Below are 124,652 nucleotides of genomic sequence, written 5' to 3' on the forward strand. Positions count from 1 at the left end.
GTGCAATTTATATAAATGCAGGTTTAGCACAAAACTGTCTGTGACGCCCATTTTAAAAGCAGAACCACACGAGGTCAGGTTTTTAGAACATTCAACAGTTGCGTAGCGTGATGTAGCTTTCCTAAGCGGCGCAGATGTTCTGGTTGTAATACAAAGAGCAGGGCACCGTGAATAAATAAATTATGCCAAATTAATTAATTGTAAGTATACCCCTCCTCCTTCTCCTCTTCTTCGTGTTCTTCTTCATCATTTCTTCCCGTATTCCTCTAATCGCCGAACATTATGACACTGTTCTGTGATATTCACGTGGTGGGGAATTGGTCATGCACAAGGGAAAGTGCCTTTAAGAGTTTATTTTTAAAATAGGTCGTCTGTAATTTTCTTTTTGTGGAATAAATTTATGTTCAGATGGCCATCTTCGTAGATTACACGCGGCCTGATTCAATATCGCTCATGTCATTACACAAAGAAAAATTAGACGATCACATTTAAAGACACATCAATACCCATTAAAGTATATTATTAGGTTACTGTTTAAGAGATGTAGCCTAAACAAAGCATTGCACCCCCGGAGGTCACTTTTATTGCCTAATAGCCTGGAAAAGGTTGTAATAGACACCTCTTGGCTAATATTGTCATTAACCGTGGCAAATTATTCAGGTTGTGGCAAATATTCACCAACATTAGGAGCTGAAAAACGTCTCGACGTTGATAATCTACCTAATTCGATGCGTTCGCAGCAGTGTCCTTCCATTCATAATTAGTCTTCTTTAGGGGTACTCGAACTGCGTGCTTCTGTGCTTTAATTGCGCCCCTGTGACTGCGACTCGTGCCTTGCAGTTATTTGCAGTTAATTGTCCGGCACGAAAACAAATCAACTGCATCTTGTCTATGTCGTTACAGTCCACGCGTTGTGTTTGCTTGCCACACCAAATACACATGTGCAGGACAGAGAGGTGTTCAGCCCAGTGAGTTAACATTGTGGAAAACGTGCGCGCACCTCTTCGGTGAGCCCCGTTTTAACTATTTCTGCTCTTCACAAGTGCAATAGAATGAAGTGTCTTAAGTGTGTGTGTGTGTGTGTGTGTGTGTGTGTGTGGGCGCGTTGGGGGGATGGGGTAAAGGATTTAATCTCTGATCATCCGTCTGCTGGGGGGTGGGGGTGGGGGGGGGGGGTGCACAGGAAACGTTCAGTTAAATTATCCATAATAAGCATCTATCGACACTCGACACCACCTTTCTAAAAATACCATCAGTGCTAGGAATTAGGCCCAGGAAACGGCGAGGAAAAGAACAGAAGGAAACGGCAGCTGCTGAATTCGCCTCCAGTCCGCAATTTTGCGAACGGCTTCTTGCGGGTGAGACACGCAGCCGCTACGTTGTCGGCGCGTTACGTCCGCGCATCCTTTCCTTTGAGTCTGCTTTGAGAGGGATGGACAAATAACGGGAAAAAACTGTCAATGCTGGAAAACAGACACTGGAAACCACACCGCTTCTCCCAGTGCTCTTTACCCGAGTGATAAATTCAGCGGGGAATCCTCAACGATGTGCTGGTCAAAGCTTTGATTTATGGGGCCTCCGAGCACAAGGCTGAACTAATATATTAGTGCGACAGGCAATGGGTTGTCAGTTGTGGTCCAGCAAGAGGAGGCACTTGTCAATGGAAAGGAGGAGAGGGAACAGGACACCCATCTACCATTCATTTATTTATTCCTTCATTATTCAGTCAATTTCTATCTTTAATTTCCTATTTAATGTCTAAGTTTTCTCAAATAATCACATCAAACACCCATGTTTTTCATTAGACTGCCTGACCATAGCTAACTTTGCATGGTTAGGGAAACCACCAACAAATGATTCTGGAGGATGAACAGCATGCAAAATGAACACATCAATGGCCTTGGTCAGTGTTCAAATGTGTTCTGTCTTTCATCACAGTAGACAACATCGGAATAGGCCAATCCAAGCGAGTTACAACAAGCTGGTTGAGTTTGACCAAGCTGTCTGTGCAGAGAGGGGAAAATGTAGACATTTTCCATTTTAATCCCAGGTACACAAGTCAGGCGGTTGCTAAGAGATCATGGCTAAGATTTCCTTTGCAGTTGTGCTCAATTGCATTGCATTGCAACAGCTGATTGATAAACATTTACCATGGCCAAACAAGCACTTTTCCTTGGGATAATTTTGGCGCGAGACCATGTTAAACATGCCTCATGTGCTTTCAGAGATGCATGCGCCGGTGGCGTTGTGTCCTGTTCCAGGGCTTTGAGCCTTTAATGATTCTTCTGGCAGGGAACAGAAGCCAAAACACTCCCAGTGTCCATTTGGAGGTCGGGGATAATCAATTTCTCCTCTTTGGGGTTACAGAAGGAGACCGAATGCTGGTATTATGGCCCCAGCTGAAGGTCGGGCAGCTCTCGGCTGTGCTGGTGTATGATTAGGTTCTGTCCCGCGTTTGACCCTGGACAAAACAATGCAGGAAAAGAACTGTGTGGCACGTTCATCTGTGCTGAACACTGTTTGTGTTCAACGTCACACTAGACGGCACATTCATATAGTCACACACATACACACATGCACGCACATACATTACGCACACATACACACACGCACATTCATACACACACACACAGACATATATATACACAAACATACACACACACATACACAAAAGAATGCATATATATGTACACACACACGTGCATGCACATGCACGCACACACACACACAAAAGCATGCATATGTATGTACATACAGACACGCGTGCACACGCACACACACACACAAACACAAGCTTGCATATAAATGTACGCACACTTACACACATATACAGATACACGCACACACACAGCGTCCAGAAATGTGCGCACATTTAGGAATCTCCACTCATCCCAGGAGAAGCTTTAGATAAACTCCTTTTGACTGCCAGGGTATTTTCATGCAAGTGTTGTAGCTCAGCGTCATTTCCTTAATCACCCAAAAGCTTTGTTTGCAGGAGGGACCGATGGATCGATGCGGAAACATCTGAAATTCTCTCGGCAGGAAGGTCCAAACTGCTCTCCGACTCTGCCGTGAAGCGCAGTTTCTCAGGCCGATAAGGCCCTTGTTGATGTGCAAGCGCAATCAGTCGCCGTGGTGAAATTGGGAATTAAATTACACTATTTCACTGAGCCTGTTTATCTGAATGGAAAAATCCACCAGCGATACCAGCTGGCCTTGCTCAGATAAGAAAATGTTGTTTTACAGATGCAGAAGGCGCCTGTGGCCTTTTTTATACAGTGACAGTCGGGGGAGGCAGAACACTGGGTTTTAAAGAGGGTTTTTAATTAAGCTCAAAGGAGAGAAATTGTGCAGGGAAAATCAAAGCCACCTAATTAAATCACAAACTCTTCCCGCGATCTCCACCTTCTCAGCCAAAGACGCGAGAGCTGCAAAATCAATTGGTCGCAAGTGTGTTGAAAGAGACACAGGGAAACACCACCCTCCACCCCCCTCAGCTGAAGGCATTGCACGCTCTCCAAGGTTTCAACAAAAAAGCGCCGTTATGTAAAGCTACAAGTCACAACAAATTTTGTTATCGTGGAGTCAACAGCAATTCATGTCATTCGACACACACTCCTACATAAATGTCCCCCACACGCGTCAATGCGTTACACTGGCACACAGTCTTTAACATGGCCTCTCTGTCTGAACACAATGCTACAGCTCCTAATAAAAAGCACTTACCATTCTTCTCAGAGAGAATCAAAGCTAGCGAATATGTTTGGGTGGAATAATGATGAATAATGCGGTTTCCACATGTACGTGGGATCTGTACTCAGTTTAAAAAGCAAACAATCAGACGAGTAAAAAAAGTTGCATTAGGAATGGGTGAATGGTGTCTGCCAGATCGCCTGTGGGGGTCACTACACAACCTCCTCCCTCCTCCCTGGTTACCCAGCTTGCTTTAATTCCTGTCTTTATATTCTACCCAGGAACGAATCCATTCAGTCCTCCTCAACTCACAGAGAGAGAGAGACCTGTTCTCAACTGTCACTCCAGCTCTGTGATTCTGACATAGACATGAAGTACGACCATCAGGACCATCACAGGTGTATTGTTAGGGGTTTACTCTGGCTTCGGTGGTGCACAGGTTAGAGGACTTCTCACCTGAAGGTTACAAGCTGGAAAACCCTGGTAGACACTGCACCCTAAGCTATGCTTGGTTTAACCAGAACCAATCCAGTGAGTACTCAGCTGTCATGTGAAAAAATGAATCCGATACAGCTCAGCCTGCACAAGAGGATGTGCAAAGCAGATAAACGCAAAGAAAAAATGTGCATGGTGTTCTCTAGCGTATGGCAATCACGTTTATCTGATCCCTCAGAAAATACCTGCATTGCATTTAAGGGAGCAGATAGCTGAAGTTTGATTCAGATATTGTTCAATGTGTATGCGTGTGTGTGTGTGTGTGTGTGTGTGTCTGTGTGCGCATGTGTGTGTGCGTGTGTCTGTGTCTGTGTGTGTGTGTCGCGAAACACATTTATATTCCTGGCATTAGTAAGGCATGTCTGACAGGCAGTTGGCTTCAGCTGTGAGCTCGGTAAGGTGTGAGCAACCTCTCCATGGTGGAGAGACTGTGAGCTCTAAACCCGCCAAGCTCACAGACACGATAACGGGAAGACGATCTGATCAAAGCCCCCCCTGCCCACCCCTGTCTCCACCACCATCTGAAAATAAAGGCATTCGGTAATTATACCAGTTGTGAGCAGGTTGTTCACATAAACAGCACTGAGAAAGAAAATCTCTGATGCGCAATCAAAGGCCCGTCTAATGGGACCACATGCCTGCACACAGCTTTTGCACCACGTGACTCTGAGTGTGGGTACTGAGGAACGCCGTGGCACTGAAGCTTGTAGTAAATTAATAATTCATCACTTTAAGTGCAGTAATAGTCCATCTTATGCCAAAGGCCTGACTGTGTAATGGTACAGTTACACCTACAGGACTAATGAAGCTAGCATTAAAGAAACTGTTTTCAGACAAATCCTTGTGTTAAACGTAATTTCTGATAGTATATTCGATGGTAGAAAGATGTGATAGTGTTCAGCAGTTACATGACCTTTGACCTTCATGGCTGGCCCTGTCCGCTATGACTACAACCAAACAGCACTGGCCACTGAGAGGGCAAGGCTACACCCCTCACCAAAGGAGGCCTGAATTTTTCTCTCCACTCAGTAAGGATTTGTCATTATTAGAAGTAGTAGTAGTGGTTGTAGTAGTAGTACTTGTAGTAGTAGTATTACTTCTGTTGTGGTTCTTGTTATTGTTCTTCTCATTTCGCAGATACCTTTATCCACAACAGGGAAGGAAATCACCAGCACAAAATCAAAACCATAATAATCACATTCATTTGAGTACATCAGAAACCTAGCATGTCTGCTACAATGCTTGAGAGCTGAACAGACCCTTTTCCCCATCTGCTTCTGACCCAAATCATTGATTTGCTGAGCACAGACAAACCCCTATTAATAATACAGAGGCTTTGAACCAAGGAACTCCTCACTGTTAGGAGAAGTTATGTCCTCTAATCCTCAGATTATTTGCCTCTGTTAGAGCCATTCACAGGCTGGTCAGACTTACACACTCAGCTAAAATCCAGACACAGTTTAGACACGAGCTCATTGCTTACAGTTCCTTTGCTTTTTCCCTAACAAATGACTGAAGACATTGAAGAACTTTAAGGGCTTGTTTACCAAGCTAAAGAACATGTATTTATGTATCTCAGTCAATATGTGTGAACATGGTTATATTTAAACTTTTGACAGATTATGCTATTATCTAGCGTGGCTAACAGAGTGAGATTCAATAGTGCATGCGCTGATCTGTGCGTATGCTTAAAACAGTGCTTTCAATAGCCATGGTGCAGCTGTATGCTGGAGAGTCACCAAAACTTCAAAACACCATCGATAACTGCTGAGGAGGAGTTTCATGATCAATGGTGATTTCTGCTCATCAGAATGCAGCACGGTGGCCACCCTGCCCTCACCTGTGTTCAGGTGAAGTGTGTTTTCATGCCACCCCAACCCCCCCCCCCCCAGCTCCTCAGTGATGTCACACGGTGTGGCCATGCGGGGCCACTGGACAGATGGCCGTCCCCCTTCAGGAGCTCAGGGCCGCTGCTTTAAGACGGGGAGTTAATTGATCCCTGGGGAGAAGCCAGTCATACCCCGCTCAGAAGCAAGGTATTCAATGGAACACAGCACTCCGTGTAACGCAGTCCAAAACACAGATCTCTGTGTAACGCACTCCGAAGCACAGCTCTCTGTGTAACACACTCCAAAGCACAGTTCTCTGTGGAATTCACTCTAAAGCACAGCTCTCTGTGTAACGCACTCCAAAGCACAGCTCTCTGTGTAACGCACTCCAAAGCACAGCTCTCTGTGTAACGCACTGTACATTGTACTAAAAGCATAAATTAACCATTCTCTGAGCAGAGGGGCCCTGTAGCTTTTACCCCACCTGCTGTTCATGATAAGGAAATGAGAGTTTTATCCTTACAGAGCACAAGCCCTAATAACCTCTCCTGGGTTTCAGTCCCAGAAACAGACGCTCATCTTTAACCTGGCACAAAGAAGGTACTTTCAGTATGGATCAGTCTCATCATAGCCTTTTGGATAGAAATTACATGGGGTCAAAGGTCAAACATCAATAAATTCTGTCGTGTCTTTTTTCCTGCAGGATCAGGAGCTGCACTGTCCACAGCACCCCTGCATTCATAGTGACTCCGTGTGAAAATAGATCCTTCCCTTACACTAACACATTGCTGTGTGTCCCTTGGCCAGTGGACGCCGTAATACTTCCACAGCCACAGTATAAATATTTGAGCACTTACTATAAGCCAGCAGTCAAAATATTAAATTAGAGTCATACATTTTAAAGAAATGATAGTTATGTTTACTTTCATACGGTGAGCCATAGCACTAAATACAGTAAAAACACCCTCTGCCTAGCAACGAAATTATGGCCCTAAATGTTTCGTCTTTGGATGTTTTAATCTCTTGGCTCACTGCAGTGTTTTTCAACAGATGACTTTATGGTCCCAGAGATGATTGTTGGCTTGGAACTATAACTAATGAAAAATGATGTCATAATTTTTATGGGGTAGAAGTATAAAAATTATCCAGTCAAGTGATACCCTTGGATATTGGATGTATAGCCAGAGGATTTTTAATTACAATATATGGAGTCTGTTTCTACAAAACAGCAAATATCCAAAAACACATTGATAAAAAAAAAGCAGCATTGTTATCATCATTGCATTATTTAGGGTATTGGAATTGTAATGATAGCTATAGCTTTAATTAAAATGTTGACATTCATAGGAACAATTCTTAATAACAATCATTATTATCATTGTATCCACATCTAAGGATACTTACAACATGGGAAATTATATATGTTAGTCTTGTGGTACACGTCCCACACAGTTACACAGCAATGCCACCACTAAATGAGACTGACTGTAATATTTTACAGATAGATGCGGCTCCGTTTCGTTCCCAGACACCGATCCAAACAAGCCTATGTACAGATTGGTAAGATGATTCACTCCTGCGACGTATGAGTCATTATTCCCTCAGCCACCACCAGGGGGAGCAAAGGTTATATGTCTCCCCTGTATGTTTGCCAGTTACTTGTTGGTTGCCAGTTCGTGTGCTTGTTTGTTTGAATGAAAAAAGTATCATTTTAGAAGTTACCAAAGGAATGCAGTGAAACATGGTGAAATGATGGCCTACAGGATAAGAAAGACATTATTAATGATTAAACAATGATAATATATAACAACTATTTCAGACAACACTATGACAACTGTTAAAGTACGGCATGGGGTAGCAAGTGCAATAGCATCTACATTTTGAGTCTCTGCAGCATTTCATTTCATAATGTGCTTTATATTTATGGGCTCAACATTGCATGGCTGGAGAGATTATTATGTCACAGTAGACAAAGTTCTGGATACACCGGCATGGTGTGACGGAGAGAGCAATGCTGGCATATAATTGGTCGACTTCCACGGAATACTGTTGAACTTGAACGACCTCGGCCACCAACATTTAAAAAAAGACAGACTCAAAAGCAAAGAAACATTGGGGTTATTCATGGTACATTTAGCTGAATTGTTGAATCGATTCTGTTCAGCAGGCTGGTGTCACAGGGGAAACTCAAAGCACACTAATATGCAGTTTAAAAAAAAACTCAATAGCATCAGTAATCTGCTTGCATTATTTCCAGCTTTGTGAAATGTTCATTTTAAGAAATCGCTCCGATAGGACAGCTTCTTCGCTGTTGACATCAATATTTTTCTAATGGCATATTTGTCTAAATCCCCACCCAATATCACTGCACCCTCAACCCCAATCTGCTCACTTCACAGGCACAACTTCAGAAGAAAACACACAGAAAGATGAGATTAACTGGAAGCACACGAGGCTCTCCACAGTGTTACACGAACCTAAAGACATGGTGTATGGAATGGAGAATTTCTGAATGTGACACAGCTGTCATACTGGTACGGACAGTACACCATGTTGAAGGAAGTTTTTTCAAGCTTAAATGTCTGTTTGGATAATGGAAGTTTTAAAATATGAAAGTATAAAATGTAAAAGTGTAACATGTACCAGTATAAGGCATACTGGTAGGCTCACAGTGAAGCTGCTTCAGCACATAGCAACACCAGTTTCCTTCCTCAGGTGGATGGTAATTATAACATATTGTCATTAATAAATAATAAATGGGCCGTCCTCCCTTATAGCCATAATGTTCTGTTCTCTGAGGATCAGACTATTCTTAGAGCGTTTGGTGTGTGCATCTCATTGGCAGAGCTATGGTTACTGCCCTCTTCTCAGCTTCATCTTTTTGAGAAAAAAAAAACGTTCTCCGCTAAATACATTTCTGTGTCAGAACAGCATATACATGTCAAGTACAGGCTTCTTAGTGGGAAAAAAAAGCTTTTTAAAAGTAGCAAGACCCACATTCAGTGAAATCTGTGTGCATTGCTATTATTATTACCAATATCTCGCATTGTAATGTTTTGCCCATGGTCAAGAAATCTCGAAATTGATTATAATAGAAGTACACCATGATACGCCAGGAAACATACCATAAGCATAATGTATATGAATAAATACTTTAACCACTTCAGCAAGCCTGGCTGGATGAAACGAATTCTTTAAAAGCTTGCTCGGACATGTCACCATTGACCTTGATGCTGGCACGCAGGTTTATTATACATGGTTGAAAGGTTGTAGCTAACATATTACCCACTTTTTTAAAAAAATGTGCTGTGGTCAATGCTCCAGTATACAGATATAATGAAATATACAATATACAGATTAATGAAACATAATTTTCTCTCTGTCTCTCTAAATCTCTCTCTCTCTTTATTTCTCTTTCACACTCTCTCCTCTGAGATCAGACTGAGAGGCAGATGGAAAAAAAAATCCTCTCATGGTTTGGCAAGTTCATAATGTAAATTTGAAAGCATATTTATTTAGGAAAAAATCAATTGTAAGAGACCCCATGCTGTCAGTACAAATATCCATTTACCAAAATAAATATTGACATAAAAAAACAATAACCAGGGAATACAACAGCAAGGCATTTTAATGTACAGTCAAAGGGACAATATCCATAGTCCCACAAAAAAACATTCTTTTTCAGATTACTTTTCTGTCCCATTATTCACTTCCATTTTACACTCCTTGAACACACTGTGTTTGGCTGTGGAAATGTTTCCACACTGTAGCCCAAGCTGTATTTGGTATCATAGCTTCCAACTAAAATCAGTTTCATGGTTTAATTTCACATGTGACAATCAAGACATTTTTACATTATTGCTTTATGGATGGCATCAAGTATTAAAGAATAAAAATATAATAATTTGGTACCAAAAAAAGAAACACCGCTGGGTTTCATTGGCGATGGCACCGTTGTGTTTTTTTTGACACAGTGCTGGTAACCAACTTCGACCCCACAGAGACCATACAGTTGTCCCTCCATACAGATTTCATGAGAATAACTTTGTAATATTCATCAAACAATTGAATATGACCGTTATATGTATTTATGGTTTTTCAGATGAATATGAATCATATGAATTTGATTGTTCATATGAAATTAAATTAAACAGTTTTATCAGTTTGAAGTTTGAAGCCATTACACTGCCTTCATTACTCATGGTATGACAATAATCTTTTTTTTTTTTTCTTTTTCAAAAGTTGTTCACCGGACAATTTACTGATGAATCACCTTGTGAACATTTAATCTAATGCTCTGTGAGAGAAAAGATAATCTGATTAGCATGCTGTATTCAAACCCATGAAAGCACTCCACAGCATACCAAACACACAGTATTCCTGTGTTCAGACCCAGTTAAATGTGTGTTTTCCACCAGCTCTGTATGAGGTGCACCACTGAAAGCACAAGCATTGTGAGGCTGATGTAACACTGTGCTTCCAGAGACAGATGTGTGCTCTGAAGTTATAAACAGCCGGTGAAAGAGCAGATAAGCCTAAAAACAGCGGAAGGTAGAAAATAAAAAATTAAATGCGCCGATGTTTAATTATCCAAAGATCAATAACCTCGAGAGGTTTGCACACCGTAGAGGAAAATCTCTAACCAGGTTAACCCATTAGAGCCTGGCAGCAGATGAAGTCACCAGTGGTACAGCAAGATCTTGGCAAGTTGCCCTTACAAAAATATGCACTTTTCAGCAGTAAGGGCTTTTGGCAGTTAAATGAAAATATGTACGTTTTACCTGTTTAAAGTATGAACTGCAAACAGCATCAGCTGGCTTGCAAAAACTTTCATAAATCCTATTGGAACCTGATTCTGCAAGATCCATAAATGGCACAAACCACTAACAAAAATTCTGAAATTCTGATAAAACCTTTAAATTAAGTTTGTTATAAATATCTTGTTACAGTTTGGAATACCATTACATTGGATAATGTTCTGATAAGAATTAGGATCACACATAACAAGCTTATCACTGTCAATCTAATGAGGCACGTGAAATGGATAGCATGTCTTACAGCCATTAACAATCACACGATTACACAGATTTAATGACTACAGTTTGGGACTAAGAGAGAGTAAGGTGTCCTGCATTGATTTTGACTCGACTTGCATATGGGCAAAGATGCTCTAACTGAAACATTTCATTCAGTTGTTCAGCTCATGTGCTTAACTAGGGGAAATCACAAGGTTTGCTTTTTTTAACATTTGGCTTTATATTTTGCAGAAGCGGTTTAGGCTAAGCACCTTACTCAAAGTTCCAATGGCAGTGCCCCCTCAAGGAACTAAACATATAACCACCTGGTTGCAAGCACACTGCACCGTGATAAATGACTCTCAGTTGCATTGCTGAGAGATGCTGAAGGAGGCGTCAGGGGAAGAACAGGTAAAGGGACATATCGGAGGTTTAGCTTTAAAATCCACCTCTAGTCATGGTGCATCATCATTGTCATCACCATTTCACAGTGCACTGATATTATAATGACACACACATACACGCTCATTCACTCTCTCATAAATCACAAGATGAGACAGCTGAAGATCTGTAGAGAGCTGCATAGAATCTTCAGACCACAAATGTGATTAATGTATTTTAAATAAATAACTAAATAGATGAGGTCACACTAATGAAAGACCTCAGCCATACTTGGAAATCCCTTGTAATGCACAGTAATCCTTGGTTAATGATATATCTCATCTGATAATCCTACTTGATAAACAGTATATCTACTTTTAATATGAGTCTTCTGCCCTGCTGGGATACTCTGTAATCCCCAAGCCTGAACCGCAAGTATGGGCGCACATCTTAAAGGGATCTTGTGGGTACGCATTTCTTAAGAGACAGGACGAAACAGAAACACTTCAGCAGAGCGGGAAATGGATTGCAATCTGTGGCATATCAAATTTCTCTCTGCTATGAGTGGTAAATTAATACTACAGTCAACCAATTTATTGGGTTAGATCTCATGCAATTTTCAGGTCTGCAGTGCTTACATTTAAAATCTCCTGTTAGGCTACAGCTGTGCTACTATCCCTTAAAGCTGAAGAGGTACGGTCAGGAAAACATGCTGCTTAGCTTCAGCTTTGCTTTTTATTTGTGCAAAATTTACAATAAACCAGAGGAGCTTTGAGAAACTGTCACCATGAGCGTATTTTGCTTATGCCTTTCTTGATATGTTGTTCCCATATAGTGTATTTTCCATTGTCGTATCATCTGTTAGTGAAGTGTGTGAGACCAGAGTTTATGGGGGAAAATGTGTTCTTCATTTTTCTTCTTGTCCTGGATGCTGTCATTGTGGATGTTGTCCGTGTTCTTTTATGAGGGCTTTCTCATCTTGAAAGCTCAAAGGCAATCAAAGTTAGCCCAGAGATAGAAGCTAACACAAAAGCTTAGCATAATGAGGAGGGTAGCATAAATATATCATACAAGGGTGACTCATCAAACACTATCACACGTGGCTGCCTCAACAGAATCTAATTAGATTTTTAGACAGTCAGGTGACCTTAGTAAATTACAGTAACACTGCTGGGTGCCCACAGACACTTGGGAGATCAGGCGCCCTGGACTTGATAACGATACTAGCACAGAGATACAGCACTGACAGGGGCTAACAGCACAGAGATTCAGCACTGACAGGGGCTAACAGCACAGAGATACAGCACTGACAGGGGCTAACAGCACAGAGATTCAGCACTGACAGGGGCTAACAGCACAGAGATTCAGCACTGACAGGGGCTAACAGCACAGAGATTCAGCACTGACTGGGGGCTAACAGCACAGAGATTCAGCACTGACAGGGGCTAACAGCACAGAGATTCAGCACTGACTGGGGGCTAACAGCACAGAGATTCAGCACTGACTGGGGGCTAACAGCACAGAGATTCAGCACTGACAGGGGCTAACAGCACAGAGATACAGCACTGACAGGGGCTAACAGCACAGAGATACAGCACTGACAGGGGCTAACAGCACAGAGATTCAGCACTGACTGGGGGCTAACAGCACAGAGATTCAGCACTGACAGGGGCTAACAGCACAGAGATACAGCACTGACTGGGGGCTAACAGCACAGAGATTCAGCACTGACAGGGGCTAACAGCACAGAGATACAGCACTGACAGGGGCTAACAGCACAGAGATTCAGCACTGACTGGGGGCTAACAGCATAGAGATTCAGCACTGACAGGGGGCTAACAGCACAGAGATACAGCACTGACTGGGGGCTAACAGCACAGAGATTCAGCACTGACAGGGGCTAACAGCACAGAGATTCAGCACTGACAGGGGCTAACAGCACAGAGATACAGCACTGACAGGGGCTAACAGCACAGAGATTCAGCACTGACAGGGGCTAACAGCACAGAGATTCAGCACTGACTGGGGGCTAACAGCACAGAGATTCAGCACTGACAGGGGCTAACAGCACAGAGATACAGCACTGACAGGGGCTAACAGCACAGAGATTCAGCACTGACAGGGGCTAACAGCACAGAGATTCAGCACTGACTGGGGGCTAACAGCACAGAGATTCAGCACTGACTGGGGGCTAACAGCACAGAGATTCAGCACTGACAGGGGCTAACAGCACAGAGATTCAGCACCGATAAGCTCTTGAATGGCAGGGTTGTGTCACTGATTGGGGAGTGATTTTGCTGCCCTGGAGTTTGGTCTGCAACAGTAACATCTGATCCGCTGTGTATCTGTGTGATGTATCTGAGTTCTGGGTGGTTGGCTGAGTGGTCTTTGATATTTTTAATCTATGTTTCTAAATTACTTCACTGACTCTCCATAAGGCTGTTCCTGTTTTGAAATAGTAGATGTATTACATTTTTCTGTGACACCGGGTGGCTTTGTCAGGGACTAGGGGAACAGAACGTAAAGTTAAAATTTTTGAGAATACAGAACATTCACTAAATGATTCAATGATAGGGTCAGCAACATTTGGTCAATTATAGAGCGCTCATATTTCTGCATTGTTACATGCAATATTACATACGATGCGTAATGGCCAAAATCTAAGTTAAGCATTACATCTTGAAAGATGCAGCCTGTGTGATGATATCTCTTTTCTGTAAACAACACTAACACTCTGATTGCATTTGCTGAAAATGAGAATTATCCAAAGCAATGAAATATGCCCTGAAAACCCAATTACATGTCTGGAGCGTTGCATCATTCCATAGTTAAAGGCTCTCAAAGTGCCCATCAGATTGTCTTAGCAATCGTGCATTATCCCGATGACACGGCAGTTTTTGTGAGTGCCGTTTGAAAGGAAGGGCCTAATTAGCCAGAGTTTTTTGTGATGTGCAGACGGACGTACATTAGAGGAAGTCATTGTCCTTTACTCGTGACACCCCCCTCTCTGTGAGGTATCTGTAATTGGATACTTCAGAGCGCCTCGCTATATAAACTCTCTCATAATCCAGGAGAGCATGCCCACACCGATGTGACTGCCACTCAACCCTCACCAAGGTAAGACGTTTACTCGCATTTAACGTCTCTCTTTAATGTGTATGGATTTTTATTAAACATGCTGTAATGCAGTGTTTCACATGCTAATTTATTTTATTTTATTTTATTTTGCTCATACAGTACATGTGGAAAAAAGTATTTAGAAGTAAAAGGTTTTTGTTTTCCTGCTAGTGTTGATGAGAAAGAGGCATGTGGTTTTAGCTGTTATTTAAAATTAAAGAGCTCTTGCTAAAGCACAGATCAGCTGAAGCTGGACTCATAAACTCTACAGAAACATGCGAGATTTGAACTCTGCTGTGGTCATTGATGCTCCTGGTTCATTAATTTTCAAATAGATTCTCTGAGTGTTTTACAATGTGCATACTGTACCATTATTTCAAATAAGGTGAGAGAGAGTTCATGTGCTACGATTTTAGGTCATGAGATTATTGCACATATGTACATTGTAGTACAATATTATGTATACAACTTTTGATAACTCTGAACACTTCTGATTGTCCTTGTTGGGTGACTACATATATCCATAACACAAGATGCTTTTTTAAGTGTCATTTTACTTTTGCTGCTCAATAATCGATCATGTTTGACTGGCTGTTGCATTCCAGATGTGTCAGTCAGGTATGGGATACATGTGGAGTCAGATTACCTGCCTTCTCTAGGTACACTAGCTTTATGTTACCTGAGATTCCCTTCCTTCTCACTGTCCCAGCACAGAATCCCAATATCCATCACCATTAGACTCCCTCCAAAAGCATTCATTTTCTGTGGACCCAATCTGTTGGGAGAGGAAACGACTTTTCTTTTTTAAAAAGAAATGTCTTTTGAAGAGAAAACAGGAGAGAGCACTCTGTGACCTTACAGAACTCCGACAGATGAAAGATGAAAAAAGTAATAAAACGAGAAACACACATCCTCAGCGAACACGCCTACTCTACATCCTCTGCTGAACCTCTCATCGCTTACTTTTACGGTGTTTGTCTTAGCAGCTTAGCAACACAACCGGACAAACACAGCACGTGGGTGACTGATAAGGAGGCCTCTGACTCCTCTGGACTTGTGTCTCAGGTGTGAAAAAAAATTGTGAAATATTTTGAGAGGATTTTGATGCAGACCGCTTGCAAGCGGAGACCCTCATTCCTAGTTGTTATAGAAGGCTTCTTGTTTCTTGGTCTGTTTTTTTTTTGAACCGGATTAAATATTCATGGTGAAGGTCGATAGCTAATGCACCAGCGTGGACAGCGCAGGTGCTCTGATTTCCGACCGGAACCTCAGAAATGTTGAGGTGTGGAAGGCAGATGACAGGTAGAGACAGGTGTCCCCCGTTTAACAGCCTGGCCCTATTCGCCATCCCAGGCCGACCTCCCGCCATTCCAGTTAAGCGGAGAGAGGAACGCAGCGAATGAGTCGGTCTCATGCCATGGGTCTCTTTAGTGCCTTTTCTCAGCAGGGAGGTACTTAACCTTGGAAGCCTCATTTCACTGAAATGTTCCTGTGTAAGAGATCCATGATGTCATCAGTGCTCCTGGCAAATACCCTCTCTCCACTACAGAGCACACATACAAACATACACACACACACACACACACACACTCCTTTAGTCTTTTGGCAAGTTCACAGCTGGGGTGAGGAGCTATGCTCTCATGTGCACCAGGTACACAGTTTCTTCAGAGGCCATGGAGCTAAGGGTGCACATATGTGTGGTGTAGTGCACTTGTTTCAGTCTCTCTCTCTCTCTCTCTCTCTCTCTCTCGCGCGCGCTGTTCAGCAGATTTTGTATAACCATAGAATCCAAGTCCTCCATGAAGTGCCAGATGAACCAGCAGACAGGGGTCTATGAATGTGTGATCTCCGAAGATGAGTCAGCCCAAACCTCTCCAAACGTGTTTGAGGTAAAACCCAACCAGTCAGTTTCTGACCCCAAACTCAAACCTGCATGCGATGCCCTGAATGGGCACAGAGTACAGTTGTTAGTACAGTAGGAGGTTTCACTTCAGAAGTGAAGCAAACTCTTTGCATTGTTTAGGGAGAGTCCAAAGAGTGGACAAAAACAAGGACATTAGCACACATCTATTATGAGAGCCCTTTGCTGTAAATCCATATACACGCAAACAAACCACAGAGGAATGTGAGGGGATGCTGGATGTGTTTCCCTGGTGACGCGGTACCCTGACCTCGCTGTGTTCTTGACCTGCATCAGTGGGGTCTCCATGGTAATGTGGCTGGCCTGGAGAGCCTGGTGAGGACACACCCAGAGCACCTGGTCACCTGCGACCCCAGCGGCGCCACGCCGCTGCACTATGCCGCAGCCGGGGGGAGCCAGAGAGCCATCGGGGTCATCGCCAAGGCAATCGCCCCAGAGGGTAAGCGGCCTCACGCTCCGATGGTGTGGACACTCAGGTGGACATTCAATGCCAGAAGATTAGGAGGTGTAGCAATGCGAAACGTCAGAACATATTTTTCAAATTAACAAAATAATTTGAAGTTTCAGTAGTATTGTGATCTTGTTTTGAGAGCTCGCAGGCAACCACCAAAATAAAAGAAACACTTGAGCAAAAGTGATGACATTATTTATATATATATATATATATATATATATATATATATATATATATATATATATATAAAGAACTGAATGCAAGCTGTTGCACACAGGTGTGATTGCTGAGATAATTAACCAATTAGCATCCCATCATGCTTAGGGTCATGTATAAAAATGCTGGGCAGGCCCAGTTGCCCATTGTTTTGGCTGCAATGTCTAGAGGAAGAGATCTCAGTGACTTTGAGAGAGGGGTGATTGTTGGGGCACATCTGACAGTAGCTTCAGTGATGAAGACTGCTCAACGTGCTGATGTTTTATGAGGAACAGTAGCTAAGGTGCTGTTGGCGTGGAGGTCTGAGGGAAAGACATCATCAGCTAGGGGTAGCTGTGCTCGAAAGCACATACTCCTAGACTGTCATGTCCATGCATTGGTTAAAGATGCAAGGCAAAACAGACAAGTAGTTCTGAATTAGTTGACTTTAAATATCATTCTAAGGCGTGAGCAGGCAGTTTTCATCGATGACAGTTTGCCGAGAACTTCACAGAGAGGGATGCTGTTGGAAGGTTGTTGTGCATGAGCTCCACATTACACCTAAAAAACGCAAGGTTTGCAAATAAAGAGTTGCAAAGAACACAGGCAGTGGTCTACCGAGCAGTGGAAAAAGTCATATGGTGAGTCATCCTTCATCCTTCATTCCGTTGTCAGCAAGCGGACAAGTACATGTGTTGTGCTGTGTGAGTGTGGTTCTGGCATCTCATGTTGGCCCAGTGCCCTATTAGATATTCCTTCATTTTGGCAGCTGCCTGTATCTTTAAGCCAAGCATCTAGACTCATGTGCAACAGAACAAATTACCCTGGAGCTGAAATCCACTTTGAGAGACAAAACCACAAACATAAGGACCACTGCTTTGAAAACAGCACATTACTGGAATATTCCACGCACAGCATCTGCACCATGAGGTGGCTCGTACGTGACCAGGCAGTGCTGTGCTTCCTGTGATCCATAACTTTATGGTTATTTAATAATGAAAGATGAACTTTGTGTTTTATTTGTGCAGTAGAGTAATAGGAGAAGATGCATATTAATAACACAGCGCTATGGTGACTTATGGAAAATGGTACAGAAAGCAAGCTGTTGGTGTGGCTCATGCCCTGACTGATAAGAACAAGAGAATTTTTCTCTTTCAAACACTCCACAGGACTGTTCCAGAGAAATTCGAAAGTTACTCGAAGGCTCCTAGGGTACTATGTAGTTAGGGCTCTATGTAACACGTGTCAGCATTACGGAAGACAGTAAGTATAGTACAGTGAGTCATCCTGATAAGGGAGTCTCCGAAGCTAATATTTAGCAGCGAATTGATGGTGCCGAGGCTCGTTGTTCTTTGGCTTCCAGGGTGTGGCAGTGTAGCATAGAAGGTTGCCGGTTCAAATCCCAGCTGGGGGCACTGCTGCTGTACCCTTGGGTAAGGTAATTAATTCAGAATTGGACAAGGTGTATAAACAGGTAACATTTAAAAGTGTAACCTATGTGTGCAAGGTACTTAACCCACAGTTGCCCCAGGAAATATCCAGCTGTATAAATGGATAACCTATAACTGATGCAAGTCACTCTGGATAAGAGCGCCTGCTAAATGGCCGTAATGTAATGTAACAGTGTGACGTATCAGGGACTGTCCCTCTCCTCAGACCTGAACGCACGGGATGAGCAGGGTAACACCCCGCTGCACTGGGCGGTGGAGAAGAAGCAGGCGGAGAGCTGTTCGGCCCTGCTGGACCTGGGGGCCGACCCCAACGTCCTGAACCACGCCTGCATGGCCCCCCTCCACCTGGCCATCAGCCTGCAGCACAACGCCCTGGTGGAGGTGAGTCACCTGGCCTCACCTGTCCTCACCTGGGACCCGCCTGTGACTCACCTGCGTTCTGACGCTCCGCAGAGGCCAGGCCATGTCACACCTGTTCAGACAAGAGAAGCGTTTCATCTGTTTCATTTATGTGTAAAGGACAACGTACAATGAAAAATAACCAGCATGTGTCACCTTTTTGCTTTATACTCAATATTAGTTCGTTTTCTCAGATGGGCAGCTAAAACCATAACCCAAAATATCATAAAATATCATAAAAAAACAAAAACCAGTGGAATGTCATCAGCTGTGTTATACTGCAAAATTAAAAACCACAACAAACCAACTAGATATATCTTACATATTTGTCACATACTGTACATGGTGATATTTGAATCTTTAATATAATTGTAATGTAAAGGTTAAAAAAAAATCATTAAGCCAAAAACAGGGAATCAATGCCAAATGACTTTTGCCAAAAAAAAAGTGAAAATGTAAATGCTATTCAAAACACAGTGATGTAGAGTTTTTTTTTTTTCATCCACACTGATAGTTCAGCATTATTTCTTTTCTTTTTATTTTTGCACAGCTTTTGCTGGGTCACAGCAAAACGGACGCGAACCTGGAGGGCGACCTGGGAAACACACCCGTGATGCTGGCGTGCTCCATCGACAACCACGAGGCGCTTTGCATTCTGGTACACACAGTCCTCTGACAGTCACCAAAACACAGCCACCACAGAGCAGCACTGAAACCATTACCCTCTTGTGCCGTCTCATCTGACTGAAAGCAAACTATCTCTAGTGCTGGCCTGGGGCAGAGCACATGTAAACCAAATACTGTAAATGAACATACCCACCCGTTCACTGTTTTAAGCCTAAACACTGTTGGGTGGCTGGGGGGACAGCCTTCAGGGCTAAGACTACAAATAGGGAGGGCCCATTCAGTAAGAGGCAGGATATATAGGGGTCTTCCTATCCAATGGTGCTAGGTATTTCAGGAATGGAGGTTGAATTCTCTTCGCAAAATACCATCATGAAATATTTACAATAACAGTTGCAAAAATAATTGATTTCCTTTAAAATATGTGCAAGATATTTTGACATATTGAAATTCATGCTTCTTTCATCTTGGATCTCATGTTGGAAAGTATATCAGCTGAAGCTGCTTTTTCGCGAGGGCCGGACACTGTGATGTGCGTGATACGAATTGCTGTGGAAGACCGCAGTGTGACTTTCTCCCCAGCTGGACCACGGTGCCAAGATGTGTCACCAGAACCGGCTCGGCCACTTTGCAATCCACGCCGCCGCCTTCGCCGGCGCCAAAAAATCCATGGAGGTGATTCTCAAAAAAGGTGAGTCAGCCGTCTCGCCCGGCACCAGCACAGGAGAACGCCGAACAAGGACGCTTCACCCCTCCCCCCACCTCTCTGCCACGCTCCGTGTTCCCCTCCGACTACCTGACAAACCCACGCCCTCTTTGTCCTGAACACCTTCTGGTCTCCTTGTAAGCTGCCCGCACATGCTACACAACCTCTTACAAGCAGCCAGAATATTGAATAGATGCCTGGTACATAGAAGGAAAAAAATGTGTAGTGGTTCTGTTTGGGGAGAACCACCAGCATGGAAAAAAAAATCTGTTTCTGTTCCATACTTACAGGTAAAGTCCTTGATACCACTGGTGCTCCCATGAATTCTGTTCCAGAATCCTCAGGTTCTCAGCATTCTGAAAATCCCCTAATACTGTACTCCTCTTCCAGAGAAAGCAATCTTATAGTATATACAGGTAGACCGGGCTTAACTTCACACAATACTCCCACTTCATCATCTCATCTGTAGTGTAATCATGATAAGCTGTTGTGTACTTCTTGTTAAAGCTAGACTCAGTAGATCTTAATGATTGCTAACGAGTAGATCTGTTACGTTCCCTCTTTGAATTGCGTGAAGGTGAAGAGATTGGTCACCCCGTTGAGCAGCACATGAACTGTCTCGATAAGTCGTTCTGCAGTCCGCTTCACCTGGCCGTCCGAGGAGGGAATATAGAGGTGATTAGGCTTTGCATTGAGAACGGCGCAAAAATCGACCAACAGCAGGTAAATCAATCAATCGATTACTTAACGCATTTTGCATACTGTATTGATTTTGTCACACTCTTTTAATTAATTTACATTAATTGTAAAGACAAAAAAAAAGTTCAGGCAAACTTGGGACTCACAATGGGACAATGTCTTCCATTGTATCTCCTTTACAACGCCAGCATGTTAATGTCTACGTTGCTGGTGAGCACTACATACAGTAAATTCATGATCTTCTATTGAACAGTGCGACAAATCCACGGCTCTGCACTTCGCCTGCACGCAAGGCGCCACGGAGGCCATCAAGCTCATGCTGTCGTCTTACAGCCGCCCGGAGGACGTCATCAACATCACGGACGGTGCGCACCAAACCCCGCTGCACCGGTGAGTACGCGCGCGTTACCTGAACAACATAACCCAGATGAATGTAATTACTTATGGCTTGACACATAAGCCCAGTTAGTTCCTTCTATTATTCTACGTAAATATTGAAGCACAGATGGTAATACTGAATATGCATTTCCATAATAAATTGTTTTCAAAACCATCAGTGTATTGTTCCTTATCAGTCATTACTGTGTGCTGTAAAACGATAAGGTAATATTAATATTTTAATATAACGTTCAGATCTTTTTAATGCATTTATTTCAGATATAATTAAACATATGACAGGTGTGATTGCCACCGTTAAAAAAGATGGAACAAATATGAGCTAATAAAATATTATCAATGATTAATGACCTTCCATCTGCACACAAAAGACATCTTATCAAAACATACTGATGAATTTTCCATGTAATAAGAAAGACAGTGAGCATGCTTAGTAATTCCCATTTGACCTCTGTGATGACCTTTGCCCTCTTATACAAAATCCCCACCCTTGACCTTGGTCATGACAGTCAGTTCCCACTCAATATAATAGATGTTCAATTCACAGATAATCCTTATTTCTCTCTTGAAGCATTGGTCTACATCATTGATTTTAAATTGTTTTTGAGGCATGGTTCCTGTCATTTCTAGCAAATAATTGTATCTTATACCCAGATAGTATAGTTTCAACTCCCACAGTATGTTTTCCAGAGGAAATGGATAAATATTTATGAATGTGTATGTGGTGTGCATTATGTGGTGTGCATTATGCATTTTTCATGCATGGCAGTTATGTACAGAAGTAACATTAATTTTCATATCCTGATTCTGTGTATGTGAAATGTGTATATATATTGTCTACTCTGTGTATGTGAAATGTGTATATATATTGTCTACTTGCAGGGCAACAATATTTGATCATGTTGAGCTGGCAGAGTACCTCATTTTAAAGGTAGGCATTTACCATGTCGTACTGAAAGTTATGTCATCTATTAATAAATGAGGAATGTCATGTCTTTTGCTTGTTTGTATTACTAAAGAACTTAGTGCCTATAAATCTATGACCAGCACAGCCCATGTTGTAATGGCCTTGGAAATTACTTGATCAAACAGCTCAGAAAACTGGAGCAAATGGTAGCAGACAGCAGACAGCAGTGAATTCAACACTGTGCAAAGGATTATTAATTAATTTTGTCACATTATTTTATTATACAGACACAAGCGTAACAGTAAAAGGTTTGCTGGCAGCATGGTGTAGTGGTTAAGCAGAAGCATAAAGCTGCAGGTTTGAGTCCTGGGCTCGGCTCTGCTGTGCCCTAACAGCAAGGTGCCAAGCCTGAATTACTTCACTGTGTATGTAGCTGTAGCAGTTGACGATTTAAAAAATAATAATAAATTAATAAAAGAACAAAAGCAATACGAGTTGTCCTGTGCAGGTCTGACAATGTTAATGTAACATTGAACAATGTTACATTAACAATGTTGTATTACATTATAATAATACATAATACATAATAAAGTTTCACTGTTCCAATAGCGTGTGGCAGTGTAGCATAGAGGTAAGGAGCAAGACTTGTGGCTGAAAGGTTGCTGGTTCGATTCCCTGCTGGGGCACTGCTGCCCTACCATTGGGCAAGGTACTTAACCCACAACTACCACAGTAAATATCCAGCTGTATAAATGGATAACATGTAAAAACTGTAACCTATTTAAGTCGCTCTGCATAAGAGCGGCTGCTAAATAACAGTAATGTAATGCAATGTAATAATGTAGCCAGTGAGGAACAGAGGAGTCTAAGCGCAGCTGCTGCGGTCAGTCTTGGAGCCTGTGTGGCGAAGCTTTGCCTCGCAGTGACTCGGCAGTGACTCGGTGTTGGTCCGGCAGGGTGCGGATATTGACTGCGTGGACTGCAAAGGTCACTCCCCCCTCCTGCTGGCCACCAGCTGCGGAGCCTGGAAGACCGTGGAGATGCTGGTGTCACGCGGTGAGGGGCAGGGACGCCCGCTGAGTCCCCCAAAAAACCCCCGTTTCAAGGGGCGGCGCGGTCCGCGTTTCCGCCCAAAGCGTGCATGTGACGGATAGCGTGATTCTGAAAGGCAGACAGCTGGCAGCAAATGTCGGGGTGCTCATATCCACGGCTATCTGAAGCTGTAGTAACTGGGGTGCTCTCTCTAAGATGCGTATAAATGCACAATAAACGTGTCCAGCCGTCTCAGCTGAGCTGGTTATTCTTTCTAGATAGCTGGCAAGGTGAGCTAGCTCACTGCAAGATGCAAGATTTGCCAGTCCGGTTCTATAAATGTTTATATGGGTGTTCCTTTGTGTTTTACCAACAGTGATCAAATTCCAGTACAGGTAGAATGTAATGTGTATTTAACAGACAGCATGCTAGAATATCTTTACATATATAAAAATATGTCTAAAAATACATATTTAGCAGATCTGGTTTGTTTCCAGACAAAACATATATTGAATGGACAGCATGATATACAGTAGCACTTTAGCACCGCAGGCATTTGACAGATGGTAGTATATCTCTGTGAAATAAAACCCTTCAGACAATAGGGAAACACGCTGTCTTCTTGATTATGTTTGTTTGCCTGTTTGCTTGTTTCAGGAGCCAATCTGAAAATAAAAGACAAGTTTGGCTGCAACTTCCTGCATATTGCCGTTCTCCAACCGAAAGGGCTGAAAAATCTCCCGGAGGAAGTACTGCAGGTTAAGCACAGTAGCACTCCGCACTGCACTACAGCAGCATTTCTGACTGACCGACCCTGGAGTTAAATCTGTGATTACAGGACAAACGGAGCGAGAAGTCACACTGTTTGGACCCTCCACTTCTAAGAATCAATGCTCAAGACAGCACTAACTTTTCCATTTTATGTTGAGCCGGTGCAAGTCAAATCAGCCTTTTTAATTATACAGTGAAGTCTGTGTTGATAGGGACTATGGACAGGTGTGGCAAATAATCAGCAGGTTCCCATGCAGTAAACATTTTATTATTGTACAATGTATTTCGTGACAGTAAAGCGAATTTAATTTGAATTTAAGACACAGAGAGAGAAAGAATGTGGCAGAGAGGGGGAGAGGGACAGAGGTAGAAAGAGAGAGACAGATAGAGAGGTAGAATGACAGAATGAACAAGAGAGAGGGGTAGAAATAGTGATGAGAGGGTCAGTGAGGTAGAGATAGAATGACAGAGAGTGAGAGTGTGCCAGAGAGAGAGAGAGACAGGTTGAATGAGAGAGTGAGGGAAACTGAGGGAGAGAGACAGAGTGAGAATGTGAGAGAGACCTAGAGAGAGACAGTGTGAGAATGTGAGAGAGACCTAGAGAGAGACAGAGTGAGAATGTGAGGGGGAGACTGAGAGAGAGACAGAGTGAGAATGTGAGGGGGAGACTGAGAGAGAGACAGAGTGAGAATGTGAGGGGGAGACTGAGAGAGAGTGTGAGAGAGACAGAGATGGAATGAAAGAGTGAGACAGGGGTAGAATGAGCGTGTGAGAGAGGCAGAGACCGAACGAGGGCGCGAGAGGACGTGACGTGACTATGGCCCTGCCGTTTCAGAATGTGAAGGACCTGCTGAGCGATGAGGATGACGAGGGCTGCACCCCGCTTCACTACGCCTGCAAACTGGGGATCCCCGAATCGGTCAAGAACATTCTGGGCCTCCAGGTGTCTCTGGGACACAAGTCCAAACAGAAGAAGTCCGCTCTCCACTTCACAGCGGAGTGAGTGATACCCCCTAAAGGGTTCCTGTGTTCAGCTGGTCCAAAAACGCAAACTTTCCCTCGGTTTTATTTTCTAACAGACAATACTGCTGTCAGTCAGCAAACGTGTGACTCAAATGTTGACCCGCAGTGACATCATTGTGTTCTGTATGAATTTTGTAGATATGGGCGTATTAACACATGCCACAGGCTGCTGGAGACCATAACGGACGCCCGTCTCCTTAACGAGGGAGACGAGAGGGGCCTGACCCCCCTGCACCTGGCCTCCCGGGGCGGGCACACCAAGGTAGTACAACTGCTGCTCAGGAAGGGGGCGCTGTTTCACAGGTAAAGCTCTAATCAACACCTAACCTCTGCCACTGGCCAATCAGGAACCGGAAAGGTGTTACATCACCATTACAAACATAACATGTCACTTTTATTATTGTTTAATTGTTGTTCTTATTGTGTAACAGACAGCCTTGTCAAGAGCGATTTGCAAAGCTTGAATGTCATGTGTTGTTCATTTATACAGCTGGGTATTTCCTAAGGCAATTCAGGTGAAGCACCTTGCTTTAAAGTCAGCGTCTTATATGTATTTTTCTAGTAAAGTGTCTAGGTTCTACGTGGCTACACTGCCAGCTTTCTGTGCTTGTATGTGTGTGCACTGGTACTGCACATGACCCACACATGTAGCACAGCGGTAAGGAGCAGGGCTTGTAACCAAAAGGTTGCCGGCTCAATTGCCTGCCGGGGTGCTGCTGCTGTACCCTTGTGCAAGGTACTCAACCCAGAACTGCCTCAGTAAAACATCCAGCTGTATAAATGACTAACATAAAATTGTAACCCGTGTAAGTGGCTCTGGATAAGAGTGTCCGCTAAATGACGACAATGTAATGTGATGTAATGTAATGTAGTGTAATGTTTGCTCCTCTGTGTTTGTGGCGACGGCCATCAGTGACTATAAAGGCTGGACCTGTTTGCATCATGCGGCGTCGCAAGGGTTCACTCGCACCATGAGCATCCTCCTGAGCTCCAACATCAACCTGCTGGACAAAGCTGACGAGGACGGGGTACGAAGGAAGCTACGACACAGCTTCACTTTCAAACCATGGCATTTTCATGAAGTTGTTACGTGGCAAAATATATTTATTAAGTTAAAATGGACTTGCATACTGTGAAGCGTGGCCCGGGTATGTGAGGAACACCTGTGTTTCATATCCCAGACCCGGGTGGCGGTGATGGTCCAATAGGCAGTGCAGCTCTTAACTTCAGTTAACATCACATTAGTCCCAATGACATCACGTCAGTCACGATCACATCACATCAGCCGTGATGTCATCATTACAGTCATAATGAAATCCCACCACCCGTGATGACAATGGCAGTTCCAGTAAATCAGGCTGTTTATGGGTCTCTGAAAGGCATTGGAATTATCTCTCTGTCTGAACTGACATAAATCAGAAATACTGGGGATGGTTCTGTTCTCCTCAGGAACAAACTTTATGTGACTATTTGAATATAATATAATATAAAACGAATAATAACAAAATAAACTATTATTATTATAAAATACAAGTAATATAAATATAATGATGATAATAACATAAATCTAAATATGTTAATAATAAATCTAATAATAAGGCACTGCATTGAAACATCTTGTAATTAACAGGCTAGCTCAAGTATAGTTTATGCCTCACTGTTTTAACACTGATGCTGGGTGATTTGTTTTCTGTTTGCCATGTTAACCTTTCTTTTTTCCATTCCATCTCATACCGTATTCTTTCTAATTCTGTACCGGTACCACAATGAGCTGTGTGACAGCGGTAAAATCTGATTGGTCGGTTGATGAGACGCTCTGTTTTGATTGGTGAAGAACACAGCACTGCACCTGGCTGCCAAGGAGGGCCACACCTCAGCGGTGAGAATGCTGCTGGACAGGGGAGCGAAGATCACCCTCAACAAGAACGACGCCTCCTTCTTCCACGAAGCAGTGCATCATGGGAGAAAGGACACGGCCAACACCATCATCAAGAGTGAAAGGTTAGTTCAAGGAAGACAATAATAACGTGGACCATGCACTCTTCAGTTGCACAGAGGGGAAGGCGAGTTCCTTACCATAAAATGGGAATCAAAGACTTGGTTTTAGAAGCTATACACCTGCACCTTTATGTGTTCATGTAAGTAAATAAAACTCAGGGAAAGTGTCTGGTTGGACACACAGCCCTGAAAGGGCTCACTGACTAAGCATGAGTTTGCTTTTATCCAGCCAAGCACTTTTCCCCAGGGGTCATTCTCAAATAATGATGACCGTAAGGTAAATGACATTGCTACACAGCCCTCGGTGCCTTTTAACAGACGGGATTTGGCTGTAAGGAATTTCTGTCTCTGGCTTTCACTGCTGCTCTCTTTACTCCTCATAAGTGTGTGATGGCCGTCATTGCGATTAGATTTCAATGGCTGACAGGCTGACTTTGTACTTCAAACTTTCTGCTTTGAAAAAATTGAGATTAAGTTGTGTGTGCGTGTGTGTGTGTGTGTGTGTGTGTGTGTGTGTGTGTGTGTGTGTGTGTGTGTGTGTCTCTGTGTGTGTGTGTGTGTGTGTGTGTGTGTGTGTGTGTGCGTGCGTGTGCGCGTGTGTGTCTCTGTGTGCATGTGTGTGTTTCAGGTGCACAGAGGCATTTAAAGTGAGTTCAGCGAAACGTTGCATCGTTCGGGACCTTATAGAGTTTCTTCCGGAGTCGTGCAAGGTTTGTGTCCGCACACACGGACGATAAACACGGTAAGACTGCCACTTGCCTGTCACATTTTTAACAAATGCTCCTTTTTTTCCGCCAACAGTGTCTTTTGGACACCTGTGTGAAGGAATCGGACGATGACGTCAACAGCTATGACTACTGTGTGAGTGTGTTATGTTTTCAGGTTGTCTCTAAATGCGAAAACTTCAACCTTTCCTGACTTTAAAAAAATAAATACCAGCTCCGCTCCTTGGCTTATGAAAAAGTTTTCCTCACTCTATATCACAGGTTCACTACAATTTTCGCTGCCTGCAAGCTCCCATACAGGCGGGTGGTCACGATAAGCAAGACAAAGGACACCGGACGAAGCCCCTTGTGGCTCTCAATGTAAGCAAAAAAAGCAAAAATAAACCAGCCAACAGCTTTCTGACTGAATCACACTGCACGCTCTCATTAATGCAACCTCGACAATACAATATATAACCCCTTTCCCAAACACAAGCACACACACACTTTCAAAACATAACTTAAAAATATATTTTAGATATGATACATTTTATATGTGATGAGTGGCAGTGTGGTGTAGTGGTAATGACCTTTGCTCATAACCAAAAGGTTATTGGTTCGATTCCCTGCTGGGGCAGTGCAGTTGTACCCTTGGGCAAGGTACTCAACCCAAAACTGCCTCAGTAAATATCCTCCTGTATAAATGCATAACATTCAAAAATTCTAGCCCATGTAAGTTGCTCTGGATAAAAGTGTCTGCTAAATCACAGTAATGAAACGATATACAGTATGTATGTGTTATCCCAGTATTCACTCTCCGTTTTCCCAGGCCATGGTTCATTTCGACCGCATCGAGCTTCTGACCCACCCGTTGTGCAAGAAATACTTGCAGATGAAATGGTAGGTAACGGGTAAACAAATGACTGTTGCCAGAATCATTATTAGAATAATAATATCCATAATAGAAATAGTACCTACTAATTATTATGGGTTTTATTATTTGATGATGATGATGATGATAAAAGCCATAATAAGGCAGCATAATCATCTTGCTGTAATATGATCAACCAATATAATAATATATGAAACGTATATTACATATATGTATATATGACATCACATTATACATATATATATATATATATACACAGTATATATATATATATATATATATATATATATATATACAGTATATATATACATACACACACAGATAATTAAAAGTTTTGGAGCCTGTTGTAGACAGCAGGTTTGATTTGAACATTTTATCCTTAAATGTCCATAAATCATTACTTTTAATTTAACCAAGTGAACCAGCTGGAATGAGTCAGGAAGCGCCAGCCTCACAGAGGTGCCTAACGCATCTGTGAGGGAGATGGATGTGTGCATTTGGCAGCTGGAGCAGCTGGGCAGAACTGTGAGACAGTCTGTCTTCTGTCACAGAACTCCAGACAGCATTTCATCTGCAAATGAACCAGTGCAAAACGCACTGTGCTGTTAGTCATTGGAAATATAACTTACAGCACTTACAGTACACACAATACATTAAGCATAGATATTTAAGACATCATTTTAATAATTTAAAACAGTGGTGTTTTCTCGGTTAATTGACCCTCTGTTAATATAAGGATGAGGTTTAGCAATAAGTATTTACAAAATGCATTATATTGAACAACTTTAGGCAGTTTTTTTGTAATGTGTGACTGTAATTGCAATTATTTCATTTCTCCATGTCGTGGAATTCCAAATAGTACCACACTTTACTTGATACATTTGCTAACTGAAAAGGTTGTCTGTTTTTTTTCATATGAGTGTTGAAGGGTAGCGTTTTGTAGGGCTTGTGTAACAGTTATGGGTATTTTGTTTGAATGTATAGTCTAAATGTCTCAGCCTGAATAACATGGGAGAAGTGTGTATGGAATTTGCATGGATGTTTTAACATCTTTTAATCTTGAGGTTCTCCGAAATCTAAACTCTAACTGTTGTACATTGTTTGACTTTTATATAGTATCAAGTATAACTTTTACTACTAACAGTAATTTAATAGTCGCACTCATGCATGTAAACTTGCATAGATTACACCTTGTTGCTTGATACTTGTTATCAATTAGCAGTGTTGGATCTTTACTGAAGATTAGCTTCAGGCTAATCATTTTACACAGGACCCCAGTGCAATGGCAGTGACCCCTGCCAGGGAATCAAACCCACAACCTCCTGGTTTCAAATGCAGCTCCCTAACCACTGTGATTTGCTCTGTTCAGGAGTGCTTACGGTGTCAAAGCCCATGTGCTGAACCTGGCTGTCTACTCCCTGGGCCTGTTACCCCTGTCCTTCCTTATAGTGAAGATGAGGCCGACGATCAGCATGACCGGGAACGGAACATCCATCAACATGGTGTCTACCTCACTGGACCAGGTGGGGCGCCGTCCGCTTACCCGCTATTGGCTAATGAAGGAAAAGGAGGGGGTCTGGGTAACAAATGAAACACGCTGAGGAGTGTGTCCCTGCAGACAGGTTCTCAGTGGCTTTTTGGGCGAAGGATGTGAATTCCGCACAGCCTCTGTCTGTCCTCCCCAAACTTCTCTTGACGATGGTGAAACTTGTGTTCTTTGATAATTAGCTCGCACTTTCCTTAGCGGTCATTTCTTTTACTAGAAACCGGATACGGTTTTAACGATTAACGATTCTAGAATTCTGTGATTAATTTTGTCTCATAAAGTCACTTGCTGGCTGCATCCCTCAACTTACCAGAGGTTTCTGTCAGTTTAAAATAATAAAAAAAAATGTCTTCAGTAGCAAGCCACAAATTTGCCACGTGTTCCTTATCGTTAAACTCTGTTCTTCTCATAATTCTGTCTCCTTTTCCAGCAAAGCTACTTTCTCACCAGTTGTATGTTCCTGGTCGTCGCCATGAACCTGTACGCCATCGGTAAGGAGGTGGTGCAGATCATGCAGCAGGTAATGCTGATATCTCACCAGTAGGGGGTGGTGTTGAGCTATGGTGGAGGGAGAGGGCTTGTTGCCACAGCTGCCCTTGAACAAGGCACTTAACCAGAATTGCTTCAGTTAAACGTTCAGCTGCATAAACGCATTAAGAGCAATCTGCAATCAGCGTAAATTGTCCCTTAAAAGCGTCTGTTGATTGAATAATGAAACGGAACATTATTGCAGCCTATCATATAGTGATTTATGCCGGTTAGCACAGCGAGCTAAATTAGGCCCCAGGACCCAGCGTTCTCATCAACTGCTGTCCTTTGTGTGCGGGAAAAGGGTTCGAACTACTTCCGAGACGCCTCCAACGGGCTGGACTGGGTCACGGCTGTCATGTCCCTGCTGTTCGTGGTCCCTTTGCTGATGGACATCAGGAGCACGCTACACTGGCAGGCTGGAGCCTGGGCTATCCTGGCATCCTGGATGAACTTCCTCCTCTACCTCCAACGGCAGGTGTCCCCCCCCCCCCCCCCCCTCCAGAGAGACGGCCCCCGAGCCCCCAGGCACATGTCCGCTCCCTCACTAAAGCTCCCCCCTCTCTCTCCTCGTCCGCAGGTTCGAGCATTTCGGGATCTATGTGGTGATGGTGCGGGAGATCATGAGGACCCTGCTCAGCATCATTATCCTCTTCTTCTTCCTCATGCTGGCCTTCGCCCTGTCCTTCTACGCTCTGCTGATTGGCCAGGTGAATGACAGCGTAGATAAACATGTTACAGGATAAGAGTGACTGCTAAATCACAATAATGTAATGTAATGATGTGTTTTTATTTTTCCTTCTCCGTGTCTGTTTTTGACACTCGGAGCATTCTCTTAAAGGATATTGATAGTTTTCCACTTAAATTTCTCTTGTAAAATGAAAGAAAAGTTCATTGCTTATTTGGAAAATGACCCCCCCAGGGAGTGTGTTTAGCTGAATACGCTAAGGTCCACACCAGATTGATGGGACATGTTAACACCAAGCTGTAAACGTTTGTTTCTGGCCAATCAAACGCTCCCTCTTGGGCTCTGTTTCACGGCAACCCACCTAGCACAGATGCGTGTAAAGAGCCGAGGCTCCAGGTGTAGAGTGCTGTCTGTCTTGTTGCCTTACAGAGGCATTTCGGAGGACTGGATCTGTCGGTGATGCAGACCTTTGTCATGATGGTGGGCGAGATAAACTACCAGGAGAACTTCCTGACCCCCTATCTGAAAGGCACTCTCCCATTCCCCTTCGTCACCTACGTGGTCTTCATCTGGTTCGTCCTCCTCATTCCGATCCTCCTCATGAACCTGCTGGTAGGTTTCCCTCAGGGCGAGAGACCCCCTCCATCTCTCAACCAACAGGTTTCTCCTGACGTCCCTTTCATTGCAGTTATGCTACTGATGTGTTTTTTAGCCTCTTCTAACACTTAGAAGGTTGGGGTGCAGCGTGGTGTAGTAGTAAGGAGAAGGGCTCATAACCGTATGGTTGGAGGTTCAGTTCCCTGCTGGGCACTGTTGCTATACCCTATGGCAAAGTGTATAAGTGGGTAACAAAACATGTAAATTCCTCTAGATAAGAATGTCTGCTAAATGACAACACTGTGATGAAGAAATGAATGAAACTGTCACTGACTGTGGTATTTGCGACTCTCATTCAATTAGCTGAGCTCTTGGTCGTTGGACCTTCGTCAGAGCATCTCAGCTTATTAAATGAGGTTTGCGAAGACGACCGCGTGAGGATCTCTCCTTGATTTGTACTAGAATATTCCTGCCTGCTCCTGTGCAGAGTCTGGTGGTGTGTGTTTCAATGTGTTCCTGCTGTAATATACTGTGTGTTGTGCTTGCCACAGATCGGTTTAGCAGTCGGAGACATCGCAGAGGTACAGAGGAACGCAGCCCTGAAGAGAATCGCAATGCAAGTGAGTACGTCGGCATCGAACGAAAAACCGGTTCAGGTCCTCCGACCCCTGAGCATGGTTAGGGCCACAGCGCCTGTCCCGTCTGCGGGTTGGATCCGTGTGTCTGACTGCTGTGAGGTATCGGTAACCCAGTATCGGTAACGTTCAACAGATCGACCTCCACACAAATCTTGAGGAGCGTCTGCCCTACTGGATCATGAGACGGGTGGACCAGGACGAGATCACCGAATACCCCAACCGAGCCTGCAAAGCTAAGGTGAGCCGCTGACGCCCACACCTGGGCACAGGTGTCCCAGGTGTGAGCCTGGTGGGTGGAGACTCTGAAGATGGAAGCAGGGAGGAGAATAACAAAACTTTTTAACCTGCCAGCTGTGCTTTCCATCATGGTTTTGTGCAATTAGTAAATGTGCCATTTTAAATAAGTATCATTCCTATGCACCTGGTTATTTTTAATGCAATAGTGTCTGATGTAGCTGTTTTACTTTCCTGAGTGTTACAGTCAATTGTTAAACCTGAACTCTCCACCAAGGGACAGTGCCAATCCCTAATCGATCCCTAATCTCTTTCTTATAGTGCAAATGATTTAATGCAACCCAATCATGTCTGTTACACTTGTGACATGAGGTGCATTAAGGTCCTACGTAAGATTCCCTCATTAATCATGTAAAATCATCAGACAGAGGCCCAGGTGGATGAGAAGTCTAAAAACTTGTTTTAATTGTGCAAGTGTCTGGTGCTCTGGCAGTGAATGACTAGAGGGGACACAGACACCAGTCATGCTCTCAGGGAGCCCGTTGCATTCCATGACGTCGCACTAAGCAGACAGCCTGATTCCGGCTCATTGTGACATCATCACGTTTCAGTTGTGCAGCTTGGTATCAGCCGAAGCCGTTCAGTGTAATAATTGTCTGGCTATCGTCCAGCGCAGACTGAAGACCCACCTCTTCAGACTCCATCTCGCTTCCATCTCAATCCTTACCCCCCAACACCTGCTACCTCTAGTACTTGCTGTTTATTTTGTGTGTAGTATTATGATGTATTTTGGATTCTGTGTTCCAGTGACTGGCGTATGGTAGGGTACTTGGCTTTCCTACTTGCCTACTCAGATTGCACAGGTTAACTTGTGGTGCTTGAATAGTGTTATGCTCACACTCACTGGTCTGAAAGTGTTGTTAGCCTGGTCTGACACTGTTGCTCATTTAACTTGAATGGATACATATATGTTCCATTGTGCTAGAAGTCGCTCATGATAAGAGTGTCTGATAAATGATTGTAATGTAATATAATAATTTTGCTTGAGAGTCCAACAGCCATCTTTCATGCAGGACTCAAAGCTCTGACTTTATGATTCCAAATCTCTGCTCCAGACAAGTTGGATACCTCAGGACCTTATTAATTTTTGAATTGCATCTCTCTTTAATGCAGAATAGAAGCTTCTGGAACTCTGGGAAGAGGACAGCGGTGCACACTCGCCTAAACACCGCCACCCACCAGTCAACACCACTGGAACAGGAGATGAACAAGCAGAAGTACAGGTAACAGCCGGATGGGGGTGTAGCGTTCCACTGAACACAGTGAGATGCAGGTAACAGCCGGATGGGGGTGTAGCGTTCCACTGAACACAGTGAGATGCAGGTAACAGCCGGATGGGGGTGTAGCGTTCCACTGAACACAGTGAGATGCAGGTAACAGCCAGATGGTGTAGTTCTCAGCTGAACACAGTAATATACAGGTAGGGGGTCACATGGGGTTGAAACTCCTGGCATGAGGGTGTGGCCTCTTCCCTCAAATCATTAATCCATTCATTCATTCATTCATTCATTCATTCGTTCACTAATTTATTCATTCCCTTTCATCCCCTCAGCTGTTCATGACAGTGCAGCATAAATTAGAGATGAATATTAATTATACATTAATAATAGAAACATTAATAATTGAAACAACTTCTTTTGATGTCAGCACCCCCTCCTTCTGACCCGTTTGTTGGAGTTCCTCAGACAGAAAGAGCTTTTCCTTGTACTTCAGTGGTCCTCGTTAGTCCTCTGTCCGTCATTCAGATACCAACGCAGTATCACAAAAACTGGCATCTACACTGTTCACTTACGCAGTTGCTAGTTTTTGTATATAGTGGCGTTCTCGTTCTCCAGGTCAAAGATTCTCCACTGTAGTGCAAAAACGTGTGTTTTCAGATTAAAAAGTCATTGCTCTAGCGTAAAAACGTGTGTTTCCCAGGTTAAAGAGAATCTTTTGTAGTACACAGATGTGTGTGTGATGTCCAGGTGTACTGTACACACGTGTGTGTTTTCCAGGTTAAAGGAAATGTCCAGCATGTTGGAGAAGCAGCACCAGCTGCTGAAGCTGATCATTCAGAAGATGGAGATATACTCTGAAGCTGAGGACCCCGACGGCCCCCAGATTGCCCCGGGTCCCAAGGTCCTCTCCCAGAGGAGCAAGTGGATTCCCTTACTCAAAGCCGTGAGGACCATGAAGTGATCCCACACCCTGCTGGTGCTCAGAGGGGCAGCAATATGTTGATTCAGTCGTGACCTGAATGTGACATCACCTGACTCCAATCTGCTTTTGTGGAGAGAAACGCTTCTTTGGGGGTATGTTTTGTGCTAAAAGAAGGTGTTAGTAGCGTAGTTTAATTAACATCAGGCCATTAAACAAAGTCAGGGAATCTGCCTATTAAGACGAATCGATTTAATCCAACAGCGAATTAAACTGGGGCAAGTGTGTGACAGGAGTTACCTGGATCTTTGAAACATTCCAACACCACAACACAACCTTTCTCACAGAAGCCTTAAGAGCACCTACCTGTCAATCAATGTTAATCCTGAATCGTTATTCAATTAGAAGCTCAATCAAACCTGAGAACTCCCCTGGATGCATTGCCGCCCACAGCATGCACACAGGACTACAGCTGAAAAGCACCATTATACACAGAGCATGTCTTACAGACTGCAACTAGTATAGCACTGTTGTTATTTTTTATTTTTTAACATAAATCACACCGAGCCAAGATGACAGCTTGTTGTAAGATCATGATGTGCTCCGCTATAAGTGTGCCTGCAGTTTTCTTCTACATACTTGTGAGTAACCATTACAAGCCTGCAATAGGTGAGGTCATGCGCAAAGACTCAACTGTGCATGCCTGTCATTGATGTGCCGTTCCACGCACATCGAGTTTCCTGGCTCACCTCAGGGTAATTACAAACTGAATCTGTAAAACTGCATCTCAGTTTGATATGTTCTGTTGAGTTGCCTTATGTTAAAATGATGTTCGAAATGTCAAATGTTCATTTATATGCTTGGGGGTTTTATTTCTTATGATGTTTAGCCACACATAAATTGCATTTAGAAAATCCGGGAAGTTTACTTGTGTTTTAGATTTGTGTGTGATTCATGCGGCGCTTTGACTTCCTCGCAAGCCGTGATGTGATGTGAAAGGAGTTGAGAAACGTCAGAAGGGACGGAAGGCTCGTCAGTGTTTCAATTTTGTCCAGTAGATGGCAGTGTAGTTCTACTTTTTTAGTGAGATCGTTACTCCATCTGAAACTGTCCATGCTGTACTTTGTCATTTCTGGATTTTACATTAATTTTGAATGAAGTTTAATTCTATCCATATTACGAAATATAATTCTTTCATAAACTATTATCACACAATTTATGGTCTGACCACCAAAAGCAGAAGAGCCGCTTCAGTAATGTCGTGAGATGATTGACACCTTATATTCCAGTGCATAATAAACAGACAAAAATGAACTTTTTAAACACTAAAGTTTAAATGTGTTGAAAACAGTGACTGTAGACCAAGATGCCTTGTTGATGCACAGAAAGAAAGCACAAATGTCATTCTGCCCCGTCACTGTTTATACCCAGAGGCACCTCGTTGAAAAGGGCACACCTGCCATCCCCCCACACCTGTACAGCATTATCAGGTCGAGCTGCAGGGTTACCGCTGACAGCGGGGGAAATTGTGCTTGTGCTGGCCGAGGGAAACACTGTGAAAGATGGTATAACTTTAGGACAAAGCAAGCAAAAATCCTGTACGTCCTCCATGAGAAATTCTGTACCTAACAGACATTTGGCGTGTGTATTACTGACCTACAGATTTGTCATTTTTCTCTGTGTAACTTGAATCCAGATTTTATTTTGAATGTCATGCCTTTGTATTTGTCTGTTATAATATGTGTGCTTTTGCACGCACCCACAGATACGTCTTGATGGAAATTAATACAGTAGAAACTGATAATCCTATCCGTGGGAAGCCAGACTGCGTAATTTGTGTGCAGACCCACACGTTTTTCGTTTGCCCCTGGGGAACCCCCCCTCTCTCTCCGCTTGAGAGAAGCGCCAGGCACCTTCAGCAGCTATTTACTGCACCGGGGGGGACCGGCCGCAAAGAATACGTTTGTTCACAGAATAAAAGTCGTCGCGAGTCCTCCCCGGCGCGCCCGACTTCACAGAGTTTAACCCCACCGAAATATACTGCTTTATTTACCCTCCATCCGGAGCGCAGACGCCGTGATGAACGACGGCAGGGTGCTGGGGGACTCTCTCTTTAAGGGCCGGCCGGCGATTTATGGGCGCGCTCTCGCGGGCTGCGGATGATTAATACGGCCGGTCCGGCGCACATCCAGAGCCGCAGAAATGTTTGGATAAGCGCGCAACATCAAAGCCGCCCGCTGCTCGTGTTAAGATAATACAGGATTCTGGGTCAGCGCAGATGAATCCTCGAAGAACGACAAATACCTCTATTAATGACCGCCCGACCGTGCGCATTATCGCTTTCTGCATCGCGTCTGCAAGAAATGGCGCTTTCTGCCAAGATTGTGTGCTGTGAACTTTCAGGCCATGCGTTTTTGAGAGTGATACAAAAAAATGACCATTTGTCATGACAAAGATATATTGTCATGGTAAAAGAACATATTTGTCTTTCTCATTGTCTCATTGTTATTGATGTTTTTATTTTTAGCATTTGTTTGGTTCTACCAGTAGTCTTGTAATATCTTAAATCCGAACATTTGCACACCACAATATTTGAATCAATCGATTTTAATGTATTGGTTTTAATTTGATTCCCTTTAAATGCTGTTTTTATGCACTGAATAGCTTTTATTAGCTGTACTTTTGACTTATTAAGAATGATTTCCATTATTAAAAGTGCAATAGATCCACATTTTTGTTTTGCAAAATCACACACTGTATCTGGGGTGCCACATAAACACTAGGACGGTAAGGAGAGGGTGTGTGATTACTTGCAGTGGCATTTACGCAATGAAAAGCTCTGCGCTTTCACATATACAAGCACTCCCTGACAGACTCTCCCAACAGCCCGTACTCAAGCCCCTTAAACCCTCATTCCGGTATTCTACAGACAGCCAGACTTTTAACATGATTAACTGCTTACAAGACATTTTGACTGTGCCGCGTATGCATTCCAGCTCTGACGCCCTGCTTCTGTCTCGACAATCCTCTCTCTCATACACGCAGAGAGGAAACGCATTGCAGGAACTGCGTTATACACATTGAATGATGAACCACGCATTCCTTCATTCAACCACGTATAGTTACAAATATGCTTATTTGTTTGTACAAAATTGCAAATTACTTGTGTGAACTTGTCAAGGATTATTATTTTTTGGTTTTGTCTCATTTTTTAGTAGCAAAAATGCAACTGTAACAATGTATAGCAAAAAAAGCTGGCTGTAGATAATCCCAAAAGCTCATAAAATGTATCATAAAATGTGTCATAATGTGTCATAAAATGTAACAAAACACTCATAACTAATGTGCAAAAACAATCTTTTTTATTTCAACCCCTGGTAGTTAATTCCACCTTAAATACATCACATCAGTTTTGATTGGTTAAGGTGCCGTACCTGCCCCGCTCGCTGGGGTGTAACAGTTTCAGGGGCTTTGGGACCTCTCCCGCGGCTGCACTGCAGCCCTGCCTGGTCAGCAGACAGAGTGTACCTGTTTCTCAGGTCGGCCCCTGAAATTTCAGCAGGTCGGCCCCTGAAATGCCGGTAATGGCAGATGGCACGATAAGGCCGTCTCTGTGACGGGCAGCGGAAACTGGGTAATGACGGGAGATGGCGGGGAGGCGTTTGCCAAAAGCCGCCGGTTTCAGCGGGGGATTATCCCCTCGTACTACAGGAAAGCCTTTGTCTCAAAGGTCTCCCGCTTACCTTTGTGTTCTTTATCTCTAGCTGCAATATAATGGCTGCATTGTATGCATATGTGGTGGGGGAGATGGTGGCCTATAGGCAGGAAACAAAGACAACTTCTACCTTTATTTGAACAGAGAGATTTTTCTTTGAGGGTGCAGGGCAATTTGACTCATCATATATAGTTCACCTTACTGTAATTGACGTGAATCAGTTTGGTATCATCCAGTCTTTCGTTTTCTGCTCAGGGACTCCTGGATGTAAACCATTAAAGGTAAGAGTGAGTCAACATCCAGTCCCTATGCCATGTTAGGGAACACAAATGGAAGTGTGAGCCAGTACTTCTGTATGTTTTCGGTATGTTTCCGGAGGTTCTGGAGCAGACAGGTTTGAAGGTAGCGCAGGCATATATTTACACTTTTGTGAATTTAACGAGTGCTTTACCACTAGAGGGCAAAAAGCCAGCAAAGTAGCTATGGTCTTTGTGTGTGCACAGGTGGGTTGGTCCATTGGTGCCTATTGGATTTTCTCCCAAAAAGGCTGGAATTGTCAAAAGAAGGGAGGAAGTCCCATGATGGCTGGCGTGGAAGACATTGATTAGGAATGCGACTTAAACAGATGATTTTCCTGTTTTTGTGTGTGTGTGTGTGTGGAAGCTATGGTATATGGAGAACTCTCTGCCTTAATCTCTAACTCTCTCTCTTTCTCTCTCATAAAAAAAAAAAAATAATTATACACCTTGAAAGTAGATTGTTTTCAGTATGTGAAATCCCACATCTAACAAGGAACACTGTAATCTCGTCAGTTCCACCACATGAAGTGCAACAAAGTTTTACTACAGGGCTTGTGGGCTAATTTTATCTTCATTAAAGCACGGTGGGGAGTCTGTGTGGCTCCCTGCGCTGTGCATGGCGCATTTATAAAAAATATTACTGAGCAGCTGCTGGGAAACACCAGAACAAGGCAGCACCTGCTAAATATCAGCTGAAAAAACCCCTTTACCAGCAGAAAGGCATCTATATTGCTACAAGATGGCGTTTTGAAAGCGGCGGCCCTATTTGCCAGAGCTTCATTCCGTTTCCATTAATCAACAAAATAAAACATACTGGCCACAATGAGACGGAAGAGCAAAAACAGACGAAAATATACAAAACTAAAGCCAAGACATGAAAACATGGCAAAATGGATTACGCTCATGGCGGAGGGTAATGCATCTGGCAGGCAAACTGCTCTACAGAAGAAAAATTGTTACAGCGTTGCAGCAAACTGTGAGTTCTTCTCGTACAGTGCAAGATTAAAGAGAGCGTGCGCTGAAGATGAAGTACAGATATGGAATATTAAAAGATGATCTCATTGTGCTTTCATGTGTTCTATTATGTTTTTGCTCCTGCAGGAACCCTGTATTGGTGTTACCTTCTCATCAGTGATCAGATTAATTACCTTGTTAATGAACTTTTAGCATGTGCTGTCGGAGATGCCATCTCTCAGATGAGCCATTGAACTAATGCCCTTATGGTGCCTGATCATAAGATTAAATTTGCTCTAACGCACACACACCTGCTCCTTGTTGCTTGTGTCCAGGCTGCCCAGGGCATGTTGGGTATTGCTGATCATTTTCGACACTATGCAATGCAAGTGCTCCTTCACAATGCTTAACAAACTTGGGCTGTTTTTGTTCGGCTGAAGTTTGGGCTACATACACAAGGAGATGCTCCCAGATATTACAGCATTCTCCACTGCAATGCTGGGGTGAAGGAGAGGAGGCCTGGTGTCAGATACCTTAGAGTGGGTTCCATCCGAAATTTAAACTCTCAGAGCAGTAGCACCATGTTTTGGCAGTTGCTCTCATTCTTGACGGATGTTGCCTGTTTGGACCAATCACATCAGACATTGATGGTATTGTGACATCACGTCTGGAAGTGAGAACGCAGAGACAAACTCACATGCAGCAGAAAAGCATTTCTTTGTGGCTGAACCATGGAGAGACACGTCCTGCCTACATCCGGAGGTAATCCACCAACGCGCCCCCGTTTGGGTTCTCTAAAATGGAGTCGATGTGAAAAAGGACTTTTGGAGTTTTAGTGCAATAACATCCTTGGCCTCAGGGGTAGCCCCGCGGACTTCTCCTTTTATCCCGACCCAACCCGAAATCATATTTCATTCTTTTTATTTCCTTTTTTTGCAGTACGCCACACTTGACAGTGATGGATCGCTCGGTAAAATTAGCTGTTCCTTTTCGTAGGGCTTACTGTTTCCCTGGGCTGGAGGCCCAGCAGGCTGCCAGAACGGCGTATATCACAGAGATCAAAACCAAGGCGTCTCGGAGATATTGTCCCTCCCTCCGCTCTTCCTGGCAGATTAATAGGAGCTGCTCATAAAATTCTCACCCAAAGGCATCATCAGTTTGTTTATTTTCTTGTCAAAATAAGACAGGAGACATAAGACATGGGTATACAGTGTGTTCACGTTATCCATGGATATTAGTTTTTTGTCCAGTTAATAAGCATGATCCTCAGTGATCACAAGGTTAGCTGTCCAGAAACCCCAGCCTTTGAGCCTAATGATCTCATGAGATTTTTTGGGGGGTTGTTCCAATTTCAGTAGTCTGATATGACATGATGTTGCTCAAATGTCACCTCCTTTTGTGGTTTTGTCCTTTCAGGTGATCACAGATAAATTAATGTTTTACAGATCTGAATTGTTGATGGAGGGTTGTGTGTGTTATATTAAAAAAACAGCCACAACAGGCCTAGGTCATGATACCTGATTATGTGTGCAATCAACCATGCAGTCAAGACTGATGTTAGATATGACATCAGTTTAGCATTTTTATGTACTTCAAAAGGTTTTGCATGCTGTATTGGTGTAGCAAAGAGTCTGTGTGTGTGTGTGTGTGTGAGAGTGTGTGTTTGTGTGTGTGTGTGAGAGTGATAGAGAGAGAGAGAGAGATCCCTCTCTAGGTCCTTTCAAGAGGTTAAATTCATGAAGGACTATTGAGAGGGAAGAGGAAGTTGTTTCAGTTATTTATAGTTAATGATGATGCAGCTGAATGCACAGCCAATTTAAGATGTAAGAAAGTTATTGTAAGCAGAGACACCGGGTTATACAGACACACATTCAATCTGACCACTGTACTCTCTGTCCTTAAACTGAACAAATGAACCAAGTTTAAGCAAGAATTACTCTTTTGTAATAGACATATTTTCCATTAATTTAATTGATGGCTAAATTCAGTGCTGTGCAAGAAATGAAAGAAGTGATGCTTGCTTTAAGTCATAACTCAGCATTTAGGATAATATCTAGAATATAGTTTAGACTAAGGTATATTCAGTCATTTAGACTGAATATGCTTTGGATGGCTACGATGAGCTATGTTCTCACTGGCAGAATGTGAAATTATTGCTCAAGTGCTTGAATCTGCAGAGATTTGGTCTTCATGAGTTAACGCATAAGTGCGTTTCTGTTAAGCGTTTATGTGTTCTAGCTGACAGGCATCTGCTCAAAGCCCATGCAAAGTAGCACATGGGAATGAGGTTTAAACAATGGTCCACTGACAGGCAATAGCTTCATTCAGTGTTTGAAATGAAAATTTCTTTTGTTTAATTTAAACAAGGGAAATGCAGATTATGTTTATACATTTATTTTATTTATATCTTTATTTCAAAATCCTTTTTGCATAACTCCCGACAAAGCAGAAACGCTGCCTTAAATTTGTTACCCACAAACATCTTTGTGCTTTGATTGAAAAGCCCCCTTTTAAAATACGTCCTGCGTTCTTTCTGATGCATAACCCATGTGCCCAAGAGAATGTACACAACATTCATCACGTTGTGTTTTGGCTAAAATGAATGTGCTTTGGGGGTTGCACTTTCATCCGGTTAGTTTTGCCCATGCCGTCTCTGCCCACAGGTCAAAGGTCAGCTCTTGCTAAAGTTTTGGTTTATTTTCCTTCTGGCAGGCCCAGTTTCCCTGATGCCTGTATGCAAATATCTGATTGGTTGTTGTGCTGTTTAGCCATTGTTGTGGTATTGTACCAAATATTGTGGATAAGTGTAACAGTTGTATTGGCCTTTTTTTTTAGCTTCAACAAATGCACTGGTGTAGTCCCTAATGTATAAGGAATCTGTTTATGCATTCCTTCATTGGGAGTGGAAGAGAAACATAGATAAAGACAACCTATAACCTCAGCATAATTTCCAACAGGAATTACGATTACTTAAAGTTGATGGACCTCTGGTTACACTTCATACTGCGTGCTTTGAAAGGTAGAATGCTGTATATTTGCCGGTCAGACCACACCAATGCTGAAATTTCTGAATATACACAGGTAGCGCATATCTTTGTGGATTTATTACTAATCCCTTCTTCTATTTCTGCTTATGTTTTCCTGTTATCATTTCTGATTTTTAAATATTTAAATGTATTGTATGTAAACTCTTTAACTACCATATTTGAAAAGGACTTAAATATTGTTTAGTATTATTTTTTATATTTTGTTGTTATTGCTATTATTATTTAAAAGCATGGTTGTGCAGTTGCCATCTACCAAGCTGGAATTTTTCTAGAAAGACCTCTCTTACATCTGAACTTTACACTTAAGCTTTTCTGGGTTGTCTGTGAACTTAATTTGCTGTCAGACACGGAAAGGTTCTGCCAGAATAGTTGACTCCAGAAATTAAGTTATCCAAATAACCAAGCAACTAAGCCAGACCCCCACCCACCCCCCTCCAAAAAAACCCAACCCATGCAGGGACACTGACATGGCAGAGGTAGGCAGGCCTTTGAAGTCTGGAATGTTTTGACTGACTAAGAGCAGGCGGCAAAAATGAAAGGATCATATTCAGTGACCCATGGGATTTTTAAACGTTTTCATACATTAGGAAAAAAAAACATAGCTCTGTCTGATTCCTGTTGACTTTGAAATAAACCTAGAACTAACTTCTGAGGTATGACTCAAAAATTGACAAAGGAAATTTTTGTCAACTGTCAATGACAAATGTTCCATTTTCATTTAAATTTCAGTAATGCTGCTCCAATCATGATACAGTACAACAGCAGGCAATGTTTGTATTTCTCAGTTTTGCCAAATAACTGCTCAACAAAAAAAAAAAAAAAAAAAATCACGTTTTGTAGAATGAAATGAATATTCTATTGGGAAAAATGCATACAGTGAGGAATTGTTTTAATTTGGTGGGTTAACATTTCATTTGTAGGGAATCGTTCATTAATCTCATTTCCGAGTGCACATGCAAACACGTGCAGCATGGATCGGGGGGGGGGGGGGGGGGGGGGGCGTCTCCATCTCAGGGGTCCGGCTTTGCGTTTGTCACAGGTTGTCTGCTGGCTGTGACTTTTCTCGCCTGAGGAATCCCTCTCATAAAGCCAGCGTTGGCTGAGCCTCTCAGGGCAATAGCTCTAGCCCGGTCGCTACCCGGCGCTGGGTAGTAATTCAGAAAACGAGGCCAATTAGATCTGCAGGGTTATTTCCCGGTGCCACTGGCAGGTGGGGGTTTTGCAGGGATAATGCAGCACCGGTCAGAGGGGTCTCCTGTGAAATTTACTGCAAAGGAAACCCCTCAGTGCTACCGAGGGGCTTCACCCTGTGCCACATGTTGCCCTGGCAACTTCACATCATTGCAAAAAGAGTACAGTAATGCAAGGATGCAGGCATACATATTTGCTCATGTTTATTTGGCAAGAAAATTATTTTGTTTTATGATATTAACTAATGATATTATTATTATTATTAAAATAAATATGATATTATTTTGTTTTACGATATTAACTAATGTTTTTCTAAACTAAGCTTTTATAAGCTGTTCAGCTCTCACTGCCGATCGACCTTTGTACTTTGCACCTCAGTGCAGCCTATTAATTATGAAATGCTCCGGGTCTCAGCGGTGCTCAGTGTATGGTCTCTTCCTGTTGAACCCGAGAACGCGGCTGTATTTCACAGAAAGCAAAAATGGAAAGGGTGAAATTGTTTATTATTACTCCTTCTAAAATATTATTGCCATAAATTCCTGGGCTCAGAAAATCATTTCTGAGTTTTTGGCTAAATAATTCCCTCCCTCTCTACCTCAGCTGATGTGTGGGCAGTGTTCTGGTGCAAAATGGCTGACATCCATCACACAGGTGGGAGCTACACATTAGTGCTGGTTGAGCTGGGCCTCCCCTTCACTGTGAAGTGTGTTGAGAGCCTTGAAAGGCACTATATAAAATTAATCCATTATTACTATTATCACAAATTACAGCTAGAGCAAAGTGCACAAGCATAACTATATTGGTAAAGTACTTGTGAGTAAAAAGGAATATGCTGCTGACAATTGATTCTACCCGAAATCACCAAGCTTGGTAATAAGGAAAAATAATCAAATGCTTATTCAAGGCCACCGTTTTCTTGCTTGTGGGCTCCCACTGAAACAAACGCAAGAAGATCAGCACACATCTCCCCATTTATAGCTATCATCTCCATCTATGCAAATGATATGAATACAGGTGGAAGTCCATTAAATGCAAACTGGAAAATGGAAAACGTTTACCTGCCGGCACATGGCAAGCGCCTCAGTGTACCTGAAGCCCCTTTTAAATGAGAAAAGTTTGTGACAACAGCCTAGAAAGCCTCACACCATAAATCTGTGCAGTTTAAACGTGATGAACTGAGAACTGGTCAGACAGGGGTATCAGACAACAGAACAGTAGCGCACAGAAGCGGTAGCACGGCAACCATTACTGTTTGGGTTTGCACCAAAAAAAACCTCACAAAAATCACAGACGCAGAATCAGCATTTAATGCCATAAATGGCACCATGTTTGCCTGGAGTACCTCGCCAGTTTAACACAGAGTGGATCTACGGCTGCCTTCCAGGACCAGACAGGACCGCGGGTCCGCTGGTTCAGCAGGGGCGTTCTGGTGTTCCCGTTTGGATCGAAACCCGCAGGGAAGAGAGGGCGGACACACCTCCCCTCTCTGCACTCTGATTGAATTCTGATGCCCCCCCCCCCCCCCCCCCCACTCTCTCTCTCTCTGAAGGGCGCTGTGACTTTGGACAGGAAGTCACAACGAGAAACACCTGCAGGTCACAGGGTCAGAGCGAGTTTAAAGATCGTACCGTCTAGCTGCTTTCCTAAAAAACTGGGCGTGCCCTGAGTTATTGCCTACAGCAGCTTCCTCTGAGTTTGGAAGTTTGTGATTGTATAAATATCTACTGTACAGAACAGCAGAATACTATCCACACCTAATATAGCACTTCTTTTATTGATAAATGGTAATCTTAGTGACCATATGTAGAATATGTGTGAAACATTCATGATATATTACATGAGACACTGCCCTAACTTTATGTGGAGATTCTGGTCCTCAATCTCCACCTAAAGTTAGGGCAAATCTGATTTTAATTGTCAGGTTGACAACTTATACATGTTTTTTTGTTGTTTTTTTAAGATGATTTCCAAACTATTTCAATATTGATTCAGAAAGAAGTTATATGAATTGTAAGTAATACATTCTCTAAGCATTAACTGAAGATTGTTCAGATCTATCGTCACATATACCTGAGAGACCCAATTCCCCTTTCACTTAATTCACTTATCAATGTAATGAAATCTCTGGAAATTTGATCATTTTTTGAATTATTTATTACATTGCCATTTTGTGCTTCAGCCCTTAATAAATTATGCATGCTCTGGTAAAACATTTTGGATTAATCACCATTTATTCTGTAGAAGGCACAGTTCCTTACCCTAAGTCCACTGCCATTATGAGCCATATGGGTCTTTGTAAGCCTCTCTTGATCGCTCTGGATGGAAGCATGAAGGCATGCCAAGTCATTAAATGTAAATGTAAATGCCTTAGGCTGCAGATGTAAACAGCACATAACAGCAGATGACAGAGGTATTTCTTAGAAGACAGGCATCCATATTTTAACCGTGGCACTGATATAAGCTGTGCGCTGTAGGTGGTTCCAATTTCCGTCATTGTCAGTCATCTCTGTTTGCTCTGGGTAAGGAACAGCGCCTCTGTAGCACAACAATTTCCCCATGGTGCAGATATCCCCATGGCATTGTGTCGTCACTTCCTGTGCAGCGCGGAAAACCTTCTGTTGTGTCGCGTGTACAGGCTTGTGTTGTCATGGACACCTGCGCAGAAATCTGGGAGTCGATTTTCGATCCCCAAAACCTGTTGAGGCCAGGTTTGAGTTTTGGTTCCATGGGCACTTCTTTGCCTTCTGAGGATTTTCAGAATTTCAGCAGTGTTCTGATTGCAGAATACTGAGGGCTCTTATTGCTGTGTTCCACCCCTCCGCCCAGCGGTTTCATTCACAAACCTGAGCAGACCAACTGAATGGACAAACCTTTAATTGCTTTGAATACTGAGCTCAGTGCATTCATTCAGCTGAATAGGCAAACTAATTGTTCCAACCAGTTTTACTAGTCTAGATGCCAGAATACAGACAGCTTCTACTCAGAATATAGGGCAACAGTGCTGTTGCAAACGATACTGCACCTCTGCCACATGTCTGAAGGCCTGTTATGTATTAATATTAATATTATGTATTTAAATCATAAGAATATAACTCTCCTTTAGTCGTAATTATTTTTCTATTATAAACCTTCTGCAAGCACCTCTAGAAAACAATGCATATTACAATTTCTTTGATCATGGAAAGTGCAATCGTTAAAATCTTCACCTTTCAGTAAATTTCTCCCATATATTCACAATGAAATCAAACAGGCTTTGATGAATTTGTCATTGTGCATTGCATACGCATTCGCTATATCTATATTCAGAAAATGCACAAACTGATCGGGGAAAAGACACAATGTGCCACGGGTGTAAAAATTAAACATTTAAACTCTAAGCATTTACACCGGCATAAAGCACGTAATCAAAGGAGAAGAGCAGCTGATGGCTGGTTGACAGACAAGCTGTTGCAATAGCATTCCTGCAAGCGGCTCTTCGCGGTTTTCCCGAGCGCTAGAGGAATTCTTGTACGTGCTTAGACCTCGGCGCTTGGGTTTAGCAGCACGGCGGCATGTGCCAAAGGCGACTGGTATTTCTGTGGGTGGCGCTGAGCTGTGTGTTAGTCATTGAAGGTCGGAAACAGTTCAATGCTTCATCCCTCTGCACTTGTGTCTCGCATTCTGGCATGCTTCCTCATAGCCAGCTTCATCAAACACCTGCCGTCAGCGTTGTTGCTGAGTCAGCTCCATTTCACTGAACGCTAGCAGCTGGTAAGTAGTAGCTAATATATAGTAGCTAATACATAGAAACTAAACTCAGTATCTATCCAGCCACATGAAGGGATAACGTATAAAAACCGTTAGCTATGTAAGTCACTGTAACTAAATGCGTGAGTCTGAATGAGAGTGAGTGAAAGTGTCAGGAAGAGCAGACAAATAAACTGGAATTAGATAGTCTGGGTCTCTGTTTTACTTTTTGTTCAGTGAAACCATCAGGGGGGAGCTAATAAATATTTCCTTATTTTTGACCCTCATTTGTGGGCGCTGTCCCCCCCCCCCCACAACGGATAAATGTGGTCTGCACAAACATCCAAAAGCCCTGATTTGCATTTTGCTGTTGTCGTTGGCCTGTCCTGTTAATGGCAAATTGTCACAGTCTATGTCAGAATCTTTAATATTTATACTTTACGTGTGTATGCATGTGTGTATGTAAATACAAGAACATATATGAAGTATTAATATCTTAGGACTGTTTGTCTTAATCCCATATTTACCACGTGATATATAAGACAGTGATGGACTTCTAGCCCATGACTGACAATGTAACACCACTTAAAACATTGCATCTACACTGCATCTATATCAACACACTAAAATCCAACAATCCAGGAACGCACTGTATCATAACGGCATGGATTGCCACAATTGGATTACATTAAACTGTCTTGGACATGGCAAACTGTGATGAGGTAGCAAAGATATGACAATATGGCAAAGGTGAGCTCATTTCTGGATGTTAAGAACAGGCCCGGCTGTTTTATAAGGCAGGGAGCTGGCATTTATCAGCTCATAATTTTGACATGGCTGCACAGTTTTACCATTGTTTGCACACTGTTTGTTCACAAGGCTTGATGATTCCTGAGGTCACTGAGGTTAAGTACCATCTGGGAATTGAACTTGCAGCCTTCCGAGTTATAAGGCTAGTTCCTTTCTACACCACACTACAGCCTTCCTACAAAGCAATATAACATTTTTCTGCAACTGACAGTAATGATCAATTTGAACTGAATTGCTCAGATCCTTTTGAGCTACAGAAGCATGTTCCTGCGAGTTTCAGAAAATTTGATAACTAACTGCGGCATACGGGCATGATAAATGTCACTTTTTAGTCCATTCTGCAAGGACAATGAATTTTATGTTGGTTAAATATTGTACATCCTAAAAACTGATACTAGAAAAATGTAAATTCACAATATGTGTGAGAGTACATTGTTGATGTTTGGGCATGAGGCAAATATTTGATTTGAACATAACAGGTTAATTGTACTCTGTAACTATGTTATGATAATAAATTGCATTGACCTCATACTCGTATTTATAAATGTAGACACTCAGCGCCGCTGCTCAGTATTGCTAAGTACAATTACATAACAGCTGGTGCAAAAGGTTACCCAAGATTCCCTTCGCATGCGCGTTCATTCGGTAACCACTATTTTCTTAAAAATCAAATGCATTTTATTTTCAGGACTTGAAATGCTAAACGGCTGTATGCCTAAGTACGTGCTGTTTTAAAAGAGGATTTCGTTTTCTCCATCTTGCATCTCCGGTGTGCTATCTGGACCTACAGAAGGCTTAATTATAGGCGACCTCTCTGGCAAGTTAGCTCGTGGTTTGCTGAGGCTAATGTCCAGTACCGTAATTTACGCATGGCGTTAACGTGCTGCAGCTTTCCTGCAATACGCGGATAAAACTGAACGAAAGGTGTGTGGGAGACGTCTTTCGGTATAATCCCAGCAGTTCATTCTGCGAAGTGTCCCATTGTTCACTCAACTGTAGAGTATCAGGGTATCAGGGCAGGCATGGAGTTATTGGATACCTATTGTACCGGTTAGTCATGTGAGGAAAGTGCTCACGTTGTTCTTCCAGTTTGAGTTGAATAAAATATACAATGAAAGCCCTACATCACTGAATCTCCAGGTTTTGATGTGTAAGTTCATTCTATTTCTTAAATGCAAATGGCATTATCCCGGCTATGAGCACAGAATTATATTAACATGATTTTTTACTAAAAACAGAACATTGCTGCTTTAATCTGAATGTGCCTGTAACAGGCCGTTTGAGACGTTTAACGTAAAACTGAAAACTGACACAGCTTCTGTAAGTGTTCCATTAAAAGGTCCATCTTAAAATGTAGCGTAACATACAACGCGCATGCATAACTGTCCTTTAATAAAGTTGCATTTTGTGCAAATCAAATGTTTAGTAAACAAAACATCAAAACAAGCCCTGTATACACGCGTTCGGGCGCACACGCAGTCCCTCTGCTGCTACTGATCTCAACAGAGATTTTTTTTTTTTTTCGAGGCAAAGACTATGCGGCTTACAGAATTCATTACCTTGCAAAAAAGCGCGGTGACAGGTTGTTGACGGAGCTTTTCCACGCAGCTGCTGCTGAGGCAGACGAGCCTGTCCTGTCAAGATGCTTTCTGATTTACATAATGAACTTAGGTGAACAGTGCCCCGTGTAGATATCGCGGGAAATCCCTCCTCAATTTGAAAACAGGAGGGCCGAAAAAACAAGAAAGAAGCTGCGGTTCACCCTAGAAAAACAACGAGTGAAAACTGAGAAAGGAAACGTGAACATTGCGTGCCCTCTAGGACTGACAGTTACAACCTCGAGTGCAAACATGTAGGAAGGATGGGTGACGGCTTTGTGATTTTACTGTCTAGAGAAGCGCAGATACGATCTGGAAACTGTAATCGCGTATAGACTGGAATGAGTGATACACTGGGGAGCCTGCGCACGGAACTAAGTCCCCCGAGCCCCCTAAAACCGCTCTTAAGTCTTGCAGTGAAAAGACCACGGCGAAGCTTTCTAACTTTCTCCCTCCCTCTCTCTTTCTCTCTCTCTCTCTCTCTCTCTCTCTCTCACACACACACACACACACACGCACACTTTTTTCTCTTCCTCCTCCTCCCACACTCACAGTCACAGCCCACAGCGGTAACCTCAGTCCGGCTCGGCGCCAGCCTCTGGAGACGCGGCGCGTGGGGACTTGACTGTAACGCACGGGGAAAAACCCGCAAAGAGTAAAAGTGGATTGTGCGTCTGGGTGCTCCCGCAAGTTGGACTTTCCTTTTCGGCGTTTGTAATATTTTGAGCTAAAAGGACCTGCTTACGGTTGCTTAGACGGATACCTGTGCAACGGATATTGTGAGTATGGTTTTGAAATCTGAGAGTAGCTCTGTTTAGTTACCTCTCGTCGCCTTTAAAGCTGTTTTTCTTTTTATTTATGTTGTAAGTTAATTGGCTGGACGGCTTAATCAGACCAAGAGGGTTTATCGAGAGACAACTTTGATGAGAGAATTTAAATGCAAAAGTAGTATATTCAGAGGAGGTTATAACGATGATCTAATAATGAAATACTAAGTTTCCTCGTCGTAATATGTTGAGTTATTTAAATTTTGAATATGCCATGGAATTTCTATTATTTGAACAATAAATAGATCTACTTTCGACTGCAATGGTTTTGCCTAAATGCGCGTGGTTACTAAATCGGCGTTGTAAATGTTCTGCAGCACTATTGCGTGGATCGAAGTGCAAGGCAGGCGTTTTTAAAGCTGATATGGTTTCACTGTCACCCAACAATCTTGATATTGCAACTGTATTCCTCTCTCGCGACCTTGCTGGTCAGCTGTCCAACTACAATATTTGAATTTGAAAATATGCGCCATGTTTACGTAGGGGGTTTGTGTTTTTGCTGTTAAGGCGAATGGTTTGGGAAACGGAACTCCTCACAGAACGGTTTTAATATAGCCATCCTGAAGTGTCAACTGCATAAACCGACCAGGAAAGCTCGATCTTCCTCTGGGTATGGGGGTTATGTAAAGATTACTTGAGTGGCCTCAGTGTTTTTTAATCAACATGTCAACCAAAACGACTCACTCTCGCTTTCCATGTGTGCATAACTTGTAGTTTAAGGTCAGATGAGGAATTCGATCTGTTAAATCTGCTCATTAATCTCAGGAGTAGCGTGTACCAAAACACACGAATGGGAATGTGTCGTGTATCTTTCACATAATTTGATGACGACCCTCGAGTAGAAAATCTTTCATCCAAAGTTTATATTTTCCAAGCAACTCGCGAACCGCACGGTTCCCAATGAAGACCTTTCAAACTGGCAGAATAGGCAATGCCAACTGTTGCCTTCTAGTGATATGAGCGACTCACAATTTACTGCGCAGATAGGGAGCTAATGCAAAACGCTCTTTGTTCGTTGTCTCATTTAATAACGAAAAGGAAGGTGCATGTATCTTCCTTGTTAAACGAAATAGTTTAAAAGATAAGTGTATCGACAGACTAAAGTTTTAAATTAAAATGCCAATTTTAAGTGAAATGTATACACGTGTTCATCGTAGTTTTCTGATTTATTTTAGGATAGGCTATAAGCAAAAATACTTTTAACTTTGAATAGGCGGTTTTCCATGGTTGGGCAATGCAAATATAAAGAATATCGCTTTCTGGTCGTGTAGGCTAATTATGATGAAGCCCCGTTGATGCACGTCCATTTTCTCACACCATAAACCCGTTTATTACTTCAAATGATGACACCCCAGTTTTAGAAAACAGTCGCCCCGGAGGCCCCGGTGCGCGCGCAGCGGAGGGCCTTTGGGGGCCTCGTCTCGTGCGGTGACAGACGCACAGGTCGAATGATCGCAGATTGCAGTTTAGCATCCGAACAGAGAGAGGGGGGGGGTCGCGAAACGGGAGTGATTAACCAGGTGAGCTGTTTACCAAACAGAGGGATGTTGTTTTGCGAACACTGCGCTGTTTGTCTGGAATACGTTCTTGAAAGAGGAGGGAATGGATTCTTGGTGTATGTCATTTCCTTTGTAATCCCCTCCCAGGAGTTCTTTAATTACCCGCTCGTGGTAATTTTGTTTTGCTCTATTGAGGCCGATTTAGCAATGATGACGAATAGCATAATCTAACGTTTTCACTTTTTTGCTCCAATGTTTAACATTGTCAACGTTATTAAATAATTTATAACTTAATTATTTCAAGAAAATCTGTAATTAATATTTGTATTCAACCAAAAAACGGAACACATGATTAGTAAATTTTGCAGTGAAACATTTTTTTCCACGTGTAAATTTATCTCGGGACAGAATATGTTTCTTAACGAAGAAGAAGTGCTCCACATTCAAGTTTTCGATGCAACTAATATTTTAAGTCTTTTTTTTTAGTGGATCCTCAAATGTGAGCTCGCCTTATGGAAATAATTTCGGTGTGACAAATACAGTATGTCTGCATTTAATGCAGCCACTCCGTGGTCTGGCGAAGCACTTTGTCTCCCTTAAAATACCGACAAATTATACGTCAACAAACCACTCCACCAAATGTTACCTGCAAGGAAGATCCATTGCTTTATACGAGGTTTTATTTTCACTATCAGACAGTGTTAATTTTTAAACTGAATTCATTGTTTAACCACGCTGTTTGTTCTAGCCAATTTAGTTTCTGATATACATCGTAAAATGACTGGCATACGTGCGTGCCAGGTATCGTGGATATTGTCAGCCGTTTTTGTCTGTTGCGTGTAACCTGATTCTTCTTAGAACAAACAATGAAGCTCGTCACCTTTGGCGTGATTGTTCGTTAAGATGTCTCCAGATACAGAAACGAGTAAAATGTAGTTTGTTTGTTTTTTTGCGAACGGTAAAAAAATGTCGCTCCATCTCTGTAATTGACCACATTCTCGAAAAGTTTAGGATCATTTTTCTTTCATTACATTTCATTATTTTGAGGAAACCATTTCAAGCATTTAATGTTCCTTGCATAATAGTCAAAATTGGAAAGATACGTGTGCTTTAAAATCTTAAAACGCGGCGAACTGTGGGTGTCAGGAGCGAGAGAGGGGGATGCAGACGTTTTTTAAGTATGGGAACTTGTTCGAAAGGTGATATTATCTGTCAGTTGTGGATCTTTCCCTCCTGGTTATGATTTTACTATGCTTTCTAAAATTCTAGTCCATGCTTTGAAATAAAAAAAAAAGTTGCGCGTTGACTAAAAGCAAGGCGTTAAATACATATTTTGAAATCTTTTTGGAATATGTGTCATACCGCAATCTGTTGCGAAGCAATCTGTTAACAGTGAAATAACAAGGAACTGGATTTTCAGTGTAATTTACGTTTTGAAAAATCCGTTTACAGAGAACTAAGTGGTTTGGGCCCTCGGGCTTAGAGAAGAATACAACACTGACGTCACGGTTGCTAAATTCCAAATGGAAAAGCTAAACTCAACCGTGACCAAACAGTCGTGAGACAGGAGGGTTTTTTTTTTTTTTTAACTTTTTCGATGACACACACAACGCTTCACCTCACCTGTCTTTGTTGTGTGAGTATCAAAGAGGACTCCGTTCAGGTTGAATTGAAATCCACATCAAAGATGCAGAGTGTAAACTTTTGAACAATAAATATTTAGCGGTGCGGTAGAGGGCTTTTATTTTTTGCTTTTAAGTCTTCGCTCACCTGGTCTGTCTCACCTGCTGTAGGTGGCTTGTGCTGGACTCTGCGGAGAGACCACAACGTGTCTCTGCTGAGTACAGTAAACAACAGCTACCAGTCGGTGTTTTCATGATTTGGTGCTGCGAAAAGATGTCTTTTCCGTTTGGTACAGAGGTGTAATTTTCATAATTTTGCGTCTTTTCTCTCCGATTGCAGATAACAATAGTGTGTGTGTGTGTGTGTGTGTGCGGGCGACCGGGAGGTTTCCGTGTAATCCTTACTGCGCATGGTGCATAAATTAATTGGTAAACAGTATTTTTTTTGCGTTCTTCTTGATTCCTGAGGTTGTTGATAAAAATGACACGAACAACAGAGCATTACTTGCAGCGAAGAGTAATCAGAATTAACCCGGTTACAAGAACCACACAACAAGCGTGGTTCCGCATATAAGTGGCAGCGTTGGGTTATAGTCATTGAGGAACAAGGCTTGAGGTTGCAGGTTCAAGTCGTTAGTTGTCCCTTTGAGCTTGGTACTTAACCTGAATTGATTTTGTAAATGCCTGGCTGTGCAAATTGATCATTTGTAAGTTGATTAGGGTGTGCGCTATTAATAGTGATATATATTTTCTGCAAATATAGTATAATGACAGTAACAGTAATGTGCAGTGTTGCAGATCACTATATTTTTAGTCTGTCTTTTTTTTTGCTCAACATCTTGTCACCTTCTTTGTTGTATCAGACTTCTCCAGGTTTCTTTAACACCGTGTTCACACTATGGGAAATTTGAGCGATGCGATTGGTTCAGGCCTGTAAATTACCAGATTACCTCAGTCTTTGAGGGAGAAGTCTGAGGTGAATTTTCAGGGAACACAGTACGTCTGGTGAACGGTGGTGCTCTTTGTATGTTCTCATGGAAACTCCGTCATAAATTGGGTCGATTTACAAAATGTGGCCAAGAACAAGAAGTAGCTGGCTGCATTCAAAGAGTACTAATACTCTAATACTCAAGTACTAATAAGGAGGATACAATATTAGGCTGCAATATTATTCTGGTAAGGGATAATTTTTTTTCTTGTAGTCAGTACGGAGGAGGGTGAGTTTTCTGTGAATAGGCTCTCTTTTTGGGTTCGTTGGAGTGTTTTTTTTTTGTTTTGTTATTGTTTTACTTTGGTCATCTTTGGTGTCATTAGGCCATCTTCAGGGTTCAGAGGTTATAAGTCACGCAAGCACGTAACTCTGGAGTTCACCTTCTCCGGGAACGCTTGCGAAACCACCTGCTTGCGACGGGTTTCCTCATTTTAAACCTGTTTCGAGTGGCTGTAATGTGAAGAAGGCATACGTGATGGAACCACCCCCCCCGTCACACACACACACACACCCTCACCACCACCTTCACCCTTGTTTCGGCGTGGGGAGGAGGGGGCAGTGTCAGCAGAGATGAAAGATGTCCAGAGGATGGGGGTATGTCATGCTTGACTGGCCCTCTTTTCAACATCTCTGTTTTCCAACCGCTATCTTTTCCCATGCCCCCGCCTCCCCGCCCCACCCCCCGCCCCCCTCACCTGAGCTAGACTGTGATTAGGGGGAGGGCTGAGATGCCCACGGCTCTTGCAGGCTGGTGATGAATCACCTCCCTGTCTCTCTCTCTCTCTCTCTCAGCTTTGTGCGAAGGCAGAGGACTGAAGGAGGGAGGGAAGGGTTTCACCCAGAGGCAGAGGTGTTACCCTGCCCCTGTGTGCAGCTGTTTCCCCAGAGTGCCAGAGAGGGACAGGGGACAGAGAGGGGCGGGGGTTGGAGAGGGACGGGGGTACTTTCTCCGACAGGGCTCTCTGTGCGGGAGACAGGCCAGGGTGCTGATGGTGACGCAGGGCCGAGCTAAAAAGGGATCTGTGCTGTTTCTGCTCAGCAGGTGACAGAAAAGAAAAAGAGAGGCACGAGGTTGGGGGGGGCGATTCCGATTTGTTCCGTCCCGCTCCAGGTGAGAGTCGTGACCTGGTGAGCTGCCGCCCGGAGGGGTTTTTCAGAGGAAGAACTCAGTTACTTCTGTCTGAACTGTCATCAGATAAAGGGCAGATGTCAATAACAATTCTGGTGTCGGTTTTGTGTTTTTATGCAGTATATTATGTAGCTGTACAGTCTGTGCACTGGCCGCGTATGTGTGGCATTTGTATGTGTTTTTGTCGGGGAGTGGGGTCACTTTAACGCTTTGTTTTGTAAGAGAAGTGAAACAAGTTGAACCGTCCCATTTCAATGTTCCAGAAGGTGACAGATTCAACGATTAACGTGGGAACTTTGGAATTGTTCTTTTTTCCGCCACAGTATGGTGAAAATAGCTTAGCCGTTCAAGTTTTATCAGATCAGATCATGCTTGTTCATGAGAAAAAAATGTAACATCCAACAACACTTCATTTAACCGATAAGACTATCTGATTAAAAATAATGATGCAAAGAGCCAAAATTTCAATGTACTGAGATATGTAAGAGATACCTAATTATTGTAATACTGGCTCCCAGAATTGCCTGGGGGTTACACTTCTTTTTAAGACATTTTTTTACACTTTTATGAGAAGCGGGTTGAAGAGATAAGAATTCCAATACAAAGTTAATGAGCATATGAACATGAACAAGATTAAAATGCGGTTTTATGATTCACCATTCACATATTTTAGAGTGACGGCTGTTAAATGCTGTTTAAAAGTCAAATGTTATGTTAAAACGTGAATGCTGATTGTTCTTACATGCATGGACTGCGATCACACCAGACCTGTAGATTTAATTTGTTAGGTCTGAATTGTTTTTATCGTACTAATTACATCCTATGTGGGATGGCTAGAACAAGTTATTGCACTCTCTGAGGATTGAGGTTCAATTTATTGATTTTAATGCACAAAATTAATTTTGCATGATTTTTTTTGTTTTACTGTGGACATTACGCTACTGAAACTTTTTGCATTCCCTGTCTTTGCCGTACCTGCAGGGTCAGCATTAAGCATCGTTGCCGTGCCTGAGATGACACAGGCGTTTGCTGTGGGGGTGTGAGGTTGGGTCTCAGGTCTGCGGAAATGCAGGATTTAGCCAGCCCCCATAGCCGCGCCTGGGGAAACGGCAGTGAGCGCCTCAGCGGTCTCGACAGATCCCAGATCAGCAGCGATCCCACGACACCAAATGGCACAGAAGGTGGGATTTTCCATGGTGTCTTCACTTCCTACCTCTTTTGAAATGTCAAATTTAGGGAATGTGGTGGTGGTGGTGGTGGGGGTGGGGGGGGATGTGATACCAGCGTCCACAGTCAGTTTGTGATGATGAGGAGGGATCATGTTGGAGTAGCTGCTGAGGGCGTGGCCTCTCCCTGCTCGCAGATAAAACGGAACGAAGGAACAGCTGCGACATCGTCACCTTGACTACGGAGCAGTCTCAGGACAGCTTCTCGGGATCAGGTGAGAGGAATGGGGGGGGTGGGGCTAATGTGATTGGCAGGTGTAATGGCCTGTAACAGCAACTGGAAGCCCCTGACGGTGTTCCCTCTGCAGGAAGGGTTGTGTTTCTGTTACAGTAGGCCGGGCGAGAAAGACAGGCCTGTTCATGGGTCCTCTCTGTCTGTAACCAATCATGTCAAAGAGCTTCAGCCTTGTATTACAAGTGTATGTTCAGGTTAGGTCACCAAGACTTTACCACTGTTGCCAAGAGAATGGATCACTGCTGTAGTGGATACAAATGGAAATTCTGAAGTCAGACACAAGCCAAATAGGAGTAAAGAATTTGTGTTGAGCTCTACAAAATATTTTTGTTAATAACAGTAGTCACAAAAGTCGTAATATGTAATGATAAAAAATTGCTTGAATGCAAGAGTATTGTATTGCCTGCTGAAATGAAATTTGCTACAAGAAGAAAAAATACTAGTTAGACAAAAGGCACCTTATGTTTATTTTTTAATTAATGGTAACTTTTTTATACATGATGTACTGTATACACTGTGATACATATATATATATATATATATGTGTGTGTCTATATATATATATATACCTGTGCTAGGAGCTGAACTCTGTTTTCTTCCTTCTCTCTGGAGTCACATTACCAAATGGCTCTTAGTGAGGCAAAAATGCACTGCCGTAAGGCTGTCTTTATGATGTCATCCTGCCTGACACCTGTGATTGGTTTACTGCCCTCTACTACCTCAACACTGAGTGGATGCTCACAATACTGACTCACACAGGCATATCCCACTACTGACACCACTATGTGCCTGAACCACAAAGCTGTGCTTTATGTTTTACGAAGTTTTGACAGTCATGTTCAGGTAGTCGTTGGCCGTCAGTGTTGGCACATCCGATGTACCTCTGCCCCAGAGAACTCAGATGATGTGGCAGATGACTCAGCAGTAAGCCAGAGCCTGCAATTAATTCACTGTGCTTGTCAGTGTGTTCTTTCATATAGGATTTCTTCAGCACTTTTAAATATTAAACATAGGCACAGTTTAGGGATAATAGTCAACAAAAAGTAAAAGTATTTCCTGCTAATAAGACTCCCGTATTGCTTTTCACATTATTTTTATTGAAGGTTACAGTCATACATACAGGAATGCAATATAGTAATAGTCTCCTTGAAATCCAGAAGTTCAGAGGACAGAACAATAACATTTACCTTATTTCTATGAAAATGTAAAGATGTGCTTTTCTTTCTGTTTGTCCTTTTGAACTCTGCTTAGTTACTGCAAGCAGTGGCTTCAGCCCAAGACAAACACACCAGTTTTCTCCGCAGATTCACGCCTCCAAGTAAGTCATGTTTTATTTTTCTCTGAAAAAAAGCAGCAGCCCAGCTTAATTCAGAGCCCTTATCAGACTCTCCCATTTCAACGCACTTTGTTTGATCAAGTGTCTTCTGTCTACATGTACCAAAATCTCAATTACTGACAAAAATAAGATTCTTAATTCTTTACCTTTTTCTTTGCATTGTATATCAGTGATTTCATCTTTTGGCATTACGGTGGAAGAATTCAAATAAGATTTTCATCATTTTGTGGGTAAGTGTATGAGTAATGTTTCTTTCACTTAAAATGTCATTTTTTCCTCTTCTCAAACGAACAGCAGGCCTTACCCACATATTGTTCCTGCCCCGTCGACCCAAACGATGGCCACATACGGGCAGACTCACTACCCCACAGGGCTTCACCAGTCTCCAGCTTACCCCACCTATACCCCGCCGGGACAGACCTACGGAATACCAAGCTATGGTACTGCACATTTCTGAGACGTGCACCAGACAGCTGCCTCTGTGTGCATGACACATTGAAAACTCTATCCGTGCCATGGCTGAAGTTACAAGAGCTCTGATTTGCTGGGTGATTATGAACATTCTAGAAGGGGTGTGTCCTAAAATAGAACATCCACTATATGACTGTAGTCCAGACTATCCAGAGCATAGTCAGCAGAGAAATGCAAACAACAGTGGAACCAGTGTTGAAACGTAGGCTGGAAGGAACACTGGAGCTGAACATCTGGTTACAATAGAATATCTGTGATAGTAGTAACAGCAGGTAGGCTCCTTGAACCCCACTGAGGTCTAATGTTACCAACTGACTTGTGTTTTGGGCAGGCATCAAAACAGAGGCTGGTCCGACACAGACCCCGTCCCCAGGGCAAACTGGGTTCCTGAGCTATGGTTCCAGCCTCAGTATGCCCCAGACAGGACAGGCTCCCTACAGCTACCAAATGCAAGGTCAGGACCACTCATCTCCATAACACACGGGGAAACAGATTTTCACTTTTAACCACGACTGTCACGTTTTATTGTTTCTTACATGTTGTGATTTTGGCAGAATGTTAAATGGACAAAAAGGACTGTGGCTAATTTGGCCAGATCAGACCAAGGACCCAGAGCTTTATTTGTTCATGCCCCTTTTGTGTACTAGCAATATGGTGGTATGGTGAGCCAGCCTGGTGCCAGCTCTATAGTGGGAAAGGGGTATAGTGAGCCAGCCTGGTTCCAGCTCTACAGTGGGAATGGGGTATAGTGAGCCAGCCTGGTTCCAGCTCTACAGTGGGAAAGGGGTATAGTGAGCCAGCCTGGTTCCAGCTCTATAGTGGGAATGGGGTATAGTGAGCCAGCCTGGTTCCAGCTCTATAGTGGGAATGGGGTATAGTGAGCCAACCTGGTTCCAGCTCTGCAGTGGGAAAGGGGTATAGTGAACCAGCCTGGTTCCAGCAATACGGTGGAAAAGGGGGTTATAATGAGCCAGACTGGCCCCTCCTCACCACCTGAGACCCCCTCTCTCAGGTAGCAGGTCTGCTCCGTGCTGTTAGAGGAAATGAAGACAGGTCCCGATTCCCACAGTTTAACTTCCCTGTTTGATGAGGGATTTTGGCGGGACAATAAACAAATTATGCAAAGCGTGCCCAGTGGAGACAAACAGGCTGCTGTTGACTTTGATTGGAACGATAGCATCGCTTCCTTGAAGAGATGACTTTAGGGCTGACTTTAGTTTGTTCTCTAATGAACGGTTATTGTCTCACTTTTCTATGTACTTTTTTTATTTGCATTTTTCCTCAAGAGATTTCTGTAGTGCTATTTGTATAGTGTTGTTCTGAAGAATAACTTCAGACCCCTTCTTAATAATGTTTTACCAAAGAAACTGTTGTTATTCCTCTGTATGTGTGTGTAGTGCTGTGTTCACAATGCACAATGCTGACTTTAGCACACATTACATTTTCCGTGTATTATTTTTGATCTTGTAGGAAGCAGCTTCTCAGCACCGGGACTGTACACAGGAAGCAGCTCCCTCTCAAATTCGGCTGGATTCAACAACACACAGCAGGTGCTACTGACAAATTCATATGCCAATGTATACTTTACTTACAAATGAAAGTACGACGCGCACGCGCGCGCGCGTGTGTGTGTGTGTGTGTGTGTAAAGCAGCAGGTGAAGGCGGGGGGTAATCCCATGTTCCCTCTCCCCTGCTCAGGAGTACCTCACCTACCCAGCCTTTGGCCAAGGTCAGTACCCCCACTGTTACAGCAGCGCCCCCTACAGTTCGCCCTTCGGGACAGGGAACAGCAGCAGCCCCTCCACCCCCTCCACCTACATCCTTCAGGACACCCCCTCCACCATCAGCAGCCAGGCCCCAGCGGACACCCCCGCAGGTAAGCCCCCACCCCATTCTACAACAGCTCATCAAGAAGGATCATCAAGAAGGATGATGATCATCATCATCATGATCATGATGATGAAGATGATAACAGTGATCGATATGATGACACTATTATAGTGGGTATGATGATGCTTCTAATGGTGATGATGATCATAATGGTGATCATAGTGATGATGATGATGATTATGATTGTGATCATAGTGATGATGATGATGATGATGATGGTAATTATGTTTGTAAAAATGATCATCCAGTGGTAATGTTGCTTATGCAAGGGTATCCAATGTGTTCTCACCCGTCTCATTTGCTATGCTTTCATATCCTTCAAGCAGCCAGCTTTCTCATTGTTTAAATAAATCTTTGCTAGCTGTGCATGGTTCAGTACATAACTGTCTCCCCCTGAGAGTAAGCAGGCATAGCAGACTCACTTCCTGTATGGTCAATAGTACACACATATAAAAAAATACGTCTGCTTTGTTACCTGTGGGCACACAAAGGAAATAAAGGTGAAGTCATCAAGACTCAGCCTACACTCTTACTCTGGCTGTCTGTTGTACAGAGTGTAGTGGATGCTGTGATTGTGCGGGTCTATCAGACGTCTTGGTGGCGGCTAAATCCTGTTTTAGGCCTTGCAGTGCACTGCTCAGGTGGAGGAAGGTGAAGTGTCTTCCATTTTGTCTTCAGAGGCTCTTGTCCTTTTGCTTTCAGCGGCGGAGTACAGTGTGATCCACAGTCCGGCAGACCCCGTGAAAGAATCGGATTCGGATCGAATAGTGCGCTCGACGGACACAAAGGCACGCGGCCGGGGGAGACGGAACAACGACCCCTCCCCGTCTCTGGATTCGGACCTGGAGGTAGGAGCACAGTTTCAGATGGTCCTGCCGTCTCAACCGGGCCCTGTCCCGCTGTGAACTCTGTATCGACCCAGACCACTGTGGCAACCAATCAGTGTAACAGAAGTTGCACCATTGATTGACACTTTAGGGTTACTCTCTGTCATTTTCTGAAAAGTACATCAGTACTTGACCTTTTAGTGCTCAGAGAGCTGTGAACAGAAGAAAGTAAATGAGGGTGCTATTTACCGCATTAATTTTGTAGGGTGAAACTAGGCCATTTGGGGTGATGGGTTTGACTCTGAGCTCTCTATTTCAGGATTTCCCGGATTTTACTCACCAAATACTTAGTTAATGCATGAATACATTCTTGTGTGACTCGCCACTTTTGAAATTGCAGTGTAACACAGGTTTACACATGCATATACCTCGTCTTCCACAGCGTGTTTTTATCTGGGACCTGGACGAAACCATCATCATCTTCCACTCCCTTCTCACCGGTTCCTACGCCAACAGATTCGGACGAGTGAGTGCCATGACACAGCACCTCTGTTTCTATCCTCCTGAGAGAGAGAGAGCGAGAGAGAGAGAGAGAGAGAGAGAGAGAGAGGGAGAGAGAGAGAGAGAGAGAGAGAGGCAGAGAGAGAGAGAGAGAGAGGCAGAGAGAGAGAGAGAGACGCAGAGAGAGAGAGAGGCAGAGAGATGGAGAGACAGAGAGAGACAGAGAGAGAGAGAGAGAGGCAGAGAGAGACAGAGAGAGAGAGAGAGACAGAGAGAGAGAGAGAGAGAGAGGCAGAGAGAGAGAGAGACGCAGAGAGAGAGAGAGGCAGAGAGATGGAGAGACAGAGAGAGAGAGAGAGAGAGAGGCAGAGAGAGAGAGAGAGAGAGCGAGAGAGAGAGAGAGGCAGAGAGAGAGAGAGAGGCAGAGAGATGGAGAGAGAGAGAGAGAGAGAGAGAGAGGCAGAGAGATGGAGAGACAGAGAGAGAGAGAGAGGCAGACAGAGAGGTAGATGGGGGAACGATGGAAGGAGAGAGATAGACAGTGATGGGGCGGTGCGAAAAGAGGAGGGAGAAACATGGGGGAGAGGCAGAGAGAAAGTGGGAGTTTTGGTTATACTTTCCTAATCGGGGAAGCTTCTAAATAGTGAAACGAAGCTTTAAATTCCCTTGTTTTTGAGTGTTTTACTTGTGGCTGCTTGCCAGAATGGTCTGCTGGTGTCCACAGTCTCTGTTCGTCTCTGTACGCAGCTCTTGTGAAGTGAAACTTGACGTAGAATTCACTTCTGCTCCAACTGGGAGATAAGGTGTACTAGGTACTCGCAAGCTATGCTACATGGAGCATGTTGTTAAACATGATCTATAGACAAAAAAATCCAGTATGTACTCACACACGTACACACTCACACACACACGGAAGCATGCACATGCGCACACACACACACACGCACGCACGCACACACACGCACACGCACACGCACACGCACACACACACACACACGCACACACACACACACACACACACACACACACGCACACACACACACACACACACTCCTTTTGTCCTTATCTGCCAGACTCATAATCTGTTTCATCTTTTCTCACCATATTGCATTTTCCTTCTTCTAGAAAAGAGAACATGTTACTGCATTTTTTTCTTCAATAAAATAATATATTCTTATCCAGTGTTTTTGCTGATGGAGTTTTACCTCCATTGACATTGTGGTCTTGTGTGTTGTAGATTATCTAGTGATTTTTAGCAATTTTGTTTTCACAGGGTGATTACAGAGAGAGTATGATATTGCTCTCGAGATATATTCAACCGTAGGGGACTATTCAATCTAACAGCGGTGTGCTCTGTCTTTAACTCTCAGTGAGGAGTTTGAGTGAGTGTTGCATGTGTTTGGTCCCCGCCCAACATATTATTTAGTTCAAATTAAGTTTGGAGAGAGTATTAATGAAACCTAATCTCTTAAATCAGAGATTTCATTTTTTCTTCATTTCGGCTTCATCACAGGTTAACTGACAGTGCTTTGTGGAGGTGTGACTTTGAAAAAGTTTTCCTAACTGAGAGAAAAAAAATATTTGGTTAACCTCGTGAGTGGACTATCGTTTGTATAAATATGCCACCAATTGTGTAATTTTACGGTTAGTTAAACATGGTTTATTTGTGCTGCACATAAATGTGGTTACAATGCCAGCATTGTTCTCACTTTCGTAAGTGCTGTGGCTCCAGTCCCTTTACTTGCTTCCTCCTCTTGGCATTCTCTGGTAACACATTGCATGTCGTGCTGTTATCTGGTGTCTGTTTTTTTTTTTCACCTCCAAAATGATGTCCCTGGTTTCTGTTTTCAGGACCCACCAAGTTCTGTGTCTTTAGGACTCCGGATGGAGGAGATGATCTTCAGCTTGGCAGACACGCACCTGTTCTTCAATGACTTAGAAGTAAGTATTTTTTTAATCACACTTACATGTGAGCGAGCATTTCTCAGCTATAATAAATGACTTAGCAGTTGTTCTAAAACCAAGGGAAAGTGTTTGGTTGGCTGTACACATGGCCCACTGGGGCAAAGTTTTAGCCTTGCTCACCAGCCTTGTCTCACACTTGAATAGATTTCCAGAGACAATCATGCTCTAAACCAGCGTTTCCAAGACCTCTCCTGGAGGGCCCCTTTTCCTGCATTATTTACATCTCTCCCTGCTCCAACACAGCTGATTTAAATGATTAGTTTGTTATTAAGCAGCTTCAGGAGTTCATAACGAGTTGATCGTTAGAATAGCAGACCTATCACTCCGCTCCATTTTCAGGCTGTGGAATTTGCTCTGTGTGTGTGTGTGTGTGTGAGGAACGCGTGTGGAAGCAGGCCAGCCATTGGCTGAAAGGCAGCACCTGTGAAATTGACCTGTGACTGAACACAGGTGCGCAGTGTGTGGTGGGGTTAAACAGCTGTTTTGCTGTGGCTCCATCAAAAGCTGGTTTCTGTTTTGCCGAAATTTCAAAAAGCATATTATTTAAACCTTTTCTGAATGTTTTCTGTGCCGTGTTTTCATGGGAGGTGTGTCGGCTGGTGCTGTCACAGTGACTCTGTCTGAGGGCATTTCGGTGCCTCCCCTGCGGGTTTGTATAAGCGGCAGGGAAGTATTAAAAAAAGGAAGGAGGAACGGGATGGAGGTCACTGCCTGGTATCAGTTACACAGCGTCCCACTTTATCGACCCGGGACAGGAACATCGGGGAAATGGAACAGCCCGGAACCTTTCAGCTGCACGTGAGAGAGAGCAGAGAAGTCAATACGTGTTTCTTTTTACATGTATAATGAACCGCGGGGACTGTGGACTAGCGCTGCGATGATGATGACTTCTTTTAGAAAAATGGTATTTGATTCGTTTTGTTACTGAAAATTATGGACAAAGTTCCCTAGCAGAGAGAGTGGATGGCCCCCCTTTAATCCCCCATACCAACAATTTTGCATAATCATAATTTTTTTTTCATATTTCTACATTTTTGACATTTGACATTTTTCACATCTCTGCAATGAAATATGACTGAAGTGTGCAGACTTTGCCATAATTGTTACTCTTCCACTGAGGGAGGCTGCAGGAAATCTTGGGACAGAAATGGTTAAACCTGATGATTCATCATAAAATTAGCATTTTCATATTTTCATTTATACATTCTATTTGTAGAAGTATTGTTTCAGATGTTTTGTAGAGCTCTGGGCAATGGATAGTGGACGGAGCAGTACTATAACCATGACCGATAATGTAGACAATTTTGTGGCCTTAAATTCCCTTGTGTGAGATTCTGTGGCATCTCAGGTAACAGGCATAGGGCTGTGTGTATCATCCATTGCCTGGCCATTCCAGCCCCAGGACCCTGTGCCAGTCAGGGACATATTAATGGCTGGCTGTCTGGCTTTGCTTGTCATCATATGCAGAAAATTAAATAGTTATTAGATGAATCACTGACACTGCAGACAACGCTGGGTATCTCAGACGATGGAATCAAAAAGTCAGCCATAAACTGGGTCATGGAGACAATGTGCTCCCTGTGTTACTTCCCTCTGTGAAACAATCATTTCTAGTTTTTCTGGTTTTGGAGTTTTTCCTCGTCTAGTACTGTAAGTGAGGTGGGTGACCCATTTAGAATAACCACATAAATAACCAGGGTTAGGAGAAATGTGAGCGCAAGGTTTTTTTTTTTTTTAGTCTACTTCAGTTTGTATTGTGTTTCCTTTATTCCAGGTTTGTGGCAGTGGTGTAGAATAAATAGTATTTAATGTGTCAGGTTTTTTGTTTGTATTCCTGTTGTGAGATTATAGTTGAAATCGTTCATATGGCTGTGGGAGTTTGTTTTGATCACCTGAAAAGTTCAGATTTTTTCCAGGCTATGGTGTATTGCTTTTGTACCAAACTATCCGGGATTTGGTTAAGGGAGATGAGACAGATGGAGAGGGTGACCACTTGACCGCTTCTGTCTAGGTAAATGGCAGTCAGTGAGAGGTGTGGATCTGGCCATTTTACAGCAAAGAGTGCCGTGATACTCTGCACTGTTGCATTGTGGGAGAGCAGCTCGCCTGCTACAAAGGCCAGTTCCTCTGCATCAACGGCAAGGAATATTCGGATGTCTGGGGAGGGGGGGGGGGGGAAGGGGAATTCAGACAAAAAAATGGCCCCCCTCATGAAAAAAAAGGGGAAGTGAGGGAGTGAAATCTAATCAGGTTGTTTCCTGATGGTACCGCAGGATGGGGGAGGACGGCTTATTGCTTTAAATAATGATTTTCATTCTGACAGTGCGCAGATCTCCGTGGGGACAGTCAGATTGGGCCAGACAGGAAGACTCGGACCTCAGACAGACGGGGAAAACAGGGGGCCCTGATAAGCTTGTGTGACATTGAAAAGGTCTCTGCAGCCTGGAATGCGTAGCAGACATGCAGAAAGACACGGAAAATTAATATTGGTCCTCATTCATGGTGAGGGAGGTTATGGGGGAGGGTTTTAGTTGTGTCGAATTCTCTTATTGGTTACACGGGCGCACAAAATGTCGACTTTATCAGTGAAGGAAAAAAGAGTTAATTTCTTCAAATGGCCAAAGTTAGAAGAGTGAGACTGGTTTTCCCGGACAGTGTGAGAAGATGTTTGCATTTAAGTTTTTGGGTTTCTTCTGCCCTGAGTAGGGGTCAATAAGGTTCGACTCTCTGCAGAGGGTTTTGGTGTCGTGCACTGCAGCCTGTGAAACTCTCAGGACGTTGTCTGTCGGACAGAGACCCTGCACTATGGAGAGAGAGGCACAGAGCCCCATGTATGCTCATGCAGAAACGAATAAATGCATGAATAATCCATTTCAGTAATTTAAGAACAAAGGCAACAAATCACAGGTCTGCTTGCATCAGGCAGTGTTGGTCTTGGACATGTTTGGAGTTCTACATGTGAGACCGTGTTGAACCCCCCTACCCTTGCTTAATTCTGGCTGCTGACCCCCCAGAGAGGATCAGAAGGTCACAGGGTCAAAGCGTCTCAGATCATGTGACGTTCGGGGAGAGGTTTGTGGAGAGGGAGACTGCGTTAGCCCAGACATCAGGGTGCAGGGGAGGGGTGTGCTCTCTCCCCTCATCCCCCTCTCCCTCCCTCACACACTCAAAGAGATGAGAAGTTTGTTCGGGGGGGGGGGGGGGGGTCGGTAAAATAATCTAGAGATTTAATGGTCTGAGCCCCTCCCTGGCACACCGCTGTAGCAGGGAGGAGAGGGATGGAATGGTGTCAGCGTTTGACCAGGATCGGATCCGCCCCGCTCAAAACAAGGTCATTTCTGTGTGTTTGTGTGTGTGTTTCCTGTGTCCTTCAGTCCATTGGACCCTGATTAGAAACAACAGAAAATAGGAGGAAATAATTAATTCATCCAAATTATTAAATAAAATTATGACTTTATTATATAAAATTAGAAAGTTTTCAGTTTCAGTGTATTTATACAGCTTCAAATGAGGGAAGAGTGCCAATCGAGGGGCGGTTAGATGCCACACAGTTAAACCCCCAAAACTACAAATACCATAACGTTAACGTCATTTTTTTTATTGCGGACACGCACTGTGTAAAAAGCCTAGTGCTCTCTGCATTTTTTGGGGTGCAGTGAAACAGGGAAGCTTGCTCACATTTTGTACTTCTGGGGGTGGAGGAGTTGGGCTGGGAGGGGGGGAAGGGTGGGGGGGGGAATAGGGGGGGGCATGACCCCTATAAACGCTAAACCAGGAACAGATTGCCAGGCCTTCTGCGCTGCACAGGGCCCAGTCTGCCGGTGTGTGGCAGCAATCAGAGGTCATTTCACCAGCGGTTAGCATCGGCTTCAATTTTTCTCCTCTGTTACATTTCGCAGAAGGTCTGGTTTGTGTTACCGTGGATACGCGCAACTCCCGTCTGGGCTATGTGAGAGGGGGGGTGGGGTGGTCCTACCCAGACGCTCCTGGAGGAGGAGACTCAGGATGGGGTACAAAGTACATGCAGCACATATATATACTTCTGTCTCACTGTTTCTGTGTGTCTGTGATTTTGTTTAGGAATGTGATCAGGTGCACATCGATGACGTGTCCTCCGATGACAACGGCCAGGATCTGAGGTAAAGTTTCCACCCAATCCGCTGCATGTGACGATTTTTTGGGATATCTCCAGGTCTCACAGAAAGCGCCCTCTCTCTCTCCCTCCCTCCCTCCCTCCCCTCCTCTCTCCCTCTCGCCCCCTCCTCCGGTCGCAGCGGGTACAACTTCAGCGCGGATGGGTTCCATGCGGCGGCCCCCAGCGGCAGCCTCTGTCTGGCCTCGGGGGTGCGGGGGGGTGTGGACTGGATGAGGAAGCTGGCCTTCCGCTACCGGCGGGTCAAAGAAATTTACACCACGTACAAAAACAACATCGGAGGTAATCGCAAGCTCCCACACTCAGATCGTATGAAGGGCAACATGATTGGAAGGGCCTGCAGGAACGTTTATTTAATAAAAGGCACCATGATGTCTAGGTTAATGCAGAGATGCAGAAATGTCTTTCCGTAAATGGGGCATTTTTAGATTATTTGTTTGATTAGCGTACATTCTTATCCAGAACGACTAGGCTAAGATCCATTTATACAGCTGGATATTCGCTGAATTGATGCCGGTTAAATAACTTGCACGGGTACAACGGCTGTGCCCAACACGCAGATCGATCCAGCAATCTCCTGGTTGTGAGTCTGCTTCCTGAACCGCAACGCTGTGTTTCAGGCTTGCTGGGTCCGGCGAAAAGGGAAGCCTGGCTGCAGTTACGAGCCGAAATCGACTCGCTGACAGACTCCTGGCTAACCCTGGCGCTGAAAGCGCTGACGTTAATCCAGTCGAGGTACACGTATACTCCTGAGAATTACCCCCACGGACGAGCACACTTTGCACATCAAAAAAATTGTAAAGTTTTTCTTTGCCGTTCTAGACAAAATGTAAAACAAAAATCAAGTATACGTTCCTGTTTTTGGGAAGTAATGCCATTTCCGAAACAGGGGTTAAGCGCTCATTTTAAGGCATGCTGAATTGTGCTGTTTGGAAATAGCAGATCCTTATGCCGCTGTGTGCAAGTTAATTTTAGTGACCCCTGACTTCTGATCGCTGGTCTTCTGTGTGACTTGCCTCCTGCTCCTCCAGGTCGAACTGTGTGAATATTCTAGTGACGACCACACAGCTCATACCAGCTCTGGCAAAAGTGCTGCTGTATGGACTCGGCATTGCATTTCCCATCGAAAATATCTACAGCGCTACAAAAATCGGTAAGCGCTGTTTGGTCAGAGCATTGGCTCAGTGCATTTTGCAGTGCGAGGAGTTTAGAGATGAGAGAGCCCTGATGTTCAGGTCCGCAGAGGGGGCCCAATCAAGATGAGGATGATTTTCCCTGCTCTGGAACGGAATGTATGAAACCATGTCCTGCTTTACGAAACCACTTCTGCATGCTGGTGTCATTCTACACGCACGTCCTGTTTTGTGATTTTTAGAACAGAGTGAACGTCAGCCCTCACACTGTCAGCGGGCTGGGTGATCCGTAGGGTCTGTCCGTCTGACTGCATTAGAGTGAAAGGCCTGCATATGAGTCTGATTTGGGGGGAGTATGTTTGTGTGTGTGTGTGTGTGTGTGTGTGTGTGTGTGTGCGCGCATGTGTGTGTGTGTATGTGTGCGTGTTTGTCCGTGTGTGTGTGTGCGTGCGTGTGCGCGTGTATGTGTGCGTGCGTGAGTGTGTGTGTCAGGGTGTATTTAGTTTAACCACTAAGGCATGTTGCACTGAATTTTAACCGCGTGTTACATTTTTTAGAATCTTACACAGTGTTTTTTTGCATATTGTCCTTAATCTTAGCCAGAGTTACATTCTCATTGCATTAAGAGTTACATTCCTTTGGTTTCTTATACAGAGTTTGTTTCTCGTTGAATTCAGTGATGATGTGTAACAACTGAAAAAAAAAAATTTCAGTTAAGGAAAAGGCACTGTCGCGGATAGATTGCATGCTTCCATTTTGTGGTTATCTCCAAATATCCTATGTTCTGTGAGGGGAGAGAGCCCTCTTTTAGGCTTTTTAGAGTTTCCATTATTGTACATTCCACCTTACTATGTTCTTACTCTGCTGAACCTAAGGGCCAGGTTCAGTCTTTACTTCAGTATCTAACTGGAGTAAATGCCCCATTCTTTCTATATTAACACATTATGAATTTGGCAGTTGCATAAAGTACTTGAAAACTGGTGTGTAATGGGGAAAAAAGGGACTTGCTGAAAATGTTACTGGAGGTTAAAGATGAAGCGCGTAGCCCTTAGAGGCCTACACTCTTGCGGTGTGCTGCTAAGTAGATGCTGAGCAGCAGTGCGGAGTAGATGTTGAGTAGCATCTGATGTGAAATTAAAGGATGCGGGGTTCTCTGCAGGGAAGGAAAGCTGTTTCGAGAGGGTGATCCAGAGGTTCGGGAGAAAGGTCGTCTACGTCGCCGTGGGAGACGGCATAGAAGAGGAGCAGGGTTCCAAAAAGGTGAAAAGCATTAAAACAAATCACCCCCGTCCCCACACAAGTCATAACACACACGCCCCGCTGCGCCCCTGCCCCCCACACACCCTGGCTGTCAGCTTCAGAACCGCCTTCATCACCGTTAGTGTGATCGGCCGTCATCGCTCTGAGTGGTGATTAGAGATGTGTTTGGGCTGGAAGTTCCCACCAAAGGAATGACGAGCCGTTCCCCAGTCAGCATGAGTGGAGAGCCTAATTACTCGGCACCTCTGAACACTGACTTTAAGCAGCGTAAATATGTGTAACGTGAAACTTAAACAAGACTTTTCAGAGCGCATTGAAAGAGGACCTGTCCCTCAATGGTTTTAAGAGGCATACGTCTTTTTGTTGTTGAAATGAGGACATTTACTGCTATGACAAGCAAATTGGAGCAGCGCTGGCCAGGGGGAGTGGCTAGCACAGGCCTTTGATGTACAGTCACACGTCAGTCCTACAGACGAGGATGTATTTTTGTTTTTGTCCTTCAAGTGTGGGGGATTAATCATACCTTCTGTCTACTGACAAGAACTCAGAGTACAGCTTTTCTGGAAAGCTTTAAAGTGGGGAAAACAGTCCCTCAGAATAAAGTATGAGATCATGCAGCTATTTTGCAGTACAGCATGACCCAACCATTTAGCGCCACCCCTGGCCTCCGCAGGTATTGCAGAAGGAAAGCCATCAGGGTCTGAGAGGGGCGGCTGCTCCTGTTCATCCAGCAAAGCACTCGGGTACTGACAGAAATGATTCAGAAAGCATTGCGATAGATGTGCACTTCTCACCTGAAATAAAGTTGTGGTTGTGATTCTGAACGAATAGTGGAAATTCATCTAGGTAAAGGTGGGAATTTACTACCTAGATTGTCAGTAGCTAGCTAGTAAAATATCAACAATATCAACAAAAAAAATTTCCAATGTCTACTCCTTTATTAAATTTGTCCAACAGTAGTCCCTCAACAAAATTTAATTGCAACCACTGGACAAAAAGTCTTGTTCAAAGTCTGAACACAATTCACTGTCTACACTGAGAACATGCTTAGCAAAAGCTCCTCTCTTTGGCCAGGTTCATAGCTGACGTATTAACATATTAACCATCTATAGAGCTGGATATTCTTCTGCAGCAGTTCAGGTTTCTGTTCGTAATGGCTGTGCCCTGCCTCATCTGGGATTGGAACCTGCGGCCTCACCCTCTTCTCTCTTTCTCCCAGCACAATATGCCGTTCTGGAGGATCTCCAGCCACTCGGACCTCATGGCCCTCCACCATGCTCTGGAACAGGATTACTTGTAGCACCATGGCAACCGTGTGGGTCCTGGTCTGTCTGCAAAGAGCTCCGTACCCCACGCCACGCCAAGAGACCTTTGTCACCTGTGTGTCCCTGTCCCGTTTGGAGCGAACGGCATTTGCAGAGTGCTGATTTGTCAGTTTCTTTTTAACACAAATGCCAGGGTGGGCTCCAATTGATCAGTTCTTTTTGACCTATGTGTTGTGACCCCTTTGGCACGACGAGTTTCTCCGCACCGGGGGAGTCTGCTTCCAGCCACAGAGTGTCCCTGCCTGTGTGTCCCGGGGGGGGTTTAGGAACCCTGACCTTAAGCCGTGATCAGCGTCAGACTTCAGCTCCCAGAAAGGCCATCAGCGTTATTTACAGCCCTGTCATCTGTCCCGGGTTCAAAGCCATCAACACCTCGGAGCCTCAAGGGATGCGAACCCTACCCCACCCAGACGATCTCCTGTTCCAGCCTCTCTCTCTCTGACGCGCCTAAGGTGTTTGAGCTCATCTGCTCCTGGAGGATGCCCCCTGTTGGTTGCCCTGTGAACCTATCGCAGAGGTAGGTCTGTGCTGACTCAGAGGCGTTTAACATAGCATCAACATATCCAGTGCTTCATGAAGGACAGGATTTCCTCAAGGAGGTTTTAGAGTAATTTAAGAATGATAAACTCTGGTAAGACAATCGTGTGCAGAAGACCTCTTTGTGTATATGTACAGTTGCTATCACTGGACTGCTGCTGAAGTATTTGTTGGGTGCAGTCCATGCAGTTGGACAATGACAATGTCTTTCAACTGAAGAACAACAGGTGAGGGTACAGAAACTCTTGTGCAATGCCTGGACGTCTTTTATCTGTGCGTTTTTGTTCAGTATGAATATGTAAACAATGGGATTTTTTTTTGAAAGGGTGTTAAGTCAGGACCAAACGTAAGTAAGTCAAGTGTCAAATAATTATTTTGTTTTGTGGGAAAAAAAACACTTTTTTCTTGCCCTTTCCAAAAGCTTCATTACCCTGTCATACAGCCATGGAATAAGTATCTAATGTCATGAGAAAAGGTTGTTGGAAAACAACCTTTAATTTAATTTAATTCACTGGTCCTTAAATGACTTTTTATGGCCCCCATCTCCCAGTTTAAAATGTAAATAACATACAGTAAACATACATTCATACTTTTTTGAATATGTTCAAGTAATAGAATGCACACTGACTCCTAATGTGTTCCATTTGATTCAATTCAATTCAATTCAGTTCAAAAAAACTTTGTTGATCGGTGTCGATCGTCTGTCGAATGGATTTTCTCTTTTATATCTCAGCCCACCTCAGTCCCTCAAAACCCACAGTCTAGGATCCACTGACTTAAATTTGCAGGCTTATCTTGTGTAGTGTGCACCAATAAAGCTGTACCTCTGTGGTTGACACATTCAGCATGTAAGTCTGAACAAGACAAAAACAAATATCATTCAACAGAAAAAAGAAAAAAATAATAGGTTTGGGAACACCACAAATCCATGCTCTGGATAAAGTATTTGATATTCTTGATGCTGTGCCTCCAACATTTGAGAGATACAGCTTCTCACACATTGCCCTCTACCATTTGACCAGCCTGACAAACAGATATAAGTGCTACTTGAATTAACTTTGGTACATCCTTAGCCACCTTTTACAATGTGATGAAGTATTGGGGCTTAAAATATGTTTTATTCATTTTTATTTTTAAAAGTGCTTGGAAAAAGTCATTTCCAAGGTTCTTTGTATTTTTTAATTCTATTTGTTTGTGTACTTAATTTTTCTTTTGTTTTATTCTGAAAATGCTGGTGTAAAAATGTATAGGTATGGTTTGGCCCTTGGTCCCTGAGAAAGCTGGTACTTGTCAATCAAAAGGCTTTTCAGACCTATCCAATCCACTGTGAATGTCCTGCTCAGCCTGTTCCTGATTTGTCAATCTGATCAGAAGCTTCGTTCTATTGGTTCATCCAGTCCCTTCCACTTCCTTGACTACCGCATAACAGTGGTTAACTTTGCTGTTTTGTTTTCAACAGCTTCTGTATATATTGTGGGAGTCTAAATATGTCTAATTATTGCTGCTAGCACATGGTGACAGCACATAGCTTTTTTTTTTTGCAATTTAATCATAATGTAGTCTGGAAATTGACAGTATCTGGGCCTTAATTTCAAATGCAAGGATTTTCTGTGAATATGCAGATGATATAGATAGATTGGTCTAAATTAATAAAATTGTGAATTGTCATAAATACATTTTTGGTGATAGAAATGTGATTATGCCAAAATAGTGCTATTTATAAATGCTCTAATTTTGTACAGAAATAATAAATGGTGAAAAGTTTTTATACAAGAATAATTGTGTGTTTATGTTGACTTCTTATAATTCCTCAGTGGAAGAACCAAAACGCAAATGATGGTCTTTATGTCTATAAAAATTCTTTGAACCAGCTGAATTATCTGTCTTAGATTTTGTGGTGTTAATGAATCTGATTAGCATAAAAGCTTAATGGTGTACAAGGTTTTAAGAAACGCCTTTTTTCATTGAAGTGGACTGAGATAATGCTGTAATACGTTCCATAAAAGCATGAAATACTTACATTTTGTTCCCTTGCAGCAGCCGGGAGCTTACAAGTTTAATAGTTCTTCTCCAAATCATTTTCAGGGAGCCTTCAGTGAAATTTTCCCAAAGCAGAAGGGGGTAGGAGTTGGATGGGAACGGTGTGCAGAGCTACTTTAAATTACATATGAAAAATATTTATGGCCCAAATATGCCAGGATGGTTCAGTCTAGAGTTCTTCATTACGTTTTCATGAGGACCAGATTCCTTATTTAATTGTGCAGGTGGGTCCGAGCCCGCGGGTGGCCATGTTTGGCCCCTGGCCCACTAGCTGAGCCTCCCTCTTTGGCCTGTTCTGGATCAAGCAGAGTAAAGCTCCTTCTGAGTTATAAGGAGAGCCAAGTGTGTGTGGAGAGTCTCTTCTTTCTTAATTCCTTCAGCTCGGTTGAATTAAAATGTTCTCTAACTCTATGAATGTTCCTTTTTCTGGGAAAAGATTGTTGAAAATTATATATTAAAAGAAACACCTGAAGCAATTCAACAGGCTAAATATACATTCTATACTTTTATGTTTTATTACTTTTCATAATCCACTGAGTTACAGTAATTGCTGTACAAATATCCTGTTTTGCTGGGAAGAGGTTTGAAAAATAGTGTGAAGAATTATAGGATATTGTTAAATATTGCTATGCATATTTTTATGTTATATTTTTGTAATTTAACCTTACATCTCACATTAAATAATTTTCTTCGGTAACAGACCACAAGGAACAATTCACATTGAGCAATATATTGTCTTTATTGTCTACATAGTGTCATTACTTCTGCTATGTCCATATATTTGAATTTATATCATTTATTACGGAAGTGGGATTTCAAATTATTTTATCTAGACTTACTTCCCATCTGCTCTCTCCACACCACTCCCAACTGAAAAATAGACTCCTCCCACCTTTCTTTTGAAAGCTATGAGCCCAGCAACAATAGAAACTGCAGTCCAGTGATCAATAGAAGTAAGGTGATTTATGGCACTACTCAGGTGACAATTTCAAACACATTTAAAAAGAACTGGTTTAAAAAAAAATCTAAATGTGTCCTAGTTTGAGTTTTTAGTATTATATCAGATGCATATCAAACAACAGAAGCCAACCTGCAGTAGTCATTTCTCCAGCAGCTGGGAGGGCCAGTGCTCTTTGCATGTTCCTCCAGACACTCTAACTAATGCGATCTGCTAAAAGGGAGTTTCACTCCCGCGACCAGCCGCGGTCCTGAGGAAAGCTTTAAAAGAAGCCTCTGCCAGGCGCAGCTTGCTCACGCGTGCAGAGCTCCAACAGCAACACTGTAAAACTCCAGTCAGCGGTTTCCGCCGCTCCACGGCCAGGGTTTATTAATGTTTCTCGGTGCCGAGCGGCAAAAACATTCCTAATGATTATTGCTAATACTGCGGGAGTGGTTTTTGGATGGAGATCGTCAGTTCGGCCGCCACCGTCTCAAACTCGCACAAAGAAAAGTGCTGTGAGAAAACAAAACCCAGGGCAAATGTTTGGTTGACCCTACCAGGCCTTGACAAGTCTGCTTCGTTCTTCCTTAACACTGTGCCTAGGGCTCTCTATCAAGCTGAACACTTTTCCTTACAGTTCCGACACATTTCAATACAAGGGAATCTGCTGAGGATGGATGATCTTCATTTAAATTATTGTAATCATGCAAGCCAATGAGAGCCAAGCTCTGGACAGACGTTGGCTGAATGGTGAGATCGCAGCCTCTCGTGTCTGGCTCTCCCCAGCCCCCTCTGTCTCTCTGAACAGAGTTTTGTTGGCCCCGCTGTGCAGTGCATAGCAGTCAGTTATGTGACTGGCTCGGGCCGCGTTTGGCAGAACCAGGCCCGTTACTCCGGTCTCCCCCAAGGCTTAATTTGGCCAGCCCCACTCAGCCAGGACCTCCCTGCTCGGTGTTAATTGGTGCAGCTCTCTCCCTCTTACAACTGAGACCCTCTCCAAACTCCTGCCTGGCTGACACTGGGCTGAACCCTCCTGTGAATTCCATAAAACCTTCAAAAACAATAATACTTACCTAATGAAAGTTTATGTCATGCAGCTCATAAAGCAGCCCTTACTGGCCAGCCCTGGGCTTGTATTTTTGAATAATTATTATTTTTCATTTGGGTATGGCATCGATACAGAGCATGAATAAAACTCATTTCTTTCACGAGATTGTTTTCATGTCTCAGTCCACTTTATCTTCACAATGTTTTTTTTCTACGTTCACTGGTTTGAGGATTTTTTAAAAATTTGCTTACACGTAACAAAGAAATGAGACTTTTTAAACAAGCTATCTATGTTTATACAAGTAACCCATTCCATGAAAGAGGATAACTTTGCTCCCTGTACTGTGTTACAAACATTGATAGTGAAGGATGAAGTAGTTTTATCTGACTGGATTAATCCCATCATTCACCCAATGGTGAGAACACTGGTTTCATTGTGCTTCATACATTAAGTGATGCTTTACATTAACCTAAATTTTATATGTAGTTACCTAGTAACAGCTCAAACAAACTGGAGAAAACCCTCAACTGGAACGAAGATCAGCATTCGAGTGTGGCTCAGAGACAGGGTGAGGAAACATTGGTTTAAAAAGGCTTTTTCTGAGCGATTGCTTAGTTGCAAACCATGATAATTATTGTGAAAGTTTATGTATATATATATATATATATATATATATATATATATATATATATATATAATTCATGCTGAAGAGAATGATAGAAACAAGACGGTCCTTACTGTCATCTGAACTGTCAATTTTAAACTAGACATTCAATAGCTCTCATTTTTAATTTAGAATGTCTTTGGGGGGAAAAAACACTTTTCAATTACACATACCGTTGCACTTATTTTTTCTTTTTTTTTTAAGATGTAAAAGCAGCACAGACATTGGTAAATGGTTGCTGTTCTAATCACAGTGTCTTTCCGTTGCACAAAAGGGCATTTCACTCTGTCTCCTGTCGCGCTGACTGAACTCTCCATCCCCTCTGACGGCAGTGACAGCTGGGGCTCTCAGCGATTTGATTTGACATTTAATCCAGGGAAGGAGCCTGTCTTTACAAGCCATATTCGTGCTCGCTGTACGCCTCACTCCCGGGTTCACCCAGCCGGGAGACTTTACACGACATTAACACATTTTAGCCGGCACTGCGACCTGAAAAGAGATTTGTCTAGACAAAGGCGGGGGTTTATTTCAAGTCTTAAATTTAATTTCCTGTCTGGTTCCTCTCACACGTGTACGATTGCAGGGGTGCTAACAGGTGAGAGGGTTAGAATGTGCCTGAGAACATGATTATTAGGCTGTTAGCGTCTGTCACGCCTTCCTCTTCTGCTCAGTGAGTTAGCAGCTTTAGCAGTGGACAGTTAGTGAAATGTACCTCACTTTGGTACACCCATTACTGTTTTTGTGGAGTAATACACACAAGAAAATATGTTAAATTCCTTATAAATCAATCAGGTTTCAAACATTTGATAATTATCTTGAACCCTTTTTCTGTCATTTTGCATGCCACTTGCTAACAACATTAGGCACAGTTTATTAAAAACAAATCAGCTGTTTATGGGTTTTTAAAGTTGACCAGCTTTTCAGTCACCAATAAAAGATTATTAGTTAAGAGTAATAATAGTTTGCACCTGAGTTGTCTGTCTCCTCCATTTGAAACTCTGGAGGCGTGGTTATTGACTTAATGAAATGGAGTCTCAGTTACCGAGATATTTTCTGGAAAAGGCCTCACCTGGGACCTCACCTTGAACAGAACTTTCACATAAACTTGAAATGGCTTCCACACCAACTGGTAAGTTTGATAAGTTTCTTTTTTTTAATGGAGTTAGATTCCATTGTCTTCCATGCCACACCACCCTGGCTGTGACCAGGTTCCTGTCTGCTCTCTGCAAAACTGCCAAGGTTGGTTTAATTTTGTTCATTTTGCATGGTGATTTCTCCTTAGTTGGAGTAGGAATCAGTGCCTCTCACATTCTGTATGATTGTGGTATGGACACAAATGGGGAAAAAAACACAGGTATGACGAATGAACTGACACGGGAGCTTTGGTTTTGGAGAAATCAAACAGTCCAGTCCAGACCACTCTTAATTTGAGAACAGGGGGCCGGCACAAGGTAGGGGCAAAGAGGGAGAGAAGGAGTGGGGGAAAAACCCAGATCGTGGTGTCAGAGGGATTTTTTTTTTTTTTTTTTTTGTGGTTCTGATTTTGTCTGGAAGCCAGGGCCTAATCCGCTCACAGCTCTCTCAGCCTGTAGTGCTTTGATAGTTTTTTTTTTTTTTTTTTTCCACGGCTTCAAAAGACAAGCCCAACAATGGGCTGGTGGCTGCCTAGCCCATGCAGGCAGCCAAGGCAAGATCTGTTCACTCGTCTCCTCCGTGTCCCTGGCACCAGCTTAAAAGTCTCTCCATGCACAGGGTGGGGGGGGGGGGGGTGTCTCAGGAGGAAGCAGACTTGTTAGTGGTTTCCGAGGCTGCAGGTTCTGCGCTCGGGGGCGCGTTCTGGTCTCTGCACGTCTGAGGCGTCTGTAGCCACTGAATCAGAGAGCATCTCGTCATTCTGCCTTTAAGACCGAATGCTGAAAGGAGCATTTGGCCACTTAAAGAAAAAGTCCATTTGAAGTCTGTCCTCTGTGGCCCTTTTTTCTTTTTTTCAACTGCGGATCTGAGATGTTAAATCTACAGATTGTGACTGCTTTCTTGTGGTCTGATTAAAGTTACTGAGTCAAACACGCCTTAATTTTATTTGGGATTAAAGTGAAAAGATCTAATGATTCTGCGCCTTTCATCAAAGCTGTTCCTTGAAGCTGAGAGCTCCGAGCAGTATTTACGCTGAGGCCAGATTTGGGCAAGAAAGGGTTTAAAACATAACCAGTTGTGTAGCAGAAAATTCTGTCACTAGGGTTAAGAGTGGTGCACGTCATTAGATAGGAATTACATATTTGCATGATCTGCAGGCAGTTCAAAATATTTCTAATCACAGTATTGCTCCACAGCAGCAATCAAAACAGTGATGTATCAGTCTTATGTCTATTATAGCTGCTTTTGTTTCTTTCATCTGTTTGAATATGATGTGTATGGCTACATTTCAAAACCTTACTTGAAGTATATGCCTACTCAGACATGTATTCAAATTAAATAACTCACTTAGCCACTCAGTTAAACACCTAACTGTGGGCATCTCTCCTGGAGGGTACTGTAGGATTCTGGATGGTAATTCAAAAGCATTTACAGTGCCGGTCGTCATTACGTATCTCTCACAAATGTTCTGGCTGTCAGTTTGCGTCTCCGTAACTGTGTATGAAAACAGTTATCAACCGAGGCCGTAAAATGGCATAAAATTGTCTCTTTGATAAAAAGGAAAAAAAAAAAAACCCTGTTATTGTGTCCCGTGTGTTAAAGTGCCAGAAATCTCTCTCATCACACGGCGTGTTTTGATGCATTCTGTCTGGTGGTTCCTTTGATGTTTGTTTACGGTGATGTCAAAGGTCACCTGCCACAGTGCTGTGCCAGCCCTTATGTTTGAATTTCATGGCCTTCTGCCTCCTGTCTCTCACACATGAGACCTACGCTTTTACACGGTCACTGACGCCTTCGAGATTACCGCCGAAATCTTTCTAAAACCAGAATAGTTTGTGCTTATCATGCACAGCCAGGTTTAGGCAAGGGTTACTTTCTCTTATATTGTATGCAACAATATAAAACTAGATATATAAATGGGGCATCATTTAAAACACTATGGCCATGCAAGCGTTTCCATTTTTTCCACAAATTGCCATTGTAAGGCATTATGTTACACTTACACATCTGCCAATGGTTCAGTATGGAGTTGCAGTGAGTGAGTGGACCAGAAACACGATTGCTTAGAGAGATTACATCACCAACTTTTGCCAGTTTCAGGGAATGCTTATTTTTCTACTGAGCAATTTTTTTTCGCTTGTGCATTTAATTGCAATTCTTCCATATCTAAGACAACACGTGTGTGCACAGGCATGTTTGAATAATGGCTGGCTGAAGCTGACTTCGCCACAATATGTGGACTGTGCTGTTCTGAGCTGCAGAAAAGAGAAAAAAAAAACAAAACCATTAGATACATCATGATCTATGAGTCTGATCCTCCATGTCTTTTTCTATTTATTTTTGCAGGGACTGCAGCCTGTATTATAATGTCAGTACCATCTGTCCTGAGTGGGATTCATAATTGAAGAACTTTGTGAGTGGGAAAGAGGCGATTCTTCACAGAGGCTCCCTGGAGCTTTCCCTCGGGGGGATAAGGTAATGAAAAGAAAATGGCTTCTCTCCTCTTTAATACCTGCGGAAGCCATAAAAACAACATGATGTGGTGATTTAACAGACTTGGCTATATTGAGTTGGGTGAATAACTTTCACGTTACGCCATATGTCTGCGAAAGCAATTTTCGGAGTCAGGCAGCCCAGCAGAGACTACGTTAATGCCATCGCACTCTTTGGCTGTTAGAGGGGTTAAAGGTCAAGGCTTATGATTAACTGTTAATTAATACATAATTACAGCATATTTATTGGCATTGGTTGTACTGCCTGCCCCAAAGTCCCTTCAGGGGAGACGAGAGACACTACAAAGTAATGTGATTAGAAACGTGTTTTGGAGCTAATTGATGTTTCATGAATGTCCATGTGTCATTTAAAACGGGTTAGAGGGTGTCTGCGTAGAGACACAGACATTAATGATAACTGCAGGCACCGTTAATGTCAACAATGTGCATGACAGTATCAATATTCATGTTGTTTTATGAGGTTAATTAATTTGACCTCTTGTGACACGGCTGTTCCGCTGACTAAAAATGTCTTCCTGTTCCACTGCACTGAATGTCCCCCTTATCCAGGGTTACCGGGGAAACGAGTCCTGGCAGTAATCACTCTTGTGCCTCGCTCACTCGTCAGCACATAAAACATGGATGACCTTTAGCGGAACAGCTATCGAGGAGCGCAGCACTTCAGACATGGCCGCGGACAGTTTTATGAGAGAAGGATCAGAAGGGGATTCAGGTGTGAGAATGAAAGGAGTTCCCACCCAACGGGAGGGGGGGTCAGGGGAGGAGTCTGGGTGGGCGGGGCTACCATGATGACTGGCATGGCATTTGATTGGTCCAGCCAGCACAATGGAGTGTGACATAAGGAACCCTGAGAGGGTGATGTCAGGGATCTGGGGCGGAGTTCACAACTCACGTGTTTGCCACTAATTAATTACAGCACTGTCATCAAGTACTGATGGCCTCCTTGAGCAGATGTTATCTGCAAGAGTTCCTTAAACATTATAACTTCTGTCACACATGTTCAATAGTGCCAAAATCTTTTAAAATATGGTCTCAAATATTTACTCTATATAGCATTGAAATGCTACACATACCTATATAAATGCCAAGCGCTAACTATGACAAATATTTAATTTAATACAAAAAACAGTTCTGTAAAAAAAATTGTAAAATTATTTAAAAACAAGCTAAAAGAGAGGAAAAACTTTCCTCTTGAATTCAAGGAAAGTAAAGCCCTCAGTTCTGCAGTGAAAGCTAAATTCAAGAGACGAATCGTTTCTGCTTGTCAAAGAACACTCTGATGGAACATAAAAACAGAGAGAGAGAGACAGAGAGGGAGAGAGAGACAGAGAGAGGGAGAGAGAGAGAGGGAGAGAGCGGGGGGGGGAGACAGAGGGAGAGAGAGAGAGAGAGAGAGACAGAGAGAGGGGGGGGAGACAGAGAGAGGGAGAGAGAGAGAGGGAGAGAGGGGGGGAGAGAGAACAGAGAGAAGGAGAGAGAGACAGAGAGAGAGAGGGAGAGAGAGAGAGAGAGAGACAGAGAGAGAGGGAGAGAGAGACAGAGAGAGGGAGAGAATTGGATTGTCAAAAAGTCAAAGTAAACTTCAATGCTATTTGGCCCTAAACAGAGAATACACTGTAGCAGACTACCTGTCCACAGTGTCTAATACAAAACAAAGGAAAACCTTGACCAGGTACAGACTAAGCAACCATAACCTGGCTATTGAAAGAGGCAGACACAGGCAAACCTGGCTGCCCACAGAAGAGAGACTATGTACCCATTGCAAGAATTTTACTAGGCGAGGAACAAGATAGTGCCAGAGTCGCAGCTAGGTATGTGGATGCCTGCCACAGAGAAAGAGAGTCACTCCATCGGTAAAACACCTCAAGAAATAAATATACACACACACACACACACACACACACACACACACTCACACTACACACACACTCACACTACACACACACTCACACTCACACTCACACTCACACACACACACACACACACTCACACACACACACACACACACACTTCTGTATTTGTTGTTTGTTTGTTTTAATGTATGTAGAAATGCTTTGGCAATACAAATGGAGTTTTTGTCATGCCAATAAAGCTCATTTGAATTTGAATTTGAATTTGAGAGAGAGAGACAGAGAGAGAGAGAGGGAGAGAGAGAGAGAGAGACAGAGAGAGAGGGGGGCAGACAGAGAGAGGGAGAGAGAGAGACAGAGACAGAGAGAGGGAGAGAGAGAGAGGGAAAGAAACGCAGGAGAGATAAAAGCGTGGTGGTGATCCGTGCAGACAGGGCCGCAGACAGGACGTGTCTGAGAGCGGGGACTGCAGGGGCTCGAGTTTCCCCCTGCCGGAAGCACCCGCTTTCCCCCGGAGAGAAGGCTTTCCTGAAAAATATGTATGGCCATCCCTACACATACAGCTGGATCGAGCTCAGAAAAACTGTCCCTGACAATCAGTCTGCCGTGTTTCAGCTCCCGAGTCACACGGTACACAGAGCCCTCTCTCTCTCTCTCTCTCTCTCTCTCTCTCTCTCTCTCTCTCTCTCTCTCTCTCTCTCTCTCTCTCTCTCTCTCTGAATGAAAGAGTGGGCGGGGCCAGCAGGGGGTGATATTCAAATGAATAAAAACTCTGTAACATAAAGGAATACTGTGCTGTCATCCCTGTCTGTCACGGTGAGAGACAGCTGCGTTGCTTCACATCAGAACCAGCCCCACTGAAGTATGAAGTCGAGCTCTGGGCAAAACGTTATTTAAAAAAAAAAAAAACTTATGCAGCTTAAACTTATTTTGTGGCATTCAATGGGGTTCATTTGTAAAAAAAAAAAAAAAAATGCACATCTTTTTAATTTACATTTCAGCTATGTAAAAAATGCTTGCTCATTACCATGCAAATCATACGCGTGACTTTTAGCTAACATTGAATTCCTCTCTGATCGCATGCTTGTGTGTCCATGCACACTGCTCTCCGACCCCTAAGAATGCGTTTGGGGAACCAGCAGGACTGGGGCTGAGGATATGAGCAGAGTCCGTTCCAAATAAGCCTGAGAAATACAGCAAAAAAAGTCACCAGAGTGCTCCCCAAAAGATGCTTTCTGTGGGCAAGAGTTCCAGGGGTAATGCTGGTTATTCACAGTTAGTTTAGGCATGACTCATTCATTGTCTGGGCTCTCGAAAAACATGTTAAACCTTCAAATGAAAGAAGTAAAATCTAGTGATGTCTGTGTGCACCACTATGATGCTGTAGAACTCTCGGCGCTAGGTTCAACAGTGAAGTACAGTTATGCTGAAAATGATGACTCAAGCTTCCGACGTGGGGGTGGGCAGGGGTCAGAGGTCAAGAGTGAGCTTGCACCTCTGCACAGCCAGAGAGGTGAGGAGATGGGAACAGTGGGTGTGCCCCCCCTCTCCCTCAGGTGGTGCTGATAAAGCAGGAGGAGAGGTAAACATGGTCAAATTTCAGTTTCTCAGGCGAAATTCATCGTGAAATTATATTGCTGTCATTTAGCAGACACTCTGACAGTTTATTTTTTAGGTTACACTTTTTTTTACACCTTATCCATTTATACAGCTGGATATTTACTGAGGAAATTGCAGGTTAAGTACCTTGCCCAAGGGTACAGCAGCAGTGCCCCAGTGGGGAATCGAACCTGCAACCTATGCCACACTGTCACCCCACTGTCTGTCGGCACAGTGTTGATGAAAACAATGCCTCGTCCAATGCTGTGTCCTCCCCAGAGAACAGCAATTACAGGTACTATAAAACTGCCAGACTCGCTCAGTCTTTAAGCCACTGCAAAAACTGGTCTCAATTATTACCCATAAGCCTCCACTTGATGTTGTCTTTCTCCCATAAATTCATAAGAATTTTCATCTTATACCAGTTCACCCAGAACTGAGATTGGATACGAGTGCTGACAACAATGTTCTAATGTTTTAGGGCTGTTTTTCTTGTGCAACATCCATGCTTTCAACATATTTCATTGATTTCAGTGGCTGAAAAAACTGTAATGTTGCGTGAGTTCCACGAAAGAAACTTCTTGCATTTGGCGCCGTACAAATCAAAACCAATCACACAGGCCGATGCTTAATGTTCCACAATTCTGACATTTCAACACCCGTGTAAAATTTACGATCACGCATGTAAGGTCTGTTCAGGATTACCAGGCCACATGTCCCTCAGACACAAATTTAAATAATGGCTCCTTCCACTGTATTGTCAGAATAGCTCAGAATAACTGCTTTGTTAGAATAATTCAGTGCATTTTTACAACTGTCCTTCCTGATCTGGACGGGTTACAGTCATGTTCAGGTGAACATTATTCATGGGTTTACAGGTACCCAAGAAATTGTGACATGTTCCCGTCATAGGGGATGAGGAAAAAGGACTCCAGGTGGAAGCCTGGCCAAATGTCCCAACCAGGGCTGGCGCTATGAGGGTGTTTAGGGGTGCATTGTACCCCCAGCCAGACCTCAGTGCACCCCCCGTTTTCTCCTCATATCCCGAACAATATTTATTACATTTTTTTTAAACTGATATTTCGTGCCCCCCCGTGTGAATTGCAAGTGCACCCCTCTGCCGAGCCTGGCCCCCCCCACCTGCGTTTGAGGACAATGAGCTGCACAGAAGCTCGATCTGAGAGAAGCCCCTCCAGGCAAAAGGTGGAGGCCTGTCATTCGACCTGACCAGGTGACATTTTCACGACAGTGGAACCCTCCAGAACAAAACTGCCCCATCCATTAGCGACAAAGGAAACCCTCCAGGCAGTAGATTTCTGGGACCCACGGAAAAAAAAAAACTGTTTTTCCAACCAGGAGGGAGAAAAAAAGGGATAAAAGATTTTTGAGCAACGCCTCCCCCTTCCATTGTTAGCCCTGTATTCATGAGGTGATCTTGAGTAGCTGGTTGTGTTTGCAGCAGAAGTCACTGTTTTCCTTCCTACATGGCTTAATTCCCGCAGCATACTGTGCAAAGGAAGGCTTGTGAATCTACTCTTTCAAAAAAAGCCCCCCCCCCAACTCCCCCACCCACTCCCCTACCCACTCCAGCCCCATCCAACCCAGCCTGGGGGCCCCCTGCTATTGACCAAACCCCACAAAGAGGTTATTGACCTCGGGGGTGAAGGTGTGTCGGGCCAGGTGAGCCACGGAGATAAGGGACAAAGGGTGCCTCTCTCTGAAGGTCAGGCCGATCTGGGGCTGCGCTTGGCTCTCGGCTCCTGGCGCCCTGACAGGTTCCCCGGCTCACGGCAGGTTCTCGCAGCCGCGGGTGGCCTGGCCGAGGGGCGGCTGGCGGTGTGTGGCATGGGGGGGCGAGCCAAATTAATTTAAACGGAGCACGGCAGGGCAGGGGGTGCTGGGGGGAGGGGGGGCAGTGCTGTTCTTTACACTCGAATGATTCCAGGGGTAAGAAATGAATTGCCCGGGTCAGGATGTCAAACCGCCAGGATGACGGAGCATGGTGGGGGCTGGGGGGGTGAGGACAGACAGACTCAGCAGCAGCGGCCAAGATCCTTAATTAATTTGCTTCCCTGAGAAAAGCGCTCCAGTTCCTGCAGGCCGCCGTCCCCTCGGGGGGCCTTGCGTCCTCTCTGCGGCGGTGCACGCGGACCTCGTGCGGATTACAGCGTGAAGCCTTCCTCAACGTGCGCAGACCCCCCCCCCCCCCTCCCGGTTAGCGTTGCCCGCTATGTGGGACACCGTTGGTTAGGGCTGCAGGGGGAACATACCTGTTGGTGTAAGAGTGGTGGATACTGTTACACTCTCACTCCAGAGGAGCTGGCACCAGGACAGGCCAGCCCCTTTCCTGTGTGCCAAAGGCCTGGCAGAGTTACATCATTATCCCCCCTGCTGTCTCCTCAGGGTTTGGGTATGCCTTTCTGGTTCCTCGTTTGCAGGTACAACCAACCGGTAAGGAATTTACTGGTCTCTTATGAAACTTGGGCTCTCATTTGTTGATTTAGGATGGCAAACGCCCTAAGAAGTCAATGGCATCCGCTATGCATTTTCCTGATAAATGGATGAGTCTGACTGGAAAACGACAGGATGATTCACCAGGTGTGGTTAAAGAGACTACCTAATGATGGTGGATGCCCCCTCCTTTGAGAGTAGCATCAAAGACAGAAGTATAAGGAAATCCTGGAAGGTATTTGCCAATGGGTAGTTACTACAATAGTGAATCGGTGTTGTGTTTCCTTGCTTGGTGTGAATGGCAAAGCAGTTCACCTTTGTTTTACTCGCTTTTTCATGTAGACACACTGCCCTCTGCTGGACATTTTAAGAAAGCACCCAAATTGCCTCTTGGGTAATCACATTGTATATATTACAGATTTATTTGGTGGAGATGGAATTGGCAAGGTGTACAGAATTTTAAAAAATAAATGCATGCTGTATCTCAAGTGAAAAGAATATTTTCAAATTACATGATGCTTGATAATTAGAATGGCTAGTTCTGTTTTGCATAAATACTGCATTTAACTTGTATGAATGGTAATAATAACGGTAATGGTAAATGTTTGTGTGTATGTGTGTGTCTCTGTGTATTTTTGTTTGTTTGTTCATGTAAATATGTTTTGTGGCTGTTTCCACAACTGTAGCAAAAAGGCTGAAAAATCATCTTTAATACTGAGCTGCAGGAGAGGTGGGGGGGACGGGGGGGGCAGTTTCAGCTCAGCACAGATCTCATTTCACTGCTTAAATACCTGGGAGCCGTTCACAAAACTGAGTCACGGTGGGGGGTAAGAGTTGAAGGGGGTGGCAGTCCGGGGAACTGACTGCACCTCATAGCAACACCCGTTGCCCCAACCCCACCTCACCTTAGGGGGCTGAAAAGAGGTCACATGATCCTCGGGGCCGTATTAATAACTAAGTGGCCCCAAGGGGCTGCACAGGGGTTCTGTGGGGTCCCCAGTAATGAGGGGTTCAGTTACCACGGAGGGAGCACCGGGGGCCCCGGAGTCCAGTGCGGAGGAACTGGGGGCCCTCGGCGGGGGCTGTAGGGGTGGCGGTAATGACATACGGAGCTACGGGAAAGATGGATTATGAGTCATACGGGGGCTCCATGAGTGACACACTCACATGGGTCTGATCTGTCAGTGTCAGGGAGCCTCTGAGAGTACAGACAGGAACCGGTGTGAAACAGTGAGCCTCTGCCGTCACAGACGTGAGCGAGGTCTCTCTCAGGAGCCAGCGTCTGATTGGCCGATCTCAGCTTTCTGTGGCTTTCCTTCACAGTTTTAATCTGTATAAAAATAGGTTATAGTTGTCCAGCAGAGACCTATATCCAGGGAAAATTACTGGTTAACATTTTTTCATGTTTTCAATCAGCGTGGCTGGATATTTTCAGAAGTAGTTCAGGTTTAGCTCTTTAAGGTCTTCATCTGTTAGATGAAGCAGAGGGGTCAGTGCGGAGGGGGACGCATGTTGGAGCATGTGTGCTGGTGCATGTGTGCTGATGCATGTGTGCTGGTGCATGTGTGCTGGTGCATGTGTGCTGGTGCATGTGTGCTGATGCATGTGTGCTGGTGCATGTGTGCTGGTGCATGTGTGCTGATGCATGTGTGCTGGTGCATGTGTGCTGGTGCATGTGTGCTGATGCATGTGTGCTGATGCATGTGTGCTGGTGCATGTGTGCTGGTGCATGTGTGCATGTTGCAGAGCTGCAGTCTGCAGGAGATTCACGCCTCGGTGTCTGTCAGTGCTGGATCCTGAGGGGAGAAAATATCTGGCCCAACGCAACAGTTGAGACCCAGTCCTCTGGCGGTGGGTACAGCTGTGATCTCATTGCTACATGCATTTGTTCCCAGTGTTCTTCCATTCCTGTATACAGCCTCGATAATATGTCTGGGGTCAAATTATAGCCTGGAAGCCTGCGGTGTCTTTAACAGCAGAACAAAATCCCCCTTTGATTGCAGTTCCTATATCATCTCTCTTCAGTTATTTTGCTTGGCTGTAGAAGCTTAGCGGTCAAAACCTAATTGCTCAGAGAGGAATAAAAAAGGCACCCAGATTTACTGATTTAGTTATTTTTCAGATACATTCTGGGCTATGATTTATGCTAATGAGAGAACATTTGGGAATCTGTAAAGCAATGACATTACTGTTTGTTTTATCTAATCATTACACACTGTATATCTATCAGACATTTTCAATCCTTGAACAGCTAGTCATAAAGCCGAGGAGCCGGTCAGGAGAGCAATCCTCTGTTAAACAGTCCTCTCACTTCCTCTCCCTGCTTGAGAAATCTGTAACACTGGCAGTTTGTAATCCGTGTTTGACCGAGAACAGTTTATCAAAGGGGCACAGTAAAAGTGAACGGTTTGCAGTGAGAGTGATGTTGACAAGTAGACGTGTATAGCTGCTTGCTCTTAACAGTTGAAGTAATTCCACTGCAATTTGACATTTCAGCTTATAGCTGTTATTGTTACGTGCTGTAATGGCTCAGGGTGTTTTTTTTTTTACAACAAAGTTCAATTCAGTGGAGAATGACAAAAACAATTTCAATAGCTGCTATTCTGAGTTTACTGTATATTAAAACAGTTAAAAACATGTATGTATGTATTTTGTAACAACAGATGTACATACATGCGTCACATCAGAGCTAGAGGAAGCATCTTTCAAACTGTTGCACACAGTGAGATTCTTCATCTATCCTTTTAATGTTTTTATTTCATGGTGATACTTCGGCGATGTTTATTTCAACTGTTTTGCACTCAGGTTTTTCTCCGTGGGTAGGGAGTTATTTAAGCAGTCATACAAACCATTGTGAACTACTTATAAATCGTGGCAGGCACTGCATACATCAAAAACATAGTTAGAAAAAAATATTTTTGTGCCTTTAACCTGGAAGCAGCGCTTACATGGAATCAATTACCAATGTGCGTTATGATTAAATCATCTTAAATTCCAAAAGCTTTCACAGTCCAGGAATTAAAGCTGACAAATCCAAGGTGTTATACCAAGTGTCCAAAGTACAAATGTGCTGTCCTCTTTCAATAACAGACAAAATTACATGAGCTTAATTAGATCATTATTTCTATTCAGTGTTTTAAACTTACCATCATTTTCATGGTTTATAATGCCAAGAAGTGCTTGAGAATAATAATTTGGGTTTTCTTATTCTTAAAACTTGCCAGTGCTGATTGCATGTATTTGTTTTCAGTAATTTTGAAATTTCCAAGCAAGACAATGTGGTATTTATTGAATTTTTTGATGCTTTATTTAGTCAGTGAATTATGAATGATGTGTATTTGAGTGTTGACACAAACCTGAACGACCATGAATCAGAGAGGATTCTGTCATTTAGGGCTGCTGTGGAGTGTGTGAAGACGAACACACTTAATTCAGATAATTAACGCCATTACGCAGACACACATCTGCATGACCACTTTATCACAGTTCACATCCATCATGTTTATACTCTGAGGAATAGTCTGAATACCACAGTGTGAATTCAAAACAAAAAAGGAGGCAATTTATGGCTTCTGTGGCCCTGTAGAATGTGTAGCTCACTACCCAAACATTGCTCATTCATAATTTGCAATCCTCTTTTGTTCCTGACTGCCAGCTTTGGGTGGTTTTAATGCTTGACATTTTGCCATATCCCTATAACTAACCCAACATAAATAAACAGAAATGCTCTACAATCCATCATCCCCTAGTACTGTAGGAGCAGGCCCAGAAACACTGCCGTTCTGCTTTTCATCTGGGAGGAGAGACCACTGTGAAAGCTATCCCATGATCCTCTAAGGCTGTAATCAACCTTGGTAAAGCTGTCATCAAAACCTGTTTTCTCCACTGACCCCTCCATGCCCACAATCACTGATATGAGATCAGTTTACCCATGCTTAATCTCCCCTTAAAATTTTCTTTGTAAATCTTACATACTGATCCAGAACCAGCACTATGGGGTAAAAATCTAACCAAGTTGCCCTGGGTAAAGCAAAGCACATACACAATAGAATATAAATCCTGTTAATAAAATTCTGTAAATAAAAGGATGCTTACACTGCCTTTCTTTAAATCAAACAAACAATTGAGACCTCGTGTGGGAGGCAAATCTTTTTGGCTAGTAAATATTTGAGTGTGTGAGGGTTTCTGTGTGTGCAGAAACCGAGAACACGCTTCAAGCGGCTGTAAAGGTTCAAGCTGTAAGGTTCGGGTTTGTAAGAACATTGCGGTTTGTGTCAGTGATCACAAAATATTTTTTCCAGCATCAAGGCTGCAATTTTATAGTCATTTTTTAGAAACAAAAAACTTTCGTATTTTAGATCATTGCAGGTGGATTTATTTACAGAACCCTAAGGAGCATAGTCCAGGCCCACTGTCATTGCACTAACCGTAAGGTATCTCGTTTCCCCGTCTGCCGTTGCCAGGGTTTGTTAACGAGCGGGAATTTCAGTGATTAAAGGACTTCGATGCCCGGTTGCCCCCGCCCACCTACCGTGACGACTACGTGCCACACTCAGAGCGTGTCCCAGTTTGGGAAATTCTCCAGCGGTAATGCAAAGCCCGTGTGCCAGTGCCGTGGACGTCGGTGACGTAAGTGTGTGTGTGTGTGTGCGCACTAGTTGAGCCGGGATGATTAGACATTAGCTCACGTCTTGCCTGCATTAATCAGGTCTGCGTGATGAGGTAACGAAAAGCAGACGCGCAAAAAGGCCGACTTTCCAGCAAATTGCGCGCCTATCTCATTGCAAGCACTGCGCGCAGCTGACCGGGGTCCACAGGCGAAACCGTTTTAAATGAAAATATGCGAATACTGGCAATGATTACAATCCCCTGAAATGTTCAGTATTGTTTATTTAGAACAGACCTTGCGCATACATTCGTGGTCAAGTAGCGTAACCTACTGTTATATTGTTTCACATTATATTACAAAAATAAACTTGCTACGTACAAAGTAGCAATGGATTGTTTAGTGCTGCGTGGTTTCTATGAATAACAAATGGTAAGAAGATGCTCATGAGCTGATATCAATCAAATACCTATTAAAGTAATTCAGATGTTTTATTTAAACTTTAGATTCTGTTGGTGGTGATTATTCACCTCTGAACGTACAATATAAACAGTATTTTCACCACAATGTGCACTAGTATATAAATGGTTTTAATTTATTTTTTTCGACTTCTAGATAACGAATGGATGAAAAAAAGAAGGCTGTACGATTGTTTTAGTTTGTTTTTGTATGCAGTTTTTTTTTTCCTTCTCACTTACCGTAGTGAAGTCGTTTCAATAATAATTTGTTTATTTGCACTAAATACAAGTTTGCGAGTGTTCAGCATCTGATGCCCAGGATGTGTGGAATACAATCATTTTCCCTTGATTAAAAAAAGCCTCACTGCTCTTTTCTTAACTATTATTTTGCAACTACTTTTACTCTTAATATTTGTTGATGTGTCATTAATTATTTGCACTGGACAGTCTTGACTGTGGTAATCAGTAGCAGACCGGAATCTATCACTAGAGGGCGCTGTTGTATTATTGTGAGCTGATTGCAAGCGCGTCGTTTAAACGGCGAACTCGTCGAGTCTGTAGTGAAACACTTCCTTTCACTTCCTTCGACCGAAGTTTTCATGCTGCTCGAAGCTCAAAGGTTGAGATCTGTCGCAGGTGGATTCTCCCGTGTGATCGCTACAGTTAGCTAGCTGACTACAGGGGGAAAAGATAGGAAAATGACTGCAATTATCCCCCGTATAGAGCAGCTGTCCTCTAGAGTTGTGCGAATCCTCGGCTGCAATCCTGGGCCGATGACACTTCAGGGAACGAATACATATCTGGTCGGAACGGGGAAAAGGTAGCTAGCTGGTTCATACTTTTGCAGTTCAGCAAGTTATAGTTACAGCTACCTAGAAGCAAGATTGAATCTGTGTCATGAGCGCTGGTTAATTCCTTTGAAATGCAAGATTTTCTTTTTTACGTTTTGGACAGGCAGCCTCAGATATAGCTAACTCCTGTACACACTGACTTTCCCAGGTGTAGTTTTTAATAACTACCAAGGTTGCAAGCACGTCATAGTGATCACCGCAGCGTTACAAGCTAGAGCTAGCTGTACAGTCAGATGTAGCCAGCGATGTAAAAACATTGAGAGGTCAAAGATAGCTGTGCAGATATTAAACTTTGTTCATTTGTAATTTCTCGTTTAGCAAACCCTTTGCGAAATACTGTACTGCGTGACATGTTGACTTACATGTCACGCAGCTAACACTGTAACCTAGCTAGCCAACAAAATGTCATAAATTGTATTTTGATAGTTGTACGTGACCACTTTTCTTCTGTTGCATTTAGTCAGTCGGACTTTACGCCGTGGTTGTGCAAGAATGTGAGACAGCAAGGCGTAACTAAATCATTTTGAGAAATGGTGATGCGTTTCTCCTTAAAGATCTTTTTATTTGCAGACGTGTGCTCATAGACACGGGAGAGCCGTCAGTCCCGGAGTACATCAGCTGTTTGAAGCAAGCCCTGACCCAGTTCAACACCGCGATACAGGAGATCATCGTCACACACTGGCATCACGACCATACCGGAGGAGTGGGGGATATTATTAAAGATATCTCCGCAGGTGAGAGAGGACAGGACGAAATATGCTACTGTGTTTGAAAACAGCTTGTTATGGCTTAACCATCGTACTGAATCAGCTTTGGCCTTGTGGTCATCTCACATTGCTTTCTGTGTAACAGCAGTGGCTTGTGTATAGGTTGTCAATGCTCAATAAACGCAACTCAGTCTTTTGACTTGTGTAGACCAGAAGGCTTTAGTGTTATATTTTGGAACTTCACTGTATTTGTCTTTCACATTTTTTTGTCATTTCTGTAACTCATTATCCCGCTGGACTTGTTTCTGAGTGCACTGTTATGCACAATTTTAAGTTAAATAACTGTTATCTAATTGCTAGCCTCCATTCCTGCATGTCTTTTCTTTTTTTTCTTTTTTTTTTAAACCCTGTAGGTTCTGAGCTGCGGGTGAGCAAGCTCCCCCGCTATCCAGCTGTTGAGGAATTAACGGGAGCAGGAAAGAAATACACGTACCTGAAGGACGGGGACGTCATAGAAACAGAGGGAGCCACACTGAAGTGAGTGAATTTGACCTCAGCTGACCTTAGAAGGGTTGTGGGTTAAGCAGTCGTGGGGTCGTACCCCAAAACTACACAGCGCTGACAATTGGCAGACTTTTTACAGTGGTGCCTGCAGATATAGCCAAAACAGCACTGCGGTCTAAGTCATTTCAAGACATTTACTGTTGTGCCATCGGATCTCAGAACACAGTACTCCTGTAGACAACTTCCTGTTTCCTTGTTTATACAGGATACTGGTTTGGAATGTTCAGAGTCAAAGTCAAAGGTTTCCCTTTAAAAAACTTATCTCTCTGCTTCGATGAGTGGAAAGCCATCATTATACCTCTTTCAGGATTCGGTATGGTAATTATAATAGTCATCAAAACTAAGAAAATTCCACAGTGAAATGAAAAAGACCTTTTTTTGAGAGAGAGGATGTTGAGTCACTACAGGACAGGTAGAGAGAGGGGCGCACTCTGACAGGACCAGGCTGCTGTGTGTGGACGTTTTTGCCTGTTTGCCCCCCCCCCTCCCCCAGGGTGCTGTTCACCCCCGGGCACACGGATGACCACATGGCCCTGGTGCTGGAGGAGGAGAGGGCCGTGTTTTCGGGGGACTGCATTCTGGGGGAGGGCACGGCGGTGTTCGAGGACCTCTACGACTACATGAACTCCCTGCAGATCCTGCTTGCCTCCAGCGTTGACCTCATATACCCAGGCTGGTAGCCTCATGTCCTTTCAGAGCCATTAGAGGGCGCCAGGGTTCACTCTGTGAGAACAACAACCTGTGCTTCTGCCTCACTCTTAATCAGTCATATATATGGCAGTGTAGCATAGTGGTAAGGAGCAGAGCTCCTTAGCAAAAGGTTGCTGGTTCAGTTCCCCCGCTGGGACACTGCTGCTGTACCCCTGGGCAATTACTCACAATTGCCTCAGTAAATATTCTGCCGTATAACTGGATACCATGTGGAAATTGTAGCCTATGTAAGTCACTCTGGATAAGAGCATCTGCTATGTAATGCAACGTAATGTAATATTTCCAACTGGACATTGAGAAGTGCATTAGGTTCTGTGTTTTTTTGTGTTGCACAGACCAAGTACTGTAGATTACCTCTACAATGCAGAATGATAAGTGCTTGGCAAGGCCAATGAGATGCATTCCCAACCACAGCTCCCTAAAGTTTTCTGTGTACAGTGCAGCTTGTCTTAAATCCATCCCGTCAGAAAACACAGAACATGGAAATTCTCAATAACATTTCCGATTTGTACAGACTAAGGAAGAGGTGGCCTCAGGTCAGAGCAGGAACAGTCAATACCTGTTTCTATGGTGTTATGTACCAAGCAGACTTAAGCGCTGTTAGACTTCTGGAGTGTGGAGTAGCGTCCATGTCATTGTAACCAGAAGCTACCAGGTTTAATTCCCAAGTGAGCATTGCTATGCTGTCACAGAAGGGCATTTTTTAGCAGACACTCTTATCCAGAGCAACTTACGTCAGTTAGTGTTTTTTTGTTTTTTTTTTACATTTATGCAGCTGGATATTTACTGAAGCAATTGTGAGTTAAGTACCTTGCCCAAGGGTACAACAGCAGTGCCCCAGCGGGTAATCGAACCGGCAACCTTCTGGTTACAAGTCCTGCTCCTTAACCACTAATACTGGTATAGCATAGTGGTCCACTATGCTACACAGCCACCATTTTATTGAAGCAAGCTGCATTGCCTCCATACAATATCCAACTGCTTAAATGGACAGGATGTATACTACTAGCAATGTGGGTTGCATTTAGGTAAGAACCACCGCTTAACAAAGACATGCTTAAGGCGGTGAAAGCATCTCATGTGTCGCTCTGGTACTGCCTGCTGTAGGACACGGGCCGGTGGTGCAGAACGCCGGGGAGAAGATCAGAGAGTACATCAAGCACAGAAATCTGCGGGAGCAGCAGATCCTCTCTCTCCTGCAGGAGGGTGCAGGGAAGGCATTCAGCTCCATGGACCTCGTGAAAGTGGTGTACAAGGTATTCTGGGAAATGTAGTTTCCCCAATCAGAGACATGATGTTCCCCTGTTGTTTACTTGCAGAAGGGAGGGGGTACTAAGCAGCTCTGCTTTCATGTTGCTCCTTGCCTACCTCTGATATGCAAATGAAGTAGAGTAGAGCTCTCCCATTGGTCTGCTCATGAGGCATCAGCATGTGCTGTTTCTTCACTCCAGGAAGTGAGGAGTGAATGGGTTCTGACTCTCAGTAAAATAATTTTTTATGATTTCAATATGAGCCCTCATGGCAGGTCTAGGTGGCTATCTTGGGCCGCTGTACCCATTTGCACTTTTAGGAGGATGTGATTATTATGTAAGATTTCAGTTGAAGTGGCCCGTGATCCCACCACTTCTGCCTGTTTTTCATTGGCATGGCCAGTTAGTTTGAGCCTCTTCTCTTGGTTTGTATTTTGGGCCTGTATTAAAACCTCTGGTACAGTAGAATTGATCAGAAAACCACAAAAGAATTGATACTGATGTGTTTTTTTGTCCCCTCAGGACACCCCTGAACATCTTCACAGAGCCGCAGAAGTAAACCTCGTGCATCACCTGAAGAAGCTGGAAAAAGATGGGAAAATAAGCTGCAGTATGCAATGCCTTCTGTTTCTGTGCAATGTGTGATATCCCTTACACTCCGTCTCTGTTTTTGTAAAATCTGCGATGTCCTATACACTCTATCTCTACTTTCCTTTTACAGATAAGAGACTTCTGTCCTAGAGCGGTGTCTTCTGTTGTATTTTGATAATTGTTTGACTTTTTACATTTTTATATGTCTTCTTTTTATATTTTCCAGTTAATGAATCAACTCAAAATAATACATGGAAGAGCAACCTGTGAGAGGAGAAGTGACTTCCTGTGACCTCCTGTGACCTCCAGCTTACCTGTCTGTGATGGAGGAGGCAGGGCAGGAAGTGAGCTGCTGTCAGCTAAAGCTGGGATTTCCATTACTTATGGAGGAGACCTGAGATCACTGCCTTTTTAAACCACGATCAAAGCCTGATTCTGTTACGGCTGAATCAAAAATGTGCAGGGCTCGCAATTAAGTGTGTATCTTTTACAGGTTGGTTACAGGTTACATCTTTTACAGTTGTTTTCTTCAGTGCTTATTAATAATGACTATGGAATTTGATTATTGTCCTACTCCTGTGTTGACTGTTGTTTTTTACAACAAAACAAAAATAGATAGGCAGCATATGAGGTTAGCATTCCAGCTTTAGCGTGAAGCTACACAGAGTGAATAAAACTAGAACTGTGTGGAAAGTGTGCAGAGTTTGAGATGTTAGACTGTGTTGGAAAATTGTGTACACTGTGTGACTTGCGCATGCCCTGTGTAGTGCAAAAAAAAATGACTGTTGGCTGCATGTCAGAGGATTACGATCATCTCGCTTCGGTGCCTGTGGAGGAGAGAGCCTCGTTTGCGGCTGGCAGTTCCATATAAGGGTTGCGTAAAGGGGAAAAGGGCATAAAAATACATACATATTCACACTGCTGGGTACCATGACGCTAAACGCAAGTACAGATGAGATCATGGCTGTCATGTTTAGTCATTGCTATCCAGGTAAGGAGACGGTCAGCTTTCTCAGACACTCACTCACACCCAAAGGAGGACACACGTCACACCTCCAGCTGAATGCGTGTATCCCCCAGCAACGCTGCAAAGTGCTGCCCCAATGCTGGCGTGTCATTGGCCAGCCCTGCCCTCTAACCCCTTTTAGCCGCATTAGCGTAGTGGTGGTGTAAGGGGCAGGTCCAATCACCCAACGTTGGTGTTTTTTTCCCCAACTCCACCACTGCTGTACATTTCTGCAAGTTACCTGATCTGAATTGCTTCAGTAAATAGCCGGCTAAGAAAAGGAAAAATATAAGCAACTTCCTCTGTGTAACGGTGTCGAGCAAAGATGTGATGTAATGTAAATTGGTAATAAATTTGGGTTTGTTTTGTGTTTTTAATTAAATTGTAATTTGTTTTCGCTATCAATGACTGATTTGAACCAATCGGTGTTCTGCTGTGATAAGCAAAGTCTTTAGATACCAGACTCATGAGGGTCACTGATTGACGGTACAATGTGAAACCCTGCAATGGGTTTCAAACCTGTTGGGTCCAGTGGGTCACAGCCAAATATTTGTGGTCATGGGACAGGTGCTGGTGGGAGAAGGTGTGGGTTTAAATTGTGTGGGAGCAGGCTATGTATGGTGGGATGGAAAAAACAGTCCCATGCAGGGCTCTTGCTTAGAGCTGGTCATCTCAGGACTTAGATGAGGTCACTTCTAGTTGAACATAATTAGCCACTAGATGTCGCCATTTCCACAAGAAAGGACAAATATACAGTCAAATTGATGTACTTCAAAGCAGGTATCAGTTCAGTAAATCATTCCAAGGAACTAAAAATGGTGGAGATGTGGGCTCTGTTTTGTGGAACTGTGCTGCACAGAATCGCTGATCTTTATTATATGTGAATCAGCTGACAGGCTCAATGAACAGTATCAACTGTCCAGATGATTTAAGGATATAGTACAGTCTGGATCATAGTTTGAGGTGTTCCACCATTCCTTGGTAAGGTCTTTGTACTGGCAGCACAAACTAAACCTAGCCCATATGATAAGAACTAGACTATTTCCACGGACTCATACCTGCCATTACACTGTCATTTGCTGGGATCTGCAGTATAATTGGCACATGGGTGTGTTTCCTTCTTAGCGGAGGATTGTGCAGGAATGATAATTGCAATAATAACAGACAAGCTATTATTGTTGCTATTATTATCTTAGTTTGTATTGTGTGTGAATGGTTTAACAAGAACGGCACTCAAAACATTTTCTGTCCTGAAAATGGCATGAAGTTGATCTACGTCTAAAAATGTATTGTAAATCCAGCTGGTAGCCAATGAAGGTAGGCTATAATTGCATCAGCACTGTGCTTGTCCTTTGGTTTGAATGCGAACTGAAGAAAGTGTGTTGGGGATGAGGTGATCAGATGGCCTGTGGTTGTGCTGCAGTTTCGCAGTGTGGGCGGTGCTGTTCGTGATTGGTCGGCTGCTCAACCTTTCGCTGTCTGTACTCACCCTGAGGTTTGGTCTGGCTGGAGCCAAACAGCAAGGCCCTGATCTGGCCACAGGAAACTTGTGCTGCGATTTAAGTACCATTCAATTATTTTTCTTTTTGTTTCTTTTCTGCCCTGAGAAAAAGATATTCCATGCACCCTGTGATGTGTTTAAAGTATCTACAGTGTAAAGTGAAAGATCAGACACATTAAGATAAAATACTCTGATTAGCATAAATGCATCCAAGGCAGCTCTCTGTTTTAAAAAAAAATCCCAGGGGAAGTGTCTGGCTGGACATGCCAACCATGCTTAGTCTGCTTAATAAAGCCACTTGCTTGCCATATAATTGGTGTGTATAACTAATAATTAGTAAACTAATAAATTAATAAACTAAAAATTAATAAACTAATCTTGCAACCAGAAGGTTGCAGGATTGAATCCCAACCAGGGTAATGCTCTCATACTCGTGAGCAAGGAAAGAAACCTGACTTCATTCAGTAAATAGCCAGCTGTATAAATGTGGAATATATCAGATGTCAGCTGTTTAAGTCTCTCTGGGTAAAGCCATCTGGTAAGCCAGTAATATGCAATCCCTTTTGCCATGCCAGTGTGGTCAATGAAATTCTTTCACTCAATTCACTAAGGGAAAAGCTTACAGGAAATAGCCTATATTTCTTTTATATTTTCAACAATTTAGGAGCCATTATTAGTGTTTCATAGGAAATGTGTTCAGTGTACTTTAAGAAGATTTCACATGGAGTAAATTATAGCTGTTATGCTAAGTCATAAAAATCAGAAGTAGTTTGATTTTTTTTTAAGTCACAGTGGTTGTTTTATTTAAAGATGTCATTGCATTTGAGTATAGATTGGTTATAGAAACAATATGGTTTTTTGTAAACTGCAGTCTATGGGATGAATGGAGCACTAGCAATGGAGTGGATTCACCAAGAACCAGGAAAAATAACTCATCCTAAATCTCCATTGCTTGATCACTGTGTTGCACAAAATCGGCTTTAGCACTGAAAATATCGTCCTATGTTCACTCCCTTTCTGTGTGTATGTGGCTCTCTCATGGACATACGATTTAGCTTTGTTCTTCAATGTGGTACAATTGGTACAATGCTTAAATCCAGTGAGTTGCACAAAGACATTAAATGGAGGACAAGCATAAAAAGAAGCTCTGTGGAGGATACGAATAAATAATAATATTGAATAAAAATTTTCAATTTTGATTTGAACTGATTCACCTTGGAGGTGATATGGCCCTGATCTCCTCATGGTGCTGGAGAGCTGTGAAGGAACATTGTGTTCTAAATGTGTTAGTCTTCTTTGTTTTGTTTTGTTTTGTTTTTCATAGCAGTGTACCTATTTCTGACAGGTGCGCGTGCAACTCTCAGGAGTAGATATTCTCTGGAGCTGATCCTGGACCAGTCAGAGACGGCCGTAGTAAGACCAGGCCTGCAGTGGCAGCTTTTAGGTCATTCACTCTTTGAAATTTCACCAAGAATATAAGTATTATTGTAAGGAAAATAATATATGTTGTATAGATGTTATAGGATATTTATTTTAAAACACAGAGGTCTTAACTGTCCAGATATGCATTTAGAACTCTGCCCATCCTTCCCACAGCCTGCTTCAGTTATTGATTGGACAGACTGAGGTTTTGAAGCCAAATAAATTTAACTGGGCAAGAGTTCAGTTTATTTTTCCAAGTCTTTTTATCTTCTTTTTTATTACAGCCATAATATATGTTGCATATTTATTTTAAATCATTTTATCAGGCACTGAAGCCATGTCCTTGTGATTAAACGTTTGGCGCGCTCAGAAAACATTAGCCAGATATATAGCCAGCTTCTTCTGACTGGTAGGTAAAACAGATGATCCAGTTTGTGTTACAGAATCAAACACGGTTGAGAAGGCTACTTAATATTTGATGCAAAACATCCACGCACCCTTGCCAGGGCTGTAATCCTAAATCGATTAGATTTAATGATTTCATAGCAGGTGTCAGCTGTTGTGAGAGGGTATCAGTTTTCCATGCTGTGCTCGTTTGAAAAATATGCAGGTAACACCTCATATTAAGGTTAATTATCCAGGAATTAATGCATTATTAAAATATTGATGTGCCTGCTATGAAGAAGACTATTTAGCCCTCACAAATGAGCTCAGAACACGCTCTGCAGTAGAGTCAGTTGATGCTTTATAGTCGTAGCTGATGTTCAGTGAGCACTTAGATTACGTTATTACATTATTGTCGTTTAACGGACACTTTTATCCAGAGCGACTTATATAGGTAACTGTTTTTACATGTTATCCATTTATGCAGCTGGATATTTACTGAGGAAATTCCAGGTTAAGAGCCTTGCCCAAGGGTACAGCAGCAGCGCCCTAATGGGGACTCGAACCACCAGCCTTTTGGTTGCAAGCCCCGCTCCTTACCACTACGCTACACTGCCGTGTATTATAGTACATATTATAACTCATTTAGAGCGTTGTGTCTAAACAAGAAGAGGAAATGCAAAATCAGGAACTGTAAAATAATGTTAATGTTGATAGTGGTTAATTATAATTATGGGACCTTAGTATAATGTGTTATATAATATGATGTGCGTCTGCATAAATTTAATCATTCAATACCTGGACATAATGTACATTGGTAAAGATTTTTGTACACTTTCAGGGTTACCATTTCTACAGCAGTATGCTGACTCAAATGTCTACAGGAACATCAAGACGTTTATGTGTTCTTTTTATTGGAAATGTATATGTTAATACTCTGCATAACAGATTTTACCTTTTTTCCACAGGTAAGTTGCACAGAGCTTTTGTGGTCATCACGTACAGATTTTACATGTCTGCCTGTCAAAAGGGTAACTTAAATGTGATGGGCGAGTTTGGATAAAACTTTATTAAATGGTCGCCTTTGAGATGAAGATATTAATGTATGGTGTGGCAGACACAACAACTGTTACGGGGGGGAGCAATGTCTAGCACCACCGCAATTCTACAAGTGTGTGACGATCACAAAAGTAAACTGAAGACTTGTTGTTTGTGCCTCGTAAAATGTGTTGGTGTTGCTTTCTGTACTGGTCGGCTGCTTTGCGTGTACAGTTTCCATATTGGTCGGTATTGGTGGTCATGTACAGTTTGTACTGTACATGAAAGGTTAATGAGATCCCGTGCTGTTCACTACAGTAGGCCTACTCATTTTGAAAGAACGCCGCACATATTATCATAAGCAGACACCCGCTAAACTTCCGTACGCGGTACTGCACGTCATGTCAAATTGCTGTTTTCTTGTATATTGGATGTCTTGTTAAATTAAAACATATCTATAAATGAATAACAAAATAAATACCCGTCTTTTGTCGTATTTTACGAAAGTATTACAGTCATGTTTCGAGCGTTCGCATCTAGCACGAAGTCACCGTGCGGTGGCGCAATAGGTCGTTTGTTTTCAAGTACGTGTGTTGCTTAACATGATTACATATTGCTTCTTCTGGTTTCATGTTAAACCCCTCAGCTGTGGTTGTGTTACGCGTTTTTATTTATTTATTTAAAAATGAAATCAGTATGACAGGTTTCGGGGGAAAAGACCCTGAAAAATTGAGCACATACTTCGTTCATGTGTTTATCATGTGAAAGTCCTCCAGCTGAACTCGTCCGTGGCCACGTTCTATGCGTGCGAAACGCTGGTCTGACCAGTCGCTATCACGCAGTCGAGCTGGAGCATTCAGGAGAGGAACCCTGTCCTGCTTGGCGCTTTAACTTTTGAATCGGCGATAAACAGCGAACACGTTTTCACGCTGGATCTTTTGGTACACAAACAAACGCGACGTGACAGCCCCGTGGACTTGTTACTGAGCCTTCCCGGAGCTGGAATTCAGGGATAAGCTTAAAGCAACCCGTGTTTTTCTCGGAGAAGAGGGGAGCAGCGAAGCAGTCTCTTATAGGTAAGGGTATTCCGTTGTGTATACATCATATAGACCGTGATCTATTTTGTGGCTTCCGTGTGTTTGGTTTCTTCAAGCTGTGTAGTATTCAACTTTGAGACCTAAGCAACCACTAGGTACCGTTTCGTGTATCTGAAATGCCACCTGTAAACGATCGATCGTTTAAGTCCAAATTCGATTCGTTGCGATACGTTGTCACGCACGCACAACTCTAGATGCAAACGAAACGAGGAGAAATGACCTACTTAGTGTTCTGCGAAGCCTTGGTGGGCTATCGGTTGAAAATGGTCACACCACGTTTGACCTTTTCTGGAACTTTGCGTGAGGTTTGATCACGTTGGAAAACAGCACCGTTTTGCCAAACGAAGTTTGTAAAATAAGTGACCAGTAACCATGTACTTTGGGCCACAGTTATTTTAATATATTGTTTTCGCCTATCTGACAGCTATGGGCTGCACTTTGTTGACAGTGTAAACAACACATAAATTTAAGCAGGACAAACTTTGTTGCGATGCTTCAAGGAGGTTTTAGTCGACCTTTTAGTCGACCTTAGTCATTTGTAACAACCGTGTGGCACCACGTCTGTTCACTTGGTTAACGCCCACGAACATTTGGGCAAATGTTAAATTCACAGTTGAAAGACATCGGCAGTTATAAGGTCCGCGCTGTCCCATAGGATCTGGATATTTATTAAAAGCGAGTAATTATCAATATCCAATAGCGAGTTTCTGTAATGCAAATGTACTGTAATGCCCGACCAGGAACATGTCGACGTTTGATTTATTGTACCTCAATAACAGGCTGTGTCTGTATAACTAGTCCTGGCTGCAAAGGTGTCAGCTCATGTTTAAAATGGTGAGCTATGCAAAACGTAAACATCGTATAGAAAGGCAAGTTAAATCAGTGTGCACGAACATTTTTTTAGTTTTGTGTTTTCAATCATATTTACATTTTTTAGTTTTGTGTTTTCAATCATATTTATCGAGCAAAGCTTTCTTAAATTTGGAATAAGAGATAGATTTAAAAAGTAAAGCCTTGCCTCATCTGACAAGTAATAAAGCAAAGTGTATTAGGGCTTGTTTTGGATCAGGCGTTTGGTCACCTAAAACTTTGACAAGGTGCTAGTACTGCTGATAGTCATTAATCCATGAGTAAAACTTCTGAAATGTGTCTAAACAGGCATGCTATAAAGTACACTGATACTTATGTCTTGCAAGGATTACATACATACATGATGGTGCTTCAGTGCACACATGTTAAATTGTGTATGCATCAAGTTAGCAAATATGGTTGATTTAGATCGTAATTTGACATAAATTTGAGTTGGACTTGATAGCTTGTTGCTGATCTGTTGGAATGTTCTGCGTGCCTGATACTGCCCAAGAATCATTAGACTGCATTTATACGCTTAGCGGATTTCCTTGTCCATGACTGATTGTTTGGTTCACATTTATATTTCTCCGTTTATACAGCAGGGCAAGGCAGTTCAGGTCAAGGATGCATGTGAGTGGGAATATGCCACTGTTCCTTAGAAAGTTCCTTTTTCACATGTGGGAGAACCTCAGAAGATACTACATTATTTAATACAGGAATCATCATGAAGTGCAAGGTGGCAGTGTGGCACAGTGGATAAGGAGCAGGAGTCGTAACCAAAAGGTTGCTGGTTTGATTCCTAGCGGGGGGCACTGCTGCTGTACCGTTGGGCAAGTGCCTCAGTAAATACCCAGCTGTATAAATGGTAAAAAAAACTGTTCTTGTCTGGACAAGAGCATCTGCTAAAATGTAATGTAAAATACTCCTCACTGGCATTCTCAGCACAAGTCTCTGGACCACCTAATGTGGACAAGCCTGTCAGTTTACTATTGGACCTGTTAGAGCTGGTAAGTGTTCCTGTCCAGCAGGGACAGGGGCACTTGGTGGCATATGCCTGTCATTTCAAAGGATTTAATAGGGGACATTCTTAGAAAATATGTCTTTGGTTGGACACACCAAGCTGTTGTAAATTGCACATCCTCTTGCTGTGTATGTGTGTGTGTGTGTGTGTGTGTATGTGTGTGTTCATTACATCCTACCAAACAGTTTCCCTGAGTTTCATCTGATGATAATCTAATTTTCTAAGAAATTAAAATGTTTTCAAGCTCAATTACATGTAAATTAATGATGGTAAGATAAACTATTTAAAATTGTTGGAGTACAGAGGGTAATGGTAGTGGTGATCTTTAAGGCACTGCCCTGGAGGAACGTAGGGACAGCTTGTACCATCCAGTTTCTTTTTCTGCTTTGTGTCTGCGGTTTAATTTATGCTACAAGAAAGGAGACAGGAAGAATGAGCGTTTGGTCGTCTATCTCTGAACCGTGCTAGGTAGAGACCCTTGGTCCCTCTGATGTAATCCTAATTCATTGTCCACTTGTGGTGCTTAGCCCCTTGCGGTGCACGTGATTGAAAAAAAAAATCTGCATTTATCAGAACTTTTCCGGACTGCTTCCTGTAAACCAACTGCTCCGACGACAGCCACACGCGATCACGTAGTGGGGTACTCCTAATTCACTTGGCAGTGTGCAGCTGGAGACTGGCTGGTCGTTGCGTGTTGCTGTGAAATGTATAATTATTAATCAGACCGGCGGCACGTATCCCAAGTGCTGGCAACTCGTGATGTTGAATTTCTACAACGAAAAACACACTTGATGCATATCACAAGCGCGACAAGAACAGCAATAATATAGGGATGGAACAATTAGGTTTAGTAAACATTACACAGAAAAACAGCGGAAATATCAGCACACAACTGCGTCAGCTCATAGCTTTAGTCATACCAATACCTGTACTAAAGCGCAAATCTAATTTTCATCAAGGAAATGAGAGTAAATTGCACTACGGTGTACACATTGTCCCAAATAATAAATTACGCTACGATTTCTTGTGATACATTAGTGGAAAAGTACAACTCGGAGTTACTCATCAGACTTACTCATTTGTGTACAGTGCTATTCGATTTCTGGAGGTTTTTTTTTTTTTTTTTTTACCAGAGGGTTCACACTGTTCGGTCTATGCAATGCCCCCTTTTTTCTTTTAAAAGTCTCCAATGATTAGGTGTTTTAACAACTTTCCCCTTTTCCGCTCCCGTAAAAGTTGTGTTTTGGACGTTTGTCGTAATGTCCGTCACGATGGAATGATTTGAGCACTGACAATCGCTCTCAGCTAATCCTCTGTGATTGTGCTTGCTGTATCGGGGAGGAGGAGGGGAGGGGGAGGCGGAGTAGGAGGAGGAGGGGGGCGCTTGTGCTCGCTGAGTAAACAAGCACGGAGAGCCATCAGCAGGGCCAGGAACATGGCGGCGGAACGGTTACCTACAGCGCTGGCTCATACACCCGAAGGTCAGAGCTGGACGTAACATAAGGGATTTATAAGGATCGTTGCAACGGTAAGTCAAGAAGAACGTGTTCTGATGGGCTATTCATTTAGTCACGGGAGGTGGAGTTTTTTTGTTATGCAGTTTAGATCAAGATCTGCAAAAGGATCAAGATCTCTCGTATCGGCGACGTTGCCGTGTGCCAGATGGCTGGCTACTAGTTTTGGTGGCACGTTGTTTTGTTTTGGATGCAGTTGTGATAGGTTGCATGTCACGGACAGTTTTCATTGGGCTGTCATCTTGATAGGGATAGCTGACATTGGCACGATTTGACGGCGTGCGATAAACGAATTTGGCCATGAAGATCTTATAGCGCAGAGGCACTTTCTTGTAGAAACAAATTGTCACTTTTGCTGAATGAGTAAGGTGACACCAGGAGTATGTATCTATTGCGGTATAATCCGTGTTTGAACTGAAACGAATAACATTGTGCTGAGTATGTCCCTGGTTACTTTTTCCTCACAACAGTGAATACCTTTGACAGAGTAAGTGTGTCGCAGTTTCGTATATGTTGCTGGCGAAGCGTGCAGTACTGTCTGATCTCGGTTTCAGTTACAACTTACACGTTGGAAGTTACAATGCAAGACCTCGTGATAGCTTTTCAAAACCCTCAGCCTTTGAAAGTGACGTAATGTGACGCGCTTATTACAAACAGAAGGGGCTGTTTCTTTGTGGGCTGGCCGCGTAATGACCGTGGTCATTAGCGTTTAAGGGGAAGGGACGTGACGGTGACCACAACACCGGAGCATATGTTGTGCGATGGTTAAGCAATCAAATAAAGTGTTTCAAGTTGGTTAAGTAATTGATGCAAGTCTGCTTTGTTTCAATAAAACGGTGAGTTTTCACATCCATTGTGAAGTTGGTGATGTTTTCATAGCGTTAAGACATGCCGAGAGCCGGTTATGGACAGACTGTGAGTAAGGAGTTTGAACGCAATGGGACCGGAGCGCGGTGGCATGAGGGCCGTCTTGGCTTTTCCTGAGAACGCAGCCCAAAATGCACATGTGAGGTTCACAAGGCACCGGAGACACGAAGAGGACAGATGGTCAAAGAACAAAGAACAAAGGATGGGGATGAGGAAAAAATGGCATATGTAGGACTCAGCCCTGTTAATTATGCCAGACGAGCACTTTTGCCTCTATAAAAATGTCATTCGTTGTGGATTTTCGTGCGTTTGATCTGTGTGTTGGACGCTGGCTGAGTTGCATCTAGGACTCTTCTTGTTTTGTGACGTCGCACATCCTTTAGCCAGAACGGTCTCGTGTCACACTTTCATGAGTGAAGAAAACAAAGGATCTCTATCAGCAAGAGCCATGTTCTGCAGTTACTGCTCATTCAGTAAACACAGAGCTGACTAATCTAGCAACCCACCCAAATACTCTCACTCACACACACACACACACACTTTCAGTCACTCACACATGCACACATACACACACTTACTCAGTCACACACGCATGCACACACAAATATACACACACTTTCACTCACTCACACAAGCACATATGCACATATACATACACAACACTCACTCAGTCACACACACATACACACACTCACTCACACATTAACGCATGTACATCCACAAAAAAACATACAGCCACACATGCACATGCCCTATCTTAAGCATGGCATGTGTTTGTCATAAAAGAAAGGCTTACTCACTTTTGAAGTTTTTCACCTGAAACCTTTTCAAGTTCAGCTAAAGGGGAATAGCTGGTGAATCTGTGAGTTGCTTTGATTTATGATTCGGACGGGTATGTACAGAGTGTGTGTTCCAACTGGAGTGTCAGCTTACAGCGCTGATGGGATAATTAAGACAATCACATGTGCATGCACACACACACACACACACACACACAGACTTCAACCTGTCAAATTGTCATGTTTTCAATGCAAATGAGTGGCAAGGCACATTGAAAATTGTACATTGCTGACTCATCCAAAAGGTGTATTGACCAAGCACAAAATCCAGACTTATTTAACAGATCACAGTTCTGCCAATTTAAAGTCACCTTTGATTATTCTTCCGCTCGAAAGTCACAGATTTCAAGATATCATAAGTGGGGGACTGTTTTATGCCTTTTGAATCAAGCCACACGATTTCTGATAAATTTGCGTATAATACTGAAATATTCACATTGTTAAGAAGTTTTTTTTTTGTTTGTTTTATTTTCTTCTAGTTGATGTATTTGTTTAAGGAGGCCTTGGTGTGGAGAGAGTCTGAGCTGCTGAGATTTCAGAAAGAAAGAGGGATTGACTGGCAGCGGGATGCACAGAGGTCTCATGACCCACTGACATTATCAACGATGCAAGCCAGTACCCAAGCAGCAGTGCTTACTGCTTTCCCAGCAAGCAAGCAATGACCGTACATTTCGACACTCTCATCCACATCTGTATGGGTCTGGTGTGTTTAGTAACCCTCTGAATTATAAGGTGATTATCCCTTTGAAATAAGAGAACATTCCTTTGCCTGAGGTATTGACAATACCGAAGTTCCCAGGAAAAAATGAACATTGATCTGTCAGTGCTGATTTTCTGCTGTTTTTATTTATTGGGCGCCATCTTCTGTGTCGTGCAGATCTTTGAAATCACTGTACACTGTGCCGCGTAGAAACGTGTTCAGCTAAACAAGCGGGGAAAAAAAAACTGCTATTTGATAGTCAGCCATAAACACAAGTTTAAGTCAGCCTGGGCAGGATGTAAGAGCTTGGACCAAGAACTTTAGGATTCCACAAACCCAGAGCTGTGTTTGTATGTATATGTATCTATATAAAGTCATATGAGTGTGTGTGTGTGTGTGTGTGTGTATAACTAGCACTGATATAGCACTGATTATTGTTGCTAAATTATTAGTAGGGTAACTTGGAGTAACGGACGTTATAGTGCAGGATGCTAAAAGCCAAAACATGTGTAAAGTCTAGCCCGTAGCAGGCAATTGATCAGGTACCAGAGGCGAATGGGTCGGGATCGGTCTGGAGAAGGCCCGTCTGCAGCACGTTACACCACGTACCAGGAAGCAGACAAAGTCCATTCCTGTGTGTGTGTGTGTGTGTGTGTGTGTGTGTGTTTGCGCATTGAGCGTTTCAGATCTCCAAGCATGTCAGAATGGTAAACCTGCAGGTCTGTCTGCTCATATTTACAATGTCAATATTTTTTTTGGAAAAAAAAAAAAAAAAAAGACTGTAGTTCCAAGAATGCTGATGTTCATTTAAAAGTCAGTTGCAGACTCTCCCCCAACACCCCCCCCCCCCCCCCCCCCAGCAAATGTGTCTTCTGAGTGCCTGTGTCTAGCACCCCTGACCTCGAGGATCAGGTTTGATTGGGGCTGGTCAGATTGCACTGGTCAGAGCAGTGCTGAGATCTGCCTCGTGTGGGACAGAGCCGCTGTGACAGGGGAGCAGTGCTGAGATCTGCCTCGTGTGGGACAGAGCCGCTGTGACGGCGGAGCTGCAGTGTGGTGGTCTGCAGCCTCCCTGATAGAACACGCTGCCTGTTTCATTGTTGCGCAAGCTGCACTTTGTAAGGCGTTGCATCACGCGTGGCCCCTCTGCTCTTTGATGGAAGCCGCTCGGCTTCCACTGTGACATCATACTCAAAGCCGAACGCTCTAATTGGTCCTCTGTGACAGAAGAACCGTTCTAAACATTTGCAACACGTTTAACTCGACTCGTGAAACCAGAGAACCATGAACTCTGACATCTCCTGCCCACAGAATTTTTTACGAGCTTCAGTCGGGAACAAGAAAGATTTTTTTTTTCTTTTTTTTTTTTTTTTAACCAGAATTGCAGAGACTTGTGTCAGCAGAAATAAGGGCTATCTCCTGCAACAGGCATGTGTGCGTGCGCACACACACACACACACACACACACACACACACACACACACACACACACACACAGGCATTATATGTTACGCAGAATGGTTTGATAGACTTGTTGCAGGTCTCTCTGTGAGGTGGACTTTGTGCAGCATGAATGGAGAGTTTGTAAGGAGGGTTTAACCTCACAGGGTAATGATAGTGGTGCTAAATTCGCCTCGCCTCCTCGCCTCCTCACCTCCTCCCCTCCTCGCCTCCTCACCCAAACGGCTTTCCCTGTTTCCTCCCCCAGCGTTAAAAAAAGAACACTGGCACCTAATCAGGCTTGTAACACCTGAGAGCAGTTAAACAGATCAACTTTAATCCAGGCCTGGTGCAGGGGGGGGCAGGAGTCACTGTGATTGCAGGGGGGGCCAGCTCTGGGGATGTCAGTTTGGTCCTGAGGAAGGGCGAGATTCAGTTGGAGAGCTGTGCAAAGGATCGAAGAGGTGACTTGTTTGAGATATACTCGGAACCCCCCGGCCGATGACAGTCTTATGACGTCTCAGGGGAGTTCACCAGAGGGTTGCTGCAGTTTTGATTGGATGCTGAGGTTGAGGGTGGGGTGGGTGAGCAGTAATAGGCCCGGCAGCCATGCTGACAGGTCTGCTGCTGTGATATGCAAACTTTGTGTGTGCATTTTAGCAGCCTTTACATGGAGGTCCTCTCCCACTGTCTAATCTAACAGCGTATATTGGCCCTGTTGGGTGAACATGGTTTATTATTATGGAAAGCTGGCCAGTCTGTACAGCTCCATGCACAGTTACAAACTTATTCAGCACAAATATCTATCATTGCCATTTCCCCACATCCCAAGAACACAGCATTCATACAAAGTCCTCAGGAAATATTAATGGTCAAGTTTGAGCACTAATTTGTACTCCATGAAAAAAAGGAATCTTGAAGGATAGGTTGTCACAGTGCCATGGTTTTATCTCTAAATGCAAAAATGAGCCTTAAAATATCACATGACTTGTCTGGTTTGTAAATGAACACTTTGGGCGGAAGGGGAGGAGGCAAATCTTGTAAGCCTTGATAGACAGCACACTGTTGTGTTCAAACATGATAAAGTTCCCAGAGAGTCAATCAGATCCGTGACTGAACACCAGGTCGGTGTTCAGGAGATTCCACTGGGAGAAGAGGCGACGTTTCAGGCCTGAGATGAGAATGACGTTACAGCAGCACAGTTTGTGAAATCTCACTCCAGCGTTGCAGTTCCACCTCTCCGAGGCAGCTAAAGCACCGAGCCTTCAGAGGGTTGTAGGAAAGCCACGGCGAAGCTGAGGCCGTTTTTCTGTGAGCGGCGAGAAGAGAGAAACACGGCTAAGGCCTGGCGTTTGCGCTCAGGAACTGGGACGGGGCTCTCGCTGTGTGTATTTGCAGCGTGTGAACACACCCGAGGAGTGAAGCGTGTTAAACCTCCAGAAGGACACTGCCTTAACTCGTACTTCTGTGTTTCTTGTTTTTTTTTTTTTTCCTGCAGCGCAAACTCCAGGCCTTATGTGGCCTGCTTATGAAAAGCAGTTTCATAACTGCAGAAGTGAAAGCCCTTGAATGTTCCACGCTGGGCCCATGTTTCTTACAGAGCTGTTTGGAGCTGTATTTTTTTCCTTGTCTCTCTGGCTCTCTGTCTCTCTCTCTCTCTCTCCTGGAATGAAGTGTCCCATTCGGCTCACACAGATGTGCCTTCTTCTCAGTCGCTGTCTGTCTCTCCTGTCTCTGATTGGATGATTTGTTACCCTATGTGCTAACACTCTAAACTCGGCCCAGCAATTGAATCACTCTGTTAGTGATTCAGTACATCGGCTTGGGCCTGTATCTGATATTATCGTATATTGCGATATCTGTGGGCCCTTGCAGTGTTTTCAGCAGTATCGTACGTCGCCACCCCTGCTCACACCCCCATCTCTCTCCCTTCTCCCTCATAAAGTACAAAATTCTAAACATAATACAGCTTCATTTGTGTTGAGGCGAATATTTACTGTCTGCATTACACAAACTATTGTTAAAGTTTGTTGTAGGCCTTGTATTGTCTTACAGCTGCAATATCCGCTGAGGGAAAAGAAAATGTGCTTACTCTACCAGGCTGCTTTCTGTTATCACAGAGAGAGTGAGAGAATTACATAGAACTCTGCAGTGGTCTAATCTGCTTCCCTGCCAGCATTTACCCACTTTTTTTACCACTACATCCCTGACCAGGCTGCTAGAGAAGCATTTTTGCTCTATATGCTCACTTGTTAGGTTTACTCACCTGACACAGTTTATTTTTCCCAGGGAAATCGGGCAGCCGTTAATGTTGAGTAGCCTATCTGTGGGCATATTAGGGTTACTAGGTTTTTTTTGAGTGGTGCGTGCCCCGCTCCATCAAGATTCTCACCCTACTTTTTACCCCGGTTTTGCCACAGTGTGGGTGGCAGCAGGGACCAGACGTGAAAGCCGTAGCTATGAATCATTGTTTGCCTGTTGTTATGCCTTTTTTCTGTGTCAGCGCATCTTGTTTCCCATCAGAGAACAGTAAGTCAAGGGCAGTACAGTAGCGATAGGAGAATGTATCTTCGCTCTCAGAATGAGTGGAGCTACCATATGCTGCCAATTACTGACTCACTTCAACCAATCAGAGGCCTCTCCACAGGAAAACATTATGATTGATTCAATCGTAATGTCACTGAATTGATGAACCACTGAGTCACCGGTAACACATGGTATAGCGCCACCCGCTTTGCAGATCGAGTGGCCAAAGCTCGCTGCGTGGCCGCACAGTGGTGATGTTAGCGCCGTTGTTGTTTGTTCAGTCGAGGAGTAAGTCTGTGTGTGTCGGCCCTCTGCAGGACGAGGGTTTCACAGCAGCGGCAGGGTCGGCTGCTCTCGTTTATGGGTGACAGAACCTTTTTGGCTGATTGATTATGAATCTGAGTTATGAATTTCATCCGTTCCAAACCATGTGCCCATGTGGGTGAGAGTACGGTGTCCACAGTGCTGGAAAGGAGGGTTTGGGGGGGGGGGGGTGTTGAAATGACGGTTGGTCACATGTGTGATGATAAATTAGCGGAGGCTTTATTTTTGTTGTTACTATGCCGACGGGGGTGGGGTGGCGTGGGGGGATCAAAGAAATGACAAAGAGTTTGCAACGGCCTGGTTGCCAGACCTGTAATAAATCAGTGTTTCAGTAATTAAGCCCTTTATGTTTTGGGTGCAGTGCTGCTCCAGTTGCCTAGGGCAGATGGCAGTAACTTGTCATATCAGGAGAGATATTTAACATTTATATATGATCCTTGCATAAGGATGTGTTATTCAACGTATGTCATATAAAGCCTATACATTGGTATGAAGAGTGTAAATTTGTGTTGAACAACAAGTGTAAATGCTTTGTAGTACTGAGAGGTTGTTCAGTGTGTACAGGTAGTTGCTGACGCGGTCTGCTTGTCAACTGTGGACCCTTCCTTCTCTGTCAAGGTGTAAATCTTGCAGTGAGGCTGAACAGCGGTTGTTATGTAAGGCAGCCTCTGTTGCAGCCGCTAATTGATTTTCATAAACCACTCAGTGTGTGTCCAGCTAAGAACGGCTCCCGGTTAATTAGTTTTGCGCACCTCTTCACTGCGGAGGGGCGGGGAGGAAGCGGTGTGTGGACCCAGCGGGGAGGGGCGCTCGCCCCCGGGGCCAGATCCTCTCTCTCCCGGGCAGGGGCCTCGTTCAGGGAGGGGGGGTTTGATAAACGGAGTGGGGGCCAAGCGCTGACGTGTGGGGCTTTGCTTGGCGGAAGGGAGGAGCAAGCAGCCGGGCTGGTGGTCAGAGGCCCGCTGTGGTGGGGGGGGGGGGGGTGTCACATGGGCGTGGGAGAGGAAGGACGCTAAGGGCTGCCCCAGAATGTCACCCCGCCCCTAATCGAGAGCGTGTCCCGTCTCTGTGTCCACCTCAGTCCTGAAACCCCAGAGCCTCCGGATACGCCACACAGGCCTGGCGGAGCTGTGCTGTCCGTTTTGCAGCTCCTGTGCGAGGAGGTATTTTTCTAGCACGAGCGCAAAATTTACTTTTAACCAGCCCTGCGGCCCCGATCGTAGCCATGGCGACGATGCCGTTGACCACAACAGAGTGCGGCGGGAGAGGGTGGAAAACAGTCATCTGGTCACTAGCGGCCCGTCAGGCTGGTGCGCGGAGGAGATTTACGGGAGGAAGAGGTGCGAGTTGGGGGTTCCCCCGGTTTGCAGTGGGGCCCTCTGCCCGCTCGCGTGGGGGGGTGAATGGGGGGGGAACTGCGTCAGTCTCACGCCCCCCCCCAGGGATGCATTTCTGAGGCCTCGGGAACCCCGAAACGGGTGGAGCTATCGCGCGCTCTCCGTGACGTGCCGACTCAGACCGCCCCCCCCCTCTCCTCCACGCAAGTCCCACGGCTGTTTCACATGGAGTCAGTGATTGACAGCGCACTGTAGCTCCACCCATTCCTACTGGTGGGCGAATGAGGCCTGGGGAACCCCTTAATGGGCGGAGCCGCCACGCCATCACGCGCTGTCAGTCACAGTTTGAACCAAGGAGGCAGTTGATCAAAAGGTTACGCTTGGTGGCTAAACGGCAGGTCCTGATCAGAGAGTCAGTGATGGGGTACAACAGCACACACACCGGGGGGTTGAGGTTGGGGGAGCCTCCCTCTCCCATCCCTAACTCTCTGCCTGTGCAGGTACCCATGCAGTGCTCCTAATCCCCGGGGCCAGGTCCCTGATGGGGCAGGGGGGTGAGGGAGTCCGGCCCTGGGCTTGCGTGACTCCTGCTAGTTTGGAATGTACAGTGTGCAGCGGATCCCATTCATGTAATTCCACTGCTCTGTCACAGGGGCCACGGGCTCTGCACCGGCCCCCTCCCTGCGTGGCCCTTTGCATTACAGTACAGTTTTTTTATTATTATTAATATTCTAATGTGATGGAAATTAGCATGCCTAGGTAAGGTACAAGGCCAGGGCACGTCTGTGAGCATGGAAAAAGTACAGAGGCAAGTTTCTGCCAATGAGACATTCGCACGTTTTTTGTAAATGCAGGTTCTTTAATAGGCTGGAGTCAGGTAGCTTGCAGACTTTTTACAGAAGTGTGGGTGTGTGAGTGGGTGTATATGTGTGTGTTAGGGAGGAGTGTGTGTGAGTGTGTGTGTGAGTGTGTGTGTGAGTGTGTGAGTGTGTGTGTGAGTGTGTGTGTGTGTGTGTGTGTGTGTGTGTGTGTGTGTGAGTGTGTGTGAGTGTGTGTGAGTGTGTGTGAGTGTGTGTGAGTGTGTGTGAGTGTGTGTGTGTGTGTGTGTGTGTGTGTGTGTGTATGAAAACAAACACGAGCAGCGATTCCTGCCTCGTTTGATCTCATTGTCAGAAGCCCAAAGTTTCTCTGAGTCTGAACGTTTCTGTGCTCTCTGTCCCTGGCTCCTGGCGCATTCACACCTGTTCTCTGCAGGTTTGCGCTCAGCCCGCACTCACCCCGGCCCCTCCCCGCTCGCAGAAGTGGTTGCTTAGAGACGCGCATTAATCACAGCCTGGGTGTGAGCCTGGCAGCCGGCACGGAGGGCCCGTGCGAAGAGCGAACGCCGCGCGCCGTGATTGGCTGCTCGGACTGCCTGCCAGATGGACACGCGCCCCCCGGGGTGGGCGTGGCCACATGGGGCTCTGGTTGTCATGGTTTCCGCAGGGTTAAATATTATTCCCTCTCACGCCCTAATCAGGGCCTCAGGGGTCTGTGATTAGCCCTTAGCGACAGCGGTGCCACCAGCGGTGCTTCGTAAGGCGGGAGCGGCTCGCTCCGCCGGCGGTCCGTGGTGCTGCACTGCGGCTAACTCCCGGCTCGTTTCCGCACTGCAAGCGCTGCTCCGCGGCGGGTTCAGATAGCGTGTTTTGCCCGGAGGAAGTGGGCCCTGTGTTCTCTGTGTTCCTGTGCGGGGCCAGGCAGAGGTCACAGAAAGGTTGAGAGTCTCTTTGGAACAGCCCGAGGAGAGAGAGGGAGACGGAGAGAGAGAGAGAGAGAGGGGAAGAGAGAGAGAGAGAGAGAGAGAGAGAGAAGGAGAGAGAGAGGGGGAGAGAGAGAGAGAGAGAGAGCGAGAGGGGGGAGAGGGAGAGAGAGAGAGAGAGAGAGGGAGAGAGAGGGGGGGAGAGAGAGAGAGAGAGAGAGAGAGAGGGAGAGAGAGAGAGGGGGGGAGAGAGAGAGAGAGAGAGAGGGGGAGAGAGAGGGAGGGAGGGAGAGAGAGAGAGAGAGAGAGAGAGAAGGAGAGAGAGAGAGAGAGAGAGGGAGAGAGAGAGGGGGGGAGAGAGAGAGGGGGAGAGAGAGAGAGAGGGAGGGAGGGAGCGATAGAGAGAGAGAGAGAGAGCGAGAGGAAGGGAGAGAGAGACAGACAGAGACAGACAGAGAGAGAGAGAGAGAGGGAGAGAGAGAGAGGGGGAGGGAGCGAGCGAGCGAGAGAGAGAGAGAGAGAGCGAGAGGAAGAGAGAGAGAGAGAGAGAGAGAGAGAGAGAGAGGGAGGGAGGGGAGGGGAGGGGAGAGGTTGGGACTCCACTGAACAACATTACATAACTGTCCTCTTCATGTGTGTGTGTGTGCTCTGTGTGTGCGTGCGGGTGTGTGTGTGCTCACACTGCACATATGTGTGTGGGCGCTGTGCATGTATGTGTGTGAGTGCGCGTGTGTGCGTGCGGGTGTGTGTGTGCTCACACTGCACATATGTGTGTGGGCGCTGTGCATGTATGTGTGTGAGTGCGCGTGTGTGCGTGCGGGTGTGTGTGTGCACTGTGCATATATGTGTGTGTGTCTGTACGCGTGTACTTTATGTGTTTGTCTTTGAGTGCACTGTGCATATTTATGCGTGCATGTCTGTGTGAGTGTGCACGCCGTGTTCTGAGAGCATGTTCGTATGCGCTGTGTGTGTGTTTACTGGGTGCTTCGGATGGACACACTCCGAAAGCGAGGCTGTGTATTTATGCAGCACGTCACTAAAACGGGCCATATGATCTCTTCAGGTTTTTTTTTTCCTTTCTGGAGGTACAGGCCTGTTTGAAACACAGGCCTAAAGATAGACTGGAACATATCTGTGGATAAGAAGCAGCATTTCAAAGGATGAGCTGGACTGTGTCATCTCTCCCGTTTCTTGCCGAATATTATTAATAAACACTACACGCTACATACGTGGTAGCTTTAGCAGAAGCCCTTATTCTGGGGGCGACTGGCATAGCTTGCATTTCTGTATTTTGTCTGTTTAAACAGCTGGATATTTACTGAGGCAGTTCAGGTTAGGCACCCAGCTCACAGCTGCCACAGCAAGACCCTGCCTCCCAACCGGCCCCGCAAGAGCTGCTGTCTTGCCCTTCGACCACTCCACCGCACTGCCACCCAAAGACCCGAAGAGGCACTGTTCAGTGGCTGTGCCTCCCCCTGGTGGCAAGACCTCTGTACTGCATTGTACCCGGTACTCCACCCTCATTTCCAAAGGTTTCTGTCATCTCAGTGTCTAGCTAACATTTGAAGAATGTTTGAGAAGGGTTAAGTGAGCTGTGGTGTGTGCTGTTAGTGTCTTACTGAGCAAATGGTAATGGCAGTGTAGTATAGTGGTTAAGGAGCAAGACTCGAAACCGAAAGGTTTGATTCCCTGCTGGGGCACTGCTACTGAACCATTTGGCAAGGTACCTAACCCCCAATTGCCTCGGCAAGTATCAAGCTGTATAAATGTATGACATTGTAAAAAAAAATGTAACCAATGTTATTCGTTCTGGATAAGAGTATCTGCTAAATGCCAATAATGGAATGATGTAACGGATTAAATCTTGGTTGGGACCCTGCAGTAGAGCTCTGGTGAAAGGAGATTAACTTGGCTTACTTCAGTAAACAGGCAGCTGTTTAAAAGGATAATATGTAAAAGAGACACACTCATAAGAAAGTGATTTAAAAATTATTACAAGTAAAGTAAATTCTTATCTGAAGGTTGATGGGATTGATTGTTTTAGGAATGTCTCTGCGTACCTGTGCACGGGCTGGTGCAGTTGCGGGTTGAGCTTCGTCTCTGTGCGCGGGTGTCTGCGCAGTGGATTGAATGTCTGTGTGGTTAAGGTCGGTTCTGTGTTGTCGTTGTTGTGAACGCGCATGTTGCTGTGTGAATCGGTTTCCGCAGGCTAGCGCTTGGAGGCTGGAATGAAAGTGCTCTTGGCCTTTGAGCTCCTGCCCACATAAACGTCTTTGTTACCACAGGAAACCACCATGAAATTCTGCTGTGCCCCAAACGGCGTTTTTTTTTTTCACTGTGGTCGGAGCCCGTCCATCTTGAGCCAGTCCTGTTTTCTGGCTGTGGAGAAACAGTCCGTTTGCATGGCTGTTCAGCAACACACACATGCACACAGTGATCATTTATCTCTGTCTATAGGGAAGCGTAGCCTGGTCATTAGAGAAGTGCATTTGATATTTGAGTGTTCTGTCGTGCCTACGGTGCCTACGGTACAATACTGGAACCTCCCTTTTTTCGGTGAGTTTGTCCTACCCCGCGCAGAACCCTCCCCCCGCCCCATTTTTGGGCGCCTGTCATTTTTATTTATTTAAATAAGAATCAAAAGCTGAAAAGGTGAAAGGGACTCTTCCATTAATGTACCATTTGATCAAGGAGCCGCCTGATTGTTTACCTTTGAGGTGGGAGGGTCTCTGGGGTCGGGTTACAGCTTGCCAACAGAGACACGCGGCCTGTGATTGGTCAGATGTCCTTCTCATCAATGGCCCCACCCCCTCCGTGGGTCACGTGATAAGCAGGTGTAGCAGGAACCATTGAAGCGCTCTTCAAAAAGGAGGGGACACCCGCTATATACACATACACTCTATGTCATGCCTATCTAATAACTCATCCTTTATTTCTCATTTTTGGATTCCTTTTCTTTTTCTCTCTAAATCTAAGTTTAATCGGAGAAAAACTTTACAAACACAATTAACTTGGTGTTACCGTAAGCTGTTGTTTTTTCTGGAATGCAAAAAAAAAGATTAGAAATGCTATTGGTGGGCAGAATCTGTGCTCCGAATAGAACCTCCCCAGGAAGTCATGAACGGGGTCTTTGATGCCGCTGTGTTTGCTGCTTATGTGTGGAGATTCATTGGCATGAAATGTGTGAATAAATATTAAGATAAAGCTTTGTGTTGGGTCAGTCACAGGCCAGCGTATGAAAGCTGCAGAACAGTACCTTGTTGCATGGCTCGGTGCATTAGAAACCATTCGAAAGGAATCTGATTAGCTCCTGTTTTCTGACATGCATATCTTTCATTCTTCGTATAATCCATTTATACAAGTTCAGCACTGTGTTTATAGATTTACTGTAGATGAAATTAACTCCACATGCAATTATGTGCAGTTCATTTTACCTACAGAATTCTAAGAGAAGTGAACCCAGCCTCTAATGGTGCGATTTCGTTCTGAGCTGAGATGAGTGATGTGTGTGTTTTTGTCTCTGACAGAGAGAAGCAAACAACGCCAGCGGATGAGAAGCTGGGAGAGATGACCTGAACGCGCTTCGATTTTTAGTCTGTAAAGGTGAGGCTGGAGCTACGTTGTGGTGCGTTGTGCCGGTCATCATTCTAGTGTTAAATGCTGCCACTAACACTAAGCAGATGAGATGCAGGTATGTTACATTAGGCAAGAACAATGTAGTGTAGCATAGTGGTTAAGGAGCAGGACTCGTAACCGAAAGGTTGCCGGTTCAATCCCCGCTGGGACACTGCTGCTGTACCCTTGGGCAAGGTACTTAACCCACAATTGCCTCAGTAAATATCCAGCTGTATAAATGGATAACATTGTAAAGAACTGTAACCTATGTAAGTCGCTTCAGATAAAAGCGTCTGCTAAATGAATACATGTAAACAATCATTATAGGCTTTTATTAGGTAGGTGGACACTACAGACACTATAAAGGCCCTAAGCCTCTGTCCATGCTGTGGAATGTCTGTGCACACTTGGTAAATATTTCTGTTTATCATATGTAAACGTAAAATACTTCTGTTTATTCTTTGTAAATATGAAATATTCCTGTGCATTCTCTGTAAATATGAAATATTCCCATGTGCACTCAATGAATATGAAAAATTCAGTTTTGTAAACTTTTTCACAGTGGCCACACCCTCCACACAAATGTGTACAAACAGTCACAGTGTGCCCTCTTTGCAACGGTCAAGGCCTGTATCCCGAGGGTTTTTGGTTTGATTCCCCCTCAGTAAACACACGATTGTAAAAACAGATAAAAGGCGTTGACTGCAAGTCATGCGTGATTTGAGGGATCGGAAACACCAGAAGCAGAGGCTGTGGCCTGTCAGGAAGATTGATGCTAATCCCTTTGTGTGTTAGGACGCTTGTTACCGAGGCACCCGATTGCAGGCCTCACCTGCGTTACAGAGGATTTCTCTTTGGCTCCGAGATCCGCCTCGCTGATAAACTGTCAGATTCTGGTGCAGATTCCGAGTGTGACGCTGCTAATCTTTAACCTCCCTAATTGCCTTCGTCATCAGTATGGATGTGTGTTTTCACAGAGTGTCGCTCCTGCTGGCACAGTTCCCTGCAGTTGCGCTGCCCATACCAAACAGGGCAGATTCATGCTTTATTGCTTAATTATACGGTGCTTCCGGCTGCGGTCTGGGATTGGCTGTCAGGGTGCAGGATTCATGGATGTGACCCAGCCGTAGGAACACCCATGTCGCCGCTTCTGCGTCGGGACGGTGGTTGGCACTTTGGCGCAGTTGTACGGGCGGGACAGTAATCTTCTCATGTTTGCTGGGGTGTGCTTTCGCATTCTCTAAAGAGCAAATCTTTTGTACTGCGCCTGTAATGTCCTTTAGAATGTCTTATTGTATATGTAGTGTTACCAGAGAACAACCACGAATGTGATGACACAATGTGTGAGAATTCTTTTGCTGCTGTAGCAGAAATAAACTAGCTAATTGATTTGTTCATTGATGTCTCTGAGGGGCAGCGTGCCCTGAAATCTGTTTTCTCTGATAATACTTTTGTTAAGAGCACTATGTGAAATCCGAATGGACGGATTCATATTCCTGTGGATTGACTGATGCATTCATTGATTTGTTGAGTGATTCACCGAACGAGTGATTTGTTGGATCGATTGATTCAGCTGCTCAGTTCCCTTTTTCAAACTGCAGCCGCTGATATGCCATGAAGATGAGCATCTTGGGCGGTAACATCCCTGACCCTGCCAGGGCAGAGCCCCGCAAACGCAAAGATGGTGTGTCCGACCACCTGGGCCCCAGGTAAGAAGCCGTGCCCCCCCTCCACCCGCTGAAGCAGCAAAGGGGGTAGTGGTGAGAGCTCTGGGCTCTGGGTTTGGGGGGGGGGGGGGGTCCTTCAGCACTGCACTGTCACGTAATTGAAGCCTTGAACCCCATTGGATATAATGCACAACTTTCTTCCTGGAAACTGAAACACTGTCCAGATTCGCTCTGTCGGCGTCAATTTCCTTCTGTAACAGCTTCAATAAACCGATCCAACGTGATTGTAATGTTGGTTTTTTTTTTGTTTCAAGTTTCATTATTGTCATTGTTTTGTTTTACTGCACACACTTCCCAGCATGCTTTTCAGGCAGCGCCTCTCCCTGTGTCTGCAGCCCGAAACGGAGCGCTGACAAGCGAAACCGCGAGCAGGAAAACAAGTATATCCAGGAGCTGGCCGAGCTGATCTTCGCCAACTTCAGCGACATCGACAACTTCAACGTCAAGCCCGACAAATGTGCAATCTTAAAGGAGACTGTGAAACAGATCCGCCAGATAAAGGCCCAAGGTAAACGCACAGTTCTGTTCTGCACATTATCTCATGTCTTTAGGTGAAGCATGTTGCTATTCATCAGGTGTTGTGTCTGTGTTTTTCCCACCATCCATTGCTGTGTATTAGTGCGGTGCTGCTGTGTGTTACGTTATGTTACATTATGTTACATTACATTACTTTGCATTTAGCAGACACTCTTATTTAGAGTAACTAACATAGGTTACAGGTTTATCCAGTTACACAGCTGGGTATTTACTGAGGCAATTCTGGCTAAAGTACCTTGCCCAAGGGTACAGCAGCAGTGCCCCAGCGGAGGATCGAACCAGAAATCTTTCGGTTATGAGTCCTGCTCCCTAACACTGCGCTGCACTGCTGTATGTAAATCACGAGAGCTCTGTTTCCACAGTCCACTCTCCGAAAGAGGCTCATCTTTTACATACGATCCCTTCATGCAGCTGGATGCATACGGAAGCAGCCAGATCAGCTGTGGAAACACGGGTTATTTTTACACGAGCGAAAGGAGCAGGCAGACGGCATTGTGACCTCATTAGACGCCCCGCCCCCCCGGGGTGGCGTGTCATAAGGGGAGGCCCGCCCCCCGGGCTGGCGTGTCATAAAGGGAGGCCCGCCCCCCGGGCTGGCGTGTCCTAAAGGGAGGCCCGCCCCCCGGGCTGGCGTGTCATAAAGGGAGGCCCTCTGTGCAGAAACGCTGTGTTCCGGAGCGTCGCTGCCCCTGTTATCAGTAAACTCTCCTCTCTGTGTGTGATTTGCCGTTTACCCTTTGTCCCGTTTGATTGGCTGAGGCCGGGCAGTCTGCCGGTCTCGCTGGTGTTTGTGCCACTCGGACTCTTGGCCCTGCTCCAGACAGCGCTGTCTTTTTATTAGCGCTTTCGCACTTACACATACATGGCTAGTATTCTTTATACGTCTGATAGCGCTGGATATTCACAGGAGCGGCTTACCCTGAGGGCTCTTCCTCAGAGCAGGCTGGCAGTGCCCTACCTGGGACTGGCACCTGCGGCGCTCTGGCACCGAGCCCGCTGCCTCGTTGGCATTCAGCCGCGGCGGCCAGGCGCGAGGCGGATGGTGCGGGGATATGATACCGCAGCGGCTCGTACGGTCTGACAGCTCAGGCAGAAGCAGACGAGTCACGCTGATTGCAGGCATCTGATTCTGTCAGTGAGGGGATAAACGGCGTTGACCAGCGTGGCAGAAAGAGCAGAAAGACCCCAGGCTGCATGCTGTAATCACTCAACAGTTACGCCACATATTGGCAAGAGAACTGGGCTGGTAACCAGAGGGTTGTTGGCTCAAAGCCCCAGCGAGTATCACTGTTGTGCTCTTGAAAAACACACATTATCTGGACCGCTGGAGTAAATTGCTGGCTGTATTTATTCCTAAAATATGAGCTATATATTTCATCTGGTTAAGGGTGAATGTAAATAAAAAACAATGCAGCGTTCATTTTATAATACAATGAAGCATAAATCATGTAAGTGAAGCTGAACAGAAAGAGTGAGTTGAGTAATCAGGGGATTGGAGGCAGGGATCGTTTTTAGCGGGGGGGTTGTTTGAAGATTGTGGTGTTTTGTGTTTTTTTTTTTTTTTGCGTGATTCTCACAGCGTAGTGACAGCGCCGTTCATTTGGTAGGGTCTCTCCTGGCACCGCAGATGCCTGGTGTCACATGGGACAGACGACAATGACCTTTCACCTCGCTCGTTGCTAGGTTCTTTGCCGTGTGCCATAGCAACAAGCCACAACAATGTGGCATACGTGAGAAGGCTTTGTGTCAGTGAAAGAGGCTCTCGTGAAAGCTGTAGTTGACAGAGAC

General features: G+C 44.0%; 4 protein-coding genes across 4 annotated transcripts in view; all 4 read left to right on the forward strand.

Annotated features, from left to right (window-relative positions):
* The first annotated feature begins 16,329 nt into the window (after positions 1-16,329).
* LOC118771505 (transient receptor potential cation channel subfamily A member 1-like) lies at positions 16,330-35,174 on the forward strand. The gene is made up of 28 exons (XM_036519512.1): positions 16,330-16,419; positions 16,728-16,890; positions 18,757-18,932; positions 19,501-19,608; positions 20,157-20,265; positions 20,858-21,003; positions 21,233-21,369; positions 22,258-22,306; positions 23,239-23,338; positions 23,972-24,072; positions 24,921-25,084; positions 25,247-25,411; positions 26,022-26,136; positions 26,943-27,109; positions 27,735-27,816; positions 27,908-27,967; positions 28,093-28,191; positions 28,640-28,710; positions 30,072-30,225; positions 30,679-30,768; positions 31,081-31,250; positions 31,357-31,486; positions 31,894-32,076; positions 32,613-32,681; positions 32,833-32,937; positions 33,545-33,571; positions 34,134-34,216; positions 34,991-35,174. The coding sequence occupies exons 1-28, from the start codon at positions 16,330-16,332 to the stop codon at positions 35,172-35,174; spliced, it is 3,297 nt and encodes a 1,098-aa protein (XP_036375405.1).
* Positions 35,175-51,098: 15,924 nt separating this feature from the next.
* On the forward strand, positions 51,099-73,507 carry LOC118770890 (eyes absent homolog 1-like). Its single transcript, XM_036518654.1, has 17 exons — positions 51,099-51,251; positions 57,522-57,721; positions 57,904-57,981; positions 59,253-59,319; positions 59,632-59,777; positions 60,140-60,262; positions 61,279-61,358; positions 61,507-61,684; positions 62,401-62,546; positions 62,968-63,051; positions 64,878-64,967; positions 69,072-69,130; positions 69,266-69,426; positions 69,765-69,879; positions 70,176-70,297; positions 71,437-71,537; positions 72,757-73,507. Exons 2-17 carry the CDS (start codon positions 57,607-57,609, stop codon positions 72,835-72,837), a joined length of 1,746 nt encoding a protein of 581 aa, XP_036374547.1. The 5' UTR covers positions 51,099-51,251; positions 57,522-57,606; the 3' UTR covers positions 72,838-73,507.
* Positions 73,508-93,280: 19,773 nt separating this feature from the next.
* Positions 93,281-97,910, forward strand: lactb2 (lactamase, beta 2). Its single transcript, XM_036518642.1, has 7 exons — positions 93,281-93,522; positions 94,124-94,287; positions 94,674-94,797; positions 95,318-95,496; positions 96,643-96,791; positions 97,308-97,395; positions 97,603-97,910. Exons 1-7 carry the CDS (start codon positions 93,401-93,403, stop codon positions 97,644-97,646), a joined length of 870 nt encoding a protein of 289 aa, XP_036374535.1. The 5' UTR covers positions 93,281-93,400; the 3' UTR covers positions 97,647-97,910.
* A 5,632-nt stretch (positions 97,911-103,542) lies between these two features.
* The window catches only part of LOC118771507 (nuclear receptor coactivator 2-like), a 41,569-nt gene continuing 20,459 nt past the window's right edge, over positions 103,543-124,652 (forward strand). Inside the window, exons 1-4 of the mRNA XM_036519514.1 lie at positions 103,543-103,803; positions 120,513-120,588; positions 122,202-122,309; positions 122,663-122,835. Coding sequence (XP_036375407.1) covers positions 122,215-122,309; positions 122,663-122,835 — 268 coding nt within the window. The 5' untranslated portion in view covers positions 103,543-103,803; positions 120,513-120,588; positions 122,202-122,214. The remainder of the gene's footprint in view (positions 103,804-120,512; positions 120,589-122,201; positions 122,310-122,662; positions 122,836-124,652) is intronic.

This window comes from Megalops cyprinoides, chromosome 24, assembly GCF_013368585.1.
Source record: "Megalops cyprinoides isolate fMegCyp1 chromosome 24, fMegCyp1.pri, whole genome shotgun sequence".
NCBI lineage: Eukaryota > Metazoa > Chordata > Actinopteri > Elopiformes > Megalopidae > Megalops > Megalops cyprinoides.

Bases quoted from the DNA above. Each gene is read 5' to 3' on its own strand.
- LOC118771505 (XM_036519512.1), top strand. From the start codon at position 16,330: ATGAAGTGCCAGATGAACCAGCAGACAGGGGTCTATGAATGTGTGATC. The intron at 22,307-23,238 runs GTAGGCATTTAC...TTGGTCCGGCAG, and splicing joins CAGAGTACCTCATTTTAAAG to GGTGCGGATATTGACTGCGT. The intron at 27,110-27,734 runs GTTAGTTCAAGG...TGTGTGTTTCAG, and splicing joins ACCATCATCAAGAGTGAAAG to GTGCACAGAGGCATTTAAAG.
- LOC118770890 (XM_036518654.1), top strand. From the start codon at position 57,607: ATGCAGGATTTAGCCAGCCCCCATAGCCGCGCCTGGGGAAACGGCAGT. The intron at 57,722-57,903 runs GTGGGATTTTCC...CCCTGCTCGCAG, and splicing joins GACACCAAATGGCACAGAAG to ATAAAACGGAACGAAGGAAC. The intron at 57,982-59,252 runs GTGAGAGGAATG...AACTCTGCTTAG, and splicing joins GGACAGCTTCTCGGGATCAG to TTACTGCAAGCAGTGGCTTC.
- lactb2 (XM_036518642.1), top strand. From the start codon at position 93,401: ATGACTGCAATTATCCCCCGTATAGAGCAGCTGTCCTCTAGAGTTGTG. The intron at 94,288-94,673 runs GTGAGAGAGGAC...TAAACCCTGTAG, and splicing joins TATTAAAGATATCTCCGCAG to GTTCTGAGCTGCGGGTGAGC. The intron at 96,792-97,307 runs GTATTCTGGGAA...TTGTCCCCTCAG, and splicing joins TCGTGAAAGTGGTGTACAAG to GACACCCCTGAACATCTTCA.